The sequence below is a fragment of the Alosa sapidissima genome, chromosome 19 (genome assembly GCF_018492685.1).
Source record: "Alosa sapidissima isolate fAloSap1 chromosome 19, fAloSap1.pri, whole genome shotgun sequence".
Taxonomy (NCBI): Eukaryota; Metazoa; Chordata; class Actinopteri; order Clupeiformes; family Clupeidae; genus Alosa; species Alosa sapidissima.
The window spans coordinates 12,345,325-12,489,503 of NC_055975.1; the positions used below are offsets into that span (position 1 = coordinate 12,345,325).

Genomic DNA, 144,179 nt, shown 5'->3' on the forward strand with positions numbered 1-144,179 from the left:
CACGCACACACACACACACACACACACACACACACACACACACACACTCACGCACACACACTCACGCACACACACACACACACACACACACACACACACACACACACACACACACACACACACATACACACAGAGAAAGAGAGAATGCCCAGTTGAGTGAGTGCTGAGGAGAGCCATGACAGGGCCTGGACCACAATTTCTTCATTATGTTCAGACACGCTCTTTCAGGAAAGCCAAGTTTGGCTGGTTCGCTCCCGTACATAGCAACTGCTTTATTAGCAGGAGGGGCCTCACTGATGGGGCAGGCTTTAAGATTTCCTGCCATGCAGATAGCACTCAGGGCAACTCTGTAACAGACAGTGTTGTGTGCCAAAAATGTGAAGAGTCACTGACATTTAGAGAGGCAATTATTGTTTTGTAATTCACTCATGGCATTCAGTTATAGTTTATTCATCAAAAATGTGTCCAGATTTCCTTCTTGTTTTAAAACTCAGTAAAAATGTCTCACAATTCACCTGTGTTCATTCATTCTAAGTCTCAACTAGGCAACTGTGAACAGCAGCCTGTCTGTGAGTGAGCCTCTACATCTGGACACATCTTGTACAGCTCATAATGGATGGAGTTCAGCTGACCTGAGAGATTGATTGGTGCGTATATCTTGTGTCATGACAAAAGACACTGGCTAGGTGCTTAACTGTGCTACTAAGGGCTTTAACATGGATACACACAATCCTCTCCCTGTGAGTTTTAGCAAAGTCTGTGAGTGGGATGTATTAGAAGGAAGATTCATACGGATTCTACTGGGTGTGCATGCGCCATATATCCAACATAAAGAACATCGATTTGTCATCAGTGTGCTTTGCATGTGCCTTGTCATTTATGCTTTGGTGTCTTATTTTTCCTGGAAGCTGATGTCTACCCTTTACTGCATTGAACACATAACTCACACACAGAGTAAACACCAGCAGAGTACCCCTGGCAACAGCTCTTTCCCATATTTCTGGAGGTGGCAACGTTAAATCTAGTGGGGGAAGAAATCATGACTTGAGACAGAGAGGGAAAGGGAAGGAAACTGCAGAATGTCTCTCTGCTGAAGCATGTTGTGAAAGCCAAGGTTCTTTGCCAGGGCGTATGAACAGACTTAGACCAGTTTCATATCTACAGTGGGATCATTGCTTTGCTGATAGCCCATTAAGCAGGATTGATGCCTTAATCATCTTATAATTTTACTTTACTGAACAAAAGTGTGCAATTGGTCAATTGTCCAGTGATGAGTCGATTGGATTATTTTATCATTCCTGTCTATTTGTAAAAGTGTTCATGATGTAACTGACAAAATGACAGCATTATACTAACATAGGAGAACACCAAGCTTTTATAGATTCTGTAATGGTAGGATCATCCTAGTGTCAACATTGTAGGCAACCCTAACATGACAGCAGCTGCAGTGTCCTTATCCAATAGATTTGAGAATGCTGGCGTTTATTCCTATATTACTTCAGTTTATCGAAGAAGCTTTACAACTCGTACTCTCTGACGCTTACCATCATTACCAGTGTACCAGATGGACCACATTCATTACCAGTGTATATAGATGGACCACCATTAATACCGTACTGTATATGGACCACATTCATTACCAGTGTATATAGATGGACCACCATTAATACCGTACTGTATATGGACCACATTCATTACCAGTGTATATAAATGGACCACCATTATTACCAGTGTATAAAGATGGACCACATTCATTACCAGTGTATATAGATGGACCACCATTATTACCAATGTATATAGATGGACCACATTGTGACAGCATAAAAAAAACTACTGTGCATGTGGGAGCATGCCTATGTTCCCACAGCCCTATGTTCCCAGACCCTAACCTAACCCTAACCTAACTCTAACCCTAACCTACCCTAACCCTAACCTAACTCTAACCCTAACCCTAACCTAACCCTAACCTAACTCTAACCCTAACCTAACCCTAACCTAGAAATGTGGAAACATAGGGCCGTGGGACCATTGTGCTGTGGGAACATAGGGCTGACCCTGTGCAAGGTCATAGCTTTGGTAGTATAGAACGAGCTATGAATGAAAGAACCCCCTGGTTCTGATCAAGATTATTAATTTGGCAATAAAATGTGCCTGTCATCACTTGTCTGTCAGTGAAATGTCTTATAATCTCCCATAAAATAAACATTTACAATCGTTAACCACATTTAATGACCCATTTGTAGATAAATTAATTGTGAAAAGGCTGTAAATGAAGAGCCTCTTCGTCTTTGAGTTACGAGTCCTTCCTTGCCCTCATAAACTCTGCCTTCTAGCACAGTGATATGAGACATTGTCTGGTTGGTTAATATAGGCTATACCGACTACTCAATAGGTATATACAATGTACTATACAATGCAAAAAAAGACAGTGAGATGAGACATTATAACAAATGTCATGTTTATTTTAAAAAGACCAAATGATACAATCATTAGAAATGCTGGACAATCAATTTCTTTAGGACTGTTAGGACCCTCATAACGTTGGGGAAAGGGGAAAAAGCCTTTTTTCACCATGATGTTTGAGAAGAACTAAATAACTGACAAATGACAAACAAAACAAGAACTGTACAGTATGTGCATGGAAAGCATTGCTTGTTGACTAAGGGTGATGCATATGGAACTCCACTGGTTCTCTCCTTGCAGCTAGAAAACATCATGGACACAAACCATAGTCATATTGAAACATCAAGAAAACTACTCGTACTCGTAGGGGAATTAATATAACAGTACTACACTCAGAGACATATCTAGCATGATGATAAAATGATAAAGAGAAAAGATCTTCAACATATCCTGCTCAACATTTTTGTATTGGCAATTTGAGGTCCAAACGTCACATGTGTCATCTAATGTCAATGACTGCCTCTGTTTTCTTCAACTGTGTTGACATGTTTCCTATACAATCACAATGATTGTCACTGGGCAATTCACTTTAAAAGTCTTTCCTCATTGTATTGTTTTTTGTTTAAAAATCCCCCTCCCCATATTAAAAAAGTTAGACAGTGCATGGGCTTGCTAAGATTGCTTGCAGCTTTGTAAACATTTTGTAAACAGATTTTCTCTTCTCACAGCCGAAGGATATCATGTTATCAAACATATGAAATGTAACAGAGCTTCAAAGCCTGGGAGAGTTGTAGAGTACTTATCATTACAATAAGCAACACAGACATAAGCTCACAAACACACAAACACAGCTATTTAGTAATACTGTCTTGAAACCATGGTTGCATGTACAGACTGTAGGAAAAAACAATCTACAATTTTCCTTTGGTTTCTTTTCAGTTTAAAGCCAGATCATTCCAATATGTCATCTGTCATATGTCATGATCGCTCCTGATATAATAGCTGAGTGTGTGAAATCAGGCCTCTGATTAGGAGGTTGCCTAATGGACTGGAAGGGGTGTGTACATTCCCCCTTAGTGCTGCCATCTAGTGTTATCATGATTATCATATCCCCTAACCTTTAAAAAACCTCGCCAGAGGGGGCTTCCCTTTCTTCCAATGGATCTTTATGCTTCATTCAACTGTAAAATGAACCTAAGCCAGTCGAGCAAAAGTAAAGACAACAAACAAACAAACAAACAAAGAACAAGTTGAAGTGCTTTTGTCCACGCAAAACAAAGAAATCAAACTCACAAGGGTTTTCTCAGCATGCTGCCTGCAGCCTTTTACATAGCATTTCAGTAAACATTTCATAAAGTACCACTTGACTTTTTTAATGTTTGTTATATAAACAGAATTCACCCCTTGACCCTTCACAGCCCAAAGTCCAAAAGACTTCAAATGGACTATGCTGTTTTGTCCAAAGCAGGATCATCTTTGGTATCACATATTATCTTTAGGAAGATTGTTTACGTGCCTGAACTTGAACACTAAAATTCTTGCACATCCATACTGTCCTGCAGACAGTGGGAAAGGTATTTGCGTACCTTAATGAGCCTGTGTTCAGTATTGTTCATAAGCAACTACAGGTAATGAATTGAGATTTCGGCACTCCGCTGTCCCCTACCAAGCATTCTTCTCCCACAGAATGTTTAAGTGCTGATACACTTTAATCAAACTGAATTGTTTAGTCCTTGATTAAACTCACAAACAACTCAATCAGTTATCTGATCAGATCATAAACAAGTACACAAACAGAGGGCATGAAAGAAAAAAAGCAGGACACAGCCGTAGCGACCAAACACAGCATACACTGCACAATGACTTCAAATAAAGTGAGAGTTTTCTAGTGTTTAAACGTTAAGTCTGAGGCGTCAGTGTCCGGTCTTCCAGTTTAAGGGCAGCCCAGGACATGACATGACTGAAGTGGGCACGTGAGGAGCAATCAATGCTGGTGAAACCTGAAGTGCTGGAAGGAGCAGTTTACCGCTTTACATGCATCACGCACTGGTCTGCTAAGTTATCCTACAGCAATGCACTGTATCAGTGGTGACTATACAGTAGCCGACCTACAAGCCAATTGTCAATTGTACATACACTGGGGAAAAGGCTGAGGCAACAGCTGAATAAGCATTTTTTGGTCATGTTTATAGTCACTCAAGGACATGAAAAAGAGATTCAGAATAAATTAAATTGACAGACACATACAATAACAAACTTGGACAGAGAGCGGAGGGTAGACTAGGTCTTCTCCATTCACAAAACTGCATATATTAATTTCATCATCATGGAAGAGCCATTCCTTGGTTAAGTTGGTCGTTGTTTCATTGACATGATATGCATCACTCAGTGTAGTCTCAAGGTTATTTTGAACATATATCAGGTGAGGATTAAGATCATTATCTAATGATCATTCATTATCATTATCTTATTAAAGATTAGATGATCAGACTTTGAGTTTCAAACAAACCCCATAAATAAAGTATTTCACTTGCAAACAGTCTGACATCTATTTCTCTGACCTTCATTGCTTATGTACCTCAGCATATTTGGTTATTTTACAATAAAACTGCTTTTTTAAATTACAAAAGAGAATAGGTAATTAAGTTATTATGAGAGGTTCCATATAATAACATTTATTAAGTGTCCACAAAAACCCAGTTTCATTCCAAAACATTGCATAATTTAAAGATCGCTATGGCTTTATTATATTGCTTTTCAAACAGTACCATTCCTGCTACAATTTTACTTTTAAATTAAAACAATTAGAGAGAATGAGCACAGTTACTTAATGCCGGTACTGGTGAGCATAACTTATCCTCTCTCACTTGCATAAATATCAAAGAAACAGGCATTCAGTGTGAAAAATGCAAAATAAATTTAGTTAGTACCAAAAATATACTCAGCCAATAGTCAAATAAAAAATTATATTCACGTAATAAACATTATTTACGTCAGTTCAGTAATTCAGTGACTGACTGTGCAGCTATCACTGGTTCTGCAGTGGAATGTCAGGTTTATCTATATACTGTAATGCCTTGAATGGTTCCCTTCTTTCCTCAGGGATGCATCAAAAGCTGGTACCTTTGTGGATAAATATTTGTTGAAAACAGGATTTAGAAATATATGACAACAGTGTAATAGTAAATAACACACTGATGTTTCTGCCAAGAAGAGTATTTAAAACTGAAGTTTTGACACAAACGATTGTACTTCAGGGATATTCTGAACAACTTGTTGAAGCCACTTAAAGCCAAAAACGCTCTTGTTTTACTTCAAGGCAAACAGTGCTCAGTGAACAGGTCTATTTTTCCATTGCGTTCTAAAATATTTGGTGTCTCTCAATATGGCCGCCACACAGACTCATCCATCCTGCCGCTGGAGTTGAGCACTGTGGGGGAGCTGCTGTGGCTCCCGTCTGCCTCGCCTCCGTCCGTCTGGTTGGGGAGGTTGGGATTGATGAGCGAGCTACCTGTGGACGCGCTTGTGCACGGCGGGAGCATCCTGGACGGAGAGCGGTCACCCCCCGGGACCATGGAGAACTGGTAGGAGCCGGACGAGGCGCCGTAGTACAGGTAGGGAGTGCTGCTGGTCTGGAACGGCCCGGTTTGGTTCTGCGTGGAGCCCGGGTATGGCGGAGGCAGGTAGGTGTGGTAGTGGGTGGTGGTGGACATGCCCAGGGACATGCCCGAGGTGACCGGGGTGGGCGTGTAGGTGAATGTGGCCGGGTAGTGCATCCTAGGGCTGGAGAAGCGGCTCTCGGTCAGCGAGGAGAGACCAGGGAACTGACGCTCAAACTGGCGTGGGTCAGCAGAGAATGGGCTCAGATCAGAGGTACCTGACAGACAGAGGGAGAGAGACAGAAACAGCTTAGTATCACAGTGGAGACCCAGTAGCTAGCCCGAACTACACATTCAGAGACTTATTCAGGACATGTTAATACAATATATTCATCATGAAATTCCAGGTTCTGATCTACGTCCTCTACATTCCAAGGCACTTCATCTTTGACATTAGGGGGCGCTGTCACAACATCTTACATGAACACAAAATCACTGCACCATTTGAGTCATTCAAAGCAATGGCTTATATACTTTAATTTCTAACACTGCAAGACGTAATGGTAATGACAGCCTGTCAGGTTTGTTATTCATGCTGCAGAATACCAGGCGTCCTCTGAATTAGTTGTTGAGCAAAAATAGGTGAGTTATGAGCCTCCCTAGTGAGAGAAGGCGAGTGTTCTGTCAAGCACACTATAATTACTTAGTTAAGAATTACTGGAAAGGATTGGTCAAAGGGAGTGGGGACCAACTCATGCAGTCTCTGCTGCAATTTTTCCTGTTTAAAAGACAATCTGTCTAGAGAGACTGAATCAGAATAGGGTACAGTACATGATGTACTAGTTAAAAGGAGAAAGCATTGGAAATTTGCAGCCCTTCTGTGGAAAAACAGGTAATACAAAAGTTTCTGCACAGAATGTGACTGTGTGACAGCAGCTGAACGTTATAGATGAAAATACCACTGACTCATAATGACAATGCCTTTCCTAGATACAGCCGGACCAGTGTTTCACAAAGAGATTAGAAAATTGAGATAGAACACGACTTCTGTTCATGATATCAGCAAGACTGAATGCATCACTGAGTGTAATCTTGTGCACAGACAAATACGAGAACGTGCATATGGCTAATGTGAGCATGGCTACTTGAAACCTGATTTTTTTGTGAAAGCAGCTCTTTAGTAAAGGAGGTTAAAAGTAAAGGAATGCCAAGACATAGTAAAGGAAGGCCATCTTTGTCCTGGCCAGTTTGCATTGTTGTGATACAATCAATTGTCTATATGATGTTTTGAATATATCTTCCAGCTTGTGCGTGTTTGTGTGTGTGTGTGTGGATGCATGCATTTGTATGAATATCAAAGTACAACCCCAAAAAATCTCAGGGATAAATCGGGTGCACATATGGAAACACTTTGAGGAAAAAAAACAGTTTCCATGGGATGCATAATCAGGCCCCTCAGATGTGGTTGTATGTCTCCGATTAGCCAAAGAAAAGGGGCAGTTCTGCTCTTTCAGACCTTCTGTTGGCTTTTCTAAAAATTATAAACCACTAATGGGCTGTGGCTACCAGCACACTGCGCAGGGGAGTGAGAAGAAAGAAGTGAGACTGTCCGCTCGTCCTCCTGTGGCTCTCCTCTCCACTGGCCGTCTCCTCCTCCTCTCTCTCTTCCTCCTCCTCCTCCTCCTCTCCTCTCTCCTCATCTGCGCGTGGCATTGCTTTGCTGCTAGGCTGTTGGATGCTCTTTTGCCCCCTGATTCCCTCCACTGATCTACTCCCTCTCTCTCCCTCCCTCCCTCCCTCCTGCTCTCTCTCCCTCTCTGGGGTCTGCTGTCGTTCTGTGCTGTCTCCTCCCTGCCCTGTATCCCTGGTGCTGAGGTGCATTCCCTCTTATCATAAATCATGAGGCGTCCTCTTTGTCAGCGCGTCTGCTGCAGCCGAGTGTTTACGGAGCCGTGAGTGGCACGTCGGCAGATGTGCGCCGGGGCCGCATGTGTGGTCAATTATGACGACGGTGTCTCTTCGCATTATCAGATCGCGGCCATCTCAGATGAAAAAGGAAGTTCTCCGTAGAAGGAGACAACAAGATAAAACAGGGCGCTCTCCTCTGTACCTATTCCAAGAGGGAGATAGAGGCTGGATGGCCTGCTCACCAGAGCCAACTGCCAAGACGCAGAGCCAAGCTATGCAAAATGATCCTGTCATGTTGATGCAGGTGATTTTGAGGGAAACAAGCCAGATTGCAGAGGACTAGGGAACTGAGCTTAGCCTGAGCTGGCAAAGATCCATTGGTATTAAGGAAATAATCGAGCCCGAGAAGTAACTTTGAACAAACATTACATTCTGATCCATCAATTTCTTCCTTCAAGGTTTTTTTTTATTTCACCTAATCTGCATCAGAAAGACAAAGAAACTACTTTCCAGCACATGGCTGAATAAATACAGGAATAGATTTTCCTCCAATGTATTAAGCAGTGGTGCCCGCCTGTTCATTTTTTATTACTTAAGCATGGGAACATCCGGGGGGCATATTTGAGCATGACCCCCAGGCAGAGGTGGAGTGGGGCGGGCAAGGCCGGGCCCATGAACCCCCCCACCCCCCGCCCCAGCATCTGTTGCTGGTGAGGCTACACCGGATGCCGGTGCCAGTCTGAGCTCCATTAAGGCAGCACTCAGCGAAGAATGAGGGGGGCGTTAGGACCAGGGAGGTGCGCGTGTCTCTTTGAGGGTAGAACAAAGGCTGACATCTCAGAGATGAAAGGAGGATGAAATCTAAACTAATCAAACCCAACAAGGCAGCTGGCCGCGGTTCAAATAATAAAAAAAATTGCAGGCAACGAACAGCCACACAGCCGAGAGGTAATTGAAACTTTCACGTTCGCTCTGAGCACCAAGAAAACAGTTAGGGTGGAGAGAAGGCAGGAGAGAGAGAGAAAAAAAGAAGAAAAAAAAAGAAAAAAGAAAACCTGGCAGAGAGTCAAACAGGTGTATCGAAGGCAAACATGTCTATGTGTTTGTTTCAAACCAACCCTGAGTTGGGGGTGGCGGTGGGGGGAGGGGATTACTTCTTTATTTAGTAAAAGGCATAGTTGTGAGGCCATCTCTCATTCTGTATGTCCACAATCGCTTTCACAGAGGCATATATCTACTGCTGCCTGTGAGTCAGAAACTCAATTCTTTTTTTATTGTTCCTTTTAATGCCCGTCTCAAAGACAGACTCTCACAAGTTCAAAGACCTTAACTGGAGGGATACTGGGAGTGGAGAGATATTCTTTCAGATTTTCACTCTTTCACAAAGGTGCCATTGGTTTGAAGACATTTGGCTCGAGGGCAATTTCTTCTGTGCAACGATTGCTCACAAAACGAGAGTTGAAGTGGAGAAAAGAAGGGTCTTTGATGAAGCTCCAACGCATAGTGAGGGGGTAGAGAACGGACAGACAGACTTGAGAAAAGTTCACACGGTTAATGCAATCACTCCTCAGCTAGTTAAGTCTGCTCACTCATTCTCCTTGTGAACTTGAAACTCTCAGGTATAGAGATAGATGACAGACATATATTTACCTACACACACACACACACACATCCACCCACACACACACCTACTCACCCACACACACAAACACACATCCACACACACCTACTCACCCACATTCATAACCCCCCCCCCCATCACACACACACACACACACCTTCCACACATACACACACAAACACACACACACACACATTCCTAAATAACAGGAGCCTTGTCAGACACCTCAGAAGACCTAACTGCTTCGTGTAGGTCTCCGCGTCAGCTGAGACGGCGGCTCTTTGAAGCCGAGAGGTGAGAGGCGAGAGGGAGTTTCCCCTACCTGAGAGCCGTCTTGGCACATCGCTGATGGCGGGCAGGCCGGTGGCTCGGGTGGCGGACAGGGGCGTGGTGGAGTGAATAGAAGGCGAGGTCATTTGGCTCAGGTAAGGGGTGTACGGCTGCTCGTAGGACCAGGGCGGAGAGGACTGCGATTGCCTAGGGTCTGTAGGGAGAACCACACACACACAACCAAGTGAACAACTCCTACAGCCACTTACACAGCAAATCCTAACCTATCACAGTTTCATAGCACGTTAGCAAGTTAGCATGTTAATATACAGATAAAATTCTGTAGATAAAACATTAACTTTATAAAGATAGCACGCTTATATCAGCAGATAAGGTCTTGATAGTGATTTATTCAATCAGGTTTGGAGTGCAGGAGTGTCTTGAAAAATAAATAAGACTGTGGTGTGAAGTGGTTTGGCAGAGCGACAGTCTGCACAATCCAAGTATGTCTTCTGCCTAATCATTTGCATTTATGCCGTTGACAGGGTGTTTCCATGAACAGGATCACATCTGGAGGCCTTCCAGAGAGGTGGAGTGTTCTTCCCACGAGCACAAAGTTATGCACTATTGAGCAAAAGACTGCTTTGCTGCCACGCTAATCACCCCAGACAATATTACTGTAACGTATATTACATTGCATTTGCTAGATATGATTTGAGATTAGATATTAGATTTAATTAAAATTGGCATTTGTGCCATGAAAAGAATGACAAATGGCTGTCTGAGATGACAATGAATACATGAATGGCATAGCATGGCATGTGAATGGACTGTGCCAAGCAAACACATACTGTCCAATAGTATTCATGCTTAGTGGACTCAAGTGATGCAGTGCAATTGTAATCACAATCTTTCCTCCTCACCCATAAAAGGTCATAGTCTTTTTTTGTTGTTTCTACTCATCAGTATGAGTAGCTAGATTCGATTGAAACAACATGCTCTCATAAGGGCAAGGCTGAGTGGAGTGGAAGTGTGTCACTATAGCATTCCTTAGCCTGCATGTTAAGTCATGAACGCTGTGGCACTGGATCAGAAGGAGCAGTCAGGTGACAGTGATAGATCAGGTAATAAGCAATTTTAGGCGAGAAATTATTACACACACACTAACAAAAATATGTTAACCAACCAACCAGTATTTACACTTTCAGGTTGTGTTCAAATGGTGGTCAGTTGGGATGGAAATGGTCGAGGCCACATCGGGCGTCCTTCAAACGAAATGGAAAACTGAGGTTCCAACTCACAGTTCTTATAAAAGGGTTCCGATATACCAAATGTGAAGACAAGATGTGGTAACTAGTGGTAGTGTCCCAAATTGATTTATTTCCAATTGAGGTGTCCTACAGTATTCACAAACTAGAACAAAAAGGTCACCCCACCATACAGCTTATAGCAGCGGTCAGAGGTGCTGCCACACCATCCACATTTGTGGTGTTGGGAAAAGTTTCTGTAATACAGTGTATGCAAAACCATTTGGGGTATCTAAGAGGGCATGTGTCAAAAAACACACTTTATGAGTGCAACCTTTCATTCATTCATTCACACTGTCACAATTACATCACTGTTCTCTCACCTGAGATCTGATTCTGACCCTGTGGGTTGAAGGAGTTGGCCGTGGTGTTGAGTGATGGCCGTGGACTCTGCGTTGGCACGGCGACCCTCATAGTGGTCTGTCGGAGGCGCTCTAGCTCGCTCAGGCGCTCCGAAAACAAGCCGGCCTTTGGTGGGTCCTCCAGCTTCTGTCTGTGTCCTGGGGAAAGAGAGAGATTGTACTCCAAACATTCTCTATGACCTCATGTTAAACCTCATGTTTAAATGTTCTGCTTTGGCAATGCAGAAAATATTTGTCATGCTAATAAAGCTCACTTGAATTTAATTGAATTGATTTGAGAGAGAGAGAGAGAGAGAGAGAGAGAGCAAAGCAACATAACATCATCTGATCCTGTGATTGATATGCCATGCCATCTGTTTGCCTGAGGTAAAGATCACAGTCAGGATTTTGACAAAGAAAGTTGTTCTGATGTGGTTAATCCAAGGGCGTTGGTCTCAGCTTTGGTAGGGACACATCCACAACTCCTGTTGTCACGATACCAACATTATTGTTTCAATACCAATAGCAAGTGAAGAATCTCGATTTCGATACTATTGCGATTTTTTAAAATTTGATTTGAGTGATTTGTGAGATCATTCACATCAGTGGTAATCATAGAATTTGATTGACCCTCCACACACACACACACACACACACACACACACACACACATAGAAAGTGATGGTTGTCGTAGGTTTCTTTTTCATATTTTGGAATTCATATAAACTATAAATTTATATTGATAATTATTTATAGTATTTTATGATCTACATGATTACTAATAGCTAAACATATTTAGTCATTTGATTACATCATATTGATATTTAAATTATTAGGCTACACTTGTCTATATCTTGTCTACATTTGGTGTGTAAATCTAATTGAGTGCCTGTTTAGTTTCGCAAGTGCAAGGATATGTGGATTCAATTCAGCATGTTTGCTATGTCATTAGATAAAATAAATGTTAAAAAAACTAACAAGTCAAAGAAAATCTTTCTGGGATGAGATCATAGAAGAGATAAGTGTCTCGCAATGTTCATTTATGAGTATGGAAATGCACCAGTTTATCTTTTATCACTTTATTTCTATAAACTGCAATGAAAAAGCTTCGTATTTTGGGGTGGCAAAGCTGATCTACAAACCACAAAAAGGGGCAAAGATGTACATGCTGAAGGGCAAAGGGAATATCACAATGTTTTACTCTGGCCTTTTTGCTATGTATTGGCAGACAGCCCTAACTTACCGTTGTCGTTGACACACCCGCTCGCTTTGACTGCCGGTGCAAACAAGTAGCCTTTGACACTCTCCGTGCGTGTAGGCCTACTGTAGCGTGCATGTCAGATAACCCTTCCCCCTCCCCCTCTGTTTTTCAGCAAATCATATGACGACGTTTTTTGTACTGTTGTGCTGGCTGTCGGAATGATCAGCAGCACAAATAAGTTCGCTAAAATATTGGTGGGGACAATTTTGTCATCTTAAAATATTGATTAGGACTAGTCCTTTTGATTGATTAGGACTAGCGTCCCACCCTAAATCTACGCCCATGGGTTAATCTATGCCATGGTTAGTTTCAAAGATTAATGCTGTATCATACATTAGATTAATGTTGTATCATACATTAAAAGATTAATTCTGTATCATACATTCTTACCATAAAGTGTATAAGTATTACAAATGACAACTGTGAAACATGGAAGAATTAAAAACAGTCTCTAACTGCCTGCATAGAGTTGGCCTTGATGGTTTTACAGACAAAGTGTAGGTACAGCAACAGTAAAAGACACTCAATGATGACAACCCCAACCCCCCTCGCGACCCCCCCCCCCCCCCCCCCCCCCACACACACAGACAGAATCTGAGCCAGTCGGAAAATCCTGTAAAAGGGAGCGATGACGCAGCATTGGTCCTGTATAGCCAAAACAAACTCAGCACATACGCGTCAACTATTTCAAACGCTCGAGCATCTTTCACTCAGAAAAAAAAACCCTCTGCTGTTTACTGACTGCCATGAGGAAGAAGAAGAAGAAGATTAAAACACATGCATGCAACTTTCTCCACCGGAGTATGACAACAAAGGATTACAGGCCCATCCCTCAGAGCCGTCACGCCATGCCCACCTTTCTGTGAGACAGCCAGGACTCAGTGGGCTTTGCCCAGGGGAACAGCCGCCGTACCATCCCATGGACACACTGGGCATAATCTTCTAAAAGGCCATAGGGACACACACTGGTTTAGTCTGAACGTATGCGTCAATAAAAGAGGATAATAGAAGTTAAAGAGAGACTTTGTGAGTCAAGTCCCTTTTGTCTGTTTTTTTCTGGTTCTGTCTTCTTCTCCCCCTCCCTCTCCCTTTCTCTCCCTCTCCCTTTCTCTCCCCTTCTCTCTCTCTCTCTCTCTCTCTCTCTCTCCCTCTCTCTCTCATTGTGCTTCTCTGCCTCTGTCTCCCCTGACTCAGAGCGTGCCTGTCTGTCTAGCCCCTGGTTGGCTGCCCTGAATGGCTGTAAAGTAAATATCAAACAGAAGAAAAGAGAAACTCCTGCTGAAGCTTGGCCGGCCTCCAACTGGCAGCGCTCGAGCTAGCGCTACCTCCGATCCTGCAAAACCTGATTGTGCTTCACGGCTAAGCTGAGCAAATAACACTTTCTGAGAAGCTGGCCTTATTCAGGGACAAACTCTCTCTCTTTCTATCTCTCTCTCTCTCTCTCTCTTTCGCTGTCCTTCTTTCAGAGAAAGCGGGCCTATACACACAGAGCAAGATTAATCCCAAGGTGCATTCAGCACAGAAGGCTAAATAAAAACATAGCCCACCCCCTTCCCCCATGCCATCAGCCACTGGCTTTACTGTTGAAAGGGGGAACCAGTTGAGCTCCATTTAAACTAGTTTAATGGGCTGCTGACTCTTCCTCTGGTGTGTGTATTGTGGTAAGCTTCTCGCTCACCGCAGAATTAAAAGGATCATGAACTCCACAAAGACCTTTTCTATATTCAATTAAGTTGATCTGCACATTGAGGTATTAGGGCTCTCTGGTTGATGAGGAAGAGGAGGTTGACGCCACAGAAACACGGCGCTAATGGAGGAGGCTAATTACCAGCGCCTGGAGAAGTCTGCCTGCTGTGCTCACTGGACCTGTGAGAATTGCTCGCATCCTCCAGCAGACTCTCTGAGTAAGAGAGTGAGAGAGTGTGTTCATTCCCTGAGTAAGAGAGCGAGAGTGTGTGTGTGTTCAAGACAAATGAGGCACTAGAGTCTGATAATGCTTGTGCAACAATGCTCTTGTAAACTGTGATGGCTATCAGTGAATCCAGGATGGCAGTGCCTGATATGCCATAACACTTGGCCAGCCATGAGTAACGGCTGTGCGCATGTTGGCTTATGGAAGCTCTGGAGGGACTGAAACACTAGTCTTTATGCGTCAGTGCATATCTTATTGAAAAAAAAAAACCCCACTTAGACTAAGTTCAGACACCCACATTCCCCCACCCCAGACAGTGGCGAATGTGGCTTTGATCTTCAGTTAAATTTTCAACTGAAAGTCCAGGGGGCATCTTGGCCTTGACCCTGCATGATTCATCGCTAACAATGGAAAGTCCCTGACAGTCACACTTTTATGTTACACGTGCAACAAAGGCCTATTGAGCTTCATGTAACAATGGATAGTGATACTTTAAAAAGGGCTATGAGTTTCAAGCGCTCTGAAGTAGATGCACCTAATCATACCTCAACTTGAAGGACGGTCAGAGGTCTGCTGACACCTTAGACACAACCTGAAGCAGAGAAAATAATGAGTGCCTCGAGCACCAAATGGACAATGCAAAAAAGACGGGACCAAGCTGCTGTTAAAAAAACAAGAGACTATGAAAGCTTTGTCTTTCTCATGCAAATCTGCCGCACCACAGACTGTAAATAATCCAGCAAGGCCGTATTGCTGGCAGCGTTCCCGAGCGAATGTGAAATTGCCATCTGATAGCGCTACGACCTGCAATAACACCCTCCGCACGTTAAACACAAGCACGCTTTTAACATCAAATATCGCCTCACTGGCCGTCAGTGTGCATCAATCATCCGGTGGCGACACAGGGAATGAAACGCATGGCAGAAGAAAAGGAAACATACATCCGTCTAGATTTAATTTCTTTAATTGCTGTGGTGTGGGGAGAGCCCACTCCTCTGAAGACTGAAACAATGGATTATTTCACATGGCAGCTATGCACTGGGAGCCTGTGAAATTATCAGCAAGAGAGAGAGAGAGAGAGAGAGAGAGAGAGAGAGCCAGACAAAGAGAGAGAGAGAGGGAGGAAGGGAGAAGAGGGAGAGAGAGAAAGAGAGAGGGAGAGAAAGAGGGGGAGGGAGAGAGAGAGAGGGGGAGGGAGGGAGAAGAGGGAGAGAGAGAAGGAGAGAGGGAGAGAAAGAGACAGACAGAGAGAGAGAGAAGGGGAGGGAGGGAGAGAGAGGGAGGGGAAAGAATGGACTGGAAGATAGAACAAGAGACTTGGGGCAGGCCAAGAGACAGTCTGCACTAACTATCTTACTATGGACCCTTTCAACAAGGTAAACAAAAACAATGCTTGAACGTTCTATTTGGGCCCCAATCTACTTCCTCTGCATTAAGATAACATATGGAATGTTAAAAAGGAAGTCTTGTGGGGCCAACTATGATGCTGAGAATGGAACTCTCCTGAAAGGGTCCATAAGCGGGGGCTAAAACGTAGAAGTTTAAGACAGGGAGCAAACGAGACACAGAGAGAAAAAGAGAGAGGGGAAGAGAGAGTGAATGAGGGAGAGAAGGAGAGGGAGTAACAGCAGCCAGCCAAGCTGCACTGGCCCATGGCCAGAAGCCTGTGTGGTCTGCGTGTTCCAGGCCTCAGGAAGCGAAGCAGGCCAAGAGAGGGCACACACGCTAGCAGGGCTCTTTTTAAATCGACGGGTTGTCTTCAGGAGTCAGACATAATGCAGCATTGCTAAACAAACATGGAAAAAAAACACTTCCCCCATAAGAATTTGTTTTTTATATTTTGAAAAATGAGGAGAAATTAATTTCATAGCAAAATGAACGAACAAAAAGACCCTGACAACTTAATCAGAAACCTAATATGAACCTTGTCAAACTGACTGCATGAGTTTCTACAACGGTACAAAAATTTTGCTTACTGAGCTCATGCCATAAATTGCTTTAGTCCAAAAGTTGGTTCTAGCTTACGGAGAGCACATATCAGTGTAAGTCTAGCAAGTGTTTTTGAAGTACTGCAGATATTTATTGCAGGGATTCAAGCCAAGGATCTTCCTCATGGGATAAACATCCCACATGAGCTTTAAGCCTCCTGTCAGATATATTCGGGTGAACTGCTAAAGATTTCACTACCTCTACGTGCGCCATGCAAGTGAGCCGATGAAATATTCTCGCACATGAATATGTATTGTACAATTCCTACATTGTGCGGGACGGAAAATAAGGCTTTGCTTCGGTGGTGTCCAGTGAACTCACTGGGGGCCAACAGACTATGGCTTTGCACTGGAAAAGACAAGGTGTATTTTACCCTACTGTACGGCTCGGACTGAGGCTGTCAGCCTCCTGTCGTTGATACAAAGCTCACAGTTTCTCACTTGCCAACAGCAACAGTAACATACTTTTCTTTAAAACTGGCGTTCTGCTCTCAGAGGTGCACAAGGGAAAGGAAAGTACAACCAGATATTCTGCACAAATGAGCTAGTCCTGAGTGGTGTTTATTTTCTATGGACTGCTCTTTCTTTTGTCTGCTAGTCCAACTTCATGTGCGCCTACCTGTCAGGACATGCTCCGAATGTTCAAAGGCAGAGGTGGCTATTGAAATCTACGGTGAAATAATTCTCCGAAAATTAGGGGCTTAAGTTACTGGCTAGTCTACATAAACGGTCTCAAAATGTAATGACTCCGCTTGCGATTTAAAAGATTACTTGTAAGAAAACAACAAGCATAAAAAAGTCAGCAGGGAAGAGAAACACCTGAATAGAAAAGGGATTTGTCATGTTCAGAGGCCGCTCCATGAAATGTGGGTTTGCTGAACACTTTTAATATCGTTCCTTTGAACCGAAGGACAAAAGAATGAGAGGAAATAAAGCAAACGAGTGGAGACGGAGCGAATGGGAAAGAGAGGTGGGAGGAAAGACTCCAGGAGTGAAGAGTGCCCCCACTGACGTCATTTACCAGCCTCTGTAAGCTGACAAACACAGAGGTGAAGCTTTGAAGACTGTCTGGCTACTGCTTTATTGGAGCCCTGCGCCAGACAATAGTGCTTTTCCAGCCGTCTGACTGGCAGTCAAAACAGATTTAGGAATAAGCTTGGAAAATTAAGTGCCTTTGCAAAAAAAAATAAACATGTAGGTGTATTGGGTGTGTATGTGATCTGAATTATTTAAACAACCTAAGCACAAATCCTTCGCAACTACATGATGGGCCTTTGGATGAACAACACCACACTGGAAGTCGGTGAGGACAAATGCTAACAAAAAGAGCAACATCACGAGATGTAATTGCTTGTGAAAGACTGGCTCGTGGTAGCGCCGTGGTGATAAATGGCAACATCTTTTACTTCCAGTGACTCTGGACGTGTCACTTCATCAGATCATGCTGTCACGAGGAGACAAGCCCAACATTCTCTCCATTCTACCGAGATTCAATGTCATCTGAAGCCCCCCCACCACCTACACCCACTCTCTCTCTGTCTCTCTCTCACACACACACACACACACACACACACACTGGAAGCACACATCCAAACTGGATCTCTGCCTCTCACTCCTCTCAGAGTGTCTTGATCCAAACCAAGTGGATGGAGCCAGCCAACATTCCATAAACAGTTTTCTGATTGGCTTCATATGCGTCGTTATGTGTGCTACAGCGCAGTGACAATAGGCGACAGTATTTCTTTCGCCTGCTCATAAAAAGAGCCACATTTCATGTGTGGATCCCTTATAATTAACAGATTCCATTTCCTCTGAAAGTTACGAAAACATCTGCCATCGCTGTCCATCAGGGTGCCGAGAATAAGCGCCAGATCCGCCGATATCCGCTTCGATCTGAGCTTGGGTGGCTTACTCTGAACTTTTAAAGCGCTCTCAAGCAAAAACACCAAGGTAGCCCTGCTCACATTAAACAGTCGGGCACAGTGGTAGAAACAACAGTGGGTCCTCTATAAATGGTCTCCTGGTCCAACCATCCCCACCCAGCCTATTAGCCAAATGACTTTTAATAACCAGCTGGGGCCTCCTCTAAGCCCGCCGCACCAGATAATTACAGTCCCCTCTCTGACGCCAGGCGCTGTGTGCTCAGCACACCACACTCTAACCCAGGCCTGCGCAGGGAGGGCTCGCAACACACACGCCACTCATGGACCAAAACTTGTCAAACACAGAAAATGGGGAGGGGAGGAGAGGGGGTAGGAAGGGAGTAGAGGGGCTAGGAGGGGAGGAGAGGGGGTAGGAGGGGAGGAGAAGGGGTAGGAGGGGAGGTCGTATTTCAGTACGATTCTTTTTTTTTCTTCTTCTTCTGTTTTTGGGTCTCTAAACAATGTGGCTATTACATGCATAACACAGCAAATATTTTTTTTCCAAAAACACAACAAGAATTTTCCAATTCCTAAATTTCAGATGTGATCAATATCAAACCCCTTACACAGACAATTGCCATACTAGTGGAGCCGGACTTGTCCAAGTTGGTTGGTTTTGCCATCTGTGCCAGCTAGCATTCTACTCCCTCCAGGAAGTCAACAAACACTGAATACAGAAGCATTTGCCAACTTCCATTGTGCCTTGTCTCTCCTCATGTTAAGATTATAGTGACAGGCTTTGGTGGCATGATCCAAACAAACAGAGCATTCGCCATTCAGTGGCATGAGTGCTGACACCGCCGTTCCTGTCTGACTTATCTGCTCAGGCTGTCTGTGAACAAAAGCAATTTTGCTCTGCCCTCCTCCTCAGTGTTGGCAAATGAGCTTAAATATTTATACACATTACCCCATAGTCCTCCAGTGGGAAACAGAGACAGCACATGGTGATATGGGGATTCAATTAACAAAATATTTTGAGAACAACCCAGGACTCCAGTCAATGACTTCCAGATTGGCAAAGTATTAGCTTTACACAATACTTTCAAAAGTTTTCTGTCTTTTTTTATAGCATTTATGTATGTAATGCTAGTAAATATTTGGAGCTTAAGAGTTCTAATAGTTGGACTCCCCTCTATTTTCACTGACTACTTATTCGTTGGAATAAACAAGGATTCCAACCTTCAGAACTGAGCCTCTATGTATGATGGCTTTTGCTGCTGCAAACCTGAGCCACACAAGGAGTCTTTTCTTCCAAATTGGCCAAAAATGAGCTGTAATACAACAGTATGTCTCCATTTAAGATGCAGCTTAGCTTTGTCAGTGATGCCCAAATAAGAATCTGATAGACACATTTACATAATAGATTTTTAAAGATGAACTGATGTCCAAACTAATTTACTTAACTCATTATGCAGTTTCCCCCTTTCCAGTAAATACTTTGAATAAATACAAAACAATGGGGCACTGTTTAGCACTTCTGATGAACCAGTGATCCAGACATTTAATTTTTGTCTGTCTCCCTACCCCCCCTCCTCCTCTGTCTCTCTCTCTCTCTTTCTGAGTTCCGGACCGGAGGAATGCATAAACAGGCAGGCAGAGGCAGCTTCGCATCAGACTAACAGGAGGTTGCACAACACTAGATGTCTCTGCATGTGTCATTTCCTGCTTGGCCACCTGCCTGCGTCCTAGCAACTGCATGTATGAGAAAGAGAACAAGGGAGAGAGAGAGAGAGAGGGGAGAGAGAGAGGCGAGAAAGAGAGAGAAAGGGGGAGATAGAGAGAGAGGAGAAAAGAAAAAGAGAGAGAAGGGGGGAGAGAGAGAGGGACGACAGAATGAGAAAGAGGTGAATGCCAAAAGAGAAGATGGAGAGAGGTAGATAGGGAATGATAGAAATGGCTGACATATATAGCCTCTTTGCAGCCAAGATATTGAGACACCAAGTTCTAGTTCAGCGTTGCCTAACACGTGGATGTAGCATGATGCCACGGCTGCATTCAATACATCAGCCTGCTCTGCACAGCCCTCATGGAGGTGAAGGCCTTTACTCCAACTGAACTAAAACAAGCAAACAAGGGCAGCTTCTAGGGTAGCTAAAGAAATGACTACTGACAGCCGACTACTGACAGCCAACAACCTGAAGAGGAATGAGTCAGTCAAATGCTACTTGACAAGTTGTGTGTGTTGATCTTTGTTTTAACTGTCTTAACTCTGTCTTGTGTGTACACACGCAGGCGTGCTATTCTCCAGCAGGAGATGAATCAAAATTAATAAAGACTTTGTTTATAATTCAACTTGCCTCAAGCACGCACATTCACACACACACACACACACACACACACACACACACACACACACACACACACACCTACACACACACACACAAAACAGACACCGACACACACACACTCACGCACAGATTCACACGCATACACAGCTGTGTGACAAGCCTAATGTTTACAGTCATGGAAAAGATGTTTGGAAGTTGTCTACTGGTATTTCCAGTAAAAATACAGGCATCAGAAGGAGACTCAGGATCAAAGGGCTGAGTGCAGGAGCCCTGGGAGAGGCCACAGGGCAACTTTAATCCCGTAATGAATGATGATGACGATGAGAATGATCACACACTGGTATGAAGCAGCTCCAAATGTCTACTGCCAGATGTGTTAATGGAGAGAAGAAGTGTGTGTGTGTGTGTGTGTGTGTGTGTGTGTGTGTGAGGACCATTGTTTGTAACGTGACAGCACTAACTTTGAGCCTTGAATTTAAAAATGTACTGGATAAAGAAAATATACATATGCAAATGTTATTGTGTGTGTGTGTGTGTGTGTGTGTGTGTGTGTGTGTGTGTGTGTTTCATGAACAGAGGCACATCTCGCAACAGCTGTGTGCCAGACTTGTTGCACTGAATAGTTCTCTTCTTTTTGCACACCAGTTGATGCTTCCACAGACTAGTCAGATTTACTATATTACCCAATATTGCAGTCTTCACATAAAATGTGTGTGTGTGTGTGTGTGTGTGTGTGTGTGTGTGTGTGTGTGTGTGTATATAACATGGTATCAACTCACAAATAACTCCTGACATCATGCACCACAATGACACAATGATGACATCCAAGAGAATGATCTGCACTCAAAAAAGGAAGCGGTCAGTTTCCTTTGCATATTTCATGACAGAGTAGTTCAGGGTCGAGAATGACATCAGAGACCGGCCTCCGAGCTGAAAGCCTGTTGACCATGTCTGTCACTTTATACAACCTGCTGTTGTACTGCATTAATTCTAACCTCTACTCTGCATGTGACACTCATACTATTCCATTCATTGTGTGTTATTCGTAATGCTCATCTTACAGTGATATTTACCACATAGTGAATACAATAAAATATCTAATGAGATCATCACTAAAGGAAATACAATGATCACCATTAAAGGAAATTAATCAGTGAATGACTTGATAATCTGAAAAAGCATATGAGAACAATGACACCACTCACTACTATCGGACTACTACAAGTCTACTATCAGACTACTACAAGTTTACTATCAGAAAGTGCAGAATTTTAGTACCCTACAACACAACCAGAGTGAAAGACAGTTTGATGTGTGCAGATTCATGTGTTGTAGATTTTTTAGCCTATAATAGTAAGGTCAATACTTACTGCAGACTCTAAAATATTATATGGTCTTTGTTCCCTGCTGTGCCACATCAAAGATGTCTGTGGCAGCCTACGGGTTTCTGTGTCTTATGAGGCCCTGGTGTGAAGACTAAAATTTGGACCTAAACTTTCTTTTTTTGTGAAAATGGAGCCACATATTTTATGTATGACTTGGACCTGGTCACATAGGAGGTACCCTGCATATGCAAGTCAGAGCATTAATTGTGATGACAGTCTACATTTTCATAATAACAGGATAACTATAACTATAGGATAGATTTGCCATCTAAAATTTCTCTAAGTGAGAAAAATAAGCTGACTTTTCCATAAGGGAATTGCTTTGCTATGGGAAAATTCTTTTTAAAAAAATGTCTCACTCTGTCTCTATAGAAAACAAGACGACTATTGTGCAGCGAAGGTCTCATAATCTGCATTATTAAATATAGCCTCCCCTGAGTTTCACACTAAATCTGCATTTGGTTGCTGCGCCCCTGGGCCTCCAGTTCCTCCATAGGAGAAGTCGGGCCAGACGACTTGGCAGCCTCTCACTTGAAGCCAAGATGTGACATTTTTGCGAATTCTCTGTCAGCTCTCACAGCGCCCACCCCAGTGTAGATTTGGCACACACACGGGCCTGCTCTCACAAAACCCCGGTATCATGGTTTCAGTGGGTGAAATCGAAGCGTGTGAGCATGCTAGCGAATGAGAGAGCGCGACAAAAAAGCTAAGCTCCGGGGTGGGGGGGTCAGGGGTCACTGCGGCCTGGCCGCTGGTCACCGTGGTGACGCTCTCCGTGGGACACGGACACAGAGATGCTGATACAGTAAACATTTTCGCAAGGCGAGAGGGCTGGACACACGTGTTTGTGTTTGCCCCTCACTTGAAATCAAGTGCCTTCTTTCTCGCTCACACAAAAGGCATCTTTGTGCGTTCGGGGGCCATGCCGAATCCATCTTTAAAAAGCCGGACCCTAACACAATCCATGCACTGGTCCATCCATCATCCGCTCCTCCCCCGGCCCTCCGCCACACTCACGGCAGCGCCAGCCCCTTCATCCCACCTTCTGGATGGAGATGAGATGGAGGGGGTGGGGGGGTTTGGGGGGGGTGGTTTGCGGCACACCAGCTACAACGACAACGTCAGACAGCATCATTCATCTCGCACACGGCATTTGGATCCGTGCACCTCTTTGTGCTGGCTAATCATTATCACATGACGGTAGGCTTTCTCTCTCTCTCTCTCTCGGTCGGAGGGGGGTACTCACGTCTAGGCTCCCGCGGGCCGTCCACGGTGACCTTTATGGCTCGGTGGTAAGTGGCCACTTGGGGTGGGTTCGTGAATACTGTGATTGTCAGCGTGAAGCTCTTGCCTGCAAAACACACAAAAAAGAGGTTCAGGCACCATTAGTCGTGTGCACAATGCCACACATTCAGTGTTGGCCACCCATTTGCGCTGCGCCTTGTGGTGATAGTGCTGACAGTGGGCTTTGAGCAGAGTTGGCCGGGGAGTTAATGGCTAGAAAAGAAAGGCCAACAATAGTCGATTGTGGCGATGGGGGCAAAATGACACTTACATGGTTAACACTGTATAATTGATAAGTTCGAGCAAGTTCACAAGCCTTTGTCATCTGCATCTCTGGGTTAATGAATGCAACATTGAAAAGTGAAGTCATTTTCATACAGTGCCTTCAAAGTGTGTAACACTCATCTCATGGTGTAATGTAACACTGTATCATTTCATGATTTGGGAGCGGAAATAAGGTGTCAGGGACAGAAGAAATATGTTATTATATTGACATAAATCAAGAGACAGAGGAAACGTGACTTGTGTATGGAAGGCTGCTGTAATGTGGACTAATGGTAATTTCTACCAGGCTGTATACTCATACACAAGCGTGGAGACACACTAATGTGCCTCTGTGTGTGTGTGTGTGTGTGTGTGTGTGTGTGTGTGTGTGTGTGCCGCCCAGCAGAGAAGTGTAGCAAAGCTACAGTCCCCATGGCCTCATGGTGTAGAAATCAGTGGGAGGGGTGAGAAGGCAAACACGTCTGTGTTGACTTCTGCCTCTCTCTCCCCCTCTCTCTCTTTCATTCTCTCTCGCTTTCTCTAGCCTCGCACGACCTTTTCATGTAGTGAGAGTTTCTTTTTTATTATTCTGAGGAAGACCACTGCTTATAGGAAAAAAAAAAGAAGAAAAAAACTCTGACTAGCCCAGCTTGTCAAAGTGGTGAACTCAGCAGCAACAGTAATCTGTAAAGTATGCCGTGAAGTCAGGCATGGCACGCTCTCTGGCCTGCAATCTGCTGCAGAGACAGGAAGAGGTGGGTGGAAAAAGATGGGTGACTTAATAAAGCTGCTAGCCACACTTGGCGTCATGTGTCTTCCACGATGCTTGCCTTCTAATACTGCTTCGATTATGCTGCTACTGCTGCACTGTTTTGGCTCATGGTCTAAGAACGGTGATAGAACTGTGGTTGCCATTATCAGACTCTCTGATCCAGTTCTGTGCCCTATCTGACTCAATCTAAATTCAGGAAACACATATTTTCTAATCATGTGCAAATTTGCCAGACTTTGACTATCCCAGACTGCAAACGATACATGTGACAGCATTTGGACGTACAGACATGCCTTTACTGGAAGGGTGATGTAATATGTTTGAAATAGACAGTTACAGCACAAAAAGCTTTGAGCTGAAAATGATTAATCAGATTTGTAGCTTTTCTTGAGGTGTGGTCAGATTTAAAGGTTTTGTAGTAACATGAGGTGATCAATGTTAGGTCAAAGATTTATTTATTTTAGATTTACATGATGATGATTACTTTTGTTGGTTGTATAGTGTGTTTTGTAAAATACACAAAATCAACCTACGATATAAACTGTAATAGTAAGTGTAATAGCAACACTTAGCAACAAAATAGCAACAGAAGGTTCTTTTATTTAAAAGGATGCTTGATTGATATGTTTCTAATCTCCACTGCTTTCTGTCTCAAGCACTGTTTGATAAAACAAATAAACAAACATAAATAAACTATTTGAGTAATTCGCATGCTGCCCACAACTATTTCTCAATTGACCAACACATATTCAAACATCATGATCTCTAAACAAAGGTGAATGTGAGAGGGACAGTGTGAGACAGGATGTGTGCGTGTGTGTAAGTGTGTGCGTGTGTGTAAGTGTGTGTGTGTGTGTGTGTTTCTGTGTGTCTCGGTGTGTGGGTCATGGCATTTGTGTTCCTGATTTGTTTACATGGATAATTTATATCTCATTCTAATCAGCCTCCCTCCCTGCATGCAGTATTGTTTCCCATGTTCAATAACGAATACTCTGCTATCTGCTGTGTGACTTCCTCCCACAGATCTTCTGACACAGATAGGAGAAACTCAAGCCTGTAGAGGTATGGGACTCATGCGGGCCTTAAAGCCTTCACTCTGGGAGAAGATAACACTTACACATGCAGTCTGTGTGTAAGACGGTGACTGTGTGTGTGTGTGTGTGTGTGTGTGTGTGTGTGTGTGTGTGTGTGTGTGTGTGTGTTTGGAGTGGTGTTTGTTTGTGCATGAGTGTGTGTGAAGGTGTGTTTGAGAAAGAGAAAGAATTTGTGTGCAAGTGTGTGAATTAAATATAGTGCATGTGTGTATGTGTGTTAAAGATGCATTGTGCATCTGTGTGTGTGTGTGTGTGTGTGTGTGTGTGTGTGTGTGTGTGTGTGTGTGTGTGTGTGTGTGTGTGTGTGTGTGTGTATGTGTTTGCTTTTGCAAGCGTGACAGGAAAGCGAGTAAGAGGGCGAGCACTATAATTCTCTATGTATATGACCATGTATTTTTGGACACACACACATACCAATCCATGGACACACACACATACCAATCCATCAAAAATGGAATGGGGGGGGGGGTGTCTCTGCTCTGTGTGTCTGTGTGTGTGGGGAGGGGGGGTTACAGAGAAAAATGTTTGGAAACATGTTAGCTGTTGTCAATGCTGCCAGAGCAAACATTAATTTATTTTTGAGCAGTCCCTTGAATGAGAGGGAGCAAAAAAAAAAAAAACCTCAAGTCTCATTTCTAATTGCTTCATCAAGGGCTCCGGCTTCATCATGCGTTTGCGTAAATTGTTTTAAACTTCAAAACCAAACACCTTCTCCTGTTTATCTATCGTAATCGATTCAAGAGGCCCTTCTGGAGTTACTTTGCTGTGTGCTGTGTGTCAAACTCCACTTTGAGGGGTCTGTAGAAGGTATGGAGGCAAGTCTAGACTACGCACACTTTGCTTGCCCTGCCTCTAGCTTCAGTGAGCCCGGCTGCTGTCCTCTTCAAAGGCCTACGTCTTCAATGGGGCTCTTCCGACAGGATCACAGGGCTCATGTAGATGCATTTTTTCTTTTTTTCCCTTCATTTTTTTTTTTTTGGAGAAGGGGATGGGGGGCATAATTGCTCCCATATCAAAAGCAGCATTCATCCACACATGACCAGACTGCAAGCACTGCACTGTATCCACTGTAGTCCATTCACAGTCAACACAATCCTGACCGAGCAATAACGCACGGTCCATCTTACACCGAATGATGAACCCTGTTCTGATTATATGTAATTATTTGAGTATGTGTGCATACTTATACAATATCTGTGTGTGCAGACACATATCTGTTTCTTTTTTGCAGCAGTAGCAATTTGAAGCTCAGAACAAAAATTCTGTTAGCGATGGAACACACCCTTCGGCTTTCTTCATTCTGCTGAAGGGAGGCGCAAGAATTCTACTCAAAGACAAACTCTCCTCACTTGGGCCAAAAGCTGCTAAAAGACACAACCCTTTTGTTTGTTTTCAGCCCTTTTAAAGTCTACAGCCAATCTGCTGGTCAGACCTGCCCCACAATACAGCTGTTATTGATCAATGTAATTAGAAATATCAACATGGCATTTCTTTTTTTGCCTTTCATGCCACAGAGTTTGAGAGGTCATTTTGAAAAAAACTAAACGATAAAGAAATTGTCTCCACTTGACCTAAGAAGTGGTTTAGTATCTCTATAGATTATCTACAGGCTGAATTATTGCAATCAAGCTTTATTTGTTCCTCTGTGAGCATGCACTGCTGTATGCGGTTTGGTGTACATGGGGTCTATTAGGTAAACCACTGTAGTTCTGGCTTATTGCACAGTGGGGAATAAGATGTGTTATGGGTACTGTTGGACTAACCTCGACCACTCCTGCCCACGAATCTCAGGTCATTAAATCGAGCGACTTGATTCTTCATGACAGCTGAAGCGTTGCGGAGCTCTGCCGAATAGTTCTCGTCATTCCCTGCCATAACTGTGACAACTGTCCCATCAGGCACATCCCCTAATGCTACAACCTGAGGAGTACAGAGGGGAAACGTTAGGAGAGTCACAACAGACTTTCAGACACAGAGAGTGAGCCACAGATAATTTGTATTAAGCTGAACTAGAGTTCACTATACACAGGTGGAAAATGCCTTTACAAAGAATAACAACACAGTTTTTTAAACAATTAAATGACTGTTATGTTATTCCACATTCAATCATAAAAATACATACAGAGGATGGCATGCATAAATGTGGTAATGACCCAATGTCATTGCTGTATGTGTATATGACTGGACTATATTGGCTAAAAGAGCAAGCAAAAACATTGGTGGTAAATATATATTTTCCAACATGTCATGGTAGGCCTAATTTTTTTTTTTTAGTTTGAGAAATATATTTTTTTCAAAGGCAAGAAAATAGTCTGACATTGAAAAGTGACCAGTGATTTTACTCATGGATTACGACCATGCACTGTGGAAGAATTACCTGTTTTCTTGTTTACAAAGAAAATCCATACTTTGGCAGTAAGCACGTCTATTTTATATATAATATTTGTATTTTCTATCAGTGATTTTTGTCAAACTTTTCCATCGCAATGGCCACAATGTTTTATTGCTAAAACATTTACATAGGAAATAATTGTTATTGAGGACCATACTCCACAACAAAATGTCAGACATGGTTCATAATATCATTGCTATAAAACAAAAAATATGTGATTTTGCAGGCACTTAATTTAGCCCTTTAATTAAGGGCTAAATTAAAAATACCATAATTTAAGTTTTTCAAAAATAAAGACTGCATTTCCGCAAATCCTCCACTGCATGAGCCATATATTTTTCATGTAAACCTGCATGTTCAAATACCTGATTGCGTGCCAACTTAAAAATACAATCTCGTCCACTTTTGCTCAGCTGGCTATGGTTTAGGGATGTTCAACCATTTAACGATAAGAAAACGCTTAAACAAAAACTTTTTTTGGTGAATCCAATCGGAGTTAGTGTACTGTACGTGTAATTAGGCCTATATTATTTAGTCATAGGTGTTAACTTTATTAAAGATGCATGCGTTTGTCGCTATGAATAGCGCGGCTCTCTCGGATTTCAGGAGTTTCCATCATTGCGGTGGGGCAAGTGCGGTGGCATTTCTATTTTTAAACACTGGCGACGCTTGTACCTGGATTAAAGCTATTTGTTTAACCCCTTCGAACCATCTTAACAATTTGATGCAAAACCATAATTAACCATCGCCTACGCCTGTCACACCAATCTCATTCACCCCATTATCAACAGTCAGTTTAATTAGACTAACCTAGACTTGGATATGGGGCTACTGTTTTTGGAGAAAACATAGCCTATCTGTTCAAAAAACAATCCAAACAGTGGGTCAATCTCAGATGTAAATGTGAAAACATCATAGGCTAATCTATTCTTCTTTACATTAAGACACATTCACTGCTAGACAAAGAAAAACACGTCTTACCTTAAAAGCAACAGGCAAAGTTTTATTACACCTCCAGTGCGATGGCAATACGGAGCAAAGGAAGTTTGGACTATCCGTCCGAACAAGTTCTGCGGGGTGATCCGCGATGATCTCTACCATCGTCCGATTGTCGTGGGGCCGAAGTCTCGGCACAGCTGAGGTCCCGTCTTGCTGAGTCGTGGCTGTGTTCACATCGTTCATTTTCCCGGGGACTGTTTGAAGACTGTTGGACGGCGGACTGAACCTCCGACTTGTGCTGGGATCTACGGGAATGCGCATCACAACACTGTGAGTAGAGGTAAGGACACTTAGGAAGAATACGAAGGTTTTCTTTTAAATCGGAGTCTTTTGGGAGATGAGCATTCCGCTACGCTGCCATAAGGTTATAGCTTACGATCGATGCATAGACCACAAGTTTCAGCGTCCTTGATAAAGGCTAAAAGCGTTCAAACGCGTATCTTCCCTCATCAGTGTGCAAAAACTATGTTGGACTTGAACTTCACGATGAAAACTGTCAGAGGCAAAAACAGCTTATCCTCTTGAAATGGACCCGTGATGTTAATGGTCTGTGGTCATTTTTTCTTTTCAGCGATGATGTCGTGAATACAGCTTAAAAGCACACAATAAATAAGTTTCATCTTGTATCCAACGCTGTCTAACAACACAAATATCGACGGGCACGTCGCGTAAATCAGACGGAGTGGCTGCGTCAAAGAGAAACTCGAAAGCGTGAAATAGCGAAAACAATTCGAAGTCTGAGCAGAAATGTGTTAAAGAATTAAACTTCTCTCGCATAACAGGAGTCCCAGTTTTTAAGGGTTAAAAAGGTGATCCCACACGTTGCGGTCAGACAGATGAAGGAGATGTAAACCCGCAGTTTTTTGTCTCTCTGTGTGGTTTGTCTTAGGAGGCAGGGACTTCTACGGCTCAGGTTTTTGTGGTTTATATATAAGCAGAACCAGGACGAATATTATGCTGATGAGACCGGAGCACGTGGTGCGTAAGGCCAGTCATCTCTCCGCATCAAAATAAATCGAAGAATTCTACTGTTTGGCGCGGGTCAAAACCTCGTATTTCCACTGTGAAATTATCACCTTTAACTAAAAAGCTCCGGTCTTTATTCCTAGCCTTCCTGTGTAGTTTAGATAGAATGGTTTAGGCGAAGGTGACCTTGTAATACCTAGCGCACTGGTAGGTAGACGAGGTCCATATGAATGAAATAGGCTAAATTCGCTTGTTGGAAAGACACATGGACAACCTGTTTCGGCATAGCCAAAGGTCAACAAGGCTAAAACGTTTTGCTTATTTTGTGAACTTGTGTCAGGAACAGACCATTCTGATAGCAAGATAATGATGGTCAAGTTGGATTAAAATAAAGGCTATGTAATTACATATTTCTATAGGGATTTCCTGCTCGGTGAAGGTGTGTTCGTGCTTTGTAAAATATAGTCAATAGCCTTGGTTTAGAAACGTTGAGAACAGAAAAGGCCATCGAGAAGTGACTCCCTTCCTCTTTATCATGGTGCTAGGATGAAAAGACAACAAATACCTATTTCGAGTTGCAGGAAGACCTCTGGAGCAACCTTAACATAAATCATTATTGATAGGCCTATGTCCATGGCTATTATTATTATTATTATTATTATTAGCCTATTATTATTATTATTGTTGGAGCAGCAGCAGCAGCTTAATAATTATTATTTCTTTCTGGTAGCCTGTAATCGACATTAGCTTGTCATTATAACCATTAGGATACCATCACCATCCCTTTCAGAATGACGGTATTATTGCCTATATGGACTGTCATGTTAAAAATACCGCGCGCCACTTGGTTATCCAAAGAAATCTCTTTAGGTGGCGCTCGTCATTTTTTTACCATCAATTGCGTATTTCAGTGTGCGACTCAAAACTACAAAAGCTGTACGTTCGTGAATCAGTGTTAGCGTGTTATATAACTCCTATAAACTGCAACACCCACACACCACCGCTGTCCGGAAATCTGTGACGCTCTAAAACGTCGCCGGTGAAGAACTGTTTACATGGGAGCGAGGGGCACGCGGAGGAGCACATAACTTGATAGATTGGAGGAAATTTAAAATCAACAGGTAAATATTCTTCTTGAACAACATTTCATATGGTCAGAGAGTGAATAATCTACCTTAAAGCCTACACCACTCAACGACCGCTTCCCAGTGCAGGATAAGCCTAGGCTACAATTGCTGCACAAGGTTCCCACAACACTAGCTTATCTTTTGAGCAAGAAGAAAATAGTTCACGAAATAGGCCTTATCCCAGTATTGCATGTTAATTAGGTACCAACGTATTCATAAACTTATGTCTACTACTATTTACATGAACAGTCGTTGTGCAACAGCGCGAGGAGTAGCCTAATAGCTCTGATTTTGTAAGGTTGTTTGCACCGATGTGGCAGAGAATGAGAGATTTCTCCCCCTCTAATCTAAATAGTTATCCATGCACACGACACAGTTGATGCTAATCAAACGTTGTTTGAAACAGCTGCATAGCACTTGCAGAGGTGGATTCAGTGCAGTCTCTCACATTTAACCTGCTTTAAATGGAACCTTTTTAGTATGTGAGTGCAATGAAAAGGATGAAACTCAACTTTGGAGGTACTTAAAACACTTTTTTTCATTCAACTTCAGTCGGTTTGGGCCAAAATAAGACAGAAAAGTCAATATTCAATGTGAGTCAAAGAACCCTTTCACAAACCTCTCAAGGCTGGTGTTATTTTCATTTATTTTCCCAGCCAATGTGATCTGTTTATGTTTTTCTGCAAGCGTATTGTGGATCAGTGTGCTTGCTTCAAATTGCAAAGTGGCTTTGGCTGGTTCGGTGTGGAGGTGCCCCTCCCTGCCGCCACACACAGTCATTTGGCAAGCCTGGCCAAAAACATTTACTCACCACTATCTGAAGTTGGACCTCGGTGGTGAATTAAAACAAGCCTGAATGCCATACAATCTTTTCTCTTTCACAGCAACTCCGCAGAATCACATCAGTCTATCAGCAGTACAGTTCAGTGCAAATACAGATGTACACATAGCCTAGCCTATGCCATGTGTTGGCATTTCATTTCAAGCAGATTAAAACGTGTGATGGATATTCACCTTCTATTTTTTTATTTTCTACTTTATTTTAGGGGTCAGTATTGGATTGGCTGAAGCATTTGAAAGCTCAGTTAGAGATTTTTTTTCTACTGGCGGTCTCCATTCGTTTTATTGCAGAAAAGGTTTGTTTGAAAAGAATTCATACGTGAGATGAGAAAGGAGGAGAGGAGATGGAGTTGACATGCCCTCTGAATTTATTGTGGAAATCCCCAGGAGGTGAAGCGTGGGGAGATTTTAATACGTTCGCTTGTTTTACTGGGGAAGGGGGCTTACACTGGTTCCCTTTGAAAGCCATGTCCAAGGGCTTTTAATCCACACTTTTTGGATAGAGGGAAATGGATTATGCATGATTTTACTTTTTATGCCAACTATTTAGGAAGGTGTGTGTGTGTGTGTGTGTGTGTGTGTGTGTGTGTGTGTGTGTGTGTGTGTGTGTGTGTGTGTGGTACTACCCAGTTGAGGTGAATTAAAAGAGCTGACTCTTAGGCACTATGAGGTTACATGACATCTTGGGTTTCTCGTATTACCCCAAATATAAATTCGACTTCCCTAAATTATAATGACACACTGCTGATTCACAGTGCCTACCAGCCTAATTGTTGTAATTGCCAGACTAGACCAATAAATACCAAAAGGTATGTATTCTATGAAGATCATTAATGAATTTTAGGATAGTGTAGTCATAACCCTCCCAGTCTCGAATATTCTGTATTATATATTGCAGTGATTCATTTTATGTGTGCTAATTATATTTATTTAAAACCACAACATGCAGAATTATTAAAATATATTTCTTTGGTCAGTCAGACTAAACATCACCTAACTGTAGACTTCTAGAGTCTAGCCTGTCTTTCTTGAGATTAAATCTGTAAATTAACTAGGCGTCTGTAGGGAAGCATAGCTACATAAAAGTCTATTTAATTACAGAGGAAAATGCAATAAATAGAAAAGAGTCTCCTATTCAAGCCTGCTCGACTCCAGTACTCTTTCAGCCCCTTGCATGTTGAAGTAATCTGGATTCATTTGCCACATCTGAATTCATTTTGCTTAGTATGGGGACCATCTGCCTTCACAACTCAAAGCGAAGGCTCCAGCTTTCATCCAGTGTGGGGGGTTGGTGGGTAGGAGAGGTGAAGGAAGAAACAGAGGGGATTCAAAATGTTATGTTTAAATGTATGTATGAGAGGAAAGCGTGCCGTCTGGGCTTTTGTCACACATTCAGGCATCTCTGTTTTTTTTTTTTTTTTTTTTTTTTTTACGTCCGTGAGAATGGAAACGTAATTTGCATGATTGCTGCCTTTGATGTGCCCAAGACAACATGAATCTAAAGCATCAAAAAAAAAAGCTGTCTCATGTGGGAGTTAAGTTAAGAGCAAGCCCTGGTTTATTGTTTTTTTTGTTTTCGGCCATATAAAAAGCCCATCCACCTGTGAGATTTGATAGTCTTATTTTCTGGTTTACCATAGGAAGGACTGTGGTTTTGGAAGCGGCCAGGCTCACAGCTGTGCTCCAGGTCATTTTGCGCAAATAAAATTTATGGGGCATAAAAACTCACCTGCCCACCCTTCTAAATGCAGGTTTCTTGGTGCATAAGCGTAACAATACCTGAAGGTAATTTGACTAAGGCCAAAGCAATGTAAATCTCTTTTTCCTGTTTCCTTTTTTGACAAGCGTAGATGCTGGTAGTGGAGCTAAGCTGTAGCATCTTCCCACTCTTTAGCGAAACAAAACATTTTATGTTCTACAGTTAACTATATCATACATTATCAATTGTATGGTTTAGTTATAGACATATTAGTGCACTCGCAACCCTAATTTATTGTTTTTTTTTTCCTTTTAGATATATTAATAGATGATTAATTCCCTGAGGGAAAGCTTTGCATCTGTTGGCAGTGAACAAACCCATCCTGACCACTGGGCAGCCACTTCAGCTGCAGTGACTAGGGATCAGTTTGGGGTTAGGTGCGATCCTTAAGCTGCAGTGCCTAGGTACAGTATCATATTTGGGTTAGGTGCCATGCTTAAGCTGCAGTGACTAGGGATCAGTTTGGGGTTAGGTGCCATGCTTAAGCTGCAGTGACTAGGGATCAGTTTGGGGTTAGGTGCCATGCTTAAGCTGCAGTGACTAGGGATCAGTTTGGGGTTAGGTGCCATGCTTAAGCTGCAGTGACTAGGGATCTGTTTTCCTAACAGTCTTGGGGATTGAACTGGTGGCCCCTTATGCTTGTTACATCTTCAGTTCTTAGATCAAATAATCTTGTAGTCTGCTCAGAGCTGTACTTTACTGAGGCAATAATACATATATGTACTGTATAAAAATTATGACATGCCCATAATTTTCACTCCGTTTCAGTTCACTTTCTTGCTTAAAACAAGGTTTATACCCCTAGATTAGTTTAGTACAGATACCCATATTAGAGCTCTTGAATGTTTCTTTAGACTTAACCACACAGCAGTTGATTATAAAAAGTAAAATGTATCAAGCTAACTAGCTAAACTTATATCAAGCTAACTTTTGTCAGTGGTTGTCAATCCATCTAATTACGCACCAGATACCAAACGAATGCAACCTCAGTGTGATGGACTGTTCATAACTTTATACCAGAAATAGAGCTGCTGGGCTGCAAGAGTTATGAAGACAGACATGTCTGTTATTAGCTCTTAGCTATCTGTTATTAGCTAGCTAGCAGATAATATTTTCATCTTTTCAGTTCCCCAGTTGACATGCTCCTGGAACAGGAACAGCTCTCTCACAAAAAGTAGCCTATAGGCCTAGAGGTCAGTGCAGCCAAATGGGTCAATTCAGACATACAGTAAATATTATTCTATACCTTATCCTAACTGCAAGCAAGTGTCAGACTGCCTAGTAGCATTGAGGGCTGTCTGTCCACACTGAATCCGTTAAATATGGTATTTCATTACATCATATTTCTTGTTCAAAATAGTCGAACAACGTAAACAACAGAAAGAAAATAGAGACAGGGAGTCGGACAAAAGTGCACAGCACTGTGTAGCGTCACATCAAGTTAGGACATTCCAATAGGAAACAATGTAATCAAACTGATTTTGTCGCTAACACTCGCTTGCATCCAATGGAGTTAGGACACGGTGTTAGATTTGTTAAAATTAGGTGGCAGATGAAGATTTACATAATCATGTACTTGCAATTTTATAATCTCTAAGTAAACATATTGGACCTGACTATGAAGATCAATGTCAAATTATGACACTTGCTGAAGTCGTGTATGTAAATACCATGTTTCTTAGGCATGAGGACACAACAGACTAGGCACATCTGAACTGTCGATTTGAACCATTAATTCATCGGAAGTCATATTCGAAAAATAAAGCTTGTTATGAGATTGTGCCATAGCCAGCAGAGCAGACCTTTTCTATTTGTAATGTTGAGGCCCCTGTGCCTGCAAAACGGTACATGGTTATGCATTAAACCACCCAACGCATCTACAACAGCAACTGCATCACCTTACTTCTGATTGAGGTTGAACTAATACCCTCTTCTCTGTGAACATGTGGTAGGTTTCAACCCCCCTCTTTGTCAGTTGACGCATCAGGAAGCACTTTCTTTGTGAAGTGGCTTTCTAATTGCCAAGGCTTTGATGAGCGGGTCTCAGTCAGACGAGTGTTACATGAAAGCCCGTGTGCTTTGTGTGCAACAGATGAGCAGCAGTGGGGCCAGCCCCATGGCAGGCAGCAGTAGCAGCAGCAGCAGTGGCGTGGCGGGGAGAGGAACCGGAAAGGCCACCAACTTCATCCCTGAGCTTCAGAGCATGATGTAAGTTATTGAAACTCCCCCACCCTACTGCAGCCTCACTCAACATCTCTCTCTCTCTCTCTTTCTCTCTGTCTCTCTCCCTTTCTCTGTCTCGCTCTCTCTCTGTCTCTCTCTTTCTCTCTATCTCTCTCCCGTTCTCTCTCTTTGTCTCTCTCTGTCTGTTTATATGTTTAAGTGAACATACATACAGTACATACATGTGCATCATGCATACAGAAATACATGTATACACACATACAACATTTATATGCACCCACTCTGACATATTTATCTGCATGTTTACACCGGTGTCAGTAGCTGTTGCCTTGATCTGGGAGCTCAAAGGGTGGTCGTCTCTCCCATGGAGGAGAGTACTCACCCACACGAGAGGGCTGGACTCTCTTCCAGGAGTCACAGTGCCATGGGCTGTGAAGCAATTTCTAGCTGCTTTAGCCTTTGTATCCGTCTAGCATCAGCTTCATGCCTTCCATCATCAGCTATTATGCCGAGTCACAGCAATGTTTACGTTTGTTCCTTCGTATTATATAAGTTGTAAATAGCATCCAAAGATTCCATGTTGCATATATGCTAGGTAAAACATGGGACTGCAAGATGCATTAATCTTTCTTTAGTCATAAGTATGAAAGTGATAATGTATTACGTATAGAGCAGAAATAAGCACAGAAATCTACACAAATGTGCTAAAACTTATAATAGAGTGATTAATTAGGTACTACACGTGTCACTTGACATTTGAAAAGTCTGTGATATATTTAGTATGCAGTATTTAAGCCATATGAAATAATATCCAGGGTCCATTCTAACACAACGTGATTCATGTGAACCTTTTATTTATTTTTAAGGGGAGATTATGTGACAAACTGCACAAACACTTTTTGTCCTCTCCCCTCAAACTTCTCTTTGTTGAAATGAAAAGTACATAAACACAAGACTCCGGAAAGAGCTCCATTTTGCAGTCCTATATTTTGCAAGACATTTAATTATAGCTTTCTGTGAGAAGCGTTTCTGATGGAGCCTAAATGCCGTCCAATTGGAGAGATTACATTCCATCCTTGGCAGGCTCTGTGCCGTTCAGAATGGTGATGTAGAGACATTATATTCCTTGCCTCATGGAGAGGGCTTAAAGCAATCCACTGCCGCTATTTACCTTTGGTTCTGTTTATGTGAAAGTTTTCGCAATCACTCCTAAGTTTTGCGTCATTTGTGTCTTTTCTACTTGCTGATTATCAATGAAACTACATCAACTACACGTATGGAAAGAGTAGCCACATAAAAAAAAATGTGCATAAGCACAAAGGGTCATAAATCTTATATCCCCCTTCCACCAAAAGTCAGCAAAAAAAGCCCCATCTACATTGACGGCAATAACGAATACATCTGTGACATTTTTATGTTTGCTCTAACAGAAAAATGGCACATTTCTCCATGTGTGTGCTTTTGATGATGTGTGCTTTGGGCATGGCAAGGCTGTCTGGAATAGTGAGGGGGAGGAAAATGTAAAGACGGTTTCCTCTGGCTCCTATTGCCGTGACTGTCTGCCGCCTTGAGCCTTCATGGAGGTCCCTAATTGAGATCACTTGGACTTATAAATGGCAGGAAGTTCTGTGGTTCATGGGAGCAGAAAATGGAACTGTAGAATATGCCTCTTAAAATAAAAAAGGGAACGCTACTGTTTTACTTTCCTAATGGTCTAATTGAGAGTCCCTCTTTGAGCATTTTTGTGTTGTGCTTTTTTTCCATAATGGTGTTAAATCCAGCAAGCCACACCGAGCCAAGTTCTTTCAGTGCTTGTCTGCAAAGGTCCTGCCCCGGCATGATAGAACAGCAGTAATGAATCCTCCCTTCTGTAAATCAGTTTTGATCCCCCAAATACAATGTTTCTGCTTCCAGCCGCCAACAAAAAGCTCCCCATTAGCCAATTAAAGGAGGACCATCTCACGTTGCTAGAACATGGAGACCGTGAAGGGAATTATTCTCTTTGTTTAAACAGCATGTTTGGCCACTGTTCCCTGCCAAAAACTGCTTTGCAGTAGTAAATACCATAGCAACAATAGCCGGCGTAATGACAACAGCACTATTAGCAAGGGATTAAGCAGTGCAGCTGGCTGCTAATTTGACACGAAATACAGAAACGACCACGGAGCTTAGCTGCATTTGCTCAGGACGGCTGCCAGAGATTGCCTTTGTCACCCGTGTATGAAATTACTCAGGCTGTCAGGTATCTGCTGGCCTCGCCGCGCGCCTGCGCCAGAGATGGCCACCACCACCGCTGCCGTTAGGATAACGTGAACCCAGCACCGCTCTCAGCTCAAGCCTGGGGGACCAGCGTTCGTCACCCGATACCTCATCCTTCAGAGAGCAGCGCCGGTGATAAAAAAGGTGTTTTTTTTCAATGTGCTCTCGAAAGCCTCCTGATATGTAATATTCAAATACGGTGTGAAAAGTGCTTACTTTGGACAGGGGGGATCCTGTGCTCCATGAAGAAGGTGCTAAGGATAATATAGACTTTTGGACAAAGCCAACATTCCACTTTCTTGCTCTCTGTGGGTTAGACTAGCCGACATCCTCTCTCCGAATCACTTGTCCAATTGAAAAAATATTTATACTACATCTGTAAAGCAAGCAGTGCTATGGAAGGGAGGGCCCGCCATCTCCCGATATTAATGACACGAGAGGAGACGGATCATGTTTAGTTCTCGCCCTGGTCGATGGCTTCTCACAGACTATGCAACCGGAGATGATGCATGGAAATCAATGCATAGTTCCCTCCTCAAGCCAAACTTTAAGGTTCCCTACTTCCCTCTCATCCTCTAAACCCATGTTCACTCGGTGGTCTCCTGTTCCAAACGTGCAGATACTTTCAGTATACATGACATTCAAGTTCCTTTATAGCCTTAGGAACACTTTGATGCGCTACAATGGAGAGATATCACTCTGAAATATCCAAGGTTTTAATAAACTTGAATGTATTGGAGCCTATTTTCTCAAATAGATATATTACCTAACCTGCATTACCTGCCATTTCCTCTCTCTCTTCTATTCTCTACCCACTCTTTCTGTCATATAATTGTATGCAACATGGCCTCCCATTTTGCTACTCTCTATGGCCTGTAAGATAATGCCATCTTCAAAGTGTGTTATTGCTTGTGGTTGTAACCTGATCCAAGTTAATAATAGCATCTATGGTAAATGCACTGTACATTCCAGGGGCCGTCATTGCTTGGTTACCTCGTCAAACGAAATTCTTCAACCCCAACAATGTGACACTGCATATTTGTGGTTGTAGGTTTTTGATGGTTATATAGTCCTTTCCTAAACAGTTATGCTACAGTAAGTCACCCCATCCTTAAAATATGCTTGAAGACATGTAATTAGTCTATAGTTTTGCATAGAGGTATCAAAATAATTGCCCAGGTGTTGTGCAATGCATGAACTTTATTTATTTGTGCCATGGTGCTAATACTACAGAATGCAAATTCTCAGACAAAGCCCACTCCAGCATTTTTGTGGCTTTATATGAACCACATTTCTCTGCCTTTTTAACTGCCTGGTAGCATCAGGCTTTTGTTAAATGTGTAACTTGAGTTGCATTTCTTAAAATTGTAGACGACTCCTCTGGGTATTTGGTATTATTTACAGTAGACTTTCCAGTGGTTTTATTTTTCACTTTAAGTAGAGCTTGAATTTTGCATATAAAATTGCCCATGCCGTAACAATGCCCATAACATCATGGTACCATTAAAGTGGCCACATTGGGAAGCAATTAATAATGCCCAGAAATAAACAGACCTAGAGGGACTACATCATAGCATGGCCGTAACCTACCCAAACCTACCCTGTGCTTTGCTTTGCTTTGCTTGCAGACCCCATATGGGACCTGTGCACTTGCAGTGGTATTGGCTGTATTTGGTGTTGTTATGTTAAATGAGGTACAAAAACGTCCCAGCAGCCCTATCTGTAATTAGTGGTGGTGGGCAGGCAACAGGCGGGTGGGTAGGCGAGGGCGGGTGGAGGGAGGGAGGGAGGGCTGCAGCTGCCTCTACACCCACGGGCTGTTTGGAGAGCCTGTCTGTCAGAACCAGCCCAGAACTCGGGCCCCGCCCTGACCGGCCCGGCCTGCCTGCAGATGGTGGAGGATCATTGTGACATACTAGAACCACTTATTGTTTTTCCTTATTATGCAAGTGTTAGACACTCTCACACACAGAGACATGCAGACGTACACACACACAGACACACACAGACACACACAGACACACACACACAGACGCACTCTCACTCACTCTCACACACACACACACACATATACACACATATACACACACACACACACACACACACACATACACACACTCACACTCTCAGGCACACTTTGAATGCCTCTGCATAATCTCTAGACAGTAGTGAAACAGTACTTTATCTGACAACTGCATTTGTCTTAGAAATGAAGGAATTGTAGGCATGTAGGCTGATGAAGAGAAATCCGATACTTTTTGGCAAATTAGCTAATTACCAAAAACAGAATTACTACCCTTGGGAATTTCTCAGGAGCCTTGTATTGTCTGTTTACACTCCAACAATTGTGTTAAATGTCAAGATAATTTCCCCTTGTATCTATTTTCTTGTTTACAATGGGAGTCTCACACATGGCACAAAAACATATGTGTCATTTCTTTGCGTCAACACGGCTGTTGTTCCAGACTGAAAGCCCCCATAAGCTGACTCACACTCTTGGTGGATGCACAACATTACTGCATTATTTTCTTTCCCCAGAGCAATTAGCCTGCTCCCTGTAATTAAACACAATGTTAAATCTCTGGCTCGTCCGTTGGGATTTGGCATGTCAGTCTCAGACCTAGCAGGCCCGCTCTTCCAGTGCGCCAGCGCTGCCTATAGTCTGCCCCCATTTACCGGAATCAAAGCTTAGATACAGTGACGCAGGAGAGCCTGAACTTATACTCTACTCAGCCCGGCAGCTGATGGTTCTCATATGCCTTGTGGGCATGGACGTATCTTTCCTGAGCTACCGTCTTCAGGAAGGGAAGCTCTCCACATAGCCCCCCTGTTTTATTTTTCGGAGGGCCCTCGAATGTTTTGGTAAACGCTGGATTGTTACGGGTCCCACTGGAAGCAAACAGCTCTAATGAGCTGGCTCTCAGCCTCTCTGGTTAACCAGACTGTAATTTGGGGACTGAAAGGAGCCTCTCATCACTATTGAGCATTTGTTTACCACAGTGCGACTCCAGCTCAGTGTTTCTGCTGAGAACGCAGCGGGCCTGAGCGCTGCCCAGTTAACCCTTATTGTTCTCAGGGATCAACTGTGTGTAGAAGGGTTTTGTGTCTACACACACGCACACACACATATACACATACTGTACACACACACACACACACACAGTGCACATACACACACATACACAGTGCACGCATACACACACAGTGTACACACACACACATACACACTGCACACACAAACACATACATAGTGCACACATACACATAGTGTACACACACACACACACACACACACACACACACACACACACACACACACACGTTGGGAAGTAAACTTGTATATATCTATTATTCCTATGCTATTCAGCTTCTGTTCATATCAGCAGTTTACTTGGTTTTATCCTCCTCATGAAAAGGCAAAATATACCTCGTAAATTATTCACTGCCTCTAGAACTTCCTGACAGGCAGAGTGTTCCGCTACTCTTTTGGCATCTTATTTGGTTTTATCAACTTCTCACTTTTATGGTTCTGGAAAATTGGAGTAATGTTTTTTTTTTGTGTTTTTTTTTTTAAAGATTTGTTATTGTGGTGCAGATCTGTTGATATTAGTTGATATGGTTAGCTGCAGTGCTATCTGCCTGTGTTTCTCAGACACCAGAGAGCTCTACAAAGCAAAGTTTTGTGGGAGGTAGAGAGTGTGAAATCCAACACATTTGAAAAAGATATACATCTTGCATAACTTGCTTGCTCCATTTTGCAAGCGCAAAAGCAGTGTGATAGGAACACACACACACACTCTCTTTCATTAGAAACATGCCTTCCAGATCACTTTTCACACCGAGAGAGAGAGAGAGAGAGAGAGAGAGAGAGAATGCTTAAGAGTCAACTGACGAAGTAGCATGCGCTGTGTAGTCTCCCAGATAAATGAAAGAAATTCCATGAAAGTAACTCCAAACTGTTATTCAATGCCTATTGCTTCCTGCAGTTTAGCTTTGATCAATATTTTAAAAAGCTCTCCCATCCCCGCCCCTTTCATTCGGCGAATGTATTTCAGATGCGTCAGTACAGATGTGTTTGTACCTATTTCCTCCGCTCATGCACTCATCTTTCCCATTTATTGAATAGGCCTGTTCGTTATTGTGCTATTTTCATGTCATGTTTATTAATGTGTTTTACTGTGAACATTCCAGGAGAAAAGAGTGAAAAGTGCCTTATAGCATCTTGTCAGCAAAAAAAAGCTTCTTCCAAAAAAAGCATCTCTAACTGCAAATCTTTCCCCCTCTAAGTTGCTTCCAAAGAATTTTGCCATCAAAACAGTTTCCTGTGCCTGTATTTTCCCCATTGTTTTTGTGTTTTTCCTATTAAAAATGCTTATTTGAAGTCAAAGAGGAACGATTTAATAGTCAGTCTCCCCAGGGACTAGAGCCTTATTAATTTTGCATTAGCTCTTCCTCCAGTCCTCTTGATTTATGCCTCAAACGAGCCTGGCTCAGGAAATCTTGAGAACACCTTCACATGGACAGGGCTATCACCCTCTCGACTCGCACAGGAGCCGCTGAAACAGAAGCCAGAGCGCGGTGCAGTATCCGTGGCAACCCCCGTAGTAACAGTGTTGTCAGAATGAGTCAACTGCCGTTTGAATTTGAGGAGCTGTTGAGACCAAAGATTCTAGAGCAGAGCGCTCTAGAGTCTTTGGTTGAGATCACTGATGCTGGTCAGTCCACAGTGACTCCCGTGGGAGGAAAAACCACATGTGGAAATGCCACATAGACTTCCAATCTGGATTTGAGGAGTCCCTAACTGGTGTAAAAACCTTCTCTTATCTCTGCAATCATTACAAGCAACGTAGGTCAATTTAATGATTGACAAATGGGCCAACAGGGTTTTATTATTTTCTTTAGTCAGTTTTGTCCCAGCAAGTTATCTGTCGAGTCATTAGGAACCCCGGGTCATGCATTCTCTTCTCAAACAATGTCCCCAACATATGGGGAAATATTCACTAGTGAATCTAGGCAAATCCCATCCACAGGTAATGGATGTTTGTCCTACCGTGGGGCTGTGCCTTTTAGTTAGCGACGTGTAGTTGCAATATGTCAACATGATGCTCACACTTCAGCTGAGTAGCCAAAGAGCCATCTGTGATTGTGTGGCGTTCAGGTGACAAAGTGCCGCCACTGGACACCTGCTGTGCACTATACTGTGTCTATACAGGCTGCAGGGCGCACACATGCAAGGCCCCTTTAAGGTCCTCTCGTACCCCCGGGGGAGGTCATCGACACCACGGGGCCTGTTCAGGTCTGTCTGTATTAGTGTGGCGCTGGGGTGTCATCAGCGGGCTCGGGTTACGGTGCGAGCACTAATCCATGGCCCTTAGCTGGTGTGATGCGTGACAGACTGGAGCGGAGGCGTCCGTCACGCCGCTGTTGGAGGAGGGGATGAGCGCATGGGGACGGGCACACAGATGAGCAGAGGAGATGACCAGCATAGCAGATGATTCAACAGCAGCTCAATGTCAATTCATCACGTCGTTCTCAGTCTCTCTCACTATCAATCAGTCTCCCTGCCAGAGATACTGTCAGTCTGTCTCTCTCTCTCTCTCTCCTTTCTCATTCTCTCTCTCTGTCTTTCTCATTGTCTCTCTCCCTCCCCCTCGTTGCCTGGTCAGTAATCATATAGGGTTTGTTTGGGGTAGCCATTAGTCAGCAGCCAGACACATCTCTTGTGCAGTATGTATGTGCTGTCACAGATTCTGTGACGTCAAATGTGCCAGAGGGGGCTAACTGCTCTCTAGTCTAGAACACCACACTATGACCTAGTGGTGGGGCAAACATCTTAAGCAGGCAGAGGTCTTGTCTGATTTCTTTTTTATAGGACAACCTTAGCTTTTCTGCACTTGCTACTACCCAATCGTTATGTAAATGTCACTGTTTCCACTGAGTATACATTTTCTAAGAGAAATGACACAAAGCATCTAGCATTTTTGAACCCTAGATTTTTCATTGGGATGTGGAGTACAGAGGGTGAGCTGGGCGGCTGGACTGCAGGTCCATACTTCTGTGGATACAGCCAAACTCATTCTTGACATTTTTACATGTTGTTCCTCCACATAGCCCTTGTGTGTATCATATTATAAATATTTTAAAGCAATGCCCCACTCCAGGAATATTCCACATTCCAGCTAAGGTTAAATCAATAAGGGGGAGAACGATTTGGCTGTGTGTGTGTGTTGGGCAGAACAGGTAAAGCCTTGTTAAGTGCAGAGGCTCTCCCCTCTTGGAATCACTTCATTATGGTGGAATCAAAACAGCAAACGGCAGGCAAACTTATCTGAACATTTTCAGTTTTTCTGTCTGAAAGTGCCTGAGGCAGAAACCGTGCTTAGTGCCTGATAGAATTTCCTGATAAATAATAGGTAGTGTTTTTTTACGGTCCATTGTCAAATTCAGTAAGCCATAGGTTATTTGTTATTTTTCGAAAACTTTATTTCATTTTGGTTTCTTTTTCTTCCAAATTGCACATCAAGGTAGGTTAATAAATTTGCTTTTTTTAAAAACTAATCACTCCCAATACAGTTAAAATATACATAAAGGTCTCCAAAATGTCCAACCTGATCCTTATTTAATTTGTGGAAAATGTACTAAGTAATTTCACGAGTAGGATTGACTAACTCCCGGTGGCATTTTGTGGTGTGTGTTACCTCTTGCCGTTGGTGTGTGTTTTGTTTTGTAGCAGAGCATTAGGGACATCTCCCGCGCTTGACTCACAACGCACTCCGTCTCAGTTTAGACATGAGCTACACAACAGTGTTGAATTACAGCCGTGGCCATTTTTAAAGTACACTCGCTCTGTGCTGAAAACTCACTACAGCATACAGAGATGTTCTGGTCAACTCTGAGCCCTGCCTTTGACTGCTGCCGTGTCTAGTAATAGTATTGACTAATGCAGTAGTAACTCCTAGCTGAGGTCTCCTGTGCTGTATCTTGAATGTTATTCCTCTGTTATTCTTCTGTAAGTTGCTTTGGATGGAAGCGTGTCTGCTAAGTGAATACATGTAAATGTGTCGGAAACTGAAGTGATGATGTTTAGAAAGAAAGAAAAGTTCTGATTGTCAAACAAAGCTTTGATCTTAATGCCACCCGGATGGCATTTGGAGGGTCATTTGTTTTTTGTTAATTTATAATACAGTGAATTATTTTACCTCAGAGTCTCATTGAACTGTAGTGTGACACTTGGAGAGAAACGCTTGGCACGAAGCGGTCTGATGAATGGTTTTGTGGCTTGTCTGATGGTTTGTTGACTGGATTTCTACATAGCGCTTCGTTTAGAAATATTGTTGGTCTATTTATTGTTTTTCAGTAGTTGTGTGAAGCTTGGATCTGCCCAACTTCTCCGTTTGACATGGTATTTATTTTTTTAAAGCACTCAGTATATTTGTATTACCTGCTTGGTGATCTGATGTGCTTATAAAACATTTTAGTCTCTCTCTCAATCTCTCAAATGTTAAATTCAGTAGATTTTTCAGGGTAGTTATCAAATGATTTTAGGCTACTGCTTTTATAAGTATTGTTGTCATATATCTGGATATTGTTGCTACAATGTCAAGTATACTATTTAGCAAACATCAATAATTACAGAAATTTAAAGTTGACAAATTATTGTTAATTGTTATTTTTACATTTGCTTGTACTTGTCATTCCTTTCTTGATGAATTGATAAATGTAACACAGTTTTTGAGCATGTAGTTAAATTCATTGTTAAACTAACACAGGTAGTTGAACATAGACATTTCTATCCATCATGTATATCCATCTGGAAAAAAATACCTCTGCTTTGACTTGTGGATAGTAATCCAGCATTGTTTGGCAAAATTCATGGCATGCCTCAAATGACCCATAGTAGGGTGTTGATATTTTCTTAGGGGCGCTGTTTGGAGAGCTGGTTAACTTTGAAGTCTTTTCTACTCGTATGAAACGCTGAAAAATGAGCGTGCTCGACAGTGTTGTCCATATCGGGTTTCTCTGCTATTCTTGCTATGAGTTTTTTTTTTTTTTCTGGCTCATTCTCTTTTAAGTGTATTTAAGTCTCTTTTTTTCTGTAGGTGTTAAACTGTGTGGTGTAGCTATGCCCTTCAAGCCCCCCCCCCCCATCCAATTATCACGAGGTTTGATATATGACATGACTTAATTGTTTGTAATGGATTACAGGTTGCTAAGCAGAACACAATGTGTATAGGCCTTATTATCACTATTGTTGGAGCAGAATTCCCTGTGAGTCGATGTGGTCTGCATGAACAGCAAGATGCTGAGACGTAGGTCCTGGGCGCCACACATGAAGAATATTATTCTAAGCCCCACTGCTGCCAATATGCAAAGTTATAGAAATGTATCCATGCAGCTGCCTTTCTTGATGTGAAAGCCAAAGTCAACTGAATGTGATTAAGTATTTGTCCACACCATTCCAAATTAACGTTTGTTGATCTAAAGCATTGTAAGTTCTTTTAGTCACACACTTGCACATGCACTGACTCTCTTCCTCTCTTACAATTCCTTTCTTTCTTTCTCTCTCTCTCACTCTCTTACACCACACACACACACACACACGCACACACACACACACACACACACACGCACACACACACACACACACACACACACACACACCAACCAACTTGTACACAAAAAACCCCACACAAACCCACCGAGGGACGTACATGCTCTCCCAATCCCACACCCCTGTAAACCACACTTGATGGGTTCTGGTGAGAGATATCTAACAGGTATAACTTTCTTTGCCTTCATTATTTCTAATAATCACACACACACACACACACACTCTCTAGTCAGCATATTAACTGTTGCAGCCTAGATGCGGGCTTCTAGAATGTCCAAAAGAGAACGCTCTGGTCACCTGTTGCCGTAGGAAACTGAAATCCATTCACAGCTCCAGCTCCCCCTGGACACGTGTGTTCTCGTTTTTGTTTGAGACATTATGTTTCATTAACCTCCAGCTCCTTGCTGTAAGTCCAGACCTCTAATAGTCTACAGCAGTCCCTCACTCGCGCTGTGAAAGCCTGCCATCGAGGTCGCTTTCCCACCGTTAATGTTGTTTTCCTTTGGCCTAGTCGAGTTGTGATAACCAATTAGTTGAATTAACCCGCGCTGTTCAGCCCTGCAAGACCACCACCACGGTCACCAAATGAGAAGCACATGGATCTCGATACCAGGCACACGCTTGTAATTGATTAGCAATGGTCGAAAAAAATCTCTGTGGTGTTTTGTTTAAACATTGTTATGGTTTTTTTGTGACACGCACTACCTGTGCTGTACCGTTGAGAAGTTGAAATTCTCTCCCTCTTTTTCCGCTACTGCTGACCTAAGTATGTCTTGCAGCATTAGCCAGTAGTTCTTGTTTCAGGCTAACAGAGAGATAGTCCTTTCGTCCACTTTGTAAAAAACAAGCACAGACCAGTAGTTCTAATGAACTGCAAGATCAATTCACATCGTTGTTGAACACAGCCAGAAAAAGCACTGAATGTTCCTGTTGGTTGAGGAGGATTTGTTTTGTCTTTTCAAGTCCAGGAATGACTTGTCTGCGCATTCGCTGTCCTATCTATGGGCCTTGTGGAGATAATTCTATGACAAGTATATTTTGGCATTATGACATTAGTAAAGGTTAGGCTGTTAATGTAGAGGTTTTCCCTTCAGTGTTCAACTTGTTACATGTCATAAAAGAGCTATTCTCAGGTCTGCTTCAATGTCAATAAATTCAGTGCATATTCCAGAACATTGTATTTGCTCAGTCTCCAGTACATTAATTTTACATTCTTTCCTGTGGTGCAAGCCCTTGCTTTTGACACATATTTTCAGATATATTTTTGGTTGGGGGTATATCTGGAATCTATTCTGGTCAAACGCAGTGCGGTAGCTTTGAGTTTCATGGCTCAGCGGTTCTCCCCATGGTGTGGTGACACCTTCACTCATGGCTTGATGTAAGCGGACAGTGATGACAAAACCATGTACGCCGCACTGATCAGTTCATTCTGAATTTACTGGCAAGAGTTTTCTAAGTCCACATAATCCCTGGCACGCCATTAGGGGCATAACATGAGGGATGTCATAGCGAAAATGCTGTAAGTACAATCTTCATTCATTAATGAGCAGAGACTTCACAGGTGTCCAAATTATTTAGCAGGCTGACCTTGTGAGTTTAATATGAAATACACTTGTATGCTCTACTCTATGTATGTCAATATCAATATTTTAGGATGACTATAAAGGAGGCTTTGACTTTACAGCGTAACATAATTTGTTTGAAATAAATCTACTCTGGCTTTTCAAAATAGATTCGGTTCCCTCATGTACTTTTTGGTATTTTGAGTTTGTTTGATATTTCATATTAAAGCATTCCGGTTATGCATACTTTTTGGCATGTTTGTTGTTAAGGTGTCTGCATTTGACACATTTTCACATTTTTATCACTCCAGCTGACTGTTTTCTATCTCTTGTCTCGCTAAAATAGTCTGAGGATTTCTCCAAAATTCTATCTTTTTCTTTTTACTAAAATGATGTCTACAAAAACCTGCCTCAAACATGCCACCACCCATCTTATTTGATAAAAAGCCCCATTCAAGCAAGAATTTTATTTCCGATGCCTGCTTCCTGGTCTTGTTTGTAAAGGCAGAAATCAAAACTAGGCTGCTCAGGAAAAATAAAGACTCTCAATGATTTCCAGAAGAGAGACTTACAGGCACACACATGTGTATAAGAAAATGTCTCTCACATGGGCTAATATGTGTACATTCAGACATATAACTCTGTTAAGTTGGCCCAACAAATCAACGGCCTGTTTGAACACACCAGATCCCACACATAATATAAAACTATTCCTGCACCTCTTTAGACCGGTTTTTCTCCCTCCCACATCTTGTTTTAATGTGCGTCTGTAAATTGAAACAGAGTGCATGTTTATACGTTCGAAGCCTTTTTTTCGCTGCTGCTCTCCTGTTCATTCCACAAATGTAGTTTTAACTTATACAAACATGTCAGCTTCTTAACATGTTTGCAAACGTAAACACAGCAACTATTAACCTCTCAGAAGTGGCTTTTTGTTTTCTGCTCGGCCGTAGATATGATCAGACGTGTGTAACTGGCTTTTGACCTCGGAGCCGGTGCCTCAGCGGAGCTTGCTCCTGAGTGACCTGAGCCTGAACCACGCAGCACACCAAAAAGAAAATAGTTTTTTTTTTTTACTCGAACAGAGCACTTACCCCAGAAGAAGTTCTGCTGACATGGAGTCACCGAACTGAATAGGCTGTTGGATGCCATAGCCACGCTTGGTTATCCTCCTAGGATATTTCTCCCTTTGAGGTCGTTATGACCTTTGAAGTCCTAAACTGAGGACACAGACCATATCAGGGATTATGGTTACTTCCCCCGACCAAAAAAGAAAGAAGGGAGCTGCTACCCTCTGCACTAAATTTCACAAATGACACGTACAGTAAGCTCAGATGCTAAGTATGTCTTACACAAGTTTGTAATAAATAAATATCCAAATAAAAAATAAATAAAAAAAAGCCGGCACAAAAATTGGATGGAGCAAAATTTGCTGCATGTACGAGAGTGAGTGTGGTTAAAGAGTAGGCTACTTACTGGGTTGCTGGGGCTGTGTGACTGGGGCTGACCCACGCTCATTAACCATTTAGGCCCCAGTGGCTCCCTCCTGTCGTCCTGGGGAAAAATCTTGCACCGCACTTGTGGTTCTGTGGTTGTTTGTGAGGGGAATGAAACATTCTCACCATCCAAAAACGTGTAAGCTTTAAAATGCGCTTTTTTTCCCTCTCAAGTGCCGTTACTGGAGAGGCTGGGTCATGTGTTTGTGACATCAGAGCACAAAAGTTAAGTGGGACAGCCTATCGTCTTCCCTTTTTTCCTCCCTCTCTCTCTCTTTCTCCCTCCCTCTCTCCCTCCCTCTCTCTCTTTCTCTCCTTCTCTCTTGACACTGGTACAGCAGTTCTCCTTGACATCCAGAGGGATGCAACTTCAGCGCTGTGAGTCAGAGAGAAGGAGTGCTCAAATGTTCACCAAAGCTCCCTCTCATTGGCAGGCTGAGCGGATGGAAAGCAGAGACTGTTTTTCACTCTCCCTCCCTCCCTCTCTCCTCTCTCTCTCCCTCATTTCTCTCTCTCCCTCTCTCCTCTCTCTCTTTCCCTCCCTGCCTCCCTCTCTCCCTCCCTCCCTCTGTCTCTTTCTCTCTCTCCTTCTCTTACCCTCCCTGCCTCCCTCTCTCTGTCCTTCTCTCTCTCTCCCTCTACTCTACCCCTCTCTCTCCCTGCCTCTCATGCGCTCTTTGGCCTCCCGTCTTTGTTATCATATCAGTGGAGAGGCGGTTGGCACTGTAGCAGTGTCAAATTCTTAACAACTGTGACGATTAACACTAAATTACAACTGGGGACCACTACATCAGTCCAGGGTCTGCTCCCCATTTTATTTTTTTCTCTCCATCTATCTATCTCTCTATCTCTCTATCTCTCTATCTCTCTATCTATCTGATGCCTCTCTATCTATCTATCTATCTATCTGATGCCTCTCTATCTATCTGATGCCTCTCTATCTGTCTTTTCTTATCCATTTTTCTCTCTTTTCCTGGATGATTGTGTCTGTCTCTGACTTGCTCTGGCTGCCTGTCTGACCCTGTGTCAAGCTCTGAGCTCTTCTCACAGACGTGTCAGTCTGGCGGTGTCATGTGCGGAGCTCTTAAATCATATCCGTCTGCCTCTCACCCGCCTGCTCGCTCCCTCGCTCCCTGTAGCCCTCAGCCCTCAGCAGTAGTACTCTGCCGCACCACCCCACACTTGGCCGCACCTCACCTTGTCTCGCCTGGCCCAGGCGTCTGAGCGAGCAAGTGCCTCCACACGGAGAATTAGGGCCGATGATTCATCTGTCTGCTTCATCCGCCTCAGCAGGCCTGGGGGTTTTGGCGGGGCTTCAACCAGAGGCTGGTCTGGTCTGGTGGCCGCACGTCAGGTGTTTGTGTTAGCAGGTAGCGCACGTGGAGCCCCTACGTCAAAGCAATTAGGCTTCAGCATAGTGTTTGGAGTTGGGTGATGGATGGGAGATGGTGAGATCATCTGTTGCATTGCAGATATGTGTTTACCATGTGAACTGATTTTACAGTAGGTGTCAGTACAGAGGGCAGGAAACATGAATGAAAATAAACAGATATTGATTTTTTTTTTTCTATTATATTGAATAATTAATGCATGGAAATGGCATAGTCTTCCCATAACTTAATGTACACAACGATGAGATGAACTCCATAAATTATATAACCTAAAAGCACACACGATAAATCTTTACTCTTCATTCAAGGATTTCTAAGGCAATGTTTTTGCATAATTTCCATAAAAGGGATGGTGTGCGAATGGAAAAAGCTTCCTTCTTTTGTAAAAAACAAATGTAGATCGATATAGAAATCATGGAAAAGCCAGTGGCAGGCAAGGATGTGGCTTTACAAAAACAGGAAATTCTACCCACAATGCAATGTTCTATGAACTCCCCCTCAATAAAGTCGGTTGTCATCTTAGGCCTCAGAACAAAGTGAAAAACCGTCAGCGCGGGAATGCAATACTGTACATGGAGAGTATCGATTTTAGAGAGCCGGATAGTTCTTCTGTGGGTCACCCTATGCAGTTTGTACCATATTTAAAGGACTGCTGACATTCTGAAACTTTGTTAATATAAATTTCATGAGTTGAATATTTTTTTCCTCCAATATATGGAACTTTTACCATTTTGCCTCTGAGCAATTTGAAGGTTTTATTCTATAGTAAATATAGTTAAATTTTGGAGTGCAGCGAAATTTTAATGGACAAGCCCATTTTACTGTGATAGATTTACAATGTGCTGAAAGATGCTTGGGGGTACTGGCATCTCTCCCTCCAGATTTCCTTTCACATCCACTTCTTGTTGTTCTTCCCTTCGATAGTGACTGGAGACAGACCTCACGCTTAGTCGGCTCAGTGAAACCTTCATCTGTGTACCACGACCAAAGCCTTTCCAAGGGGTGGTGATAACATCTCACCATAATGGCAGTTTACGTAAACCGTAGGTGCTATGGCCTAATAGCACCTCCTTGTTCCGGCACATTCTGGACTTGATTGTTTATCCGGCCCTTCCTGGAGGCCGTTGAGGAGTAAATTTTGACGCTCCGTGCCCGCTCACCCGCTTGCTCGCGGCTGTCTGTCGCCCCAGCAGACGCCGGTATCGGGCACAGCTGTGACGCAGACGGCGGTGGTGGTGGCGTCGGCGTCTGCTCTCCGTCAGGTTAGCGCTGGTGGTCCCCACGTGAGACGCCACGGCTCGACCCGGCCCTTTCCATTGGCCAGCCTCTGAAAGCCGGAGCGTCTGTCTGTCTGTGTGTGTGTGTGTGTGTGTGTGTGTGTGTGTGTGTGTGTGTGTGTGTGTGTGTGTGTGTGTGTGTGTGTGTGTGTGTGTGTGTGTGTGTGTGTGTGTGTGTGTGTGCGCGCGCGTGTGTGTGTGTGCGTGCGTGTGCGCGCCCGAGCGGAGCCCTGCCTTTAGTTTGGCCCGATCTCTGCACGGACCACACAGGACTTCGGCGGGGCATTAGAAGTTAAAACATTATTCCTGGCTTCTGCCGGAGTGTACATTAATGTTGCCCTGAGACACGATTCCCCCATGTGGGTCCATAAAGGAGTATGTATCAGGAAAATTAACAACTACAGAGGGTATTATTGTTGATGTACGGTTGTAGCCTTTGGATTAAATAAAGACACATGTCCAAGTATAATTAAGCGTGTTCTATTTGTATTTTGACAGCCGAATTACATGTGTATCATGTTGTTTATTTTAATGTCTTGCTATATTTCTGTATTGTATAATTTGTTTCATTTGTTGCCACAACATCCCTCTGCCGCTTTGTCCAAACTGTATATATTCATGACTTTTCGGGAATATAATTAAACTACTGTGAGAACATATCAAGGGTTGAGTAATGGAAATATGCTACTGTGCGAAAGTATCAAAAGGATGTTGTTGGAGTTGAATGATGAAAATGAAAGAAATATTCTTTCTCTTAAAGCTGGTACAGAAGAGTTGTACAGTATCTGTCCTCTCTCTCAGAATACCTCCATTCCTTTCTTGTGGTGCTGAGACGACCACGTTCTCAGCTTTTTTTGGAGTTGCAGCTTGGTGGAAAAATAATACCAAACTTTTCATAGCAAGGGAAATGTTTAATACCAAATGGCATTCTTACAAGTCAAACACACATTAAAAATAGACCCTTGAAATTTGAAATTGCATATTGCAAAATAGGATTATTGGACAAGACTACAATGACTGTGTTTACACAGAAAATATGTTGTAGCGTCGGTGGCTGACCATTTCAAATTGATATTATTCTTGTCTTTTTTGCTGTAATTAAGAAAACCGTCCTGGTTAGGCCCATATAGGATATTAAAGAGTACAGTCTCATGCAGTGAATTGTAAGGCCATGAAATTTTCCCCTGCCGTGTATTAGACAAGCTTCATTCTCTTGTGTCCACACCACTATTAGACAAGCTTCATCCTCTTGGGTCCACAGACCACTACTTACAGTGAACAACAATTGTTCTTAAAAGACCTTTTGTGCGTCAGTGTCATCGCTTGGGATTTTGTGTGCCTGAGAGAGAGAGAGAGAGAGAGAGACTGCTGGTCAGTAGTGGTCTGCTGTGTGACGTATGGTCTGGTCTCAGCTCTTGACGTCTCCTGAGAGAGAGAGAGAGAGAGAGAGAGAGAGAGAGAGAGAGAGAGACTGCTGTGTGACGTGTGGTCTGATCTCGGCTGGTGCTCTCTTGACGTCTCCGCTGCAGCCATAAGTGCTTGATCATGCTTGGCGCTCCCTGCCCAGCACCAGTGGCTTTCGCCTGCGGCACATGCCCATCATGAGAATGGCAATTAACGGCGAGCAGCCTGTCATTTAAGACAGTCATCACGGCTCTGGCCAGTTCAGCACATTAGCCCTGTCGCTGCTGCTGCTGCCGCTGCTCCAGCACTCACAGGGATCTGGAGAGGGTCATGACTCATCATCGTCAGATGGATGATCGTTTTTTTTTTTGTTTTCTTCTTTTCTCTCTCTCTACCCCCCCCCCCCCCTTCCCCCGCTCTCCCAACTCTTGAGATTTCAAATGTGGTTGGTAACCTCGTGATGACACCTTTAACTGTATCCAGGACATTTGAGACTGTGTCCCCCCCCCCCGCGCCCCACACGCACACACACACACACACACAGAGTGCTTATGGATAACAACACCATATTCTCCGAGGCCTTGAGGGTCTCCCCTACCTGAATGCGTTCCAGAACAATGCAGCATTATGCACAGTAAAATGCAGTTTGTAAGTCATTGACGAACTGGGAGCAGCCATTTGCCATGAACAATAGAGGACACAATGCAGACTTTGTCTGACTCCGTTTGTGGATTTTTGAAAAAGCTTTCATGTCAGGCCATCGGCATACTCAAATGACTTGCGAAAGCCATGGAGTTCAATCTTGTCCCAGTCGCTTGGAATTCAATATTGCTTTGAGAAATGAAGTCTAAAATTATAGTATTAAAAAAATGTTTTTCTCATATTGTAGATTAGCCGCCAACATGTGGCACGTAGACATAACTGCCCCAAATGTTCCTCTGGTCTTTTTTCCCTGTTGTCTCCTTTAGAAACCATTACCCACAAATCTCTCTTGAATACTATTTGAAGTGAGCTAGGCCTCTCCATACCATGCCATATACAGCCCTAGATTGATTTTATTATTGAATTATTATTAAGAGGGTAGTGAGAGCCTTGATTTGGAATGTTGTCTGGATCTACTCCAATTATCTTAATATGGCTTAAGTGTCTGGAGACCCTGTGTCTTCTCCATGACATGGACAACATTAGGGCTCCTCATGCGATGGAATCGTGCTGTCAGTTGAACTAGTTATGATGCTAGACTGAGTGTTTTTTTGTTTGTTTTTTTTTTGCATTTGTCTTCATCAGTAATCCACCCTTAATCAATGAAAGGGATTCAGATCGACTTAGAAATAGTTGAACGCAGAACATAGAGACAAAGATGATGCTGAAATGAAATGTGCATTCTGTTACAGCATCATGTTTGAATACGTTACAAACTTGTTCCCGTCAATATCCACTTCCTGGTACTGTCAGTGCACAGTATCTTCTCAACATGGGCGACAGGACAAATGAATGCCTGTCTTAGAACATCCTGTTTTAAAATCTTATCTTTGGCTGGTATTTCACATTTAACAACCTTGACCAACTGACACATGTTCAGTTGGTTGCATCTTTTTAAACATTATATAGGATGAAATGCATATTTTGAGTTGAAAAGATGGCCTTTTTTCTTCAGCTTGAGCATGGAGCATGGATTGAAAGCATGGCGCATGGAACCACCTCCCACACCAAATTACAGTGTAGCTCTCACTGCTCCCCATCTGAATGCTTCATGTACACAGAGCCCTATCTATGTTTTGTTTACATCAAGTATTTTCAGTTTCATGTTTATCCTTCGTAGTGTTGAAAAGTCAACTTGAGGAATTGCCATTGCCTTTTTGGCAACATTATACTTTTAGGCAAAGTACTTTTATTGCGTGTGTCTGTGTCTGTGTGTGTGTGTCTGTGTCTGCATTGACAGCACATCAGACCACAGCACATCATGTAGCAGCACTTCATTTCACAGTTTGGTCCTGGTTCCAGCACTGGGACGATCTGTCTTTCAGTGTGATTAAATCTGTGTGGAGACTCGCTCTCTCTCGCTCGGAGACTCATGAATATGCTGGCATTCGCTCAGACAGGGATATTAAATCAGGACGGTAAAATCAAATGAAATTTGAAAGGCTGCTGTTGTTCTCGGCACCGCTCTCATTCTCACATCAGAGCCGTTACGGCAAATCCCCATGCATGGCGGAGAGTCGGAGAGGAAGCAATTACTTTATTCGTTTTGTTGTTGGGTCCAATCCATAAAGACCTGGTACGAGGCCGCTCTCTTATGAAGCCAGGATCGTGTGAGCTATACTGCTGCTATCACTTCTGCAAGATGTGCGACTGCATTTTCCATTTCTTTAAGTTCTCGGAAAGAGCTCACATGGTTGGGCCTAACAGTGTTTTGTTTTTGATGTCTAATTGCTTGCCTTTCTCAATAGTCCGGTGGCCTTAGTTGTGGTCAGGGGCTCCACAACGATGAAAAGAAATGATGCAAAGCACATCAAACTGAAAAATATTTAAGAGCACATTATCGTGTTTGTGCTGTTTTAAATTAGTACAATCATGGCTCTGGCCTTTACCAAGACTTTTTTTTCTTTTTTGTGCTTGTTTGACATAGTAGTGTAAGGGTGCGCCATTTGTCAACAGTTAAACACAGGGACCAGTCATTATTTGATTTGAGCCTCAGTGTTCTGCCTGTCTCTCCCAACGTCCATCATTAAAGAAGGAAGGCAAACAAATTACAACAAAGAACAACATATATTACTTTCAAACTAGTCTCAACCTGAACTCTATTATTTGCTCAGGTCTGTCAGTGGAAGGCATAATTTAGTTTTGATGTTTTTCTTTTTTCAGTCAGGTCCACCCATCTACGAGGTCTACTGATATTTAGACACCCCTGGTGTTTGCTCACTACTCTATTTTTGTATTGCCTACTCATATGTTGTGTCTATGAAGAGGTCCTACTCCCCTGATGAAAATGTTCAACATACTTATGCAATAGAGGAGTGACTGGGCTGCTTACAGTATATACAAAAAAAAAATATATAATAAAAGCACAAATGTATCTTTACTAGTTAAACAAGGTCATGAGACTTTACAGTTGAGAATAACATTGTCTAGTATGCTGTCAGGCATTAAGTAATAATGGCCTGAGTGAGGGAGTGAGACTATGATGGCTGTCTGGCTCTCTATCTATTTCTGCTTCTTCCTGCTTCTCTTTACCCTTTATGAGTATGGAGACTGAAAACCGTTAGTGGGTGAGATATTTAAACAGATTTAGTAGTCCCCCCTTGCCTCCGTATCTCACTTTTAAAAATTACAGACTTGGCTTACAAATATGTAGACGTGTTTATTGGCAATGGTATGAATGATTGGGGCAGATGACTGGACTGTGGTCAGGTGGTGTCTAGCGCGAGGGCTGGATAGGAGCTGTTGACACTTGAGTTTCGCCAAGGTGTTTATTATGAAAGCACATTCTTGTTTTTCTGCGTGAGTTTCAGACGTTTGGGTGTCCTAGCTGTTGCCATGGGCTTGCACGCCTCTTTAGTCTGTTTGCTGTGAGTGTTTATTATCGCACCGTATTCTCTGAGAGTAAAGGAATCGATGTTAAAGTGTAACCTAAACCATAGCTCGACCTATTAAAAGGGAAACACTCCCTCTCTTTCAAAATACGATAACACCGCGTCGTGCGTATCAAATACAGTGCAGTGCGTACGCACATGATTCTAATCAACACAAGAGACACATTTTGCTCCTAAGTCTTCTAACAAACACGGTCACCAGCCATGTTATGAGCCAACAGTGTTGTGGTATCAATATTTGATCAGCCTCCTCGGCTCCAAGTATTTGTGTTTGGTTTGGGGAAGTGTGGGGGAGTCGAGCATGGCTCCTCTCTCTCCACGTGCCATGTTCCTGCTGCAGTGGCTCAGGCTAATGTGATTCAGAGGCCCTGCGTTAACATGTGGTAGTGTTCAGGGGGACCACACTTCGGTGTAATTCAGGTCTCCCTTCCTCCTCACTGCCGGGTCTGGGAGCACTTCGAGGTTTTGGCAGGTCTCGCGTCGTTTTTCAGAAGCTGCGTTTCTGGCAGGCCTTCTGAGAGCGCCATGCCAGAAACGTTCACTCTTAATGAAAGTGGATAGTGCCTTGTAAATAGGAGGCAGCCATAACGACCAGGTACAGTAGGAGATGTGATTTGGGAGTCCTGGGCTGGTTTGAGTTTGCCTGCTTGACCCCTGAGGAGAACATGCTTGCATGTATTCCCAATGTGGAAAACATGTACTGTACTGTACAGTTCCTGCAACACTGGTCAGAGGAATTCCATTCATTATGAGGTCAATATCTTAACAGCACGACTATAAACTAAATAGGCCTATATATGTAATACTTCAAATAATGATGACACACACACACACACACACACACACACACACACACATACACACACCTTCCATTAGGAAATCAGTGAAAATCTACACCGTGCCGTGGCTATGCTGTCTATGGATCCCCATCATGGCTCTAGCACCTCAGGTTCAATATATTGGTAATGCAAGTGATCATGTTGGTCAAAAGTAACAATGAAGTCTGTCTTTTTGTTGGAAATATGTCTGTCTGTAATCATGGTCACTTGGTGAACTGTGGAGCTTTCTGAGTGAAGAGGAAATGTGACTAGCAGTTCACGGTTGACCCAGCATGATTTTATTGAGAGCCAGAGAATGCTTTTCTTTCAAGTATAGGCCACCTCTGGAATAGTTACAGTTGTTAGATCGTAATTGCCGTATGATGCATCTCAGTTCAGCAGTTTCTCTAAAACAAAGTTCATGTGTTGACTGACGAATATACACATACAGTATGCTATGTGCAGAGGGCTCCATATTGAAATCATGCCAATAAGGAATGAAACCATTTCAAGGACAAATTCTGTCGAGGTGGCGTTTGGTGTCTACTGCAGACTCCTTGTTCGTTGCAAAAGACACACTTGATTGGAGTCAACTGGATTGTAGATAATTTACATGTACAATACAAGGTTATCCCTCCGCTTGTATTTGGCGAGTGTGTTTTGGCAATCCATCACAGCCGGGCCCACTGTAAATATTACTCAAACGTGAATAATATTTGAGAGAGAATGTGGAGCTTTATTGGGATTGGCATAATTTAGGCATTTTTTAGTGGCTGTCAGGCACCGTGCCAGTCCTTAATGTTTCAAAGACGGTGGTCCTCCGACCGAGATGGAGGGTAGCCGCACCTCTTGGACTGATTCAAAGTGCTGGCAGACAAAAAAAAAAAATGTTCAGCGCACTGAATCTTTATGATTTTCAATAAAATAAAATTAATCATTTAAAGTCTATCTTCTTTGTTTTATATAAAGCAGAAGGGGTTGCTTGGGGAAGTGCGTTTACAATAGTTGGAGGCTCAAAGGCTGTCTGAGAACTGAGAAATATTACATTTCTTCAATCGTGGAACAGTGATACTGCATACATCTGCACTGGTACCAGTGGAACTGCATCTAGTACAGGTAAAAGTGGTGCTGCATGCAGGCACTGGTAATGAGTGTGGGCCATTGCATACTGTAGCTTTTCATGGTTAGATTGAGGACCAGTGACTGCAAAAATGAATTAGATGCCTGATACCGATTCCCCGTTCGGAAAATCACAGTGTGCAGTAGCTATTTTTTACTTCATGAAAATGTTTTAGATTTCACCACCTGCCCCATCTTACATGAGCTCTAATGATTGTTTCATTTCGGAACTCAACCTGGTCAAATAAACCATGGTAGGATGTAGACGTAAAATGAGTATAGCATGGCAGATATCTTGACATAAATTGAAGCAATAATATGGAGCCACACAAAGCCAACAAAGGTAATAGAATTCATCACTGTTGAGAAATGAATGGTCTGAAGCTGCAATGTCAGCTCATTAACTCTGTGGAATAACGGAAGCTGCAAGCCATTTTACAGCCGTCTTTAGCATGTTTTAGATTTAGCAGACGTCAGTCACCATCATATGGTCTTCAGTAGACACAACTATATTACAAAAAAAAAAAAAGTTTCTGAGAGGGGAAAAGCATGATTGAAATTTAATCAGAATCAGATGAATGATTTTGCATCAAATTAAATCCACTTCGACATCTTGAAGACAGGATGTTGTAACGGCCATCACAATGTTTTTTAAGTGATATTAATAATTGCTCACATCATCCCGTGGTGCCTGCTGGTGTGGTAATGATTAAGGGAACCAGCTCCAAGAGACAGCTCATATAGGGCACAGGGATGGCAGGAACCACCGTGCCAGCCTCCTACCAAACTGCATTAAGTACGTAATATAATGGTGTGCTTGTCACAGGACTTGGCTGGATACCACATGCTTATTTCTGCTACCTAAGGATAAAAACTGCTGTCAAAATAAGTGACTTGGACATGATTTTAGGGGATGTTTTTTTCTCTCGTGGCAACTCGAGTGAGGAGATTAAGCCAAGAACTTGCATGATTACTACTAGTTAGGATTTCAAAGGAGCAGAAATATATACAGGTCCTAATGAATTGAGTCTGGTAATATTTATCCATAGCGTCTGAAGCGGAGACTAAATGAGGGATGTGGTCGGAAGGATCCAACTCCAAAGTTAACTGAATATTGTTTAATCAGTGACAAAAATTGTTTTTTATTAGAGGTCTTCTTGGGAGTTATTTTAATTTAGACTATGAAAACAGTGTCAGAAATATTCCTGAATATGCACTTGTGGAAAAATGAGAAAATATAGCAGTGTGGATGCAATGACCTATGCAGGTCAATAAAATGAATGTGTGGGCTACTTGTAGTATTTTTAATTTCCTGTTTATCATGCGCAATCATGACTCATCAATGAAGATGAGTCAATCAGTGTTTTCAGATTTTGGATATGGTGAGTGTATGTATGAGTGGAGGAATGGTGTAGGTTCTAACCTGTTTCAGATAAGCTGTTTCAGGGCCTTTTGCACGGGAGGATTGGCTTTGTGCCTTGCCCTGTCTAGTTTTGTTAACATTTTAGGAAATAATTAATTCATGGGTAAATAATCCAGATTAAATTAACTCGCTTTGCCCTAATACTTGTTAAATGTAGAACTGTGTTCATTCATTACACCATTGCTAGATCAAAAAAGGTGAGATAAAATAGAATGAAATACATTTCATCTATATTGTTGTCATAGGATGCCATTTGCTTCTGTGTATGCAGTTCAGAGAGTTCTCTCGTACATTCTTACACCAGTGGTACTTGGTATATCAAGAAATATATTTCATTACATTCTGCACAATCCTATTCACTTTGACTGAATGAGACGTCCGTGTGCTGTGAGTAAAACGCGAGCTCACCGACTGCATCCCAGAATGCGACACCTTTACGCCACTTCGCTGAGGCCCGACCAGAGAGAGACAGAGAGGGGGTGGGGGGGTGGGGGGGGCTGCTGGAGCTGACGTGGTGGTGATGCTCGGTCACGTCGGTAATGAGAGGCTGTCTGAGTTGAGGAATGAGCTCACCAGACACTCTCCAGCCCTGCCCTGCTGGCAAAGGTGAGCCTAGCTGGACACCTCTGTGTGTGTGTGTGTGTGTGTATCTGTGTGTGTCTGTGTGTATCTGTGTGTGTCTGTGTGTGTCTGTGTCTGTGTGTGTGCATGTGTTTTGCGTCAGTAAGTAATCCTTAAAATAAAAGTTTCAGTTTAGCCAGCTTTGCTTGCCGGGTCAATGTGGGGAGATCCAAAATGCTGTTTCTGCATACATAACAGCTCAGATGAACAATCCTGTAATTTTATATGTGATGAGAACACCATTCCAAATGAGTTCACATTTTTCCCCTCAATTTCCTCTTATTTTTAAGTGAAAACGTTGCACCATGACCTGGGATTATTATAAATAAAATAAAAAAAACTGCCTCTGGTTCTTCCCTCCATCAGGAACCATATGAAAGTAATTACTCTTTCTTTCGGTAGGATTTTCCTTGGCTTCGCTGAGATGAGGTGCAAGTTAATCAGCCTTATTATGGTGCTTTCTGGGGTTAATAAAATTACGTAAATTTACAGCCCTATGCAAATGAGCACATTTAGACTCAATTAACTTATCCTCAAGCGCACAAAAAAGCTATTTAAATATTTTTCTCACATTGTACTACCATAGGTTTTAGTTAGGGATTTGTGTCCATTGCTGTCTTGTTTATCTTATGAAGGTCAGCATTATTAGTAGTTGTGACGTCCAACTCTGAATGTCTTGCCTCGTGATGGCCCTTTGTTGCGGAGCAGGAGGGGTACTGGTTGGGGTCCTTTGCCTCTGCTGTGCTGCCTTGCAGACCTCTTCTCTGCCTGCCCACCCTGTCGCCACATGTGTTTCCATGCGCGGATGATGACAAGCCGCACCGCAGAGAGGCGCTGCCCAGCCCGTCTACTGATGAAAAGGAACAATATAATAGTAAACCTCTAAAGACATTGGCTAATGGCGGTAATGGGGGGCTCTAGCTGGAGGAGCAGTGCAGGAGCTGCTGATGGTGGTGGTGGTGGTGGGGGGGGGGGGGGGGGGGTGAATGTGACGTCGGGGGAGGTTAGGACGGAGAGATGGCTCTACTCTGCTGAAAGAAGCCACGCTTCTCTGGCCAGTTCTGTGGGCTTGTGGTTTCATGTGATCTTTTCTGAAGCCCTCCTCCCGGCGGTCACTAAACAGTCATACTAAGACCCTACGCCTAGCAGCGATGGGTTTTCCAATACCCCACACTTTCTCCCTTACCAGTGAAACCTGAAACTACCCAGTGAATGACTGCAGAGTCGTCTTTTCCACCACTAGATAGGGAAGCTGCACTGTTTGTACTTTGTCCTCAGCATCGGGGCAAGCAGATGCTTTGTTTGGGCGTTTGGGGAAGTGATGCTTTGTTTATAAGTAAGGGATAACGGCCGCCAAGGTGTCCCGATAACATTCAAAATGAATGGATTAGACGGAGGCAAAGAACTCCATGAAGCCAAGTCCATTAATTCTGTATATCAGGACACCTCGAAGGCCCGTCATCCCGCTTATTCCCCGGTCACAAGTCCCGTATGTAGACAATAGCCATGCATTTACAGCACACAGAGGAAAGGTGTGGCTCAGTTTTAAAAGAAGCCTACTTGTTCAGTTTATTATACAACTTTCTTTGGTTACCGACAGTTAGCTTGTTTACAGTTGATTCCATTGTTGCGAAGCCTGCTTCCTAACTCAATGGTTGCTTACTGTGGTTGTTATAGTTCAAAGAGCATTGATATGGAAAGGTGATTAAACTTTTTTTATATATATCTACTTAATATGTGTCCCAACATAAAGAATTAATAGCCATCTGTTCAGCCAGTCAGAAAATAGCATTTCTTGTCTGCGGGACTAGCTGTATATAAAACAGACAGAAGATGCTATTTCTAAGGCAAACAATTAATTTCAAATCTACTATCCCTTCACCCTACCACTTGTGCCCTAGCCACCTGTTTTGCGCATTCCCATGTAGGGTGTCCTGTTTCTTTTGGAGACCAATGGGTAGTGGTGATCTACTCTTCGACGGATCACTCCAAACAGAGCATTTTGGGATGCAGACTTGAAACAGAGAGGTAGAAAAAGAGTATTGGAATTTAATGAACTGAGGCAGTGTAACCTGAAGATGGCTACCTGGACAGAAGACAGTGGACAGAAGCCTATACATTTGAGTTTCTTCACAATAATCCTGTAAAAAATGGTGGAAAACAACTGAATATCTTAAATGTAGATTTGAATGAATATGTAACTGGTTTGTTTACACATATCTCGGAAAAATAAATATTTATAATAGAACCTGAAATGACTGTCATTCACATATCGTCACTCACAGTAAGCTAGAGTTACTGTATTTCCTGTGTACGAAGCTTGAAAACGAATCCAAGGTTTTTAGAGCTGAACAGCCTGGCTGAATGACTCAAATTACCTTCTTTATTTTCTCCATGTATTTTCTGACAAAATTGTATTTACATGTTTACAGTTTGCTTAATTATTTTAATCCATGTAGGTTGACACTGACTACTGGAATAACATATACATGTAGGGCCATAATTTAAAAAAAAGTGTAAAGAGCAGTCTCTTATAGTTTTTTAGATTAGATTCAACTTTATTGTCCTTGTGCAGAGTACAAGTACAGAGACAACAAAATGCAGTTTGTGTCTAACCAGAAGTGCAAAAAAGCAGAAAAACGCAATGTCACAGTATAGACAGGTGGTGCAGTGTAAACAATATAGTGCAATGTAGACCGTAGTAAACAGTTAAAATGGTATGGGTTACAGTAATATAAATTAAATATAAACATGTGCAATGTATTAGCAACAGAATAGATATGGATATGCAGTATGAACAATTTATGAACAATGTATGAACAACATGTACAGATAGGTGCAGTGTAGTGACCAACATGTCAGGTAAATTAACTAAAACTATAGTGTGGAGTGTGGGAGCATTGAGGTGACCCACCGATGTTTGTGCTTAGGGTCGTGCTCATGGTGGTAAATTAGCAAATAGATTTACCAATGTTAGCAAATAGATTTACCAATGTTATTAAATTAGCTTTAGTTAGTCGTTAGACTTTGCACTTTGCACACCAGTTAAATAAGGGCCTGTAGAGTGGGGGGAATGAATACAGTAGATCTTTTAGTGTGGCAGTTTGTGGGGACAAATTTCATGCCCTACCCTATCGTTAGGGCGCAGTGCGCTTTACGTACCTACTGTGTCTCTCTAATTCATGTAGTAGACTAGTCGTTCTTTTCTGGGTAAAACTAATCGTATCGCCATCCATACTCACATAGCAAAAACGATGAAAGGTAGACCTCTGATACAGATTTCACTTTACAGTTTTCATGTCCTGTTGAAAGTGCTGAAGCGTGCATTTGCTATTTACATTTGACATATTTTGAGTACATTTTTACTATTTGCGGTGAAAGAAATTGGAAACAACCAAACATTGTTGCTATGGTCTTGAAAATAAATGTCTAACAGCTGTGCTCTAGTATTTTTAGATATGCTCTTAGGCGTTGGGAAACTGTTTTTCTGACTTGGTTGTGTATCGAAGAGGCACCGTTTTTAAAATAGCATTTCTGTACTTCCCAGTCTTTTAAATGAAACACATGTTGATGTGTCTGTCTTTGAGTGTGAGTTTATTGCATCCCACATTCAATGCAAGAAACATGTTTACCAATTCTCCAAATTAGCTTTTTGCAGCGCATGGATATGAGCGCACTTCCACTGTGGCTCATTGTCAAGGTCATCAACAGGGCTGATCTGTCTCTTTCTCACAACCAATTTAACTCTTAAGTAAAATGATTCAGTCTCACCCAGGATGATTGGTGTAAAAAACATGCCATAATCTGGAAATGGATTCACTTCCTTTCTGGTCAAGACGCCTGTCCGTTGCGGTTTACAGCATGGCAGGAAGTTGACTGTAATGAAATGACCATACAAGTGTCTCAGTCCACGCTTGCAGACAGAAGCCTCGTGGCCTGACCTCTGATTGGAGTGCATCAGGCCACGAGTCACTCCTTAGGGCGCTCGCATGTGGAACCACTCAAGAGGCGCTTAGAGGATGGGGGGGGGGGCAGGGGGGGTGGTAGGATGGTAGGCTCCACACGGCTGCTCACCACCCAGGGATGAGGTGGCACTGGGGTGCCCGGTGGTGTCGGCTTTCTGTTGTCGTGCTGTTGCGGGGAGCTTGTAACTAAAGGATAGCAAAACGCTTGCAGCTCCTGTGTGACTCAGCTGTCTTAATCACCTCAGTGAAGTTTTTAATTACTTTATTGGCCCAACGAGGGCCAAACCCAGCTCAGGCGGCCTGGTCTTAGTGAGTTTATTGAGCACTAGATCATTACGGTTAAACCTGGCTTACATTAATGTATTATGCATGTGGTTTATTCTTTGCTATTAACATATTCTTTTGGGGAATACTTGTCGGTCAGTATCTGCACTGGTTGTCTATGTCTACTGACCTAGACTTGAAACAGAATCCTTTTCAGATGATGCAAAAACCATAGAGGTCATAAAGACACAGTCTAGTGGACGTGATTGAGAGGGTGATGCCCGTGGTCCAGAGCATTTTCCTGGCGGTCACCTTTTCGTTTGTTAGGTAAAATACAGTATCCAAATGGAAAGGAAGTGTCCTAGCCCAAGCGTGAGAGGAGTGGGCAGTTGACAGGTGCTGGAGCCTTTGTGGCTCAGGATGTGGCTTCAGTCAGGACCTGTTGTTCCAGACGAGACAAGCGAAGCGTCCATGCAAACGGAAGCAGGGCTTTATGCTGTCACTGGGCAAGTTTGAGAAGTTCCAGTCCATCACTGGTCCACGCCCTTAGCGTGTTGGGCAAGGGAGCCCCCACCCCCCACAGGGTGTCTGAATAGAACAGTGAGACACTCGCTCACTCGTCTCAAACTCTGTGTGGAATACAGAACGTTTTCATCTCAGTCTGATGATGCCTCAATTTCTTTTCCTTTCTTACGTATCACTTTCAAGCTGTCCCCTTTGTGTGTGTGTGTGTGTGTGTGTGTGTGTGTGTGTTTTGGAACCTTCAATAATTGGTTATAAAACCCACATTTTACATGTTCCTTTGTATTGAGTTTTTCCACTGTAATTCATAGTAATTAGACTGAGAACTTTCACAATGAAGAAAATGTGGGAGTCAAGCAAGAGTCAGTAGCAAGAAAAACACGGCAGGATTAGCATAGTGCTGTCTGAGCAGCTACCCATGCCATCCCCAGCAGATGGTAACAGTCTGTTCTCAGTCGTAGTCTGGGTGTGGTTGTGTGACAATAATTTTTAATTCACTTGTTAAAACTTAAACGACTGATCTGAATAGTGCCGCACAGGGGTTGCTCAGCCTTCCTGACGACACTTGCATGTGAAAGTGTTTTATACACAGCACCCTGTCTCTCGTTTATAACATTGATTCATTTACCTAAGCACATTCCACAGATTTACAAGGACAGCTTTAGCAAACCAAACTTCATAACAGGAAAAATATAGTTAAACAGGGCAGGAAAAAAAAATACTTCGAAAAGTCCCCAAGAAGTGGGCGGTTTAACCAGCCTCTTGAACCGTTTTTACTCACAGAAGCTGTGGTTGATTTTAAGTGCTGTTTGTGCGTATTTTCAAAATTACCAATACCAACCATATCCTGTTATTGAAGCTATGGTATCTTAACTGTGTTGTGACTGATACGAGTGAAATTCCCAGATTTCCTCTGTTGGAGCTCATTCAGAATATGTCACTTGACAACATGATCGTACATGCTTTCCAGGCAATGGACAATTGTCACCTTATGAGCGGTATTCCATTTTGACATAGTGGTTGTGTGGGTGTGGCTTTCTCCCTAATTTTACCATTTGCTGTGGTCTTGTGTTGGTGTACTTCTACTTATATAATGGTTAGGATTTTTAAAAAGTCCCCCCTCCAATGGACCAGCTTGCAGAAGGATTGTTTGGCATCACTTCTCATACAACTGCACCACACATCTGACCTAGCCATGCCCAGATGGTGAAACAAAATACTGAGCCAAACTATGCAGAATGAAGAGATCAGGATTATATCATTCCAGTCTGGCCAAATAAAAGACTAATATGACATATGATTTACAAATCTTTTTTAGAATGCTAAGTGTATACCATACAGTTTCATGCTCTGACCGCTCATGCTTACACAGAATATTTTTTTTTTTTTACTTTTTGTCCATTGTTTTTTTACTTTTACAAACACATTGTATCGCCATATTGTGACGTCAAGATCTCCTACTGTAAATGTTTTTGTGGCTGCTGGCACACTGCCTCTGTAGTCAGTCATCATGTTGTTGTGGACAAGAGATAAATATTGCATTTTGAATGACTCTTTTGGACTTTTTATTTTTTATTACTTTTACAAACACATTGTATCGCCATCTGCATCTGTAGTAATTTATTGTTTCACATCAAAACAACTTCACACTCAACACTACTCTCAATTGGATCCTCAGCAATACATCCATCAAGTGCAAAATGGGTCAGATGAACAGTTCATAAGATATGAAGCACATACAAACAGAGATTCATTTTTTCATAGACAAATAATGCTAAAAATAAAAATACTTCTTTGTATTTTTGATGAAGAATATCTAATTACCACTTATATCTAAAGCTGGGCAGATTTGACAACATGGTAACTCAGAATAGACTTGCCATTGCTGTGCTCACACGCTACTTTGAAATGCTCATGCTGCAAGACAGATGAAAACATTTTTTTGGACATGACAGAAATCCAATCACATCGGATGTGAAAGGAGGGTAGGGCAGACACCGTTTTCTGTGAATATCTCGAGAACCGTAGGGTTTAGAAGGACCATTTTGTTTTTTGTATGTTGATCTCAAGGGGCCATGTCAACCCATTCCATAACCACTCATTTCATGTATAGCGCCACCTAGTTAAACACAAAAAAGTAAAAATGAGGTGTTGTAATCGCAGGTATCTGTGACCTAACATAGTCAAAACTGCACGAAATTGGAAGTGTAGGATCATTATGACACCCTCTGAATGCACACCAAGTTTCATGGAATTCCGTTCATAGGGGGGCCACACAATAAATTAATTTATGTTACTATACACCAACTGGCCTGTAGGTGGCCGGAGACAGTTTTCTGTGAATATCTCGAGAACCGTAGGGCCTAGGAGGTCCACCTTTTTTGTATGTTGGTCTTAAGGGGGCATGTCAACCCATCCCATTACCACTTATTTCATGTATAGCGCCACCTAGTTAAAAATTAAAAAGCAAAAAATTAGGTGTTTTCATCACAATATCTCTGGCTGACATGGTCAAAACTGCACAAAATTGAAAGTGTAGGATCATTATGACACCCTCCGAATGCATGCCAAGTTTTGTGAACTTTGGTTCATGGGGGGCCTTACAATAAAATGATTTATGTGTACATTTAGTGACCGTACACCAACAAGGATTCCTGGGACACTGAAAGACCGGGGTACACGAAACTTGGTGGGCATGTAACTCCACATGGATAGCATGGAACCATCGTTTTTCGTTTTGATCTGTAGCCCCCCCGCTGGACTGGACCCCCCGAAAGGAGGGTAGGGCAGACACAGTTTTCTGTGAATATCTTGAGAACCGTAGGGCCTAGGATGACCAATTTTTTCTGTATGTTTGCCTCCAGGGGTCATGTTAACCCATTCCATGTGCACACATGTGCATAAACAGATACACACGCACACACATACATTCACAGTAATCATACGTATGACACATACTCACACAGTAGACATATGTACGCATGCATGCACATGCACAAACACACATACGCAGACAAACACACAAGCACACACACACACACACACACACACACACACACACACACACACACACACACACACACACATAAACATAAACATAAACGTGTGCACGCACACATGCACACAATTCAAGAATTTCTCGGAATTATGAACAGGCAAGATGGGTGTGGGGTTGTATAAAATTAATTTTACATGTGAAATCTATGAACTAATCATGTTTTGGTACTTGTTGTCTAGCAGATACCAGTGAGAATTGAGTGTAATGCAATTTAGTGAGACAGTTAGAATCATATAGGCCTTTCAGCGTGTTTTTTTTTTGTGGAAAAAATGTGCTGGACTGGGCGGCTGTCATATTTTGTACCGGTCTGCGTACATCTAGTTATAGTAATGATAGGCCTATGTACATTTTCTTAGCTCCTATCAGAGCTGTAGGCTACCTGTACAGCTCTGCTTCCAAAGTCCTGCTACCCTGACGCCAACAACTTATAGATTGATTCTGATGATTTGTAAACACTAGTGTGCAAGGTGAACTGCAACAAGCCTGCATGCTGCCTTCGACAGCTTCAGAGTGCAAGTTAGAAATTTTATATGGGGAAAATGTTGGAACTGGTGCGAAAATGAACATGTCTCGATGTTTACGGGATCACGTCGATGCAACCGCATCGTTTGCTATTAGATGCATTGATAAAGAATGATGATGATTTTTTTTACATCCCTAGAAACCAAGTGAGCCACTAAAGAAAAAAGTTATTATGACCGCCGCGCAGCGAAGCGGCGGTCATATAGGTTTAGTCAGATTTTTTTTTTTTTTTTTTTTTTCCTTTTTCGCATGCCCAAATTTCCATCAATGATTCCCGGGACACTGAAAGACCGGGGTACACGAAACTTGGTGGGCATGTAACCCCACATGGATAGCATGGAACCATTGTTTTTCGTTTTGATCTGTAGCCCCCCCGCTGGACTGGACCCCCCGAAAGGAGGGTAGGGCAGACACAGTTTTCTGTGAATATCTCGAAAACCGTAGGGTTTAGGAGGACCTTTTTTTTTTTTTGTATGTTTATCTCAAGGGGCCATGTCAACCCATTCCATAACCACTCATTTCATGTATAGCGCCACCTAGTTAAACACAAAAAAGTAAAAATGAGGTGTTGTAATTGAAGGTATCTGTGACCTAACATAGTCAAAACTGCACGAAATTGGAAGTGTAGGATCATTATGACACCCTCTGTATGCACGCCAAGTTTTGTGGAATTCCGTTCATGGGGGGCCACACAATAAATTAATTTATGTTACTATACACCAACTGGCCTGTAGGTGGCCGGAGACCGTTTTCTGTTAATATCTCGAGAACCGTAGGGCCTAGGAGGTCCACCTTTTTTATGTGTGTTGGTCTTAAGGGGGCATGTCAACCCATCCCATTACCACTTATTTCATGTATAGCGCCACCTAGTTAAAAATTAAAAAGCAAAAAATTAGGTGTTTTCATCACAATATCGCTGGCTGACAAGGTCGAACCTGCACAAAATTAAAAGTGTAGGATCATTATGACACCCTCCGAATGCATGCCAAGTTTTGTGTACTTTCGTTCATGGGGGGCCTTACAATAAAATAATTTATGTTTACATTTAGTGACGTACACCAACAAGGATTCCCGGGACACTGAAAGACCGGGGTACACAAAACTTGGTGGGCATGTACCCCCACATGGATAGCATGGGACCGTCATTTTTCATTTTGATCTGTAGCCCCCCCGCTGGACTGGACCCCCGAAAGGAGGGTAGGGCAGACACAGTTCTCTGTGAATATCTTGAGAACTGCAGGGCCTAGGATGACCATTTTTTTCCGTATGTTTGCCTCCAGGGGTCATGTTAACCCATTTCATGTGCACACATGTGCACAAACAGATACACACACACACACAAACACACACGCATACATTCACAGTAATCATACGTATGACACATACTCACACAGTAGACATATGTACGCTTGCATGCACAGGCACATACGCAGGCACACACACAGGCACGCACACACACACACACACACACACACACACACTCACACTCACACTCACACACACACACACACACACACACTCACACTCACACTCACACTCACACTCACACTCACACTCACACTCACACTCACACTCACACTCACACTCACACTCACACACACACCCACACACATAACATAAACATAACACAATCAAGAATTTCTCAGAATTATGAACAGGCAAGATAGAGGTGGGGTTGTATAAAATGAATTTTACATGTGAAATCTATGAACTAATCATGTTTTGGTACTTGTTGTCTAGCAGATACCAGTGAGAATTGAGTGTGGATAATGCAATTTAGTGAGACAGTTAGAATCATATAGGCCTTTCAGCGTGATTTCTTTTTGTGGAAAAAATGTGCTGGACTGGGCGGCGGTTATATTTTCTACCGCTCTGCGGTACATCTAGTTTTTTTATCACAATTGATTATGCAGAACCCATATCAGACCAAGTCCACCAAGCATTTGCGACCGTTTTTGGTCACAGTCTAGAGCTCTGTCTTCAAATTAGTGCCATCAGTGGATGTCTAGACATAATTTTTTTAACTTTTAACAACATCAATTACATACTGCGCTTTTATTCCTCTTGTCCAACTGTTTACACTTCTTGTCCAGCAGTTCATAAGGTAGGCCAATGGCAAGGCCTGACCCTCAGCTTCATGCTTCATCTTTTATATGTTTACCAGTAGGCCTATAGTTTGCTCTTTCCTGGGATTGCAATAACCTATTAATCCTCTATCTTTATTGAATCTAAGGTCTCTATTTGGTTGTTTGACGTGGGTGTTTTGTCTGGGGTTACACTATAGATTGTTGCGGTGGCCTAAGTATCGCTTTTAAAAAGCCTCGTGGAAGCTGTTGGACTCTCCAGATGAAAACACAGAAGTCTCACTCTCCCAGCCTCCCATAGCCAGCTCTCTCGGCCTGGGCGGGATAAGCCCTTTACATACTTGTGGCTTTAACGCTCTAAGCCCTCTTTTGATTCCCTATCTCTCTGAAAACATGTGAAGCTTTAATGTGATTACTGGAGAGAGAGAGAGCACATATCAATAATCACCCACTTATAGTCATTATTCAGGTTGCAAGAGCAACAGTGATTTGCAGGTAACATGTGTTTGTGATAAAGGAATTCTCTTGGGGCCTTTGGGCAAAGTGGAGCTGGGTTCATATGTTGGGGAGCACTCAGGTCCAGCTGGTTCTTTTGCAGAGGTTTGGTAGAAAATGAAAGTGCCCCACATATACAGTTGTTAGTATTTTGGTCTTGTAATATATTAGGTGTTTCCTGGGGCCAGACATGTGCACCTTTTCAAATGGGACAGCAGGCAGTCTTTTTGTCAGTCACCTTTGTCTTTCTGTCTTTCTAAATGGGAAAAGAGATGGATGAGATGCTTTTCTTCCGAAAAGACAGGATGTGCACCGCCATACCTTTTCAGAATAGTTATGACAATACCATGCACACTTTATATCAATTCAGGAAAATTCTTTTAAGTTGATGCTAGTCTGCCAAGCCTTCCTAAATTTAAACAATTTTAGATATCGCCCGTCTCTGGGAACCCTGGCAAAGTGAGATCATTAAGCTTTTTGAGGGAGATGAAATGGACAAGCCAGAGCAAATGGACTAAACTCCGGCACCCCGGTCTCGTGCCAAGTCATTTATGTATGGAGCTAATATGTCAGGCTCCGGTTACAATAGTATTTTCAGTTTTTTCATGGACTGGCTCGCTCTGACCAGACATACTCAAATAAGCTCTCCATAATAAGTGCTGAAGGTCTCAATATTGCCTGCCAATGCATTGAACAAAATAACAAACTCTGCCTTCAGTTATGACTGGAGCTGCTACACACGTTTATTTTCTTGGATAGTCTCTGCCAATACCATTACAATTTTTTAAACAGACAGATTTAAGGAAATTGTGTAGTTGAGCAGGACACTGTTGAACATGTACGCACAACCAACAAGGTCAAACCTCGACATTTTACACAAGTGCAGTTGGAGCAGTAAAAGCAGTACCCTGCCGAGCGTCCCTTTTTATGGCACCACATTGCCCATATTCTCTCACTTCAGATGTCCATATTTATGTTTATGTATTGATGTAGCTGATGCTTTTATTCAAAGGGACTTATAGGGACAGAGACCAAGTGCAGGGGGCCAGTCTCTCTGGAGCAACTCGGAGGCACAAGGGCACCAAGGGAATGGAACCCATCACTTCTGTGGCTACTGCAAGCTCCTTAGCCACTGCACTACCACCTTATTTCTCCACGATCCATGTTTCTTTTTCTTTTCTCATCTCTTAGTTCCAGCCTCTCCGAATATTTTTTCATCTCTTTCGTTCCGTGTCGGGCTCCTGTATCAAAATTCAAGGCTGTTTTGCTGTCTGGAGGCAAGCACCCCACAGTCCCAAAAATAGACTAGGTCCGAGCCAGCCCAGACCAGCCTGGCCCGGCCCGGCCCCGGCCCCACCCAATCTCCATAAACGCCTTTTAGCCAGGAGAGACGCGCGGCATGGCACGGACAGTGAGAGACACGCACTGTAAATGCATTTCAAAATGGAAAAATAAGGGGAAACCTGGACAAGTACTAAAGCTTAGTCTGAGTCCTTCCTGCAGGGCTGTGTCTTTAAAGAAGAAAAAAAAGAAAAGAAAGTGAAGTCCAAGTAAGAAAGATGCTGATTCTTCCGGTTTACAGTGTGCCTGGCTGGCTAACCCACACGGCCCTCTTCCTCTGAGTCAGAATAAACCATCCATCACATGGCACATCAGAGAGAGACATTTCAAAATAAAGAAAACATAAAAAATATATAAAGATCGTGATGTTTGTATGTTTTCACTGGATGGAGCAAGGATGACCGTTAGGAAAGATCATACACACACATTCCAGCTCATATGTTGGGAATCAGTAAACAAACTGCTGTTGAGGACTAAACACATTTGCTTTATTGCAGTGTCTCCCCCAACCCTCAGAATAGATGAGTTATGTGAGACTCAAAATGCCTGTCGTGTGCCCGTCTTTGACATCATACTCTCCATTCAGTGATGTGAAAGAGCAGGTAAACAGCCCCAGACCAACGGCCTGTGCCCAGGGACATTGTGAGAGGAGAGGAGAGGCCAGTTTCTCCTCCCCTGTCAGTGTACAGTCTGTGCCAGCACCGCCTCGGGTACTTCACGCTAACCTGCAGAAGTGTCCATAAAATAAACAGAACTTGTTTTCCTGACGTTTATCTTGGGTGTGAAACTGCTCAATGGTCTAGTTTTTAGTGCTTACTTTTGGATAAAGGCCGTTTCTGATGGAACAGGATAAATCTACTCTTTCTATGGCACTAAGCTGCACTTTAGTCAAGCTGCGGAATTGGGTCTGCCCAAACCCAACATATTATCCCTTTTTATTTTTCACACACAACTGATTCATCTGTGGTGTTGTGTGTGTGTAATGAAAGACTCGTGAACTGGTAGAAATATACAAATAAAAGGCAACTGTTAAAACAATAGGTCTGGCTGTTCTGTAACCTCACTAATTGTGTTGGGTCTGGAAATTCACTCAATGAATTGAATGTGCTTTATTTTGGTTAACCCTACAACTATTATTGCAGGGCGCTTTTGATGCTTTTTAGAATTAAGATTCATTAAAATGCCCTGTTACTGTCACCAAGTAGTAAGTACTAGACTAAGTAGCTGTTTTCTTTTATTAACCGTTTCCGCCTATAGTTTGGTTATGAAAATGGATGTGGTGATTTAAGAGATCCAGCATTTTTTCCCTACAGTCATGGCATAAATGCCCACTGTTGTTGGTTGTATTGATTATTTTTGCCTCCATGGCCGCTCTAAGATGACATTGGTGATGTTCACATATATCCTTATATTCTTGAGGTGAGGATGTTCTTATCAGAAGTCTTGACCTGTACACAACCACACTGATGCATGGTTTTCACATAGCATTAGTGTACAGAGGATAAGGCTCAGTTAATTGGGGAGGTCAGAAGTTGAACGTGGACTCTCTCCAACTCGCAGTCTCTAATTCGTACAAGGCTGTAGACTAGAGAGTCAGATGTAGAGGAATACAGATATGCTGATAGGAGGAGTGGATGGCTCTCTCTGATTCCTACTCTAGTGGGCTCCCTATCATCGTCTTTAAATAGATCTGCATATCCAAATCTATAAATATTGGCAGGCGACTAGTCGGCAGGGCTTTCTGTGGACTTTTCTGGGTTGTATATTTGGAATTTAATTGTACAGTTGTTTTTTTTTTCTCTCCAGGCATCAGAGGTTGTCAAATCAATGTGTTTACAATGTCCCCACTGGCCTCTCTGATTCCACGCCAAACTGGAGGGCTGGTGTCATTGAGGGAGACTAGAGGGGGCCGTCCCCCCCACACCGCAAGTAAATAATCACAGGCCGCCGGTTCACGGTATGCATTTGGACACAAAGCTCCATCCAAATACACAGTCACTTTTAGAAATCCAATTGTGATCTGGCAGGCTTTTGTTTGGTGTTGTATATGCAGGCTCAGGAGCATGCCTGCTGGGCATAAACAGATGCTTGTCAAGGGTCTGCGAGGAGGCGAGGAGTTATTTCTCTCTCCGAGGATCCTTGTCTGCTGTGCTGTAATGTCTGATACGGCGACAAAAACTCTTGTCATATTAGGCTGGAAATCAGAGCTAGGCGAAGGAGAGAGAGCATGCTCACAACATGTGATGGGGGAATGCATGCTCACAATTACACTTTATTGTTTGTGCTGTTTATTGCGCCATTATTCATGTTCCAGCCGTTGTTGTTTTGCTGCTTCCCGGCACTTCTTAATTGTGTTCTATCAAAGTCTCTTGATTGGGTCTCTTTAAACTGAAGCTTGTCCAGCCCCCATAAACTGCACTTTATTTTGGAAGACTTGTTGAGACAACAGACAAAAGAGGTTTCCCTCGTTTTGTGCGGAAAGAAAAAAAATGATTGATCGTTGTCCAGTCTGCAAGCTCCTAGAAGGTCTGTTGTCTCGAGAGTTTCCTGGTCTGAACTGAAACGGCTTTGTGACTAAACAAGTGGAATAAATTATGCAACTGGAGCGAATTACTGGTCCTCCTCTGGAAGTCATTTGGATTAAAAATGTATTCATGTGAAGAAAAGAACGAAACAGGGATATAATAAAAGTTAATTGACAGGGTTATGCCTGAGATATCCAATATCCAGATGTATGGAGAGTTTTTTTTTTTTTTTTTTTTTACTCACGGGTAGGTGATTCTGTATGTCCATTTATGTGTCTTTTTTGGGCCTATATGAAAAGGAGAGCCAGCTGGTGAAGTGGTATTTGAGGAAAATAATCCTCTTTCTGCTTCACAGCTAGAAACGAGTCTTTTGATCTGGTTGTGGATGCAAAGAGACCCCAAGTTTATGTAGGGAACTAAATATGTCCTCCCCCAGGACCTCCACACCTTTTCAAAGGCAGCACTCTGGCAGGTAGGACATTGATAAGGACCAGATTAGCATCAATAATCGACCCTCACATTGCCGTTACCATCTGCCACACATATTTCCTCTTACTCTCCTCCTACCTAGTGAATTACTTCCTGATCCAGTGATTTTGGGGTGGTCTTGTTTCCTCTGTGCCTTTGCTTAAGCAGTACCCAATGCAGATGAACACAGGACATGAGATGATTTGAAATACCTGGGCTTGTTTCACAAACAAGATGTGAGTTATCCAGGTGGCCGCAGAATATAAAGCATTTTGGAACTCCATATATATTTATTTTCAGTGCAATGGTACAGTATGTCGTTATACAAGTATACCAATATACTGCTTTGCTAAGTTTCCCATTCAGTCTAAGCATTTCACATGACTTAAGCAGCACAAGAGCGAGTGGCACACTGCTTTCATATGCCAAGCCCAGGGGAGATCATTAAGGCCCAATGAAAGAGACCTCTAGAAGTAATAGCTCAAATAACCATATGTCTTAAAAGCCATCCTCATTGACTGTATGCCTGATGTTAATTTCACTATAGTTTTTTTTTTTTTTTTTTTTTTTCAAATAGAATCGGATAAAATTGCAAAGAGAGCCTAATCATTTACGCCACTAAGTCTGTTAATGATGCCACTGACAGATTAAGCTTCAAGCTTCCCATGGTCACTTCCCATTGCACTCTCCTTCTTTCCCTCTGTTAAAACCAGGGTGTGTGGCTGCTCTGTGGTTTTCGCCTCTATTGGATGAAACCACTGTGTCGATATTAAGCACAGTGAATGTGGGGAACCTTGGCAGGAGTTCTGTGGGAAAAAAACTGTGAATGTAGGGCTTCAGTATTTGTAAACAGCTCTCTGGCAATGCACAGAGCTAGTACAGTAAAGGCAATCTTAGCCTGTTGATGTTTACAGCTGAACCCTTGGGCTTTGGCTGAGGAGAGGGATCTCTTTGTCTGATGGAATTGTTTTAATGATGTCTGGAAAGGTTTTCCTGACATATGTCATCGACAAAACAAATGTGCTGAGTAGCACAGTAGCAACACTTCATTCCCATATGTATACACACACACACACACACACACACACACACACACACACATGCGCGCGCACACACACATACATGCGCACGCACACACACACATGCACACACACAGCAACACAATACAATCATGCTCGTACACACACCGTGAAGACCTTTCAAATATGCTGTAGTGATAGAGGCATGCCAAAACAAACCTCTGCTTTCTCTCCTATCAGGGATCTTTTTACAATGTTAATATTTTAATTCGAATTTCAATTAAGCATATTAATCATAAGGGCACTGCTGATAGACAGTAAGATAAGAATAAGAGTTTGTTGTTACTGATGTGTTTCTCTTGGACTGTCTCTCTAATTCCCACCAGGTTTGCCTTGGGAGACTCACGTAGACCTCTACATGAGACGGCAGCGCTGGTGGAGGACATTGTGCACACCCAGCTCATCAACATGGTGAGACTACCACAGATCTCCTTAAGCCATCCAGACACTGTGTGTTTTGTTTTTTTAGTCACATACGATATGGTAACTCCCGCTACACGTTTTGATTGGACGCAATTGCTGTGCTCACACGTTAACGATCGACGTTGCAAGACAAACGACAACAATTTCTGACATGCCAGAAATCCACTCGGATCGGACTGGACCTCAAACATTGATTGTGACTTCTAAATGGACATCATGAGCCTGCTCAAGGTACATGACAAATCAGAGACGAATTCGGCCCAATTAAAAATGTGCGGGATCTGACTGATTTGGGGCTAATATTGTGTCAAAGTCGCATAGTGTCTGCGTGGCATTATAGTGAACATACCAGTGAACCATAGTGGCAACACAGCCCTTTTCCTGCACTGCCATTGTAAGATCTTTAAAAATTCTGTATGTTGTGGTTCAGTTATGTGTTCTTGCATTCATTTACCATCATTTTTATCAATTGAACATAGAAATCAGCGCAAATTAGTGCGCAGGTATCGTCTTAAGAAATGTTCATGAATCGCATGTGAGCCCTATCATATCACGCCAAACCAAATTTAAGAATGAACAGGTGTTGATGCATGCAGTGGCTGAACAGTCAGTCGTAGAATTGCATGTCACACCTCTTTACTGTATATTCTCCATCTCCTCCTACAAATTTACAACATGGAGGTGCATAATATATCCAAGAAGAGAACATTTTCTGACCTTGAGATACTCGAGATGAGATCAGCTACTCTGATGTTGCAAATCCAGTTGAACCAATTTGTTTTGGCAGCTAGGAGCTTTAACTGTAAAAGATGTTAACTCACAGACACTGTATAATGGGCTACCAAATGCATTATTTATTACAAAATAACATAAACACTGTAATGCCATTTGTAAAAACCGCAAAAGCTTTGGTTGTGCACCAAAGAACAAAATGAATGATTCAGCACTTACTAACAACTGATTGTTGTGCTCAAAGTAAATCTGTCCAATTGATAGGCATCCTAAGCCATCATCTATTGGTTCAGTAGGTAATTCTCCACCAGATTGACTGTGTTGTGCGTGAGCAAGCCAATACCAACTACATTAAACGTACATTAATAAGTTGATTATTTCCTTGATTAATTGTATATTTGCTATGGTGATTATGGTTAAAATGAATATGAAAAATGTTGACACCCCAAATTGTGTTCATCTACATCTAAAGGTATTCTATTTACTGTCACTGGTTACAGAAACCACAAGATACCACAAATTTAACAGGGTGGACTCGTTTGACTTTTTTATTAAAACAATTACTCAAACAAATTAATTGATTTGGGTAATTGTTGCTGCTCTACTTCACTGCACATCACCAACAGTAACACCAACAGGCATCAGTTAGCATGTTAGCAAACTTTCATCATCTTCAGCTGGAATGTTGCAAGATCTTTAAAGGCTTTCTAGGTAGGGAGCTTGCTAGCTTTAGACCAAAATTCCACAGTACTGCTTAAAACATAAGACTTTTGTTGAGGAAGGGGAGGGGAGCTGACGGAAAGCCGTTGAGCTGTCAGACAAAAGGCACAGACATTTACAACATCTGTGAAAACGGTTGAAGAGAGATCTGTAATTAAACAGAAATAGAACAATGAGAAGCAGCAGCCCCGTCTCTGACCATTTTAGTTTGCACCATTCCAAAAGGCCCGGCCATTTCAAAAAGCTTCCCAGAAATCCCCTGCAGCAGACTCCTCTGAAAGTCGATCTCCATTCAACTCGGCCCGAAGACAAAAAAACAGAAATGCTCAAAGGAAAGTAAACAGGGCTGCTTGCGAATTCAAGTGCTGTCATTTCTTGTGCAAACACATGGGTAAACCCCCCTTTGCTAGCACATTATCACAAGCTCACCACAAACAAAATAGGAACTATAAGGTCAATCCAGTTTTCTGAATACATGGAAATATGTTTTCAGTGATCCATAAATCAAATCTTGCACATTTGTCTTAACTATGAAATATAATGATAAATGACCTTTGAAATGCCAGCTATATGGCATTGCTTATTCATAAATACAATGTGATCTCTCTGGAGTCATCTAAGCTTCCCAGTCAGATGTGATGTCATGAGGTCACACTGGCAAATAATTTAGTTCTATGAAATTAAAAAATTGGTGGACCTGGTATAATTGAAATTTGACTGGCCTAAATTCCTCCTGAAATGTGTGATGTAAAAAACGTGGCATGTGGGTGGGGATGAACTTCATTCATTAGCATGTCATTTACAGTAGACTTCAAGCCCACATGACTTCCCCACAGGGGTTTATTTTAACTGTCCAACCTCCCACTCTCATTCCTGTGTGTTGGTTTACGAGAGAGACTGCTGTCTGCCTGCAAAGCTTCCTTGGCTTCGCCTCATGGGTCAGACTGCTCCTTGCCCCGGTGGTGTGTGTGTGTGTGTGGAGAGTGATGGGGGGGGGGGGGGTGTTAGTTATCTGCGGAGGGTCAACTGGAGTAGACTCTGACATGCCGTGCTGTTTTAACCTTTCACCTCACAGCTCCATGGTGCCCCTTTGCCACAATGAGGGGAAAAGTGTCTCACTAAATTCATTGCTTTGACCTTTCCCCTCTGGAGTCTGGACCTCTTAAATCAAGCAGCCGAGTGGTTTGGTCTGTGCTGGGAGAGCTAGCAGGACGGGACACCCTCGCCTCTCCTCTGCAATTTCACTCCGACGGCAACCAGAGGCCATGGGGTGAGGGAGGAAATGTGCCTCTTTTGGGCTCGCCGCTGGACAGGTCCTGTTATTTCTTTCTTTCCTGTTTCCATGTCGCACCCACAGAGTAATGTTAGCCAGAGAGCTGGAGTCTTCACCAGCAGGGCTTGGTGCTATGAGCTGATTGAAGTGTAGGAGACTTGCGATATTGGTGGATGTGATGTAAGAAAAATTGAAGGTTCTGACCTGTTCTGTTCGGGTCAGCTTGAATCTTTCTACTTTTGAGATGGGTACCAGTTAGCTGGGGCATTTGTTTTCCATCTCAGTTCCAATGCAATATCAGTGCTATCCACACACAGTGGGGATATAGCACATTTTATTAGCGACGAGCATGCTGGAGGATCTTCCCTCCAAATCACCGTCATGTTCAAGCAACGTAATCAAACCGTTCCTCTCTGGGCCCTCGTCCAAGTATCCCTTAGCCTGTATTTCACTTCGGGACATCAATGGAGGCTGTCGGAGTTCTGAGGAGCTGCTCTCGAGCCCCTGGCCTCGCATCTGTTTCCCTAAATCACTGCTGCTCACAGCTGCCTTGCAGGCCAGGAGGAAGCAGCCTCAGCCCCCCTTTCCCCCTTACCTCACGTCCGGAAGCGAACCCTCTTGTCTTGTTCACTTAATGCATTAATGTAAACTGTCATCTGCTCGTGCCGTAGTTGCGGACAGTGGCCGGTTCCAGACAGATTTATATGGGGGCAGCTTTGACTTCCAATCAGATAAACGGAAGGGTCGGTGTGGAATAAATCCCTACACTGAAAACGATTGTGGAGCCCACTTGCCAAACTTAAAAGCCTGGACAGCCCAAAGTAATTTAGTGACTGCTCCCAAAGGATGTATAACTCAGGTCTGTAGGTCCAGGGCCGTGTATAACACAGCAGGCTCCACGGAGAGCATGATAAAAGTTGTAACATGCTCCCTAAATATTGTGTCATATAAAGCTAGCAGGTACTGTATATGTGCGGACACAAACATTTTTTTATTTTTTTCTACAAAGGAATGCAGAAAGTACAATATTATTAATAACGTTATTGAGCATTATGTTGTGGCGCCAACTGATGTTGCCACGATGCCAGCTACTTATTGCTGGTAGTTATGTCTAATTCAGAAATGGTCCAATTCTTCATTTTCTCTAAAGGCCAAACAAATGTTTTGTATATTTCTCCGTAATGGCTTTCATATGAGGGTATCACAGAGATATAGCCGATCATAGACGCACAGCCTCTCGGAGACTTCCCCTGATACCCCTCCCCCTCCCCCTCATCTGATCAAGACCAACTGTTCACCTCCAAGTCTGCCTTCGACTTTGCTGTTATCTACACATCTCCCGACTTCTCATCTTTCTGTTTGGAGGCGCCCTCTCAGGAAAGACGGTCTGTTTGTTATGATAAAAAAGTGTAATGCCACCCTTTTGAATATTTATTTTTACGCCACCATAAATAACCCCGGCAGTTAGGGCCGTAAGCATTCAACGGAGCATGATGGTGATAACCCTCAATTAATCCCCAGCTTCCCCTCGGCTGGATTTATTATTCTTAGGAGAGGCCAGGTGTAGCCCAGCAGAGTGGACCGTAATTGTGTGCATGCTACTTAGGCAAAGACCGCAATGGTAATAAACGAAATTACACAATAAATTCTTCCCAGATGGCCCGCAAACATTTCTCTGCTACTCTGTTGGTGAGTGTGCCGTGTGTGTATGTATGTATGTATGTATGTATGTATGTATGTATGTATGTGATCTGGCGTAGAACACATGGCACACACACACACACACACACGACTCATCTGAGCACACACATGGTGGCATCTGCAAATCCATGCACACTGGCATTCACCCATACACACACACACACACACACATGTTCACACACACATGCTCACACATGCTCATCTAGAGGTAGTGAGAGTGCATAGTGTTTAAATGTTTGCTTAGGTGAAAGATTGTTTCCATCCAGCTAATCATTAGGCCTCAGAGCCGTGCCTTCACTTCCTCTCCTTCCACACACCAACTGTATTAGCCGGCCTGTTTTGATAACCTCTTAATTGGTGTCTGGCTTTGAAAGCTATTTGGTGCCTTTCTAAAAACAATGGGGCTTTTAAATATGGAAAGTCTGCTTTTGCTCCTGATTTTTTTTTACATTTTATCATCACACTTGATGGATGCAGATTATTGGTCCATATTCACTACTAGTTAAATGTATTAAAGAATTTGTTAACTGATTGGAGACGTTAAAGGGTGTGTGTGTATATTTTATATATATATATATATATATATATATATATATATATATATATATATATATATATATATATATATATATAATGTGTGTGTGAGCTGTTAACTCCAGTGTATGCGTTTCTCCCCCCTACATTTCCTGGCCAGTCTGTGAGCCTCCTCATTTTACACTCTGTTAACATACTTATGTGGCCCTCTGGCCTGGCTATGGAACATGCAGTCGTAATCCTACCCTCATATTTAGTGTTGTGTTAGAGCCTCATGTCTTTATGTCTCATAGTCATATCTAAGAATGCATGTCTCACCGTCTGTTGCTGCAGTTTCTAAATGCTGAGGATGTTTGTTATGCACACATTTCATTCAACAAATTAAATAGCAACTCTACTTGCAAATGTATCTTAACAAACGATACAGAACATGACTTTTCCAGTGAGTCATTATGAGTAATGATCTGTCCAGCTCATCTTAGTTTCATGATTTACTCATTGTGTTTGTGTAGGGACCTGATATGAAGTTTTCAGTCATTCACCGATTGGCCGATGCAATCCCACCCCCCTCAGAATAAAGGGGAAAACCTCAACCACAATCTAATATTGAGCCTATTAATAGCAGGGCCCACACACCTACATGTCTTTCACACACGCGCATAGTTAGAGGCAGCACGCCTAAAAGTCTCATCTATCAAGAAACAAACTTGCCGAAACTCACTCACACATACGTACTCATACTCATGCACATACTCATACTCATGCACATACACAGATAAGCAGACACACAGTCTCACATTGTCCGCCTGAGCTGGGAGATGAAGAGGCTAATAAGGTGTGTTGGACGTGCCATTCAGGACATTTAAAGGGGGACTGACAGTTCCGGAACCTTCAGTGTTCACTTACTATCACAGCGAAACAATTTATTTCTCTGTGTTTCTGGGAACTGTGAAGTATTCCTCTTGTCTACAATTGATGAACTTGCTCTCAGAACTGATAAGAACTGAGTTTATTCATAATAATGACTCCCGTTTGCTTTGTGTATGAGGGTCTCATGTAAATATAACACTCTTTTTCTCTCAGTTTCAGTTTCCCTCTGTGTTGACCCTGAGATGTTGCTGATGCCTGGCTGTCTAGCACTGAAGGGAAATAGGCTTGTGAATGGAAAGGGCTTTGGGGCTTATATGTAAGGATCTGTGAGGGAGAGATCATTACAGTGACCCCTAGTGTTCAGTGACATGGCCTTGTCAGAGAGTCTGACACTGAAGTAGCTGCGTCTGTCACTCAAATGAATGCTGGCTTGTGTGTTATCAGAAATCCATAACCACGGAGGAGTCTGTGTTCAGGGTTTTTCACGCTCTCCTAAAAAAAAAAATCTATTTAATAGTCACTGTAATTAGCAATACTTCACCCGTGCTGTGATGTCTGTCATGAGAGCACTACAATGATCCACTTTCTGGCACACTCTCCAGGTAACCATTCATCATTCTCCTTGAGAACTTGAGCCCTTGTCTGGTTCGTGATTTGATGTGCTTCTCGTAGGTCTTGGTGGTAGATGTCAGGCTCCCTTGGTAACCCAAACAGAGCAGTGAAAAGCCATCAGCTCTGCCTGACGCGCTGCATGTGAATCAGGGTTCACTCGGCCCGGCTGCTTCCTCAGGCTCCAGGTGCAGAAGTTGGCTGGATCCGCTTTCACAGGCAGTTATTCCTAAGAAGTTTCTATGATTCCTGTGTTTCAGTTGATCCCCAGGGCCTTGTTTTTGCTCCCTGTTTCTTTTGCTACTGCAGCAATTTCTTTCTACGACTGCTTGAAATGGGGCCACCATTTTGATTGGGGACATGAAAATCTCCTCCGTCTGTGTCTGTAATAAATGTAGTTGAGAGTCCATCACACAGATCAGTGTAATTACCAGTAGCTAACTGCTAAACGTTTGGATGGGGCCATCTGCTACATTTGAACCATGTTTCTCTCTCTCTCTTAATAATGCATGGTGCGTTTTATCGGCTTCACCGGCTCCAGTGAGGTTTTCGTGCCCATAATATGAATAGGATTTTGTGCTGGCCCTTCACTTCTCCGGTTTAGAGTTGAACTGGGCAGACATGATTGGAATTTCTCTCATTCTTCAATGACGTTTACATATGATTTCAAGGCAGCTTGCTAATAAAGGATAGACTCACAGTTTGTCGTGAGGCTAAAGCCTGCTACCTCTCCATGAAATTTACTTCATAACCGTGAGGTAATTTGCCAGTTGTTAAAATAATCAGGGCAGGCACCTTTGCACGGAAAGCGGAACAGTTACAGTCTGAGCCAGGGCTTACCCTCACCAAATCAGGCTCTTCAGCAAAAGGGAAAACCTTGAACCTCAGAATACTCAGACTTGTTTATGTTTTTAGAGGGTGTTTGTCTGGTTGTCTTCTCTATATTTCTGTTGACTCCTGTTTACTTTGTGGACATCTGCGCCATGGGTGGTCCCTAACCAGCGACGACCCTGTTTTGCTTGAGATTATTTTTTAGCAATCAGGTCAAAAAATACGGCCGCTCCCCGCCATCTTCCACTATTTTCATGTTCTGAGAAGCCATTCATGCTGGTGGACTGTGGTCGGTCTGGTTTTTGTGAGGGTCTGACCTGGCAGCGTCCCGAGTGAAACCCAGTCTCGCGCCTGATCCCCCCCCCCCCCCTTCCCCCCCCACACCATGCAGCAGGGGTGCGGGGGGCCGTTTGGCCCGTGTGCCGACAGGCCGCGACGGTTCGGGGGCGGAGGAGGAGGTATGCATGAAATTAGCATGTCACCTCTCCTTCAGGTGCTCTTCCTGAGATATGTCAGAGGCCCGCAGTGTGCCGAGGCCAATTAGCCAGCCACTTCCTGAAGGGGGAATGAAGCAAAGTGAAGTGCGGTGCAGCTGGTGGAGCCGCGGCAGCACGTATCCGTAGCCTCACTCCGTCAGGGGATGGAGGCCCACGGTCAGGACTGACGGGGACATGTGAGAGCTCACGGTCAAACAGTGTTTAGCTGCTGCTTTTGTTGTATGAAACACAGCATGAAGTGGACAGCTTGTCAAGGCCAGGTTAGAGCATATTACACCTTGAGGTGTTCACAAAATTAACATGAATTTGCTTTTAAATTTTGTTTTAATGAACTTTTACAGAATTTAGTTTGTGTTTAGGCCTATGTTTTTTTATCTCCTTACATGAAATTCCTTGATATTATCTTCTTATCTAAGCTGGTTTTATATAAAATGCTCTGCATCGGCCCTCTTCAAGTGCCATGATCTCATGTGCGCATTAATCATAGCAGCATGTTGTGGACTTTTATGTTGTTTTCTGTTTTTTCTCGGCACAGCACATTGTTGATGTTGATGCTGCCATGATCTGTCATGTTTTCACGTGTTTTTCACCACCTATGAAGTCACTGAACTTTTTGGTATGCCCCATTAAGCATCAAGTCCATCACCAGCCTGTACTTTTTTTATCCTAAATCTTCTTTTTTGTCTCTTCCACATGTATTAATATTTGTGACCTCATTTCAAAGTTATATATGTTCTGATCTTCGCCTGCTGCTGAGCAACAGCAAAAGAGAGTGTACGTGCGACACAGTGTCTTACAGAACACCCTCCTCTGTTTTGAGGAGAGCAGCGAGGCAATCCCAGTAAGTTGTTATTAGTCCCTGTGCTATCACACTGATAGCAGCGCAGATGAGAAGCTGCCGTCGTGTTTACCTCTGCTCTTCTCTCAGGGACTTCTCGTCTCGGAAAAACATTGATAACTCGCGCTGCCAAACACCATCATTAAACCGCAAAATACTAGCAAAATATTTTGTCTGTGCAAGCGGTCTCGGAATGCAGCTTCTTGCGATAACCATCCTCTTTTTCGTTATTTTTTTCATGTTTTTAAGATCAGCTCTAATTATAGTTGTTGCTCTTGTCTGTTTTCCTTTCCAAGTGTATTGTGAATTCACTGTTGTTCTGTACTGAATCTGTATTCTTGAAACTGTCGCCTTTCAAAGCTGCATATTTATATACTGTATGCGCTTCAGTCAGACTTGGGTCCGTTGGGCGAGTCAGACAATTCCTATTAGCCTCACTGTAGGACCCTATGAGCACACACCTAGACTGGAGGGCTGAAAATGTTCGGACAGCGAGTGGAAGAAGTCCACCCCTAGCAACCAGGAACAACACAGTCCGACTCTGACCCTGCCTTTGAAAACATGAAGTATCTCTGTTTGCTCCCGTTTCAAAGGAAACACCGAATTGATCTTTACAAGGAGTCTGTGACTGGAATAGTCCCTTGGCTTCCTGTTACCTTTTCCAGTGTAATCAAATAATGGATTTCATTTCAACCCCAAGCAGTAGCCGTGCAGAGGAAATTATGTTCAGCAGGCGTGTTTATTTGACTTCTGCCATCCCATGCCATGAAAGCTAGTCCTTTTCTTCCTGCACTGTAACGTGACATAAACCAGCTTGCCAAAGCCTATGTCAATTGAAAATGTGGTGTAATTAAAAATGATCCCTTTAATTAGAGCATAAGACTGACAGGCGCTCTCTCTCCCTCTCTTCTTTCCTCTCTCCCTCTCTCCTCTCTCCCCCTATTCCCCTTCTCTCTCCCTCTCTCTCTCCCTCTCTCTCCTTCTCATTCTCTCTCTCTCTCTCTCTCTCTCTCTCTCTCTCTCTCCTCTCTCTCTCTCTCTCTCTCTCTCTCTCTCTCTCTCCTCTCCCCTCTCTCTCTCCTTTCCCCCTGTATGTCTATCGCTTACTCCACCATGCCTCTTATTCATTCACATGTTCATAGCCACTCAGTGTCTGTATAGACCCTTTCAACAAGGTAAACAAAAACAATGCTTGAACGTTCTATTTGGGCCCCAATCTACTTCCTCTGCATTAAGATAACATACAGTATGGAATGTTAAAACGGAAGTCTTGTGGGGCCAACTATGATGCTGATAATGGAACTCTCTTGAAAGGGTCTATATCAGGTGTGTATATCGGCACTCAGTGGCAGTTTAGGGCCGCTTTGAGCTGCTGTTGTTTTTTTTATTGTATTGTAATTTGTATATAGTGTGGAAGCCACCCATGACCAGGGACATAGGCCTCTGATTTGTGCACGGGTTATGTGCAGTTTACAGTTGAGATAGGAATCGATTTGCCCTTGAAATGTAAGCAAGGTGAGAGTAGATGTTTCATACTGTACAGGGGAGGCCACATCAGACCAAGGCCATATGTTAAGATGTAGCATGTTCCGAGAGCCTGTGTTTGGCCTTCCTCTGCTGTCCGGTTTCGCTCTTGGTTGAGTTTTAGGACCACAGAAACCATAAACTACTATATCAAAAAGGCAATAAACAGAATTTTTCCTCTAACTTTTCAGAGGTGTGATAGCTCAGGCATCCCAGAAATGGTAAAACAGTCCTTCAGTGCCCGACCGAACTGTCAACAAAGTGGGAGAGAGCGCGCGCTACTGGAAATAGTCCACAGTGATCCCACTGTTCAGGCCTGGGCTAAGGCATCCCTCATGGAAAAAGCTCACCAACAGGGGACAAACTTTGATCACTCGGTAAAATTAGAGCAATTATGTGAATTATTCTGATATATAGCAGAGGAGTATGCAGCGAGCCCAGCGATTCTAGATGGAAGTGGAAAGTTTATTAGTAGGAAATGTGTAAGGTTAAAATTTCTTTTAACCATTTCGTGCCAGCTTCAGACACGGACCTCTGTTATCTTCCCACTTAGATGTACAGCCCTTTGAAGGTTCCAGAATAAGTTACACTGAACACTGTTAAACCAATGTGATGATATATTATATTATATTATATATATGACCTAGATAGACACATATGATGTATTCCTTTTAATTTACTGAAGGGAAAAAAGATTATGGGTACATGAAGAGGTAATAGTGTATTTAAAATCTAAACTGTTGAGAAATCCTGCAGTTCTGCCAAATGCAGCAATTGTCTTGTTTCAGTGAATGATAAGTAGGTGTGTGTGTCCACATAACGGTCATGTACTATGCAGATCTGAAACTCTAACACCAAGAACTCTGCTGATTGGTTGTTACTTTTGGAAAGGGAACAGAAATGTGGGTCACGTACATGTTGTAGACTAGTTGATTATGCATGTAATCGAATCTCATAACACTGTAGATGTGACAACCACCCGGTAATGAAACCACAGAATATTCATTTGTCTCCATGTAATCGACCTTTAGTATATGTAAATTGACAACACATATTAAAACAACAGTATGGTAATGTCTTCCCAGCTTACATGGCCCTTTATATTATATAACATGTTCTCTGGAGTTTGAGCAGTGTAGGACCACACAGTCTTTTCTGCAGTTATTAAAACATCATAAAGACTGGTTAAGTCGGTTTTCCTGCACTCGCGCCACCAACAAAGGCGCGCTTGTGTTTGCCCACCGGCACGGCCTCCCCTCCCCTTCATAAGTTCTGGAGAAATGAAAACCGTTCCCCTCAGAAGGGCCATTAGATGAGACTGACTAAAGGTTCCCCAGTCGCCTTCTCCAACCACTTCCAAGGCTCACTTTGGAGCCAAGAGGTCTTTCTCCTGTCCCTCACCTCATCTACACCTTCCAGCTTTCTGCTGATCCAACACCCCCCCCCCCCCCCCCCCCCCCCCCACACACACACACACACACACACACACACACAAATACATAAATACATATACGCACACACGCACACTTTCTTTAAGGCCGTACAGAGAGACTGTGATCCTAGGCCTGGTTTGCGTTTCAGTGCACCAGTCCCTCTGTTGGAATAAAATGGACGAGTTATAGACTGCTTGACTGCATTTTCCTTTGTGATTCTCTTGTTGTATGAATCCCAACACGACTTACTGTCACTTTTTAACATTAAAGCTTCCATTATGAAACGATCAGTTCCTCCTCTGCCTTCTAGGTAGTGTAGTGCAGAGAGTGCTCACTCTGGTCTAGTGTTGGGCCCCAAACTAGGCCTGCTCTGCAACCCTTCATGCTTAGCAGAGTAAATATAATTAGAGGTGTCACTCACTGCCCTGGCTTGTTGTGTGATTTGGCGCCATTAAGAGTGCTAAATGAAGGCTCGGGATGTGCACTAAAAGGCATTCTGTCTATTTAAAACGTGTCCGTCTCCGAACGGGAGCGACAGACATGGCAGCCGGTCTGTCGGCTTTGGTAGGATGCCAGGCCAGACGGATCTAAATTAAGCGTTGCCGGCCCCGTACCTCGTCAAAATCAAAACGCCCCCTGTGTGTGTGTCTGTGTGGGGGCTGCTCACACTTGTGCCATGCTGAGACCTGTGTTTGCAGGCAAACATATTTATGACCAACAAATGTTTACAGGCACCTAAAAATGACTTACATGGAGTTCTGTACGTTTGCCAGAACAGGTAAAAATGATGTCTTTTTATCCAAAGGACTCATACACAGTTTGGAGGTTGGGAAATGAAGTGTGACCATTACCAATCAAGTAACAATAATTTTCAGTAAAACCTTCCAACTTTTTCCTTATGATTTATAGTATTTGATATCAGATGAATGCATAATGGGTATTTTGTATAGATATTTCTGTACCCAGTCACTTCTGCAGACAAGCAATCAGTCAACAAGTGTTATGATGCTATTGGATAAGCCTGTAAACATCTGTGATGCCATCATTGCTTTCACCATTTACATTGTGCCAAGACGTTTTGATGCTTCAAGCTGTAAGGGCGTATGCTACACATTGCTTTATAATTGCATTGATTACTTTGCAGAAGGTTATATACCTATGTGTGTATATCTTGTTATACCCTGTAAAAGTATAAATACATACAATAAAACCAATTCTTTGCTGAACTATGCATAGTAACAAACTAGGTGTTGTTTTAACACATTTACTCAATCAGTCATGTTAGCAAGCCAATACCATTTTAGCATTTAAAAGGATTCTATTGGCAAGAACCCTCTTCTGTTATGTTTGGCAATTCTAAAAATTTATTTTTAAGTTGTTTATTTGTTTTATATGCAATGTTTATGGAGACAGCATTCAAGTCCTAAGATGGCACTGCACTTAATCAGAGTGGTTTTGAACAGATTTAAATCAGTGGTCGAGCTTTTTGGTCCATTTCTCACTTCAGGGGTTAAGGTTAAAAATATCAAGATGTTGACACGGCAGTCTTTTCATAGAGCAAAAGAACTCGTTTAATTCCACGGCATCTGTTTTATTTGCTGATTTACATGTGGACAGCTATCATTTTGTGAGGAAGGTGGCAGTGATAGATGAGGTGTTTTGGCTCCTAAGCAATAAAACCAAATTATAGTGCTGCACTGAAAAGACATTCTTCATCTCCCTTCCTCTCTCTCTCTCTCTCTTTCTCTCTTTCCCTCCCCCAGAAACTCACTCATTCACTCTCACTCTCTTTCTCACTCTCTCCAGACCTTATAAAGATTGTTTCCATATGATTGCAGCATCCCAATTTCCCTACGCTGGGCCTAATCTAATAAAAGTGAAATCCTTTCATTCATTAAAATTTTAGAAGCACCCTCAGAATAAACTTAATAGGCGACCTTTGCTTAGGCAACCTTTGCTTAGGCCCTGAATAATGGAAAGGACCACATATTCCACACCTACACATTTATATTTTAACTGCTACAGAGTAATATTGCCCTTTGCTGAAGTTGACTTCGTGAAAGAATATAAAACATTTCCAACTTGAAGTCTCGTTATTAACTTATTTTATATGTGTAGGTCCCACTAACTAACTAACTAACTATCCCACTACACACTGCTAACTAACTAACTACTGTAACTAACTAACTACTGTAACTAACTAACTGACTGACTGACTAACTAACTATCTAACTACAAACTGCTAACTAAATGGCATTGTGGACCCATGTAACTGACTATCCATGTTGTGAGCTATGTGGAGGATGGTGACAGCGCTGCATGGATTTCAGTTTGACTGTCATCTGTCAGTCACAAATGTGTTTGTCAGTAGGGGAAAGTTGTCTGCCCAGCTTTGATTCTACAGTAGGTGTCCATCTGGGTTTCCAATGGAAGTGTCCAAGACCAAACTCTTAATGACATCAAAAAGCTCTCAGGCTGTTTTTACATCCCCTCCTCTCTTCACCCTTTCGAAAAACACACTACTCGTTATCTCTCCATTCAAGGCTTTCAAAACAACAGATGCCTTGCCAACTGTTAAGTTTGGCTAATTCTGCCGTCCTCCCCTGGACTTTGTGCAAACACATCCCTGGATTGTTATTATGAATTGCTGATGACTGCAAAGACTTAGGTACTTAGTAATCAAATCTCTCTCTTCCCTCTTTCCTTCTCTCTCCTCCCACTCCTCCTCCTCCTCCTCCTCTTCTTCTCTGCTCTTCAGCTCCATCAGGCTGCGGAAGTTTCTCTCTTAAGAGGAGCAAGAGTCATATCAGCTGAGGACATTCTGTTTTTAATGAGGAAAGACAAGGTAAAATGTATTTCTCTCTCTCACACTCTCTCTCTCACTCACTCACTCACTCACTCACTCACTCACTCACTCACTCACTCACACACACACACACACACTAGTGCACACACAGACATACACAATTACCCAATGTCACCTCAGTTTGCACCAAAAGTTCTGTTCCATGACCACCATGTTCATTTTATTTATATAACATTTTCTCATAGGCTCATGTGCCCTTTCATTGAGTAAAACATAAATGTTAATACTTGGTTGCTATTTTTTGGTATATTCCTAGGAATTGGTTTTCCTTTTCTGCTACAGTGAGCCCTGCATCCCATAGAGGTTGTTCCTGTACTCTGTCATGCTCTGATTTCATTACTAATCCATGAAATGTTTCCCCCTTTGGTTTCTGCATCAGTTGAAAAAGACAGTGCCTTTCCTCTCAGAACTGTACAGATTTATGACTTTTACTACTGGACCTCTCCCCACCCCCCTCACTCTCTTGAACTCTTCTACCTCCCTCTCTTCCTGCCTTCCCCTACCTGACTTGCACTTCATGTTTCTCATTCCCTCCCTCTCTCTTTCTCTCTCTCTCTCTCTCTCTCTCTCTCTCTCTCTCTCTCTCTCTCTCTCTCTCTCTCTCTCTCTCCTGTCTTCCCATCTTGTGTTTCTGTCTTGCTCCACCTCTCTCCTTGGACCCCTCCACTTCTCTCTCTCCCTCTCCATCTCTCTCCCTCTCCATCTCTCTTTCTCTCTCTCTCTCTCACACACACAGAAAAAAGTACGGAGGCTGTTGAGGTACATGCAGTTCCGAGACTACAAGTCTAAAGTCCTCAAGACCATTGATGACGAAGAACCTCTGGAGCAAGGTACGGCCGATGCCCCTCACCCAGCTCATGCGCTCTGCATGGTCCCTACTCCCTACTACAAACACACCCACCCTTGGCACAGTCGTTCCACAAATGCACAACATTTACTGTCCAGCCACCGTGCCCACAGTCTAGATTGCATTTGCTAGGGTGTTTGGCACAGCGCTGTCTCTGTCTCTGAGAGTCTGAGGAGCGAGGCCCGTCTTGCCTCGGGGGTTCAGTTTCACAATCCCCTCTCCCCCGTCAGAGATGAAGGCACTAGTAATGACCGGAGTCAGCCAAGGTAATTGTGTATGCCACAGTCAATCAGCCGCAGTCATTACCCAGAATGCAGACAGAAGCTTTGGCATGACGGCTCCTGTTCTTGCCGAGCGTTTCCTCCAGGGCTTCGACCCTGCTCTCATCAGGATCCCCAAGAAGGCAAAGGGGGCAACGAGGGGGAAGTGAAAGCCAACCCCCCAAAAAAGAGGTTGACTGAGGTTCTCATGAAATGAGAATCATTAGGACATTTAGCCTTGCATCCAAGACCCCCGTAACTGGAGAAATGGAATAATATGCACACATAGCCCTTCCAAAAAGACGCCATTTCAGTCTATTGAAAAGGAGCCTGTATGTCTGTGTAGGGAAACAGGACTGCTCTCTCTTTCTCTGCCTCTCTTTCTCTCTCTGTCTCTCTGTCTCTCTCTCTTTCTCTCTCTCTGTCTCTGTCTCTCTCTCTCTCTGACCTGCTTCTCTCTCTCCATCATGAAGCCTTTTTTCTTCCCAGGAAAAGTTCAGATGGATGTTGTGTAATGTTTCCTTGTAAACATTTTGTTTAGTGAGGTACCTCAAGGGTGACTCATTGACTACCACAAAAGGCCCCAACAGAATTCAGTCCAGTGTACAAATGCAGTACTGTACAGGGCATGACCAACCCATGCCAAGGCCAGAGTGTAGAGTACTGCATGTTTGCAAGGGCTAGTTCATAGGGTGAACGTGTGGTGTGGTGAGTACAGTATGTTTTGTGATGGCTCTGACAAAAAAGAACATCAGTTTCCTCTTTCCTCTTCTCCTCACGCTCCTCTCAACGTCTCTCAGCATCAGTCCTGAGTGTTCCTCTTAAAAACGTGTGTGTGTGTGTGTGTGTGTGTGTGTGTGTGTGTGTGTGTGTGTGTGTGTGTGTGTGTGTGTGTGTGTGTGTGTGTGTGTGTGTGTGTGGTCATGGTCTCATCTGGTTAGCTTCTACTACAAGTCTTTTCTAAACTCCTTACTACAAAGCAATAAAGCAAATTAAACTAAGAATACAGTGACAGAAAAAGACATTTGTTTTCATTCGTTTTTAAACAAACAAGTAAAAGACTACGGTCAAAGCACACTGCCATTAAGCTTGTAGTGAGAGCAGTGGAACACAGCATGCAACTATCACAATTTAAAGAACCTATTATTCTTAAAATTGTGTGCAACCAGTTCTAAACATACAGATGCAACAATTTAATTATTTAATGACCTTTTCTTTCATTTTCAGTGGGGATGCTTGTCGTTTCATCAAAGATGGTCATGCTTCCTCTGTTTACTCCCCCCGTTTCATCACTGCAGATTAGCTTTGTTTACTATATAGCCAAACCAAGATTTTCCTAGCTCTTTTATTCGTGTAAACACCCCGCTGCATCAAATGGCAAATTTAGAAAACATTAAAGCCAGAAGTATAGGACTAATTACGTACGTCAACATATTTGTGCAATGTGAAGGCAAGTTTATACAAAGTGGCATTTCTTCATGTTTTGATTGGGTTGCCAGGTTTATTTAGAGGGTCCACAATTACAGGTCTGTTCAAGGTTTAGATGTGACCGTTCTGAAAGAACTTTAGTCACATAAATTTGCAGTCATTAAGGTGTCATAAATTTCATCCAATTGATGAAAAAAAGTTTGAGACATCATCCTGAACAAGGCATTGCCTCAGAGAGAAAAAAAAAGCTCAGAAAGACTAAACATTGCTATTCCTGCTTCTCATGTAAGCAGTCTGTATTGTATCCTCACTCAGGAAACCAAACTAGAAAACCTTTTTTAAAACAATTTTCTTACAGTGTGAATTGGATTTTAAAACTCAACCTGAGCTAGATGGACAATAAGAATCTGCAGGAGGAAAGACACTGTACTCTGCTGCTGCTGGGACTCTGAGCCTGCGAGTGATCTCATTAAGTTGACGAGGGCAGAGAAATGTTATGAGCTATGCCCCTGCCTTCCATAAACTGTCATGAACCTCAAGATATGCCCTCAGTGTGCAACCCAGGGTTGAACAAAGAGATCTCTCATCAAGCCCTGAAACAGTGAAACAGTCAGCATCGTAACCCGCCCCCCCCCCCCAATACACCCAACAGTGACACCTCTGACTCCTGTAGCACTGCATAGAGATCCTGTCAAACAAGAAATAATTGTATAACTGTGAGTTATAATTCCTCAAGCCGTGAGGTGAGGTGTGTGTGTGTGTGTGTGTGTGTGTGTGTGTGTGTGTGTGTGTGTGTAGTCTGGGTGAAGTGACTGAAGGTAAGGGAAAAAACAATGCATGGAGTCGTGTGGATTCAGCCTCCAACATGTCCCTCCACTGAGTCAGGTGTAAACAACCGCAGCTGCTTCCCAGATGTAAATCCACACACACACACACACACACACACACACACACACACACACACACACACACACACACAAACCTCCTACCTCTGTCTGTGCCCACTTACAGACAAATACAGCAGCAGCAGTGTGAACAAAAGGAAACGGCTGGTCCAGGACTTCCTCAGCTCCATTGACCAGACGGGGGAATTCTTGGCCCTGCTGGAGGAGGATGACGTGGACGAAGTCAAGCAGGAGAGATTGGAGGTGAGTGGAGGAAAGGGTGCCGACAGCCCTTACAGACACGCACGCACGCACGCACGCACGCACACTTCATTTACTCATCGACTGTATGCACATGCATACACTTAGGGCCAAATATTGTAAAGACGGACAGTGCTGTGGGTCTACTGTGGTTGTGTGGTCAGTAAGGGAGAGAGAGAGAGAGAGAGAGAGAGAGAGAGACTGATGAGAAAGAGAGAGAGAGAGAGAGAGAGAGAGAGTGACCGTTTCCCTGTTATGCACCCACCAGGGAACTAGATCCACTGGATCCACGTCCGCAAGGTGCTTAAACACGTTCAACGTATTTCACAAAACCGCAGGAGCACACGATCTCCCATGTCTGGGCTGCTAAGAGCCGGGTCATTTTCACTGAGGACAAGCCTGGGGCTTCCCTCCTGTGTGATAATGTCACACTCTGGTGTCGGCCTCGGTCTGTGCAGCGTGGCGGTCCAGCGAAGCCGCAGTCCGCAGCGCTAGTTACACCTCCCAAAGCCAAACAGAACCAAACACAGGACGGCAAGAGTGACTTGGCTGTCAGCGTTACACTCTTGGGTTTTCTGAAATGGCCACTAATGATACGGTCAAGCTGTGGAGGTTCCTCTGCATATGGCTCTGACCATGTTATGGGGGGTTGGGGAAGAGGGTCAAATCATGAGCTAGACACTACTGTTTTTTTTTTTCTTGTGTCTCTTCCTGCCTAAACCCTGGGTGTTTTAAACTGAAGTTCACCTTGTGTGTATGTGGCTGAAGAATCGCATGTTGGGAGAAAAGAAAAGAGCGACTGGGGCTGGAGGTGGTGGGGGGGTTCCTCTGCCATGAGGCTCCTACCCACCTCGTTTCAATTAAAACCAAGTCCCAGTCAATCTGGAGGTGGCCCAGAAAGACTGTGGTTTCCACCCCCCCCCAAAAAACTTTGTTCCTAGCTAGGATTTTAATGGGTATGTTTTAGCTATCAGGAACGATCTTTGGGGGACAAGGAACTATATCCGTGTGGCCCTCCCACTTAGCTGGAGCTGGTGAAGGGGCCTGTGGAGCCTTTTTATTGCCGTACCCACAGAGAGCCGCTGCTTTATCTTGCTACGCCCTCAGCCTCCACCTGAAGTAGCTCTGCCCCCTCTCACGTGGCTTACAACACGCCCCTGATGGCTTTGCCATACTGCCAATTTGACTTCAAAATCACGCACATAATTCAAGTAAATTTGGAAATAAAAATAGAGTAAATTCAAGTGTTTGGAAGAGCCTCTGTAGAAATCACTACTGAGTGTTACCTTAAGGCCTTGCTACTATCCTATTTCATTTTGGAGCATTTTGATATGAGAATCTGTTGAAAAACAGCTCCAATAGCAACTGAATATTTATTGATTTCTTTTTTTTACAAAACAAAGAATTTGTTTCAGAATGCTTTGTGCTTAATGTGATTGTCTCGTTGCTCTCGCTGGTTTTGCATTTCTAAATATATATTTTGTTGATGCACAAATTCTTGAATCAGCCTTGTGTAAATATCATGGCCATTATTCCACTGGAAATCCAAACCCACAACCTCTGGTCAAGTATGTTGTCAGAGCTCCATCTCCCAAAATACATATGTGCCCAGCCAAGGCAGTCATACGTCCAGGTCATGCAGAGGTATAATTTAGCTGGCTAGCTCCTGCTGGTGATCAGACGGGGAGGATGCTGGGGCTTTTGTCAGCGGCGAGGATTGCGCTTCCTCAGGCGGACCATCAATCATCTCAATGACCCGCTAAGATCTCCTGACAATCTGTTATTTTCTCGGCCACGTTCAGATGGGAATGCTTAAAAGTCTCTTTGTCATGTTGTGTGGATATCCACATTGTTTTGTGTTTTTTTCCCTGTGTGCCATTTAATGCCATGATGACAGCAGTCTCCAGAGGATGCTATTCTGGGACAGGAGGGATATGCATTCTGCATACTGACCCACATAAAAAAGTGCTGAAAAGTAAAGTTAAAATGACAACTTCTACTTCTCCATTTCTACCTTGGTGTTTTATGGCAACTCGGATGACTTTGTTCACCGTAGACACTGTTGGCTGCTGTAGTTATGTCATAAATATGATGCCACACAGTCAGTGAAGATCAAGAGTTCTGGACATTTTTTGGACATGGCGTCCAACAGGCACACTCCTCGGGCTTCATGTGTCAGGCCGGGGATCGCTTTATGTCACTGAAGATGAATAAGCACCACAGGGCTCAGCCCAGAATTACTGGCTTGATTTACATTTTTGGTGTTCTTTCCCCTTGATACTCTGAGAAGGCCTAGATTTGAAACCCCTTAGCTTAGTGGAACCTTCCCTCCCTACGTCTTTGGCTTCCTGGGGGATACAAAACGATTTTTTTCCTATCAGTCTAAATATGATGGACTCATTGGCAAACAAATAAAGCAAGCAAACATACATAAAACTGGGCAAAAATCATCAGGGGAGACGGTTCAATTTTTAAAAGATTTTTTTTTTAATGTTTCACCGTTGCTACAATAAAAATATTGTGGTGATATTGGCAAAAATATATATTTTTTGTCCACATTAGTTAAACGTCTAACCTAGTTAAGGGGTCATGGATAAGATTCTCCCATCCCTTCTCCCTGTTTGCTATCCATGATGCAGGGGGAGATTCCGGATATGATTTTGTGGTCTCGTCAAAGCTGTAAGTAGCATCAGGTGTCTTGTTCAATTTTTCACACTTTAATGTGTTTTGTTAAGGCTCATTAAAAACAGCCCAAGTGGATCACGAGACCGCCGCCTTCTCTTCTCCTTCTGCCTGCTTTTCCAGTCTCCTTCGATGCATAGGAGAATTCTTCTCTCCAACATAGACACATGCACTGAACGTATTTTTTCACATTTAACTTTGATGAAACGTGTTTATCAACACTGAAACAATATTCACTTACACAAAGCAACTTTAACATTCAAGAATAACCATGAACACCATGGTATTGGACATTATAAAAACAGAGTAAAAAGAAATAAAACATAACCCATATGCAAGTATAACACTTTACTGTAGTGGAAACCTTTTTATATATGTGGCAGGAGCGAAATCACTCAGCTACCAGTGGTACAAATTGAGATTCCCTGTCTCCAGACCACACTGGCATTAAGCAAGAGCATTTACAAGCCAAATCAAATATTTGCCGATGTCCCTCAGTATGGGCCGCAGCCTCAGTTGTGGCTGTAATTTAGCTATTAGCAGGTTGGTCAGAGTTTTCATTTAATCAACCCCCCCCCCCCCCCCCCAAATATAGCATTCATCTGGAGGAAAAAAAATCCGCCCCCCCTCACACACACACCGTCTCACTTCAGTCAGTAAGCCACAGTCATAACATTTCTCCTGTCTCGGCCAGCACGGTTGACAAGAGTTATTTAAGTTCAGCGGCTCCAGTCGCGTATCGCTCACAGCCCAATTTGGACCAGAACCCAGACACGAAGGCTGCTGCGAATTCCCCCTCCGCACACCAAACTCCGCTCGGCTCTTAACGACACTAATAGAAATCACAGCTCCAGAGGCTGTGTGCAGCCCTGCGCACAGACAGGGAGCGGCGGGTTTTCGGCATCATTAATATGTATTTTCAGAGATGGAATTTCCAACGACTGCCAGCTAACTAAATAAAAAGACTCCGGTTGGTTTGGGTGGCCTGAAAGTGATCCAGCAAAGCCTCGCGTTTGGGCACGGTGCCCCGGACTCGTTGTCAGACTGTCCTAAGACCTCCAGAGGAGATAGAGTGCGGCGCCTCTCTCACAGGCCCACTTACCCAACCTGAGGCTCCGAGACGGATCGCTCTCCAGCCTATTAAAAGACATTAGCAGCACGTAGGTTTTGAGCTGGAGAAAAAAAAAGCTGTAAACCTTGAGCGGGATTTTACAACCTGCACCCCACTAGAACGCACAAATTTATTGTTTGCTGAACTCTCTAAAGGTATTACATTGGACCAAGTGTAGGAAACGTCTAATTACAGGTTCTGACCTGCGACTTAACACCATCTGCTATAAATCCAGGCTGAATGCATTTTGCTGGCTATTAAGAGGGTCCGTAACAGCCTGCTGGCCCCTGTCCGTGGACAGACAGTGTTTCCTTGTCAGAGTAGGTCTGGACACGTGACGGAGGGCTCTTGGATACTGAAGTCTTGTGGAGTATTTTGCAAGTGGTAGACCTGACCTTTGACCTCTAACTACTGTAGAGGACCTGCAGTTCAGCTGCCGTGGCTCCTGGCCAGATTTGACAGAACACCATTACACATTGATGGAGGATATTGTGATAAAACAAACAAGAATTAAATGAATACCGCTATTGTGCAATCACCTCAATCCCATCATTTTCTTAGCTTTTTTTTTCGTGAGCAAACACTAGTGAGATTGTTCATCATGATGTAGGATAATTGCATCGCTGGTATCGTATGCAGGGAGAACATTTCTCCGCACTGATCACACTGGCCCCTTAAGATGTAACACAATCTTTGGATTATGCTGCCCGGCTGAAGAAAGAGATCTGTTTACGCATGACAAGCGTGCCATTTGTTTCATTAGACCGTCGTTATTACACGGTACGCCAGGGCCGTCTCTGCTTCCAGGATTCCAAATCGCATTAAAGGCCAAGCATTTACCGTCAGTGTTTGGTTTCATTGCGCTGACGCAACAAAGGGGCGTCTTGTTGGATGAGCAGTGTGTTGCATGAGCTTGATAGGAATGCGGTCACTCCCTCGGTGAGTGAGTGTGTGTGACCTGGGCCGGGGAATCCCTGTGCCTGGGGCTCTGGGCAGCTGGAGCCAGCGAGTGGTCCTGAAACGGGCCCAGGTGTCGGCCACAGCTGTGGCCCACTCAGGATGTTTGATTCAGCAGAGTCAAGGTTATGCAACTGCAGGGCTTCTAAATTTGTACCTTGCCGAGTCATTCCTTTGAAGGCACAAGTGCCGTACTTGTACTCCACCAAGGGTGTTGGTTGAGTCATGGCTCCCGCTTTGATCCCAGTTGACTTTATCTTTTTTTTTTTGCTGAGCCCATGCATTTGGCTAAGTGCTTTTTATGTGTGATTTTTCACAGAATTTTCTCTCTTAACGCTGTGCCTTCATAAAGGCCAGCGGAACATTGCTCCATCGCCTCACCCCAAAATTGTATGTTTACCTTGCTGTGGTCAGTGATGCTTGTTTTGTTTTTGCTCGTGTGTATTGGCAGTAGTGCCACAAGTAACACACTTTAGAATGAGAAGCAAAATGACACCACAGTCTAAACTGCAGCTTCTTGTATTACACAAACAGAGTCTCATAAAATGATGGAACACTTGCCAGTTATTCAAATAAAAAAAAATAGATAATATACATCAATAACATATTTTGTGAAATGAATCTAGCACACATATTCATTAGTTAAATATGCCCGTTATTTTCTGGATAATCTCAGCGTACCTTACAACCACAGCTATTAGGCATGCTCAGTGGCAGAACAATGCTGTACAGACAAAGTCTGTTTTTCTACCCCTCTAAACAGAGAATGGAGAGACAGACAAGAACCATGGACATGGCACAGTACTCGGAGTTCTGTGAAAGTCGACAGCTCAGCTTCTGTAAGTATTTAAGTTTTTATTTTTTTATTTTTTAGAAGTCTTTGTGTTACCATCATTTTTTACCCAAATCAATTATCTAGTCATTTTTCATCAGATAAATCACTCCATAAAACATGGTTGCATTGTTTTCCTCAAGATGTTTGTGTTCAGAGTCTTTAAATATATGTCTTTTTTTTTTGTCAATCAGATAAACTGTTTCCAAAAATAAAGACGGTTTCATTGTCATGCTCTAGTTGCTCTTGTCCACTTTCGGTGTTGAATGATAAAATGAAGCCCATAGACTTGGAAAGTAACCCAGACAATCTCCTCAATTTCTATAAACAGCAAGGGATTGTTTTTCGATGGGGTGGGCCGAATCAGAAGCATCTTTACCCAGTAAAGAGCAGAGAGAGGTTTCTTCTGTCTGTCTGTCTTTTTTTATTTTTTTAAAAGGCCTCTTGATTGTGCGCTGCGAATCCAAGCAGTGCATTTCTGAAGGCCACATTCCTACAATAATAGCATGTTGACAGGATCGTCTCCTTTACCAGCACCCCAGCCTTCTTCCTGGTAGCTGTGAGCAGGTTGGGACAGAGCCATGGTGCAGGTTAATAGATCTCACTCGGCCACAGCTCCCGCACCCCTGTACTAGCCCATCTGGGGACGTGTGGACCGACACGTCTAGTTTGTGGTCTTGGATTAAGCCAGTGGTCACACAGATTATCAGTTGCCACATGTTTCCCAGACCACGTCCAGAAGTGCTTCTTCCACAAACGCAAGAAAGGAATTTGTGATTCATGTTAAATTAATTGGTGATGTGATCACCACAAGTACATGAGATCGATGTACAGAATTTAGGAAATGTTGTGTTTCGGGAAGCTTGGTCATGTGGTGGAATTTCAATTTAGTCCAACACATTTACATTTCATGTAACACTACCAACACTACCTAGACCAGAGGTTTTACTCACCTCTGGGGATACAACATATGTCTGTGTTGCCTAAATTCTTTTTCCACATAAGTGACATTTTCTCATGATAATATAACCTGTAACATGATGTGCACTATATACAAGCAAAATGTCAAAAACAGACTCTTGTACTTAGTATGACCTGAAACTTCTGAAAAGTTTAAGTACTTGTGGACTGACGTGTGTGTGTGTGTCTGTGTGTGTGTGTCTGTGTCTCTAATTTCTTGACTCTTTCAGCCAAAAAGGCCTCTAAGTTTCGAGAGTGGCTTGACTGCAGCAGTCTGGACGTGAAGCCTAATGCTGTCTCCATGGAGATTCTGTCATACTTAGCCTATGAGACAGTTGCCCAGGTATGCCACAAGTCTGATTGCTTCGCTTAAGCAGAGTGATCACAGAGACTAAGGAGACATGCTTTAACTCCCATCACTCTCATGTTCACTTAAATATAGAGTATAAAATTACCTCCAGTTCACCCACCACTTCCAGCTTCATCTCCAGGATGTTATTCTTGCCATTTTCTCCCATTCACAATCGGCACACTTTGGCTTTCACCAAGTCTTCATAGTGATGCTGAATGTCCATGTGAACTGAACGCCCATTATGGTTTGTGAGTTTTATTTATCGTTCTTTATATCTTTCTCTACCCCTCCACAGGTAGTGGACTTGGCCCTGTTAGTCAAGCAGGACATGACGCCGAAAGCCGGTGACCCGTTCAGCCACGCTATTTCTGCCACGTTCATCCAGTACCACAACTCTGCTGCCGAGGTAACCGAGCGTCAGGTTCGTTGGTCGCTGCGGTGCACAGTGGCCGGCAGTCATTATTCATCTCTCGACTTCTTTATTTGTACTAAGGCATTCAGGGTTTGGGCTTCGGGCTGGAATGTGTCACCCCAACCCGTAATCCAGATGACCAGAACCATGTTGTCCTCTCAGGTTTTCAGATCTCCCACTATATGTCAGCAAGTCTATATCAGTTTGTCTGCTAGAGAGCCAGTCCCCTAGAGGCTAACCAGTCCAGTCCCTGCAACTCAGGGGCTTGACCTCAGGCCAAGTGGACCTGCCAAGTTTGTGCAAGGTGGTTTTGCGCCGCCGGATCGCTTGCACTGAAGGGGCTGAAATCTGTCCCCCCGAAACCACCAAACCTCTGATCTCCCATCCTGGACCTGGCCAAGGCCACTCGGGCTTTTGGAACTCCATGTGGTGTTTCAGTCTGGGTTGTCTTGCTCTTGCTGTTGCCTTCTGAGAGATTTTGTCATTCACAAAGCCTGGCGGCTCACGTGTTGGCTCTGTTCAGAATGAACTCACATAGGATAACTGTAACGTACACCCTGAGGTCTTTTCAGAGCTATATTACAAGGATCACTGGACATCCACATAGACCCCAGTTGATGCAGTTAGGCTTAGGGCGAAAAATGAAGCCTATGTGTTTTTCTATCATTCCACTGTGTTATCAGATGTCGGGTGTTTTGTTAGCCTTCCTATGGATACACACCAGGATATTTAGACCAGCAATGATTTCCATATAATCTTTTGGCCCTGTGTCAGAAGAATGTATGAAAACTGAAAAATAACATCAGGGCTCATGTACAGATTTCATATGTAAGAGATTGTGGACGACAAGGCATTTGGCTAGCAGAAAATAATGCATGTTTTACCCTATGGTTTTACCCCATCTATCAACCCCTATTGAACTTGTGTGTTTAGAAATATTTTCATGTCAATTAGTAATTATAAACTCAAACTAACCACATACTTTTCTACTGGATTGGTATTATGTTCTGAATTATGTATGTGCATTATATATGGATGACTTATGTGTATCATACAGTATATAATACAAGCGCATCATTCATACAATGTCAGAATGTCAACAGAATTATAATGTGTCATTTAAGGACCATCAGCTGCCATCTTGTTTGTTTTGTTTGCACAGGTCCACTCTGGCAGGAGAGACACTGACTCTCCGGATAATACCCCCCCGTCCACCCCCAGCGGCCCCCTCACAGCTGCCCTGCAGGGCAAACTCCCCTCCTTGGCCCATGGCAACGGGGGCCTGGCCCAAGCCCAGGAGCCCAACAGCAAGACCAAGCAGAGGAAGAGGAAGAAGGTGAGTGAGCGAGCGAGCGCCAGCCGCCAGGAAGCCCCAACACCCACAATCCATCTGCCTCCAGCAGCCTCACTCACCCGGGCTGGCTGGGCATGTGAGGGCTGGTGTGTCTGTGTGTGGTGTGTGTGGGGTGTGTGTGTGTGTGTGAGTGTGTGTGGTGTGTGTGTGTGGTGTGTGTGTGGGTGTTGGAAGACGAACAAGCTTCACAGATGATCCCAATGATTTATGAGACAAATGCTTGGCCTTGTAAATTGAGGGATGATTGTTAAACTGACAGACCACTAGTTTAGTCTGATGATTTCACATCTAGTAGTTGTTTGTCCTTTTTAACCGTGTACCTTTGATGAATGGCAAAGTACACACATCCAGTTACTAATCCTGGAAACAAATCATTATCATAGCTGAGGATGCAAGTCAGCATAAAAAGTACAAGCATGCAAACACTGAATGAGTTCAGCAGAGCACTTAAAAGACAGTTGATCTGTGGAAAGTCTGGACCTTGTTTTTCTCAGACTAAGGAATTCTCTGAAGTTCTTTCAGTATAGCCATGCATTGTTGTTTATACCATGCGTGTGCAATTTGGGAATCAATTTGGAGTTTGTTTTCTAGCGCGTTTCCTTTGTATCTCCTCTTCTCCCTGGGTGTCTCGCGTGTTCTGTTGACAAGAGTGAAAAACACTGGCCCCGACTCAGGAAATGCTTCATCAGACGCCGAGCCTTGTTTTGATCCCGGCCACTCTTTAATCTCCCTGTGACATGTGTCACGTGTGGCCGGCCGGCCCCGCACGGTCTTCCTCCTCCTCCGACTGCTGCCGTCGCCGCTTGTGCAGCATTCTGCCCGGCCTCGCTGGCTGGCCGGTCTGGAGGAGGAGGACGAGATGATGATGTGCATTAGGCCGGCGGAATTAGAACCAGGACTGAGGAAGTGTAGTGGGCAGCCCTGCCCACCACAGTCCATCACAGTGCAGCGAAGGCGTTGCACAGCCCCTGGGCTGCCCCATGCAGAATGGCAGTGGAAACCTTGGCAAGGGCAGCTCTGTTGCAGTTCCTCATATGTTCTGCCATGTCAATTTTACTGGAGCCAGTTTATTGCAAGAATCAAAACAGGGAAGCTGTGTTCTTTTTTTTTCATTTAACCCCCTCTCTCTCCCTCCCTCCCTCCTAGGAGAGATATTTAGTCAAATTGTTCCTTTCCGTCACAAGCCAAATACATTTGGCGACACAGCGCAATTACTGCAGATCACATATGGCATAGCGTAGTTAACTAACATTTACTGTCAGGCCCCTGTATATCAAATAAAGCCCCAGCAGCTCCCATGCTGAATGCACTGTACATATGATGCTTATATACAGTGTGGAAGTGCAGAGCAGGGCTAGCCATATGGTTCTCCTCTTTTGTCCTTGAATCCATTGTCGGCAAATATTAATTCGGGGGGTAGATGTATGCTGTGTGTGTGTGTGTGTGTGTGTGTGTGTGTGTGTGTGTGTGTGTCGCACTATGTTTTTGATTTAGTAATGTTGGCTGTGTTTCTGTGTGCCCCCCTCCTCATTCTCTCTTTCTCTCTCCCTCCATCCACTCCCATCTCTGTCCCTCTTTCTCATCCGTCTTCCTCTCCCACCTCATTCACCCCATCCCCCCTTCCCTCTCTCTCACTCTTTCTCCCTCTATCTCTCTTTCCCTCTCTCTCTTTTTTTTCTTGCCCACCCTCTCTCTCCCTCCCTCTCTCTCTCTCTCTCTCTCTCTCTCCCCCTCTCTCTCCCTCTCTTCTCGTTGCAGAGTGCAGCAGCCTGTGGCGCAGAGGCTCAGAGCAGTGCCATCCAGCCCGCCCACATCAGAGAAGCCATCAGGCGCTACAGCCACAAGATTGGCCCGCTCTCTCCGTTCTCAGTGCGTAATAACAGAGCCGTAAAAGAGTTATATTTATCATCTCCGAGCAGCTCCATTTTAAAGTGGTCAAGCTCAGAGGTATTGGAATTGTTGAGAGCAATTTGTGGTTTGTGTAATTTTCCTCATAAAAGCTGCATAATTCTACTGGAGAATTAAATAGCGCAATCGCAATCTTTTTTTTTAAAACATTTTTTTAATGCAAAAGCGCATCTAATGCAATGTTTTGTTTTGTCACAATTCTTGTTCTCAGGCAAGAAATACCTGTTTGTCCAACACGCACAAAGTCAGCACCAAATGTGAAATTTAATGCTGAAAGATATAATTTTCTGTCCGTTCTAGTTGTGTGGGTGTCATAAATGCTAGCTTGCGCCTGAGAAATAGCTCTTGGAGCACAAACTGAAGTCTCACAGCCAGTTTTGAGGCTTACACTATTGTGGGCAATCAGTAATTCACAGGTAATGAGCAATTTCACTCAAGACTAACATGATGAATTGAAAGCGGTCGCTGGATGAGTGATGCCTTATTTGGGTTTTGTTTGGCACCTAAAATAATCTATTTTGAAAAATCGATTTATGCCCTTCTTAATGCATAACAAAATATCGTTATAGCATTTTATTTATACCATGTTACTTTCCCATCATACCATGTATGCTTTACATAGTATTTCTCATATTTTATATTTATTTTCTAAAAAAAAATAATTTGAAATGAAACGAGTGGGGAAAATGTCAAAGTCAAACATAGAATAGAACATGCATAATGATGTTTGGATAAAAGCCTAGCTTGGAGCAGCTGTTCGAGAGAGGCCATTTGGTTTGTTTGGCCTGGGCTGTGTGTTGGGGAGGGATTGGGATTGGATGAAGAGGCCATGGCCGACACCATGACTGGTCACTGTGACGGAGCCCTCTGGGTTGCAGCCTTGATTGCCCCGCAGTAAACAGGAGCAGGAAATAGTTAGTCATACGGAGACGCCCTTCTAGTTTAATATAAAAAACAGGTGCTCCATGGTTTGCTAGTTTGCTAACCTATGATGATAAGTGAAGGCTTCCAGATGTTTGAGAGGGTCATTTTTGCACTGGCCTTTCATGAGACCTTCACAGCCACTGCACAGTGATCACACAGACATGTGTGTCTGTGTGCGTGCGCATGCACACGCACACACACCCACACAAACACATGCGCACGTGTGTGGCGCGTCATCTAATCGGTTTGGATTTTTATTGCGACTGAGGCCATTTTGAAAACCATGATTAATTGAACCAATAAGCAATTTTCACTCTGGCCTTCTACCACATGGTTAGCCCAAAAACCCCCGGAGATAAAATTAAGAGCTTGTTCAGTAGACCAAGCCAAGCAAGCAGTGGGCTACTGACACAACTGTGCCATACCCCTGCTCCGGCCCACACGGTTGTCATCTCGTTTGCCTGTACACTGTGCAGATCAGATCCAGCTCTTGTTATGCTCGGTTGCATGTGAACACTGTTCATAGCCTGACAACTGAAGAGTTGGTTTAAAGATTTTTTTTAGCTCTGCCTGTCTTTAAAATCAAGAGAAGTCAAACTCTTTAGCCTAAATAGCTGTTTATTTACAGAGACAATCTGGAAATACTTCAGCAAAAGAATGTTAAAAGTCAAGTTACAGAGAACAATTTAGCATTAAGTCTGTTTGTGAGTGTGCAATTGAAATGTCAGACTGCTTGATTGGGCAGTGTTGTTAGTTGTGCTTGCTCGTATTACAACAGTGAAGTCATTTTGAGATTATTAAACTCCAGAATTAAATTAAGGGAGTCAAGGAGGAGGTATAGTTATTTTAGTTTTGGTTTGACATTCAATCTTTTCTATTCTTTAATACTTTTGGCCATGCAGCATATGCTCATTTGAAAGGCCATGGGAATGCACTCTTCCATCTCCAAGAGTGAGTAAGATGAGTGTGATGACAAGTTGTTAGATTGTGTTTTGTAGCTCATTTATAGTTTTTCATTAGACATACTGTACATGTTTGCATTACTTTAGTAATCATCATGTACAATGGTTGAATTATGGATACTGTCACTAGCTATGTGTGTTTATTGTAAAAGAATGCAAATATGTGAAACTCATGAAGTGTGTATCTAATAAACATGCAGCTGATCTTATCATGTAGGTAACTGAGGTTACACAAGAATTTAAGTAGGCTGTATTGGATTTCATGTACATCAACACATCCACTCCCTGATTGGCTACAGGAGTCAAGGGGTATATCGCAAAACCTCAGCCAGTCATTTACCAGAAAGGAAGTCAAAAGTGAGTCCACATTATAAATAAATACAGTCTCCCCCTTCATATCTCCTGAGTCCACTTTGGATACCTTTAACCTTTACTGGCAGTCTTGCATATTTAGAAGTTGCCGTGACTGCAGTATTTTGTACGTTACTTGTGGTTTTCTCGGGTCCCACTCTTTTTTGTCTGCGCGCGGCGTGCTTTTGTGCCAACGACAACAGCCGTGGGAGTGATGAGCCTCAGCCTTTGTTTATTGCCCCGCCGTCTCCGTATCTCGGCGCGAGGACAGACATCTCGTGCTGTGCTGCTGACATCCGCAGAACTCACTGTTTTCCGTGAGGCCTTGCCCTTCTCAATGCCTCATAAAGGCTGGCTTTAAATGGCCCGTCCAGGCCGTTTGCCTCCTTTGGCATTCCACCGCGGGCCCCTTTCGACTCGGACATCTCGGACGGTGGCCTGGTCGAGAGGGGGGGGGGGGGGGGGGGGGCGGGCGGCGAGGGCGACCCAGGTCTCCTCCGCTCGTTAGCTATCTCCAGGGGTCGTTAAAAGAGCGTCTGAACAATCCTTTTTTTTTTTTTCAGCACGAGCAGAGACACCTCTTGTCTGTGGTTTTGGAGCATGTTATTTTCGAAGGCCCTGAATAGGCCCTTTACTGAGGCGCCATGAAGCAGAATGACTAGAGCGTCAGCTTTTAAGATCTTGTTGAAATGGGTTGATGGAAAAATATGAGGGGAAAGAAGGCGAACTCGGTCCAACCGGGCAGCATTTTATCAATACAACGTCCAGAAGTGTCAGCATTTTGAGGGAGTCCTATTAAAGGTCTTGGTAGAGGCCTTACTTAAAGGGGATATAATGGATTAGAGTCAGAATGTTGTTTTGGACTGGCAGGCTGTGAGCCATGTCAGTGAAGTTACATATCTCCATAAAGTGGCATATCAAAAGGATACGCAGACACCATATACAGCCTGCAAAACATCTTGGTGTTTGTTTCCGTACTTTGCACCATAACACTTGGCAGGCCTGGGTTTTTGTCATGTCACTGTGATATGAGAGCATGATGCCATTGGACAACACAAAGCCAAGCTTTCCTTGGCAGCAAAAAAAGTCCCTTATATTTCTTTCTCTCCAGATTTATGGAAATTTCATTTTGCTTTTTTTTTCCTGCATAATTTTTGTCTAGCTCCATCTGGAAGTATTTATTTTGGTGCCATGTAATCCATCTCTCGGCGTAGTAAACAGGCTGCCTATTATTTTTGAGCAAAGCTCTGGTCTTAAACGTTTGGGAGCCGGGGCTTTCTGTGAAATCCTGGGCCTCACTTCTCTCTCTCCTCCCTCATCTCATCTCCTCTCCTCATCCCTTTCTGTCCCTCCCTGTGGCTCTCTCTCTCTCTCTCTCTCTCTCTTTTCTCTCTAAATATTCTTTCTCTTCCTCTCTCACACCATCTGTATCTCTCTTCCTTGCCCTCCCTCTCTCCCTCTCTCTCTCTCTCTCTCTTGTGAAGTCCCTTAATATTCTTGTCTCTCTGTGGCCCCTGTGAGATGCTCCCTGATTTACGGTGGGTTTGTCCTGAGTGCACCGCTCCCCCTCTCCTCGTCTCTCCTCGTCTATAGTAAGGTGGTGTACAGTACGGTCCATTACCCCACACTCCCAGGGACACCCCCCCCCCCCCCCCACACACACACACACACAGGAAAAGCAGAGGAGTGCTGGGGCCTGGCAGCAACAATAACAGCTCTTAATCCTTTGCACAGAAATCTCGGAGGTGCCGCTTCGTTGTAAATCACCGGCGTCTCACCAGGTCTTTCCCTGTCACCACTGTAGACTCATAAGAACAGAATGAGAATTTTTTTTTCTTTTTTTTTTTCTTGTGTCATTTTTTTGGCGAGTGACTCTTCACTTTGTTTTTGTTTTTTGTAGAGGAATTCCTATGTTTTTGTTGTTGTCTTTTTTTATCCCCACTTCGGAGGAAATTATTACAGTGTTGTCCAGTCCTGTGTAGTCAGACAACTGCCCAAGATAAATGGAGCACTCTGTTCTGCCAAGATAAGATGACTTGCCTCTTGTTGTGCAAGAAGATATCAATTAGTGCCAAGTTGGCGTGCAACCTGGCCCTCTGCAGCGCTCTGTTATTTTGTGTGGCAAGGAGGAGGAACTCTGCCGTCTTCACTTGACGGCACACTTAAAACCACAGCACTCTTTTACTGCCTGCTCTGCGGGTGTGAAAACCTTCCGTCTGTCATATTCTGGTACACCAATACGACCCTGTAAATCTGAACACAAAGCCGTGGGAGTGGGTGTGGGTGTGGGGGCGGGTGATGGCGATTGGATAAGACGGGGAAGAGGAGCACTGCACTGAACGGGAGAATGACACTGAGTCTGTGAGGATCATGTGAACGTGCAGCCCCAGCTCTGACAGCCAGGCAGACTAGCTGTCTCTCAGCCGCCAGGGGCAGAGCCTGGTCAGGCTGCCTGTGTGTGTGCGTGTGTGTGTATGCATGAGTATGGGGGATCAGCGGGTTCCAGTAGGCTCTAGGCAGAGCCGTTGATTTGTTTTGGTCTGATTGCCTGATCATCCAATTGCTTTTGTCCTTTTCACTCTCCATTCTCTCTCTCTCTCTCTCTCTTTCTCTCTCGTTCTCTGCAGGGGTCCTGAAATTTGGGCCTTCCTTCTATCTCTACTTTTATCTCTTGTGTTTGTCTGTTTGTCTCACTCTCTCACTCCCTCTCTCTCTCCTTCTCTCTCTCTCTTTTTTCCCCTGACACAGGCCCATCTGCTAAGCTCCACTCATGAATATGGAGAGCTTATGGCCACATCTCATTATGGTTGTGGCTAGCAGTGCTGTACTTTGCAGCGTTCATGCCAGCTCCCGCTGTCTTGTCTTTATTTTGGGTTTTGCTTCCATGGTCACTTGCATTTCTCCACGTTTTCCACGTCTTCTCAAGTGTAAGGCCACGCACATCCCAGGCCAAAGTTGGATGGGTGCAGGATCCAGTATGAGAGTATCACAAGAGGATAAGAGGTGATCCGCATACCCGATAGCTTCCATTCATAATCTTTTTTATTTTGTGACATTTTGAGCTGTGCAGCTCTTCCTCTTCCCAACAGGCCTCTTCCTCCCCCCCCCCAACCCCAACCCTTCTCCCTCGTGGCTCCCAGACACCATCTCTGTCCATTCAGACACATGGTTCTTTGTTTGCCTGTGGTTCCATGGCGTGTTTATATATGTTCGATATGTCCGAGAGAGTTTTTCAGAGTATGCTTGACCCCGTGTCCTGTGTGTGTGTTCCTTGGCCCGCGACCCCTTCGTGCAGCGGCGGACCCAAAAAAGAAAAAATAACAACAACTGTGAAAAAAGTAACGAGACTCTGCAGCGCGCATGGCACTGTTTGGGTTTTTATGGGCCGTTTAAGCAAAAGGTTCTGCTTTTGTTGTCCTTGCTTCGCAAAGCACTCCTCAAACATCCTGCCCCCGTCCCGAGCGTGTCCTGGTGAGTCGCTGTGGGTCTGGAAGACGGGGGGGGCGCCAAGCTTCCACAGAACCCTTTCACATGGCACATTGTTTATTGCAGCCCGGGACACAAACAAAGGCTAATGTGGCGCCCTCCTCTTCTGGGCCTGCCACACTGCCTGACTGCTGAGGAGGAGAGAGGAGGAGAGCGGAGGAGACAGGAGAAGGAGAAGCAGGATGACGGAGAGCCCGCGCGGCAGACAGAAACACTGGGCCCTAATGCCGAGCATGTGCGCGTCCCCTCCGGCGCGATTCGGGTAATTGGAGTGTCATTCCGCTGTGAAGAAGAGATGCTTCGTCTCTGGCTGTCGCCCGGGCCACCTCAGCTGCCACAGCCAAGCTGAGGACACCGCACAGCATTGATCAAAGATCAGCCAAACCCCCCAGCTCTCTCCCTCTCTCCCTTTCTCTCTCTCTCTCTCTCTCTCTCTCTCTCTCTCTCTCTCACTCAGTCATAGGGTCATCCATCCATCCCTGCTTTTACTCTCTGTTCTTGATCTTTTTCTTCTCTTGTGTTGCCGCCTCCCTGAGAGAGAGTTGCGTACTCACAGGGAGGTGGGGAACAGTGCGAGACGATCGGGTCATATGGCAGCACAAGGCCCCACCATGGAATGGATTTGGAGCGCATTGATCTGTTTATTCAGTCATGTTTTTTAAGGCCTGCGCAGAGACTGTTCGTGGAAGACTGTTTCTGATGTGGAGATACTTTGGCAGGGAGGTTGAGGTTCTATTGAGACAAAGTACAGTTACTACTGTAGTTCTCCCCTCTAGTCATTATGTTTGAATATAATGGGTTGTAACTATCTATCACTCATGTCTTCATTTGGTTTGGTTTAAAGACCAAAGACCAAACCGAGTAGAACAGAATACGCTCCCCCGTGCAGTTTTATTTTTATTTGGCCAAATCACTGGCTTTGAATCTGGTGAGCAGCGAATGGTTTAAACTGAGTGGGTGTGTTGTGATAACCACCGACATGTGCTGACAGCTTCCACCATCACCACCACGGCCACCCACCCCATTTTCCTACAGGATGTGAATGACCATCCTCCTAGTCCATACATGCCCCAGTTCAGATGTCTTCTGGTGTGTTTTTAGAACCAGTGGATTTAGGCTGTAAAGTCATGGGGGTGTTGGTTGTAGGAGTTCTAGAAGGTTCTCTGGGGGTATTGGGTGTAGGAGCTCTAGAAAGTTCTCTGGGGGTATTGGGTGGAGTTCTAGAAGGTTGTCTGGGGGTATTGGTTGGAGTTTCAAGAAGGTTCTCTGGGGGTATTGGGTGTAATTCTGGAAAGTTCTCTGGGGGTGTTGGGTGTAGGAGCTCTAGAAGGTTGAGTGTGTACGCAGCCGCTCCTCCACCATGGTGATTCTGTCAGCTGGCAGTAGATCATCAAGGAAAGCTGGTCACACTGCCCAATACTCTCTCTCTCTCTTTCTCTCTCTCTCTCCATGCATTGGACTCTCTTGCCCCCACTCCTTCCTCCTCCTTCTCTGGGATTTTTTTCTCGTCTTTCGTTTTTCTTGGACAGGGTCGCCTTGCGCCCCTGCCTGACTGCTAATGGCAGCAGCTGCCTACCACCTACCACCCATGGCCAAGGCCAGGGTCCTGAACGAGGGAAAGTGTGTGTGTGGTTGAGTGTATCTGTCTCATTGTGTGTGTGTGTATGAGAGAGAGAGAGAGAGCTTGTGGTGCAGAGTGTAGGTGGGTGGGTGGGATGGCTGACTTAAACCTGAGGACCTCCGTGGAGTGTTTTCTAAGGGTGGGAGAGAAGGTCTTACTTAGCAGTATTCAGTCGGGTGAAGGGGATTTATGAATGAGTTGGAGGAAACCCCGCAGCACTTCATGTGCCAGTGTTCTGTAAAGATGTAAGAGTGATCGCTATCTCAGACGCCTCTGAAAGTGCCTCCATAGGGGATGGTAGACGTCACGTCAGCATATGTGCTCAAGGAGGACAAATAAGTTCAAAGACATTATTATTTAAGACCTTCACGAGCACTGGAAAGTCATCTTTTTTTTATTCCTATGTAAGGATGTGTGTTTTACTTGGTCCAGTCATTTTTGCATTAAAAGCTAAAATTTTGACTCCCGCCAGCTTTGACATTTTGCACTTTTTTTCTATTCTTCTACTTTTTTAGGATAGGTACCTTATTGTCTGCTTTTTCAGGTGAGAATGATAGGATACAGTAGGTACAGTACCTTATTGTCTGCGTTTTCAGGTGAGAATGATAGGATAGGTACTTTATTGTCCCTGAAGGGAAACTGTTTTTCAGTGAGTAGAACACTTCTCATTGCCGTGACTACAGAGTAAACACTTAAGACACCATTAAACATATGCACCAGTCATATCACAGTATTAGTACTGTACTTATCCCCTCTAGGCTGGAGTGGTCTGATAGACAGCTGCTCCCATAGCCACCTATAGTAGTTTTTCCTAAATATTGTGTCTCGCCACTCTAAACGCGTGGTCCCCAGTAGCTGGCCTTATGCAAGGATGACCCTCAGGATGGCCCTCATCCTCCTAGGAGAAAGAACCTGATACGCAGCCCCAGAGAGCCGCTCGTCTTGTAAACGTTTAATTTATTTTCCTTCTCCGCTCGTGCAGTATAAATAATTAGTGCCAAAGAGGATCATAGGAAGTCAAGGCATGCTGGGTCCCTGACCTGTTAATGCAACTCCAAGGCAAAATGAAAATATATTCCCATCCAGGAAGGAGCTCCTTCCTGAGATAGATCTCGCTTACTTCCACTCTGGATATCCACATATTAGACATTCATCAGGGGGGAAAGAAAGGGGTTTGTATTTATTTATGTTTCCTCTACCGGGCCCTCTCTCTCTCTACCTCTTTCTCTCTCTCTCACTTTGCCAGCTTCCTGTAAGGTGTGTGAGTAGTGTTTTAAAACGTGATTCCTCAAGTGAGGCCTAGATGAATTTTCATGATAGCTGCAGGAGAGCAGATGGATTTGTCCTTGAGTGCTTATCTGCGTATCACTGTGTGTGTGTGTGTGTGTGTGTGTGTGTGTGTGTGTGTGTGTGTGTGTGTGTGTGTGCTGGGGGGGGGTTGGTCTGTAACACTGGGGTTGTGAATGAACTTTCCCAGCAGGAAGACTTTTGTTTTGAGACCAGTCATGATTTTATGTCAGTGGCCCTTGAGCTGTCCTCTTTTAGGAGCTGTTGAGACCGATGCATTCATCATTCACGTGATTTAAGGAATCACACATGTGGCTTCAGACACAATTGCTGGGATAGCAGACATTAACTTTTATTACAGTGAAACTCCATACATTGCCCTGAACTGAATGGCCGCCAGAAGTATTCCACTCAGCAGATATATTTTAGTTTCTGCTCAAGTGAGAGCTGAGACCTGAGGCTAAGTAGTCCGACTTGTTAAGCTTAATACGCAATAAAACAGCGCCTTGTAAAGGATCATGTAGAAACTCATTGCATTACTTTTTAATCTGACTGCTATTTTCAGCGATTTCCTCATCTGATGTTTTAATAGATGGACACATTTGAAAGATATACAGACATGCCCCGTTCTTCCACAATGTAATGCATTTTGGAGAGAGAGCCTTTGATCAGAGCCAAGTGATGAATAATGCCCACCCCATCCCTGGATGATCAAAGACCTCGCTAGCCTTTGGTTGGTGATTACACCTCCAGGATGCAGGCTGTGCCCTCTGACAGAGAGACTGATGCGAAGACTCGTTGGCTGGGGTTTGCTTGCGGAGCTGAGTGTTTATTTCTGCAATCAGCTTGTCTTTCATTTTCAAAAAAAACTCTGCAAACAGGAAGTTTCATCCGCAAGCTCCAGTCCCCTGAGATTACGAGGGTCTAGTCACTACGGTTTGGAATGGGCGTCTAAACTTTGCTTTTCTGCCCTCTAAGAAGAGAAGCTTGCTGCTCTTTAAGAAGAGATGTTGTATGTAGCCATGTTTTGCTTGGCTTCGTATCAAATTGAGTATCACATATTGCACATCACATAACTGACCATATAATGGTCAGTTGTTTTAAAATGTGGTCAGTTGTTTTAAAGTCAAATATATTGTAGTGAGAGATGTCAGTCTTATTTATTCTGACCATGACTGAACACATCATTTTCTATGTTTTAATTATATTGTAAATCCCAAAATATAGGCATACTCCTAAGGTGAAGATAGTAGAGTATCATAAGGCCTGAAGTGATTCTCTGCCCAACTGTGATTCCTGCAGGCTTGCTTTAGGGGAAATCCGGCTCTGGATCTTACTAATGTGTGTGACCGAAAACACTTGTAAGAAGCACCAGTTAAACAAAACTTCAGTTGAAGTGAATTAAAGTGGCCGTCTGTTACAAACCGACACAGCGGTGTCGGCCCTGTAGTGGATACAGGTGTCCAGGGAGGCAGAGCCCAGAGTAGCTGCCCAGTCATCCATCCAGACCCCCTCCACCACACACACACGCACACACACGCGCACACACACACACACGCACACACACACACGCACACACACACACACACACACACACACACACACACACACACACACACACACACACACACACACACACAGTTCTCTCTCCTGATTGGGGATCTGCAGAGCCCTGTGCTGATCCTTTAATTGAACCTGCAGATAATGTCAGTGTGAAACAGAAGCCTGGGCAAATCAAGGGCTGACCCCCTGGGGATCATCATGTAAGGGAAGGAAGGCCTGTCGGTAAGGTCCAGCTCTTTCCCTCAGATATTTGATTCGGGCAGACTTGGAGGAGGCCATGATTGTGTCTCCTTTACAGGATCTCTCTCTCCCTCTCTCTCTACCTCCCCCTCTCTCTCTCCCTCTCTCCCTCTCTTGTTTTAGGCCTCCCTCACTCTTGGTCCCCATGTGTTATTTTTTTTTTCCAATGCCAGCCAGTTTGTGTTTCAGGGGCCTGTACCTCGTTTGAGGGCCCAGTCTGCCTGCCTGTCTGTCTGTCTTTTTTTTTTTTAATGAAACTCTTCACTGTTTGGGCCCTGTCTCCATTCTCTTATTTACTCTGAGAATGCCAGACAAACTGGGAAAGTGCACGATAATGAGAGACTTTTCCGGAAAAAAAAGGGAAGCGTTCATCAAAAACAAATCGCATAGTAAACGCGGCCAAGCAGCAAGCATCTGGTTTGCGTTTTTGGATTTCTTTTATGACGAGGAAATTAAATGACATATATAACAATGTGCCACCCCAGGAGAATTGAACAGGGGATTCAGCGGCTCTTACACCTCCTCCCTTTTCCGCTCATTCATGCATGTCACACTGTGCTTTCTGAAGCTTACAAATAGTTTCGGGGCATTATTTTGAAGCCGATCTTGACGAAGCCACTCCATCTATGGTCTTCTGTGTTGTGTGTGAGAGAGAGAGAGAGAGAGAGTGTGTGTGTGTGTGAGTGTGTGTGTGAGTGTGAGGGTGTGGGTGTGTGGTGTCTCTGGTTTGGAGGTCCTCCATTGGTGTAGGAAACACAGGCTGAAGTGCTCATCAGTAAAGGCTTCAATTCATCCGGAGTGGCCTTCAGACGCTGCAGTGTTTCATGCAGAGTAGCACGGCCTAACCAAATAAATGAGTTATTCACTTCTCAAGTTCCACTCTCTGCTGTTCACACTGTTGCTCCTTTGATTCATTAAAATTCATGATTCATTCATATCACACGTCTCGTTGGGATAGTCTAAGATCTCCTTCCTAAGAATTGCGTGCATTTGTGGTTTTTCCAATAGGCAGTTTGGGTTGGTTTGCTTATTTTCCCGTTTGATATCCATTTTGTATTGAATGGTTTTATATTAATATGGAAATACTACCATAAAATTGTCCTTAGATGCTGTTGTATCTTTTAGGTTGTCAATAAATCCTTTCATCTGTTCTGAATTTTGCCCAGAGGGAATCTGTTAACAAGGCACAATGAGGGTCATATTATTTATAAAACATTTCAAATGAAGGTTAAATTTATATTTTGTGTATAAAACTCAAGATTACTGACAGGAATGACATCTGGAGTGGGTGGAGGGGGTGGGGGCATCTATTTTAACCCTTATGCGTAAGCATACTCCTCTCTGCTGCAATACCCACACCCTTATTAAAATGCATAAAATGCCTCCAAGACCCCACAGTCTTCCTTAAATAGATGTCCTAGCCACTTGTCAACCACACCGAAAGGAGTCTTTTTTAGGTCGAACCCTTTTCCAATACTCTGGAGTGGTCTGTGCTAGGCCACCACCAGAAAATGCCTAGATTAAACATGAAAGAGGGGGAGGGAGGAAATCTGACATTCCAGCCAGTGTTGTCTACAAAACCGGAAAACAAGGGCCTGCCTTTCGCCTCTGTGGAGCTGGAGTGCTAATTCATAGCAGATTTTCATCTCTCTCCCTCTCCCTCTCTCTCCACCCACCTCTGCCTCTCTCTCTCCATCCCCCCCCCCTCTCTCTCCACCCACCTCTGCCTCTCTCTCTATCCCTCTCTCTCCCCTTCTCTCTCTTTCCCTCTCTGTCTTTCTCTCCTCCAGAGTGCCTACCGCAGGAGTGGAATGACTTTTCTGGCCTGCTAAATCTGGAGGAGTAGGAGGAAGAGGAAGATGAGGATGATGAAGAAGAAGATGTAAAGGAAGAGAGGGGGAGTGGGATGACCACCATCTGACTGTACACGCCACTCACTCTGCCTTTTTCCATGTCTTTTTCTTGGACATTTCTCCTGTGTCAGTATGGGGCTGTTTACAAGCTCCAGGCTTTAGTTCATTTAGGAAGGAAGTGTTGCATGCCAGAGGAGGATGACAGGGTTGCTAATGGAGTGACATGTTCAGTCTAAATACATTTTGTTTTTGTTTTTCTTACAGCTGTTTTTGTTGAAGTATTGCTCCAGTTCCTTATTTACTTTTTAAAACAACATTTTTTTTTAGATTGTGGTCTTGTTTTCTGTTAATTATTATTCATGTTGTTATAAGTTTAAAGATGAACAAACATATCATTGAACTGAAATTCTTTGCTGACAGTTTTCTATTGAATGCCAATTCACAATTTAATAGTTAGTTGAAGGGTTGGTTGTGACATTAATATACTCGTATGTTGTCATTCTAATTTTCAATTTATTTTCCCCAAAATACATTTAAAATCCAGTTGAATGATATTGTATTCTTCTATGAAGGAGACAAGTGTGTGTGTATGTGTGTAATAAATAAAGTGAACAAAAGCAGTACAAAAGCTCATAATGCACATCCATTGAGCCATACATTTAAACCTGTTGAACCTGTTTATGTGTCAAACAGACCGTGTCAAACTGTGAAACTGGTCTGAGCCTAATGTCACACAAAGCACCAGGCTCCCGTAATGAAAGCGGTGATGGTGATAATTAAGTCATGAGCCCTAGAGGCCCTTCTGATGCGTCTATTCATGACCTGATGTGAACCCCTGATGGGACTGGAATTGCGTGTGTGTGTGGTTTATGTGGTATTGAACACCCGTTGCTGGCTGGTTCTCCGGGGGATTGGAAGTAGTGACACGTGTTTCAGGAGTCACAGTCATCTCCTCTGGCACAAGAGGACATCAGGAGAAACATTTATCCTTACATGGAAAAGGTTGACTTGCATCCTTCCAGTGCATAATGAAAACAATGCATGGACGGCGAGCCGAGGAAAGTGATTTCAGTTCTGATACGCTTACATTTGTTGAAGTCGGCAACCACAATATAAATAAACCCTGAAATCGTATGCCACACATTACCTCATTTTCCACAATTATTTTTCACCCGGGCTCCTGAAGTAACGCACCCTGACTTTGAGGTTTACCAACCATAGGTATCAAATAAACGCTCCCAATATTGTTTCAAAGTGCTGTGTTTGCCAATTCTATTTTTTTTTATCTGGGGTTTAGAGGATATTCATCAGTGCTGAAAGCTGAATTTTATTATATTTACAGTGTCTATTGCGTATCTCAAAACTGATAACCCCTTGTAAAAATAGCTTCAGTTATGGACAAAAAAAACACGCTGATATTGCCGTTTTTCTGAAGTACATTGCATTTCCATGTCCAAAATACTCCATTTCCGCAGTGCAATGCAATTTCCCTTGTCCCAAATGCATTCCTGTGAACAAGGAATTACTAAAAAAACTGCAAACTGCATAAACTACAGTTATTTTTTGTAAAGGACACCCTACTCCGAGTGAGGTTTAGTAGGTCAGATCTAGTATTTAAATGAGTTATATGCGTGTAAACAGTTTCTGTAAGCTTGTGGCGTGACTGATGTAGGCCTATGCTATAGTACAACGTTAGCTGGTAAGTTTATTGGTCAACGACCGACCATCGCTGAGCCGCCTCGCCTCAATCACTTGATCACAATGCCCTCTGGGGGATATCCCGTGTCATGTCCACAAGTCTGCTGCCATCCTGGGAACACGCCGAGCTGCATAAGGGCAACTGAGAATGACATTTCTATCTTAACATTGTCAAGATCCCTTAGAACTAATGATGTATAGTTTTCATGTTGGGCAGCGGCGCACTAAAATTGTGGTTTTCTCAAGAGGAAGCGTGTGTCTGGTTTATTCGAGGGGAAATTGCAGAGGAAAACTTTGCTGGTGAATTGACTTTCTTTCTCCCATTGGGGCGTGTTACCTGTGGTGAAATGATTTGCTTTTCAAGCACTTGGAATTGCTTTGCTTTCTGCGCATCTAGCATTCGCTCGTGCAACCCAGACAAATGTCATATGTTGAGAATAATAGATATAGGATAGCCTATACGCTGCGCCCGTGTACCTTGGCACTGCTGGTCAGTTGTTGTCTACCTTGTGTTATCTGTGTCTATATGCCATAACCTTGTCTAAATATTTATATTGGTATCTTGCATTTGCTGCGCTCTTCCTCTTTGAATTTCACAGTAGGCTATACCCTACCCAATTGGCCTTGGTGTATTGCCGCCAGGCACAACACGCATACTAATGTATGAGGTTTCACGCAGAAGACGTTTAACTGGCGAGACATTGTTGATGTATTGATAGAAGGAGATACACTGTGTGGACAGTGTGATATGGCTGCACAGGACCGACGCTGAAATCGTAAATCACTCGGCAGGACGCGTCCCTCCCTCTCGAAGGAGAGCGGCCGAGATTTACGGCCGCAGAAGCGATCCCACAGCCCGACTTTTATATCCCTTTATTACCCCCCACACTTTTGCACTCATCCATTCACCCTCGCATGTCTGCTGGCTCGCTTCAGCTTTCTCCTTCTGACCCTTGGCACACGGAGGGACAGGGATGCTGCTGTGGAGAGCACGTCTGAGGACGTGATGCTGCCTCGAACCCATGTTAAGGAGTACCCTGCGTGCGCTCCGGTGTTTTAAATGCACTGTGCAGTGGAGGGATGGTTTATATGTGGAAAATTATGGGTCTTATTTTTTATTATGAGCGTTACGAGATTTATACAACAGATTTTCACGAAATCGTAGGCAATGACGAATGCTTTTCTTAAAAGTGACCCAGGCGCATGTCCTGTCCAAAGACATCGCGCTGGTAAGATCTTAATAAGTTGACATAAACCTTTTCTTTGTAGAATAGCATTACAGTGACCCTCACCTTACTGTTGAATGTCAGGTAGAGGAATTCATCACAGGCTTGATGTGCTGATCCACATAAATATTATTCCATCTCGTCACACACAGAAAGACAATTATGCCTTTCACACGCGCATTTTTTTCTTTAGTTGCCTTTTTTTTCTCACGTCAGTCATTTTGACATTAAAGAACGAGTTGGACTACCAGGAGCTCCGGGCCAGATGGCCCAACCGAGGATCCGCCGCGGAATACGGGTCACATGACCACACACTGACAGGCCTTTACGAGCCGTGGCCATAGGGGAGGCATCATGGGAACACACCTTGTCACAGCCTATGAGCTTTCATGGCCAGGATGCCGAGCCTGTCAGGCCATCAGTGCTATGAGTTATGGCTCACGATTTTTGGAAAGCACAGGGGCCTATCTGAAAAAGCAATGTGTTGCTGGGGCCTAATTCTCATTCCAGATCACTGAGGATGGAGTGCCTAGTACTGCGCTGTGTTAGAGGAAAAAGCCAAATGGGTTTGTTATTCCTCTCCTTTCCCCCAGCCATTCCAGCAGAGATTGTTAGTAGGGAAATGTGTCATTTAATATCTATATTTTCCTTATATTTGTGTCCCTTAGTGCCTTAGGCAAAATGTGCTGGTTTTCTCTTCGGCGTAAGAACATCTTGTTTGCTTTTAAAGACAAGACAACATTGAATTAATCATTGTGAGGAGGCCTAAGTAAAGTTAGTTTTTGATATACACTTTACATATTGCCTTTCACACAAACACACTGGTATTTCTCTAATCCTGTACATAGAGTGTATATTGTACATATACATGTGCAATCAGGCACATATGGTGTGTATTCGCCATCGTTCCTTTCCAAAGAAATACAATCCATTCAGGGTTGAGCCCAGTTGCCTCCAAACACGTCTTGGCAGTAGTCAGTGGGCAAACTGCAGCAGTCCTCTCTGGAGGCCAACCATGTTTAAGCAATAATCCTCAATAAAATGCAGCGCACAGTTGGGTAATGTGCAGAAGGATGAGGTACAATGCTTGTTTATGAATATGAAATTTTAAGCACCTGCTTTATATCAAATTATCTGCCTTCTGTCTCTCTCTCTCTCTCTCTCTCTCTCTCTCTCTCTGTCTGCCTTCTCTTTCTTTCTCTAACCCTGTTCTGAAGCCAACCAGAAAAGCATATTCCAAAACCTGAAACATTTACAAATCAACCACAAGTGAAATTAGGTAATACCCTTTATTTAAGCTCAATAAAGCATGGCACCCCGCGCCTTCTACTGCTTTGCTGTATTTACAGTGTGGTGTGAATTAAACAACTGTTTATTATTCTTCATCTTCTGCCAAAACACAGATTATTTTTTCTCGGTGGAGACGTTCGAGGGGGCTCGTGCGCTCGGTGATTCTGCGCCCCAAGCGCACGCAGGTTTCCCAGTCACTCAGCGGAGCTTTGTTTTATTTCTGCCATACGTGTCAGGCCTGGCAGCTTTGCTGCGTTTTATGTCAAGCAACCTGTCTTTTATGCTTGAACATTTTTTGACTCAAAGGGCCCCCTTCTTGCCTCCACAGGGGCCCATCTCTGCCCCCCCCCCTTTCCCCACACTGCCCGAAGGAGCCACTGCGGCACTGCTGAGCCAGCAGGAAGTGACTGCGATGGAGCTTCCTGTGGCCCGGGCGTTTGAGCGCTGCCATGACGGAGCCTGGGCCTTAATGGGAGCTGACAGTTGTGAGCAAGCGCAACAGAGGGGACGTGTCACGGAGGACCTGTGAAAACAAACAGCTGAAACAGGGGGGGTGGGGGGCGAGGGCCCCAAAAGAAACCTCAGGTAGGCTTTTGAGGGATTTTAATCCTATTAAGGTCATGTCTGGGTTGTGTAAGGAAAATGTTCTGCTTCGCCTTGTCTTTTGATCAAACCGGGGAAAAAAAGAAGAAGGAGAAACGTATCTGTCTGAATTTCAGGAATATCTGGCTAATTTGTGAAAAGTGTTGGATTTCACATTAAATTCAGTGGCTAGGTCTTTTTTAGATGGGCGCTGCTGGAACATTTGAAACTAATATGTGAAAATCGTCTCTGTGCGCCTCTCGCCTGGCCCGCATGCAGATTAAGTGAAGTAATATGTCCTTTCACTTTTACGGGACGCTGTAAAATGTCACTGGACATATATTTCAGAAAGGGGAAAAATGAATACATTGTGAAAGCAGTATGACTGTAAACCAACTGGGATAGTGACTTAGTATGTGTTTAAAGGAATACATAGATTTGGGTTTGAGGGTTTTGTAGAGGGCGTTTGGAGGTCATGTATGGCCTCTCTTTCCAATACAGAAGCTCAGTTTTATTTTGCTTGCGTACAGTCCTTTCTCATCAGGTTTCAGTGTCGATAGCCAAACCTAGAATGATGTTTCCATGGTTCTGTTGATAGGGACAGCTGATTGTTTTTAATGACTCGTGACATTATTGATACCATTCCCTGTTCCCATCCTGTAGCCTACTGTCCCGGCCAATGCGTGGCAGCATATGCTCCATCTCCGCATCGCTGACTGTCACAGAAGTGGGTGTCAAGTCTGAGGTGAGACCAGAATTGACGTGATGTCACATCACTTCGTGAAACATGCTGTTGGCTCTTAAGCACCCGGTTTAAACGGTTAACTTGTGTTCAGCATGGGTGGTATGGATTATAGGCTTGTCACACTGGCATTGATATCTCGGAGCGTTTCGAGGGCCAGCCGATCATCTGGTTCCATTTGCGCATTTGGACATGACTCGACATTGAGCTCACATCCTCTCTGCATCAAGCCGAATGCCAAAGCACTGATAGAAGCGCAAGTCAAGCGATTTTTTTTTCTTTTGGCCATGGTGTGTTTTTCTTCATTTTATTTTATTATTTTTTTCCCCCCTTAAATGCGTATCATTTCTGCCGTAGTTTCAGAAAACACTTTTGCAGTGCCACACTGAACAGTGGTGGCTGTTTACGAGTGGCTAGCTCTCCGCTCTCGGAGGCAGTAATTGAAATACAGACAATATGTGAGCAATAAAACTGGAGACTGGAGTCTTTTCAAGGGCCCGAGGAAGGGGCCACACAGTGGTGCTGCTCTGCTGTTTTTTTTCCTTCTCTGGTGTACAGTGTGTCTGGAGCCAGCGACGGGGGGTGGAGGGTGGTCGCGTTTTCGCCTCCATTTGGGTGTGTGATTTATAGCGGACGCCGAAGCGAAGAAGAATGTCCCCAGTGTCCTGCAGTGACGCCATGGCCCTCACGCACAACATTGAATGCTTCCCTCTCAAAGCAACACCATGTGAAACTTCTTAATCGTCATTACTTAGGGATGCATGGAGCCAGACTAATTGTCCAAGGGCAGTGTCTGACAGTCAGACAACCCAAAAAAAGAGAGACACTCATAAACAGAGTTGGATTTAGAGATTGGGGCCATAAAACGACTGGGTGATCACACCATCGTAAAACATAATTATCGGTAGGTGTATCCTTAGATGTTTTGGTGCAGAAAACGTCTTGTTGCCTTGTCTTGTGCTTCACTGCAGACTAAGTGTCTGCTTTCAATGCTGTAGCCAGCCACACAGTTCTGTGTCTTTTGGTGTCATCTTCAAAATGGAAAAATGGGACGCATGCATGATTTTTCAATTACTATGTCTACGTTTTGTTCCACTATTGAGGAGGAGGAGGAGGGGGGGGGGGGGTGCAAAAGAGGTTGAAATCTCAGCCTCTGGATCTTATTCACTGGGGACCCAATAAAGCCAGAGAGTAATGAGCCCAGCACTTCCTGTCAAAGCCTTTATTAGGTTCTCCAGAAGTGTGCCGAGTCTTACCGCTGCCTGCCCTGCCGAGGAAGCTAGCTGCATGGTTTTCAGATTTGCATGGTGTTGTCAGTTATGGTTATACAATTGATCACAAGTGATTCTCAGTGTTTATGGTCAGCCTCATAGCGATGTTTCCTGATGGTGATTCATTCATAGGTGACGTCTTCTCTGTTTGTGTTTCTGTTATTTCAGGGACAGATCTGATAACAAGCTGTTTATGTAGGCCTATTTAATCTGTTCTCTAGCATTATGTTGTATGCCTATAGTCATATGGAAACATTCTGAATGTGATCAATCTGTGATTTAATTAACATACTTTAATCAAGTGGACATCCTGTAGTAGACTGGATACCGGACCGTACCGTCTGTCAGAGAGCTCTCCATTTGGTGAAGTCATCAGGGCTGCTCCCTGACGTGTCAATTTTATAGGGTCTCGTCTCCAATCCCTCTTCATCAGCTGTGAGTGAGGTCTGAGACTGCAAACAGATCTCTACAGCTGACTCATAAATCACGCCGAGGTATTGACTAATATGAAGTCTCCGAAGGGGGAACAGCCTGCCTGGGAGCCAGAACTCCGGCATTAATTATGAGCCCGTAAAACGCGGGACTGCTCGAATGGGGGCCAGTCAAAGCCCTTCACGCCCTCCACCACCTCCACCGCTGTCTCGGGTCTCCCAGCAGATGGCTGGTTTTGCACAAATGCCCATGCCAATCACCTTTCCCCTTCCAGCACAGGGGCAAATTCCCATAAGTGAGTCACGGAGACCAACATAGCAACCTTGCAGAGTCTTGCAGACGGCGTTTTCTTCACACCTCAGTGACTAAATCAACTCTCGCCCACGACTGAAACTCTGGGGCTGGTGGGGTAGGTTTGGGGGGGCTGTTGAGGGGGGGGTTGTTGATGCGGGGATTGGTTGAGCAGGTGTCTGCGTTTTCACACATCCAGCCTGACGTGCCCCACTGGCCCTATAATCCCCGGCCTGAGCCACAACATGACAGCCCCACCAGACAAATCTGTCAGCCCGGGGCAGTCACATGACCCCAGCGCAGTTATGTCACTCAGGGTGCTGTTTCTTACACGATGAGGGATGCTGCTCTTACAAAAAACACTTTCACAATAGAAACAAGTGTATATAGACTAGAAGTGGTCTAGAAGTGAAATAATAAAATAATGAAAAAGTGAAATATACAAAAAATAGCGTAGTATTTGCTCAGTGCTTAATATTTATCTTTGCATAATTGTCTAGAAATCCCTAATGGCTTTGTTTCTTAGGATGCTATGTGCTGGACGGCATCAGCGCTGGTAGGCCTACTCAAAACATCTCAACTACACTCATTATTCTGTTACCTTGAGTTTAAACGCAATATTATATTTCCACTGTATTTGTTATTTTCCTTCAAACCTTGCTGATTTTACATTTTTTTCCCCTCCCTGTGTTCTATGGGCTGTATATATTATGAATCTGAGTGAAAACTCAGAGGCTCAGAAGTGGCGGCTGAATGGTATTCTTTCAGGAAGACGACGTTGGCAGCGGCTGCGTTCCCCGCATCAGCATTATCACGACTTGAATCAGGCTTTGTTTGGCGTTGTGCAGCGAGCGCCTCCAAACCGGTCCCGACATCTCCGTCTAAATTTGAAACGACGTGCCATAAGATAAGGTGCTCCGCTGGCAGAGGAGGGAAGTCTGTGAGTGCTGTGAACGAGAGGGCTCCATCCTTAGTGGAGGAAACGAGAGAGAGAGAGAGAGAGATGGAGGGGGGGGGGGGGTATTCTCTGGAGTATTCTCTGCACTAGAGCCAGCTGAGCGACGAGAGCCAGAGGCCGTTGTAAGTAACCTGCCTAATAAACGTGCCTCGCAAACTGAGGGAATCGCAGATGAACCCAAGGCTTTTAAAACCATTTCTTTTTACAGTGATTTCCTGATAATGAAACGCTTTATATAGTTTGCGCGTTCAGGCTCTTTCAGAGTCTAGGTAGAGATTGGGAAATCAAAGTTGACAGTGCCCTGGCCTCTTTATAATGTCGTGTACAGTATTAGTGTAGAAATGCCTTTTCAGAGTCATTTAAGAACTACTCCATCTTCCATCATCAGAACTAAGGCAGTTTATCATTCACCATTTTCAATGTACAAGGTGTGTACAATATGTCACTAATTGTACTACATTATATCATGCTGCCAGTATTTTATGTCAGAATAGGTGAAGTGACACTTTGCATCAGTGTCAAAGATTTAACATCTGCTGATGGGAGAAGCATGTATTTGAAGCTTTTTCTAGGAGTGGGTGAATGATCTGGCTTTTCAGGAAAGGTACTCCAATCTCATCAGATCCATCACCATTACTGATATCTGCAGTATATTTTGTAATGCACAGTGTGAAGACTTATGTAGTAGAACAAGAATCACAGATGTCCAGAGCTGATTTGTGCGGTGACAGTACCTGCATTCTTCATCTAATGGACACACTCTAAAGTCAGCCAATTCTACCGGCTCTATGAAGGCCTGCAGTGCAAAGAATACCCTTTTCCCCCCTTTGGAGCCTAATTGTGTGAAAATAACAGCCAAGATGGAACAACATAGTTTTTCTTCAAGAGAGGGAAAGCAGGGGAAAGGCCTTTTTTGCTTAGCTTGGCATTTGAAACGGGTTCTCGATATTTGACACCTCTTCGAAGTAGTTTGGCAAACAGAACTGTAGCCAGGTTCCAAGGCTTTAAGTACAAATACACCAGTGAGCACCTGGGTGTCTTGATGCTTGACAAGAAACAGGCCACAATTCACCAGACAGAAAAAAGAGCAGCAACACACTCTGTCTTTTAACAGGTGGTCCAACAGTGCCGTGTGTTTATGCTGATGTTGGAAACCCCAAGGTAGAGCAGCAAGATTGCAGGGTGATAAACGCGTAGGCACTGTCAGGCCTAGGACAGGCCCATCAGGGAAAACACACACACACACGCACACACACTCACAGATGAAACCTGTGGCACAGCTAATGTAGAACATGGTCAGTATTACCAAATTTTAAAGCGAGTAAAAATCTTAAGTTGTCTGACTTTCTCTCACTTGCTGAGATTCATAGAGACTGTGACAAATAACACTCACAAGGACAAATCTTTCAAATAATTTTTCATGTAGCCAAAATACAAAAATAAAAAGCATACAGTATATGCTCACAAAATATTGCCATTGCAGCACACACATGCTACACAATAATATGTACACCTTGGATCTACTCCAAAGTGCAACTGATATGTGCTTGCAAATGTATTTATTTATTTTTGGCCCATAGTAAATGCAAATATATGGCATAAACTCCAAGAAGAATATACCCTGGTATTATCATTGCCTTGATTGGATGAACTCTGTAATCAAAGGGGGCCAAAATGGTCTTTTAAAAATACATCTCTGAGAATATCAGTAAAACATCACTTAGATATTTATATATCTGGATATATAAATATAATTTGAAGCTGGTACCCTCTTTTAAAAATAATGACAAATACCCATTGGGCACAGAAATCATTAAATCATTCTAAAAACATTAGAATTTTATAATGAGTTGGCGCCCTTCCACTTCATACACTCTTTAAATATAAGTTCAGTGTGGCTGTATTCTTTTGGAAACAAATCTAAATATGACATTGTTGATCTGCAGATATAAATATCTAAATATATGTATGACTGCAGCATACGCCCCCCCCCCCCCACCAACCATTCCTCGCTTGTGTGAGGATTCGTTCTCACATGCATTGAATCTTTCATCTGCTGTTCGTCCTCATGTGCTTGTGGGGGGAAGGCTGTCATTTAAACTGACCAAAATGGTGAAACGGTCGAGGTCTGACCCTCCAGTGGGCCTCTGATTACAGGCCATGCGCTCCGCTTGGAGTGTCTCGCACACAGACTTTCAGCAGCTGCCACGACCCCGACCCGACTCGCATCTCACAGAGGGGCTTTTTGGAGTTGAAGGGGATCCTTTTGCCACTGTTCAAGCACCGTTAACTTGTCCCCCACACAACTTATATTATACGACTTCATGTTTTTAACCCCAAGAATGTAAAAACACTCATTGAGGCCTGCTGTAATCCAATAGCCAATAACCACACCATCAATGACTGTAGACTGTAGCCACTGAAGTGTCACTGAAAGCATCATTAGCAAAATTAGGCCCTTAAAGACTCATACCCTTAGACCCTTAAAGACTCATTACTGCAGGTCCCCTCTCCACATATGGTTTGTGAAAGGATACGTGAAGACAAAACAGAACAAAAAGAGAGCTCAACCCAATCAAAGGTGAGACGAGTGTGTACCATGTGTGCTGTGTGTCTTCTGCATCATGCTATCAACACTTCACACTATTTCAAAGGCACAGACGGAATTGAAGTCCCGATGTCAAAGCTGTCCCGTCAGCGAAACGGAGATGATTTAAGCAGAGGCCAGGTCTGTTTGGTTAAACGCACTCATTGAGAGGGCTGGGATGAACCCTTTGGACCTGACATATTTCAGAGCAGAACAAATATATGCTTCCAATGTTTTCATTTTCAAATTAATGTGCACAGCAGCAATCACATCTTGGCAACTGAAATGTCTGCCTCTCCCCTACCACCTCCCCAAGAGAAAAAACTAGAAGAGAAACTCCACTGACAAAAAAGTCAAGATAGCACATTCCAAAGGCCTACCATAGCATGAACATATTGAGGATCCATTAGATGACATACAAACACTCTTTGAGATATTCAAATGAGTGGAGCGCCGTGCGGCGTGATTTACATGATTGAGGCTGGTAAATCTGCCACGGCGCAGGCAGTGGAGGAAGCGCCCTCCGACGTGCGAGAAAATCTATGTGTCTAACGGCGCTGACACGGTTTCCCCCTCACACACACCCCCGTCCTCCTCCGCTTCCTCCTCCTCCTCCCTAGTAAATTTGCCCCAGAGAGAGAGAGACGCACGCGCGCCTCTCGACTGCTTCACGCGGCGGTGCGGTTTTCGCTGGGGCTCGGACCAGCCCGCTGCGCTCGGCCACAGCATAGCCACAGACCCGCGAGGAAACCCAAGTGTTGCCCTGGATGAATGAACGGAAGGGAGACCACACAGCCGAGCCGGGCGAGCAGCAGCCACTCAGTCACCCAGCGTGTCACTCAGGGTCTAGAGGCAGCGAGGCTGCACATGGCTCTGGAACTGACTGGTGACTGCAGGGGAAACTGGTATGAGAGGATTCCACACAGCAGCTTGGTTAGAATTCATGTCTTAAAGGCATTTCAAATTTTGCATGTGTTACATTTTGTCTAATTTCTAAAAACTAATAAAATAATAGTGTGGGTGCTTGGCATCTATTTTGAATTTACAACCATGATTTGTAAATAATTATATCATATAAGGGCCCAATAAAATAAAATTGAAGTGCTATAGCATGCTCAATTTTATTTAAAGTTTATATTATTGCATTTTTATTTATTTTATTTTTTCTACACGTGTAGTTGTGATATACAGAGACTGTATCGTTCAATATGTTGTTCACATACTAGCCATTTCAGTTGTAGAAGTTGTTAAAGTTATTTTAGTTATAATAAAAAAATAATAAAAAACATCTGCTGAAATCAAACATCTGACACAGGTTTAGCATTTTAATCAAACTATTATGCCTGTTATTAAAGCAATGACTGCAGATAAAGTAAAGCTTTTTAAATACATAAAATTGAATCTGTAGCACTAGTGTGTTTGCAGTCGTTTTCACACTCATGTATGTGAACAGCAAGTACAGTTGCCTTTAAAAGAGATGAATTCCACCTAACCAGAGCTGGGTTAGACTGTGGAACACTTAAGAACAACATCACCACCTTCTGGAGGAACACTGGAGCACATTAGGCACGCATGTTCTGCGTTCTGACCCAGGTGAGGAGAACACAGAACACTCCTGTCAACGAGTCATGCAGGACTCTTAATCATTATCCCATAACGCTGGTGTTAGCTGAATGGTATGCACATTTTAGTAATCAGTGGTCAGTTCATTCTACAAAGTGCAAGAGAATCCACCTTATAGTCATAAACCTACTTTTATCTGTTTATTCCTGTAATAATTACTGAATGTGTATGTGTTATTTTCTCTCTATACTGTAAGGTTCAATACAAAACAGTTACATGACGGAGCTATCAGCCCAACAGCCTTGACCACTGAGGTGAACTGAGAGGAGGCCGGTCCTAGCCACAAGCCCATCTGCGGAGGCAGGCAGGGCGGGCAGGTGCTCCACAGTGGCTGGTGGTGACATGTGGCTTGCTGGTGAAAGGTAAGAGCAGCGCTGCATGCCTGCGCCGGCCGCAGGCACCACAAATGAGAGGAGGCTGGGAGTGCCCCATCATCAGGGTGCCAGGCCCACTTCCAGGCTTGACCCCTCCGAAAGCCACACACTCCCACCCCAGCTCTGGCTAGCGGCAGTGCAGGCAGGCTGACTAACTCACGGACGCTGCCAGGACTGGGGCAGAGGCAACTCCTCGTGTGTCCTCCTTGTCATGTATGAGATTGAGAAAAGCTGCTGTGATATTTCTCTAGAAAATAAATTTTAATTTCTCGATTTAGACAACCTATTCATGATTGTTGTTAATGTGATGACTGCGATGATGAGTATTATATATTGACACCTCAGTCCTGTTTATAGGTTATTTTAAAATGCATTACATTCATTTTTCCAATATTCCTAAATATTTTATTTTTAATTCAGTCAAATAGACATGGAGTAGAAATATGTGTAAATGAACCAAAAAAATACTCTCGATTCCACTGCATTTGACAAAACTATAGTGATATAAAAAGACCTCATGCCCCTTACATTTTATTTCACTACATGTATGACATAGCTGTCAAACCAAGAACATATCTTCACTCTTTTCGAACATCAGACACAGTGGCTCAGTGTTCACATTTTTACAGACTATTGTTAATTTATGGGTTTAATTATTTAATCTGTTGTGGAAAAATCACGGGATTCAGAAAGAGTGTGAGAAAAATTCTCGGCATTCTCTCACAGTCAGCGTGCACAATAAATTGTGTTCTATTCTGCAGCCTTAAGTGCTCTCCACTGCGACGAGGAAACTCGCAGCCACACTCGCTCTGTATGTGGTTGTCATCATGGTCGATCGGCTCAGACATTCTTCCTTTTCAAGTGTGACCTACCAAAAGATTTGTGTGTATAGCCCCCAAACACAAAACACTCATGATTCGTTCACACATAGTATGTGTAATATTGATGCTGTGGCTCTTATTTAGAAAGTTACAAGTGTTCAATTGAATACAATACAAAAAGGGGGAAAAAAACAACATTCACCAACAACAAGCAGATCTTTCTTTCTCTTTCTCTCTCTCTCTCTCTCTCTCTCTCTCTCTGTGTGTTGGGAAAGGGAGCATCACTTCCATTATGGGTCTGTCTTTTGAAATTGTGGTTTCGTAACACATGCTTTGAAGCTTGTAACACATCATAAATATGTTTCTGCAGTCCCCTTACCCATGACATTGAGTGCCACTAAACTGCAGTACACTGTATGTTTAGGGTGAGGTTACAATACAACATTTAATTTAGAGTAGTGCAACAAAGCACATGTCTATATTCTCTGCAAACCACTTTCAAGTTATTCAAAATGGTGGAATGTCCATTTGTTTTTGCCATGGCAAAAATTGAATGAGAGGCAGTGAAATGAACAAAGTATGATGTTGATTTGCAGGTACATTGGAAGTGCCCATTGCCTCTCTCCAATACATAAATAAACAAATGACAGAATGTAGGAATAAATGAATGAATTGATTTAACCAATACTTGTAAAATATATACTCGTATTAGGTTCATATAAGAGGATTTATAGTAAAAATGTAGTTTAGTCTGTGAGAGTGTCCTGTGTTCGCACTTTCACTACATAGTAAAGCAGTGTTCTTCAACATTGCTTTAGACGGTTATATAGCTCATTCCCTACACAGCCTATTTGAATGTACATTACACAGTCTGAATGGATACCACAGAGGCCGTGGAATAACTCAGTATTGCATTTAAAAGGCCCCTGCCCATACCATGCCTGAAATGCTTAACTCTTGGCCTCCATGAATATTCCCTTTCATTAAACATGGGGAGAAATTACACTGCAATTTTAAATACACATGCAAAACGGAATCAAATCAGAAGTCAGGCATGTATAGCATTTGGATCTGATAAACCCTCTCCCTGCCTTCAGGGCACAGACTGTTGCCAAAGGAGTGAGGCTGGCATGACCCCCTTGTTATTGCCGGCACAGAAAAAGCTCAGTTTCTCGTTCAGCTGCGACATATTTAGACGTTTGGAAGCGAGGCAGCAGGCAGAGAAGGGCCTTTAAATCTATCCCACTCTCCTGTAAATTACAACCCTGCATTTTTAATTTCCTCCCCACACACAATGTTATTCATTGGCGTCCAAACCAAACATGGGCCATGACGACTGAATGACTTGGGGGAACACACTGTCCCTTTTTTAAAGTCCCTATGTTGAGGTTGTAATTAACATCACAAATCCTGAGTGTCATATACAGCCTTAAGGACAGCAGCAAATGACTGAATGATTTTAGCTTTGACTCCAGTTTGTGGGATAAGGAAATTCAGATGAACTAATCTAGATATTTGGATTAACTTGATTGTCGACTGAAATGTTTCCCTTGAAACTATAATGTCCTTCTGATAAACATTCTAATATGCACATATACATACTTTTTCATTTTAAAAACTAAAATGAGACCAGCTTTGCTGACCCCACATGTTATGGTACTTCTAGGAAGACAGCGGCCATTGTCTCTGGGACAATGCTGGAAGACCACCATGTCTACGAGGCTACCAGTCAACAAGGGGTCATTTAAGGTGAAAGGAATACCAAAATCATTAAAAACATCTCGCATAAATCATTCTGACTCCATTTGCTATTACCAGTGTGCTCAGATTCCTGTCCAAGAAACGGTCTTGAGTTTGGAAGAAAAAAAAGCTTTCCATCCAAGGCTTTTTAGCCGACGAACGAAACGGAACTTGTGTTTGATTTGTAACAGAATCTTCTCTCCCCTGGGGGTTTGCAATTTCGTCTGTAATAATAGACCAGCGTGCCAGAGACCTCACGCTGCCCCCTCTGCTTTGGAGTCGTCAGCCCGTCATTTGCACTGGAAGAAACGGGTCAGGGGGTTGATCGGTAAAATACACACATTCATAGACACGGGACAAAAGATGGAGTGGGGGGGAGAGAACGAGAGAAAGAGAGCACTTTGATGTTAAAGTCAAAAACAGAGGGGTTTGGTGTGATGGCTTCTCGGTGGCACTGTGTGCAATCTGTTTAAATTTAGACCCACAGGACTGCTCTTATTTATGCCTCCACCACAAAACCATATCACTCCATATTGTTGTTCTGCCGAGATGTTTGGGATTTGATTTCAGAGAACAATGCTGACCTTTTCGTTATTGTCAGTTCCACGGGGGAGAGCACACTCAGTCCGTGGAGCCAGTCAGAGCCGGGCTCTCCGAACGAAAACATCCAGGCGTCTTATTTTGTTCCTCTCTCCATTCTTATTTCTTCTTCAAAACATGTCGGAGGAAACACGCCTAATTCACTGTCAGCCTAAATAACACTCACAGTGCCATTACTCTGGCAAGGAGTGTGCATTGTCTCTGTCTCCTGATTTATTTATTTTTCCTGGTGGGTTTTGTTTGAGTTTTGAATGCGCACGCACACATACTTGGATGATTCCTCTGTCCTTTATTGTCTTGGGTTACACAACCTCCCTCCTTTTCATCTCTTCACAAACTCAAATGGACATCAAGTTAAAGCCCCCAAAACACACACAGGCTAAGCTGGCTTTAACACCACTGCCACCACCAGACTAGCAAAGGTAGCATGTCATTGTCCTCAGCTCGTCTGTGCTTGTTATGGCTGCCTGTAAGTTAAAAGGCCTTGCAGCCCTCTGGGACACAGAGCTCAATTTATCACCATTGCAGGGGGTTTTCATCAGCTGGGCCCTCGGGAGTCTCGCCACTTGGTACCACCTCACAGACTCACTTGTTTATGCTGTTCGACTCCATCCTGTTTATGTTTCCAGCTTGCCTCAGCTTGTACACTTTGTGCACATGTGTGTGTGTGTGTGTGTGTTTATGATCTGCATTTGTATGTGTGCATGTGTGAGTGTGAGGATGTGTGTGTGTGTGTGTGTGTACATGTGCATGTGTGTTTGCGTGTGTGTGGCAGCTGTAGGAAGCTCAGAGGGGATCATTAAGTCAGTGAGGAGTTCACATCACGGCCTGCAAATGAATTGCTTCCGTCCTGGAGAGAGCAATGACAATGAAACGCATCCTGGAAGCCTTGTCATTTCCTGGCATTCCATGAGAGACATGTCACAGAGACGCAGCCGGCGGATCAAGGAACGCGGGTCACACAGCGACATTCCAACCCTAGAGATGCCGGCATGTACAGTATTTCATAGTAATGCTCCAACAATGTGAGAGTGTGGCACCAGGCATTCTGGTTGAATTCAAGCCCTGCATACCTCATGTGGAACTATTACAGTTGACATCCTGTCAGTCACAGAAAGAGAAGGACCTTTTTTTACAGTCTGTTTCCTGGGACAGAAGACAGATGGTTTCAACTTAGACTTATACTGATGTCCCTACCACATCCCCGGTGACAGATTTTGAACCCAGATCAGGGAAACCAAGCTTCAACATTAACCAACTTGAACTTTATTTTTTTTTATGCCATCACAACTGCTAGCTTCTGTTTAGCATTAGTGGTGGTGGACTCCAGGAAAAGACACTTTTTCAAAAGGTTGTATTCAACCGTGCATGACCGCCTTCAAGCCTGAGTTTGATCTAGTCTGAAGTCTGTGGATTGATCTACTGTATCATCCCATTGCCCCAAGCCACAGTAGGCCTATATTAACCTTCCAGGCCAGTTATATCTGTGGTTTTAGCCTTGAGTTTTAAACGGCCTAATCTTTGCTTCTACAATTCAGTAAACACATAGCGTTACATTTTTGCACACGTGGTTGGAGTAAACACTCTAAGACAATTTCGCTGTTGGACAGTGCGATTGTAATCTCTTTTCACCCCCACCCCCTTCAGTGCTATGGTTGGAATTCCGTCTAAGGAGCCTTTGTCTCCCTCCCTTTCTTGTGGGAAACAAAGCTTCCATAACAACTTCAGCTCTAGTGTTTTCTAGCCATCTTCACAGACTGCATTGTCAAATACAAGATGTTCATCAGAGGAGAGCATGAGTCAGAAAGGCAGAGCTCTGACTCTGTGACACTGTAACAATATTAAATGTTTTCCCGTTTTAATCCAATTGCGATTAACGTCCAAACAAAGTACACGATTTGTGTGACGAGGAATTCCCTCCGAGCTACGCTGCTCAACACTGGTGTCATAATTGTTGTCTTAGGGGAAAAATGTTCACATCAGTAGTCTGATCAAAGTAAAAACAGTCAAGATATCCAACAATCCTGCGTCTCAAATCTGAGTTCAACTAGTTAGAAAAATAGAAAAAACAATTACTATGCAGAAAATTAACATGGAGACATCGCTTAGTAGACATCAGCTTCTCTTGCATATTTTGAGTTGAGATTTTTGGCCACTTAAGTTTTACTGTAGTCTAAAATTGGCAAATCCACATGGGAATAATTATGTGGTACTTGGAAAAGAGATTTGTGTGAAGACTCAGGGGCCAGTAACAATGTGGATCCCAGTATACCAGAGCAGTACACAGAGACTGTCTGCCTTCTCTCAGCAGTGGCAGTGAACCAAAGTCATAAGACTTATGATTTACAGTCTAAAAAGATCTTAAAGGAGAATTCTGGCAATTTATTTACATATATCTCCATTTCTTAAGGTCACCAAGTACTGTCTGTATGGAAAAAATGAAAACAATAGCTTCTACCTAGCTTGAGTTGCTGCAGCCAACAACTAAAGCAGCCAGGCAGCTACAGTGCAACACTCTGGGGGAACATGCCCCCCACCGGAATTCTCCTTTAAGACACAGACTTAATATTGTAGGGCTGTAACCTGCCATCAGAAACTTCATTGTATGTACTATATTGTGGTCTGGAATTGTACAGACTTTAAGTAGACATAATATTGTTCTCTGCAACAACTGCTATTGAAATCTTATGCTCAGTCTTCTGATATATCCATAGTGCCTGATGAAGTAGATCCAATTATAAAGGCTATTTTTAAGACTTCTATTTCAAATTAAAGTGTTTTCACTTTGTCATTTGTTAAACCACTTCTCTCACAACATGCTGATTGGTAGCACTCAAGGAATAAGCTGACAAACTCTCCCTCAACTGCTTGTTTCCAGACCGTAATGAAAACTGAGAAAGGGACACATCGTCTGGCTTTAGTCAGGCTAGCAACCCTGGTGTTTCTGGCGCTAAATGGCCCACTCACAATCAAGGCTTGCTGAATTGTATCCAAGTACAACTTCCCCCGCAGACAACCAATGGATGGAGTATGTGCTTGTCCGGGGGTCGCGCCGGCACTAATTACACTCAGCCGTGTGTGTTCACAGAGGCTGAAAATGAATTAACCTGCACACCATCGGAAACAGTAAGACCTACATCAAACAGCAGAAAACCTGCTGGCTTGCGTATGACCAATTGTTGAACAGCTTAAAGTGAAACGCTACAACCCAATGCCTGCAAGCTAAGAGCAGCAGCAGCATAGGTCTACAGACTAACACAGACTGACAATAAACATACGCAGGAATCATTCGTTACCTTGTGGGAATGTCCAACTCTTTCATCTGGCTAAATACCTCAGTTCCAACCCACACATTTTTCTGCCAGTCCTTCCTTCCTTTTCTCTCACTTTGTACAGGGAGATTTGATACATGTTACATGCAGGCTCTGCTACAGGCAGAACTACATTTTGGAAGCTGGCCACTTGAGTTGTCGTAGTTGAGCGGAATGGAGAGGTCAAAGGTCCTGGCCTTATTGGGAAAACACTTTAAGTGGATGTCTGCAAGTGCTTGAATTTGAATAATGGATCCCAACTCTCTTCAGTTGTATTTATGTAAATATAAAACTACTAGAAAAGTCTAGTCTAGAAAAGACTAGATTTCATTGCAGTCACAATTACAACAGTTATATTGGGGAGCCCAACACCATGGCTTCAGATAAGTAGCACCATACTTGCGTGTTTGATTTGCAAATTTGTGCCTTGATTTTAACACTATGAAATGCAATTGATAGACGTGCCAAAAATTGGAGATTTTTCTTGGACACAAAATGCTGTTGAGATCATTAATGAGCGACAGATCGGGAATGATCCCCCTCTAATGTGACTGCACAATGGATTGCCCAGTGGATCCTGAACGAGCCCCCTCTGATGTGACTGCACATTGGATTGACCAGTGGATCCTGAACGAGACTCTTCTGATGTGACTGCACGCTGGATTGCCCAGTGCCCACACACGGCGCGCCATTCATTCATACTATTCCTATCGAGGGGGCGAAGTGAATAAGTACACCAAACGAGGACCTGCATGTAATGGCCTACACTATAATTATGTACACATGTAAATGGTCCGGTGAGGTAATGCCGAGTGAGCCTCGTTTAATAACGCACTAATGGGTCGGTTGAATAATCTCCACATCAAGCAGACAAAGTGATGCCTTCTGTTACCTTGGAGTCGGTTACTGTATGAGAGGGGGAAAAAAAGACCTCAAAAGGTCTCTGATCAAACATCCTATAAGAACAATTAATTAAGCCTGGCTACCACTGCCGAGCAAGTTCACAGACCTTACCCGCTTAGTTGACATCCGACGAAGCCCACAGCATGATTGGTTTTCCAGTGATGTAAGGCACAGATAGAGTGACTACATTTTACATAAATTGACAATTTCCTTAATGACGTATCAAAGCCACAATGTTTTTGCCAGGTTGCCAAACCCCATCAGAGAGGGCCAAGCGCTTTGGTAAAACATGGCCTACGAAAATGACGACGTGCCCAATCTCAACAGCCTAAAACTGCAAATGCAGTGCTTTTCTTATTAGATGTAATAGCAGCGGTTGCTTGATTCGTTTCCAAATTGTGTTCAAGTGGTGGATTGGAAAGGGCTTGATCTCTTTAGGTTTCGGCTCCCTTCATTACTGCCCTCATTTCCATCGGAGCGCGCGTTTCACTCACCAGAGCCATTACCATGCATCCGCCGCGAATAAACTATGTTGTTCCTCAAAAACATGCCATTATTTATTTAATTTTTCATTTCATTTTTTTTCATTTCATTTCACATTTTACACAGTTTCTAAGTCTCCTGTGTTTATTTCTTGTAGCATCCAAGGAACTCCTCGCTCACTCCCCACATTCGAATATTTCTCGATTGATTTTACAGCTATTTGAGGAGCTCAACAGGTCATAACTAATGGCATTCTGGGAGAAGGAGAGGCTCGCTGTCCTGACCCACACACTGCGGAGCGGAGCAGAGCAGCTGGGTGTAGTATGTTCTCTCCCCTTACTTGATCTACCCAATCCTCTACCTGCTGTTTACACTGTAAATTTCGCACGGGCCCCCCCTCTCGCCTCTCCCAAGGGGGCCCTGGCAGCAGTGTTTATGGAGTACTGTAATTAGAGCTCGACACGAACACCGAGATAAAGTTACTCGCCCGAGGTCCCCTGAGCGTTCGCAGCGGCAGGTTTCCTCAAAAGGTAGCAATAACATAGCAGTTAGACCCGGCCAGCACTAACGTTTGAGTTAAGGTGCAGGACAAAACGGCAATTTGTCACGGAGGTGTGTTCAATCGCTCCATTGAGTTGAACTGGCTAAAAAATAAGCAACGAGAAGCTTAACCTGTAACTCTATACATGCTAAGAGGTGGATAGAATATGAAAAATAACTCATTAGGATGTAGGTTTTAATATTAAAAATACCTCAGCCTGAATACACCTGACCACCATTACTGACCGCGTGGGATGTATCAAAAACAGGAGACATTGTTTTAGAATCGACAGCAAATTTTATTACTTTGCCAAGACACCCTCCCACCTTGCGTTTGAGGACCATTCATCTTACTTGATACAAACCAAGTGCAGGTCAGATCCTACATTCAACAGAAAATGAGGGCCTAGTTTTCGACAAATGTAAAAATAACCAACATCTAACATAATGTTATGTACACGGTTTCAGATCAAGTAAAGAAAGCAATATCCACAAATATTGTTTTTGTTTTGTTTGAGATTTTAAAAACAAGAATGTTGTGATGTACTTCACATTAACTGCCCACAAAAAGTTACCGGTCTGAAGCATCTCTCTGCACATTACAGCCAGAGCTGAGGCACAGGAACCACTGAGTCGTACTGTAATGTCCAGCACCCACACACAACGTCAAAGCTGACAAACAGCAATGCGTACACACACGTACACACACACACACACACAAACGTGCTTGAAGCTAGTTTTCTGCTTGACCACCAGTACAGAGCGTAGCAATCCAGGGTAATGGGACACATGCTTATGGGCAGAGAGAGGGAGAGAGAGAAAGAGAGAGAGAAAGAAAGGAAGAAAGAAAGAGAGAGAAAGAGAGAGCAAGCTGGTCCTGAGTGACACAGCTCTGTGAGTGATGGTCAGATTCAGTTCAGTTCGGTTGGGTTTGGTTTGGTTGGTTTTAAAACTTCTCGCCGACCAGCGTCTCCTTCTCCAGGAGCAGGTCTCCAAACCTCTGCTGGAGCTCCTTCTCACGCTCCTGCTGTCTCTGAACGTCCTCCCTCAGCGCCTGGAATCGGACACAACCCCCACAGCAGGTCACAACACAGGAGGAGACAAGGGAAAGGTGCGCTGATGCACTGAGTGACTGGCACATTACGGCCAAGCGGATTTAGCCCGTTAAGATGGCCTTTTGACGCAACAGATCAAAATTATACCGACAATCTCTCCAGCTACATCACAGAGCAACTTCTGAAAATTCAACCTTCACAGAACTTCTGAAAGTTCATTATAATAACATTTACTTCACTTGAAGGCACAAGGCTAACATCGCCCTCTTGGAATCAAATAGATAAATAGACACTGTTGCTAAATTTCCCTTTTGAAGGCCAGCAGTTGCACACTGAGTTCATATACATATGAACCCATCATACCCATGGTCAGTTCACTTTAATGACTTCTTGTACCGTTTAACGTTGATTGCCCATGTTGTATGTACATCAGAGTCATGCGCTACACATGCTCAGGTCCCTCTAATGACCTCAGGTGACCTCTCACCTCTTGGCGGCGTGGGATGGCCAGGTCCTCCTGCTTCTTAAGTTCCCCAAAGGTGCGAAGCTCCATGTGCGCCTGCTCCACCTGGTCCCACAGGTCACCCAGCTGCTTGACCAGGCCCATGGCGCGCGACTGGTAGCCGCCCAGCAGGATCTTCATCTTCTTCTCCATCTTGGCCGCTCGCTTGGCCTCCGTGGTCATGTGACCGCGGTTGATCTGCAAGAGGAGCACCAACAGCAAAGTTACAGCAAATCACAATTCTCAGGGAACCACTCTACAGTCTGTTTCCCAAACACAACCTCCATAACCAGCACGATCATAATCAGTCATCATTACACAAATGTTCGTTGTTTCGAAGCGCTTCCAGGAAATGACTGCTTTTGAGACTGATTACGATGTACCTGACCAATGACGACCTTTACTTTACTCTTTTCCCAGCAGGGATTGGCCGCCCTGTGATCAAACATACATCATGTGGGGAATTCCGAATCCTGTCGACTGGCGCTGACAGGTCACACCAAAACACGAGGCCTCTTTTTCAGCTGCAGTCATAACTGCAAACTCATGCACACGTTTCTGTTGTCTAACACTGACACTTCATATATATATATATATATATATATATATATATATATATATATAAAATACTTTTTTCCATTTTCCAGTGTTGGAAAACATAAAAAAAAAAAAATATATATATATATATACACCGAGTACCACAAATACCAACTCAACACAAACCATTTACAGAAGGGTTAGTTTTACAATTACCTGTGACTTGCACAAGAACAGCCAGCACTTAAAACAATACTACTGGAGGAAAAAACGACATGACTCGTCCAACGTCAACACGTTCCATGGCAACAACACACTGCATCTCCTCCGAGTTCCTCCATTACCAGACCACTTTCCAACACAGATCTCCTTACACACTCCGATCCCTGCCCTTCTAGGTGGCCAGCGTAAGGTCATTTATACAATTAAAGAAGGCAATAACACAGAGAATAACACAAGAATAACACAGATTGGGCAATCTCGTGCGTTTGTGGCAGTGCCATAGGAGAGGAGTGGGGGGTGAGAGGGACAAAGTGAGCCGAGATGAGAAAAAAAAAATACTAAAGGCAGCCAAACAGAGAAAGCTAATGACCAAACAACAGAGGAGAGAACATGAAAGAGAGCACGTGGGGAGGGAGTGGGCAGACTAAGTGCTGACCGTAAACTCCAGCGGCGGCAGCAGCAGCAGCAGCATTAGTGTAGCTCCACACCGCCTCAGCCCCAGTGCCAGCCCCCCCCCCCCCCCCCCCATCCTGCTCCTCGACCCCCTCCCCAGCAGGCGGTCTGTGTGCGGCCTCGGCGCATGAACCCGCCGGCCTTGTTGACTCTCTGCGGTTGCCGCGGCGCTGCACCGAGGGGGGCCGTCGGCGAGGATGGAGGCCACGATTCAAGACCCCTGCCGCTGGGCTTCAAGACCCCTCCCACACACAGAGAGAGAGAGAGAGAGAGACACACACACACACACACACACACACACACACACACACACACACACACACACAGACTCGCGCCCATGTGCACTCTCCCCCCAGGGGTTAGTGCTGGTGTGCGGCATCAGAGCCTCCCGCTGCTAGTTGATAAATGTGGTATGCAGCTGCCAGAACTAAAAATCCTGTTGCTTCATTGAATGAAGTGACTGCAGCCACCCCCTCATCACACCCAACCTCCCCCCTCTCTCCACACACACACACACACACACACGAGCACCCCCCCCCCACACACACACACACAGACACAGACACACACACGCGCACCCAACACACACACACACACACACACACACACACACAGACAGACACACACACCCACACACACACACACACACACAGACAGACACACACACCCAACACACACACACACACACAACGCCCCCAGCCCCCATCGCCTCCGACAGCGCTGCTGTGTGAATGGGCTCCAAGTTTCCGCCCAGTGTTCCGAGCCAAAA

General features: G+C 43.6%; 3 protein-coding genes across 5 annotated transcripts in view; 1 reads left to right on the forward strand and 2 right to left on the reverse strand.

Annotated features, from left to right (window-relative positions):
* Positions 1–5,126: 5,126 nt before the first annotated feature.
* On the reverse strand, positions 5,127–49,893 carry runx2a (RUNX family transcription factor 2a). Its single transcript, XM_042072208.1, has 8 exons — positions 49,795–49,893; positions 49,413–49,538; positions 28,993–29,255; positions 27,383–27,539; positions 23,452–23,556; positions 11,432–11,608; positions 9,854–10,015; positions 5,127–6,280 (listed from the first exon to the last, which is right to left on the reverse strand). Exons 2-8 carry the CDS (start codon positions 49,468–49,470, stop codon positions 5,784–5,786), a joined length of 1,419 nt encoding a protein of 472 aa, XP_041928142.1. The 5' UTR covers positions 49,471–49,538; positions 49,795–49,893; the 3' UTR covers positions 5,127–5,783.
* Positions 29,164–119,792, forward strand: supt3h (SPT3 homolog, SAGA and STAGA complex component). Of its 3 annotated transcripts, none has more exons than XM_042072212.1 (12): positions 29,164–29,280; positions 35,795–35,910; positions 78,110–78,194; positions 92,527–92,613; positions 93,371–93,464; positions 96,181–96,317; positions 101,828–101,903; positions 103,087–103,199; positions 103,504–103,614; positions 104,783–104,956; positions 106,733–106,843; positions 119,107–119,792. In XM_042072212.1, exons 2-12 carry the CDS (start codon positions 35,795–35,797, stop codon positions 119,146–119,148), a joined length of 1,146 nt encoding a protein of 381 aa, XP_041928146.1. In that variant the 5' UTR covers positions 29,164–29,280; the 3' UTR covers positions 119,149–119,792. The 3 variants fall into 3 exon arrangements, with proteins under 3 accessions (XP_041928146.1, XP_041928145.1, XP_041928144.1); XM_042072211.1 differs by having other exon boundaries at positions 29,175–29,290; XM_042072210.1 differs by lacking the exon at positions 29,164–29,280 and adding an exon at positions 30,985–31,097.
* Positions 119,793–140,919: 21,127 nt separating this feature from the next.
* cdc5l (CDC5 cell division cycle 5-like (S. pombe)) overlaps positions 140,920–144,179 on the reverse strand; it is a 15,785-nt gene continuing 12,525 nt past the window's right edge. The window contains exons 15-16 of the mRNA XM_042072548.1: positions 142,184–142,396; positions 140,920–141,695 (exon numbers count right to left, since the gene is read on the reverse strand). Coding sequence (XP_041928482.1) covers positions 141,588–141,695; positions 142,184–142,396 — 321 coding nt within the window. The 3' untranslated portion in view covers positions 140,920–141,587. The remainder of the gene's footprint in view (positions 141,696–142,183; positions 142,397–144,179) is intronic.

Excerpts from the sequence above, each read along its gene's own strand:
- supt3h (XM_042072212.1), top strand. The coding sequence starts at position 35,795 with ATGAGCAGCAGTGGGGCCAGCCCCATGGCAGGCAGCAGTAGCAGCAGC. Across the intron at positions 101,904-103,086 it reads AAGTCGACAGCTCAGCTTCT|CCAAAAAGGCCTCTAAGTTT; the intron begins GTAAGTATTTAA and ends TGACTCTTTCAG. Across the intron at positions 106,844-119,106 it reads GCCCGCTCTCTCCGTTCTCA|AGTGCCTACCGCAGGAGTGG; the intron begins GTGCGTAATAAC and ends TCTCTCCTCCAG.
- runx2a (XM_042072208.1), bottom strand. The coding sequence starts at position 49,470 with ATGGCATCCAACAGCCTATTCAGTTCGGTGACTCCATGTCAGCAGAAC. Across the intron at positions 29,256-49,412 it reads TCAGCAGAACTTCTTCTGGG|ATCCCAGCACAAGTCGGAGG; the intron begins GTAAGTGCTCTG and ends GCATTCCCGTAG. Across the intron at positions 11,609-23,451 it reads CGGCCCGCGGGAGCCTAGAC|GACACAGACAGAAGCTGGAG; the intron begins GTGAGTACCCCC and ends CTCTTTCCCCAG.